We start from the raw sequence: 108,510 nt of genomic DNA on the forward strand, positions 1-108,510 counted from the left end.
ACATAACATGACCATAAAAAACCCAAGGTATTTTCAGTAGAGATAGAGAAACATTCATATCATTATATATGGTGCTGGTGAAACCTCACCTATATTCACTTCTGATCATCCATATCACAGAAAAATACACTGCAAAGATGTTCAGAAGAATAGAGAGTCAAGTGTAAGAGATGGGACAAGAAAGACTAGGATGCTTCAGTCCACAAAATGAAGAGCAACAGTGAGTATGAGTTCTTCTTTTGAAAATGAGAAATAAAACCAGGAGATGAATAAGAGTAATTTAGGCTCGAGAGCTGTACTGGTACAAGAACAAATCAATATAAACTGCTCAAGAACACAATCTGGATAAAATTTAGAACATTTCTAAATGTCAAGGAAATAAAAATCTGGAACATTCTTGCATTAAAGAGTTTGAGAGGGCAACAAATTTGATGGTTCTTGGAGTGGGTTTTAATCAGCTGATGAAAGTGATTGTATAGAGGATTGCCTGCAGTAGTGGGCTACTAAGTACATGGATTTATGGACTCATTAACCTCTTCCCAGTCCTGAAAATTTTAAGGCTAGCACTGCAAACAAGCGTAGAAAAACCTCCAAATTAAAGTAGCAGCACTTAACATTTGCACAAAAGAAGCTGTGAATAGTTACCCAGATCAAAAGCCCTTTTAGTGCTATATCCATTTTCTTACAGTGATTAGATTCAGGCACTTTAAGAACTGCTTCCTTCAGAAACAAACATCTATTTATATGCCCAGTTTGAATGTGGAAACACTAGATGAACACAGATGCAAGCAATGCATCTGATGAGGCTGGGCTTACCAAAGTAAAAACAGGTGGGCCAATTATAAATCAGCTATGGAGCAACCCGATTGCTCAATGGAAAGATATATGAATCCCACAGTAAGCTTATGTTTAATGGTACTGTAGTACTCCCTTGTACAAATGGAATAAATAGTACAGAACTCAGTAAAATATTTGTCTGGATGAATTATGAGGGTCCTAACACAGTGTCAAAACATGAGCTTTCTGACCCCTACAGGTGTACAAAAATTTTTTGGATGATCCTAGAACACTTGGATTTTTCCCAATATCTGAAAAAATATGATGTAAATTTGGGGTTTTCCTGTGCAGGGACAGGAGTTGGACTTGATGATCCTTGTGGGTCCCTTCCAACTCAGAATATTCTATGATCTGAGTTAAAGAAGTTAACAGAATCTGTTATTTTATTAATACTTTCTTGAACACCAGCCACTGTTCATTGCCTTGCAAGGGGAAAATCAACACTCAGTGCCTTAAGGAGCTGAAGACATTCAAAGCACATAGTGCTTTCTCAAAAGAAAATCAACTTAACATCAGCATTGCTTCCCAGTCCTGTGCTATAAAGAGATTGCAAAGGAGTTTAAAGCAAACTGCTTTGCAAACATACAGGATTCACTTACTATTCATAGGAGCTCTAAAAGCAGTCCTGGGACATCTACTGGACTAATATGCAATATTATCAGGCTGACAGTTTTAAAAGCTGCATCACCACTCCTATACAGACGTCAGAATGCTGCTCTTCAATTTAAAAATAACATTGAAACAGGATCCCATCAACTTCTGTAAAATTAAATCATATTGCTAAGTCTAACATAATTTTATTCTCAGGCTGTAGTAGTCTTGCCTCTAATATGCATAAGAACTAGAATAGGGTGTTTATATGTTGTTTATGGTATGGCAATTTTATTACAAAAAAGAGTTGAACCACTACTTCCCAATTTTTCCCCATTTTTCTCCTGCTTGGCTTGCTCTTGCTGGGCAATATCACAGGCTCGGGCTTGCAAATGGACATGCAAGTTCAGCACAGTAACATAGTAGTTTTAGAAACAGACAAGGATATGAAGCATCTAAACCACAATCTTCAGAAGGCTTCTCTAGTACTTACATGCCATGCTCAAATTACATTTTACAGATGCCTCACTTGGGCATTCTGACTTCAGCATGTCATCTAAGTTCAAGAGAGGAGTAAGTCATGCTCCCTACTACTCAAGGTTGCAAATCCTGCCTGTCTCTGCAATAACTGGCAGAAGTAGTCAAAATATCTACTGTGCTAAAAAATGTAGAGTTTGACAATCTGTTATCAGTAGCAGTGTACCATCTCCATACACAGTCCTGCCCATGCCAAAACAACCCGCCTCCTCTCCCCCGTCTGGTTGTGTCAGCACTGATTTAGGAGAACTGCAAAAATACATGTTTTCTTCTAATGGTGGTGCAGTCAGCCAATTCAGTACACAGCATAGCCCCATAAGTAGTTGAAACGGTATTCCTATGTGGGCAGCACCTTGCTGCATGAACACAGAAAGGTCTACCAGAGCCAAGTAGGGAGGAAGTTAAGGCAATTTTGCCACTGCGGGCAATGCATAGTCAAAACTTAGGCTACACTGAAAGGAGCCAAATAAGCTAATACACAAGTGTTTTCATTAAGCTGCACTAAAAGCACTCCTGAACTCTTCAAGAAGCTCTAAATCTACATCCCTTCTACAACCTAAATGATGAAATTACAGCCAGGACAAGTTCAGAGCTAAATCATGGGTCACATAACACCAGGCTTGTCTTAATTGGCCTTCACTGATTTCAAAAGGACAATTCCTAGTTTCCTGTGATAAGAGTAAGATCATAATCAAATATTCAATTGTTTGATAAATTGGGGTTTTTAAGAACTGATTTCTGCTGCTTCTTTTGAAACAGAGGCAAAAAGAACTGCTGGCATTTTCAGTAGAAAATATTGAGATTTTACGTGAAATCAGTAAGGGTCAATTTATGATTATTTTTATTAGACTCAAATTCTGAAATCCTAGTGAATAAGTGTTTTCTATCAGCAAAGTTAAAATAAGAACAAAACTTAACATATAAGTCAAGGTCAAATCAAAATGGGATGACTTACACCCCCTCATCTATCCTGGGATTTCAGCATCACCCTGACTCTTTCAGTTGTAATTGTAATTACTGTAGAGTAATTCCTTTTGGCAAGATGACATTGGTATCTATATTAAAAATTGCCATGACTTACTGCCAAACTACTAAGTGTCCATGCAAGTCTGAAATTATTAGTACTGGCATACTGTTATCAGCTACCATGGCACCTCGTGGAAGTTGTGTTTCAGTTGCTGAATATCTCCTGTTCTTGCCATGCAACATCTTCCAGGATGTGGGACAGATTTTTATCCATTGAGACACCAGAGTACGTTGCAGATGGGGAAGTCTGGCAGGGGAATTTGGCCTACTGTGAAGAGCAGTGAGATAAGACATTTAGTCGATAATCTCCAAATGACACCCCAGAACCTCAAGAGGTTTCAGCCCAACATCAAAGCAAGCTGAAAAGAAGCCCTTAGATTCTTCTAGACTGAATATCTTCTGAATTCTTCTTTACAAACTGAAGCTCAGTACCTCTGAACTTTCTTTTCTGCTAAGTATTTATTTCTGCTCTTTATCTCTATTTGGGAATAAAACAAATGCCAGACTTATTACCAGGGCATAATGCTATTTTTTTGACTGGAACTGATGAATGTTCAACGGCATTTATTGTGGAATCAGTAGAAGTATATGAAACACAAAAAAGATGTGAGCAGTATCTCTTTATGCCACAAACTTCTCTCTTCCCTGTAAAAAACTTAATCTAGGACCAATTTTCCCTTTAGTTACTCAAAGGCAGTATAAATCTAGATTGATTATATTTAAAACAATGCAGCTACAGTAAAACACAAGTGATCTTCCACACTGCTATGACCTTTCCGGTTCACATGTTCTGCAGTGTATGAGCAGTTCACAAACTTTTTTTGTGACTTGCCTAACAGTACCATGAAACATTATTAACCCTGTCTTAAAAATAGGCGATGTAGCTATAGATGTTTAATGAGACTTCCAAGATCACATAGGAACTCTGAAGCAGGCAGACCTGGTCTCAGTATAGTGATCAAATTCAGTGCAATGATTCCAGTTTTGTCTCATTCCTCAAGATATAAGGGGGAAAAATGGAAAGGGAGTTTGGAAGAGGCAGCATGGCTTTTCTTTAGCATGGTCTTTTCAGCAGACTGATGTGGAGTTGAACTGGAGGTTAAGCCCATTTTGCTTTTCCTCTCTGGCCTCATTCATAGGGTAGTCTCCATATGCAAAAGACTGACTGGTTCCTTACACAATCCATTGCACAAGGTGGGGATATTCGTAGAATCATAGACTGGTTTGGGTTGGAAGGGACCTTAAAGATCATCTAGTTCCAACCCCCCTGCCATGGGCAAGGACACCTTCCACTAGACCAGGTTGCTCAAAGACCCATCCAACATGGCCCTGAACACTTCCAGGGATGGGGCATCCACAGATTCTCTGGGCAACCTGTTCCAGTGCCTCACCAACCTCAGAGTGAAGAATTTCTTCCTCATGTCTAATCTAAGTTGACCCTCTTTCAGTCTAAACCCATTGCCCCTTGTCCTATCACTACATGACCTTGTGAAAAGTCCCTCTCCAGCTTTCTTATAAGCCCCCTTTAAGTACTGGAAGGCTGCTGTAAGGTCTCCCTGCAGCCTTCTCTTCTCCAAGTTGAACAACCCCAAGTCTCTCAGACTGTCCTCATAGCAGAGATGCTCCAGCCTCTGATCACCTTCATGGCCTTCCTCTGGACTTGCTCCAACAGGTCCATGTCCTTCCTGTGCTGAGGGCTCCAGAGCTGGATGCAGGCCTCCAGGTGGGCTCTCACCAGAGCGGAGCAGAGGGGCAGAATCACCTCCCTCAACCTGCTGGCCATGCTGCTTTTGATGCAGCCCAGGATGCAGTTGGCTTTCTGGGCTGCAAGCACACATTGATGGGTCATGTTGAGCTCCTCATCAACCAATATCTCCAAGTCCTTCTCCTCAGGGCTGCTTTCAATTCATTCTCTGCCAGCCTATATTTGTGCTTGGGATTGCCCAAACCTGTGTGCAGGACCTTGCACTTGGCCTTGGTGAATTCCATGAGGTTCACACAGGCCCACCTCTCAAGCCTGTCAAGGTCCCTCTAGATGGCATCCCTTCCCTCCAGTGTGCCAACTGCACCAGACCTTATCCATATCTTTCATGGTCCTGCATAAAGGCCATCCATGTTTTGGCTCTTTATAACTAGAATCTGTTTCCACAGAAAAAAAAAATCTGGCAAAAAGCCAGAGTTGCCCCCTAACCATTATGAAAAGTGCTGAGACCTTTAACTGAATGCTGGATGGCTGCCAGTTCTGGGGAGAGGAGACGTCTCATCCGAATTTGAACTTATCTTCTTCCCCACAGGCAATATGGATCGCTCTCAGCAGAGCAATGCAGATAAACACTGATGCAATTGAATACACTTCCAAATTTGAAAATAAATCAATCAAAATGAGTTTTTCACTGTTTACAGTGTGCTGGGAACACAACAACCTCATCCTCCAAACTTTGAAAGCCTAATCCAAAGCTCACTGAAATCAGAGAGGATCAGACTGTTGTTCATTCAAGACTGCAGCATTAAACCTTAGAGACTTCAATAAACAAGCATAAAACTGTATTTAAATAAATTACAGTTAGACTTACAAGTTAAATTTTATGAAGATAACTCTGGGAAGATTACTCTTCCCTCGGTTTATATTGCTTCATTTTGACTGCTAATAAGATGCTGTGTGGAATTACTAGAACAGTTATTTCACACAGTGGAATTTGATGGAAGGAATCTGTTTATTTGCTGAAGACGACATACTATTTTCACTTGCTGTCTCTATTGTTACAAAGTCTAATTAGCATTGGTGCATGGTTTTGCACCAAAGAAAACTTCCTTCCTTCTTACAACTCCAAAGACTGACTTACTAGGTAAGTAAATGATATTGCAAGATCTCAAAGACTTTACATAGAGAGAGAAAAGATAGGATTCCAAGTCAGTGAAATAGTGAGTGTAAATCCAGAGAAGTATTGGAAGTTACTGAAGAAAAATCTATGTCTGAGGAGAAGGCTGGCTTCTGAGCATAGGCCTGTGTTTCAGGTTCTTCAGCATCGCAGGAGGATTGTAACGGAAGATGAGCCAAAAATACAAAAGGATTAGATCTGTGCGACCCATCTGCATGACAGGGGTTAGTTTATGTGTCCATTACTTTGAGGGATATAAATGTGCAGTAGCATCTTCAAATACAGACAAAAGAGAGAATGGGAGGGAAGAGTAAAATGTGTTTGTCTATATTTGAAATAGAACTAGATCACAGATTGTATTTTCAATTTAAGAACAAGTAATTCTTTCCTTGTTTATTACAGTTGTCAAGTAACCATATATAACTACATATAGACAAAGGCAGGGTTGTACAGGGGCAGCAATTATTAATGGACATTCTGAATGATAAATAAAGAGCTAGCTCAGAAACGGTATTCATTGCACACAGATGTCTGGACCATGGGCAGATGTCTTAAATTGTCTACACAAAGCGCTTTTGTGCTATCACAGTAATCTAAATTGCTTTGCATTTGCTTCCAGACATTTCCACAGACTGTTCTCCACCGCACATAAATCCCTATTCTCAAATTCTAGCTGGACTTCAAGGGCCAAATTACTTCCTGGTGTAACTCTTTCACTTAATTTGGCTCGGTTTTATTGATGCAGACAAACTTTGAGAATGGCATTCTCGATTTTATGAGATCTTGTACATAACTCCATAGGTTATGGTCCTGGTTGAGGGGAGGGCATCCGCTGCTCTTACACTGCCGCGCTGAAGGAGGTGATGCTCAGAAAGCATGAGTAGGGAGAAGGTGGGACGGAGGCATGGCTTCATGTATGCTCTATGTGCAAAACACGATGCACTTCACGAGAAAAAATAGTCATGATCGACACTCTTGGGGGGAGGCATGTTTCAAATGTCCTGCTGTACCCGATTCAGAGAAGAAAGGGCTAACATAGCACGCTTCATAAAGCTTTAACTAGGGATATTTGTCCTTTTAAATGTGCCAGTCCCTGGTTTAATCTGTGAATTGTCAGCTGACAATCATCATACCTAGTGCCTCTGAAGATGGGGGAGGCCAAAGAAAAACATCCATAACTCTGAGACAGACGGTTTCCCAACTCTCTGGGGATCTTAGCTCTACTGTTCTCCCATAGCAGGACTGTGCCTAACTGAAAATCAAGTCAGCAGTGATTTAGGAAATCACTCGTATCCCCAGAGGAGGCATATCTTGCAGCAGAGACAGCCCAGCATAAGTTGCTGAGTTTTAGTTAATGGCCTCGTTCTATCTAATGTGTCTCCTCTTGCAGATATCACTTACAGATGAACTGTGTTCTCTGTCTCCCTGGGTTTTTTTACATGGAAAATATTTGAATTGGGCTATCACATAAACACACTGTCTAGGAACAGATTCATGGGAAGAGGAGGAAACAGAGTAAGACAGATAAAGTAGTTGATTGAATATCTATTATTCTGCATTGCAACCCTGTGAAGAAAATGAGTAATGCACTTGCTTGTGGACATTTTACAAGGGCCACTTTATAAGGGTGAGACTGTAAAATTTCTCTTGGTTTTATTATTCCTGTTAGCATAGAATTATCTATTACCGAATCCTAGAGAAACTATGATTTGACTTTATCATGCATTTTTGCACAGAGCTTTCAAGGTACGCTTGATCGATTATAGCTATATTAGATTGCAAAGACCTTCTTGTCTTCGTCCAAGTGTCATGGCACTGCATGACCTGACCCTACTGCCCCGTCACTGCTTGCTGTGGGTGAATTACCAGTTACCAGCTGAAAGGCTGGTGACATCAGGATATGCTGATATCGGCACATGCTTCCACATAGTAGTTAGCCTGAAGGAGTGCATAATACTACATAATTTCTTCCTCTTCTTGCCCTGATACTGACTGAAAGGCCCAGAAAGAAAATTTTATCTGACATCTTGGACATTCTTGCCCTAGAGTTTTGAGTAAAGTCTTTTAGATTTCAGTGTTCTTTAGATATTAAAATTGTGACAGACAAGATTTCTTCTTGCTTTTTAGTAAAGTCAGCTTGTAATTCAGGTTTAACTGGATAGAAATAATTTCAGATTTATTTGTGTTATTCTATTGCCCAGAATCATAATTACAGTGCAAGACAACATGTGCTGCATACCACACCCCCACACCCCCCCCCCAAAAAAAAGAAAACAACCCAAAAAAACCCCACAACAACCCAGAAACATAAAAGTATCTAGGAATTCATCTACAGTTGATTGGTAAAAACAGAAAAGGAAGGAAACAAGCAAACAGTGACTGTGTGAGTAAGCGAGATGGGTAATGCCTTCAGTATCCCTGTGATAAGCTGTAGCAGGACTACTGCAGTTCTGAGTGCATTCCAGTATGGTTGCCAGCCATCGTGATCCTGTTTAAACTGCAAAAAGTGAATATGACACCTCCAGGATGCCACTTTGCCCCATAACCTCAGCCTGCGTGTGACTACTGGCAGGTTGAAGGATCAATGGAAACATGGCCTGAATCTGTTCGGGTCAAAAAAAAAAAACTTGAGCAACCTTGACACTTACCATACGGTTGGTGTGATGGGCTTGTCAACAGTGCAGATCTGCTCTAAATGTCCGGTAGAGCTGATACAAGCTAGAGGAAATCTCAGGCACTTCCCTGGTGGTACTTAAAATTGAGCTCTGGAAAAGTGTAATAACCTTTTTGCAATGTCATAAAAATACACTGCACAGCGAAGTAAGGCCATAATTCAAATGGTCTCCACTCCAACAATAATAAACAGGGATGTGCTATCCAATATTTAAGCCTTGACTGCCTGATCATGGTTTTATTTATTAATATAATCCATTATTTATATAGTATCCTCGGTGGATAGTCCTTCTCAGAAAACTTCCCTGTAAAGTTAAAAATTTATCAGATAGGGAATTTCAGAAGGAAACAACAGCAACAGAAACCAGTTGGGGATTAAACTTGTTTCTGGGGTAAAAATCCAACATCTCGGAGCACGGCAAGGCTGGGTTTTCACATTCAAGTAATTTTTTGATACTCTTGAAGATGTGGGAGTGGTGCAGTAAGGTCAGCCGCGCTGAGCAGCGTCGCTACACGTCGGTGTGAAACGACCCTGCGTCACCCCTGCCGGGTTTAAGGCTAAAGCGCCGAGACGCGGCCGCCGGCGGGGCGGGGCGGGGCGGGGCGGGGCGGGGCGGGGCAGCGGCGCGCGGCCCCGCAGGCGGGTCTCGGGCGCCCTCTCCAGGACATCGCTGCGCATTACACATAAACCCCCGGCTCCGCCGCCCCCCCCGCCTTCGCGCGTGCAACGGCAGGAGCAAACCCCAAGCGTTACGGGCGTAAGCCTAGGACAAAAGGACCCCAATCTAAGATTGGTCGGGATATGAAATATAGAGAGAGAGGGGTGGAGGCAATTCTGACCGCTCGTTAGGAAACGCTGCGAGCTTGCCTCTTGGCAAAGGTGTTTCAAACGGAGGAATGGCACGTGTTGACATGCACAATATTCCTTACGTCCTGGTAAAGTTGCTAGAAAATACATAGGTCCACAAAGAAAACGAGGAAATCGAAGCAATGCTTTAGCCGTGAAAGAGGAGAAATTATCATTCCCACAGAGGAGTTGTGGCTCTGAGAGTTAAGGATATATTTGCACAGAGCGATTGGCAGCTGAATTGAATGATGAGCAAGGCAAGGAATACCGAATTCTGGCACCCTTTATTACATACAATAATAAAACAATATTGGAGCTATCATTGTTTATGCTACCAATATTACTATAATTATATACATACAGGGCTCAACACTTAGAGAAAAACGTGAACAGACACGACAGGGACCCCTTTGACACTAAGTAACGGGGCCACCTCAGCGCTTCAGCCCAGCACCCCAGGGACGTCACGCTCGCATGGGTCACCTACGGCGACCAGAGCGCACCCACGCTGATGACGGTGGGGAACCATCACTGATCCGGCCCCAGGTATAGCTCTCTGTCCTTGGCAGGTAGCAAAGGCAGGGTCCTTTCTCTTATCTGTTCGTGGTCAGATCTGGTCCTCTGTGGATTTGGGGTGAATTTTTCCTCTAAATTTGGGGATGATTTCTCGTCTAGGCGTCCCACAGGTGAGATAATTCTTCATGTAGTTTGTGACATCCATCAGTCTCCAGCTGGATTCCCTTTTACTGTTAGTTTTGACCGCTTACCTTAAAGATCAACAGTTTCTTCCCTTTTTTTTTGTTACACAAATTGCCTTAAAGCTGCAGTTTACACATCTGTCTCTGGCAGAGTTCAGCTCTCTGGGAAGGCTATGCAAAATCCTCCACAGAGAAGACAGGGCAGAGAGAAGTAATTCTGAAACAATGAATTGCCACATGCTTTACCGGAATGGCACCGATTAGCCTGCTGCCCCCAACAACCTGCTAGTCAGGAGCTAGCAGCAATGAAAACGGGGAGACCTAGGAACCTAGGCAGGAGCAGATTTAATCAGTGAAGCAAATGAGCAGGTGACATGAATTGCAGTAGTTAGGGGGGTAAACAGCTGAAAATTAGTTTCATCAGTATAAAGGTGGCAGCCTTTCTACTTAATCTAAGACTCTATGAATTCAGAAGGGCTTTGATTTCTAGGCAAAGCTGATGAAGGAGGTTTTTGTTTGTGTGTGGCTATAAAGGAAAAAGCACCACAGGTAGAGGCTGAGCAAATGCACGATGGAGCTGAATCTGGTGCAGAGGTGAGAGCTTTATGGCTTCTGAAAGTAAATGGTCTTACCTAAGGCATCAAATACCTTCTTACCTTCTCTAACTTTTTAGTGATGACCAAAGAAATACCATTGTGTAATTTTCAAGTCTAGACCTGTAACTACACTTAAAAGTAGTTTAATATCCAGACTGGAACTTTCTGAGTGCAAAAGTTTGTTAGCAAGCTGTTGTCACCGCTGAAGCTGCTGCTAATGCCTGCCTTTTCTTACAGGTTGTTATTAATAGGGATATTAATCTCTGAAACATGGACCCAAGCAAGATCAGGTAATGCTGCTGTAAACTCCTTTCATATAACAATTTCCAGGTGTTTTCATAGGTGATATCTGTGTTTGTATTTCCGAATTATCTAAAGCTCTTGTGGCAGCCATGCTTGCGTGTTTTTCTGCAAAACTCCAGACATAGAGTTGTCTATTGGTAACTACTCACAGCTGCTTTTTAGGTTTATGTACCATCATATTAAGCAAATGTTTCTATTTTTACTCACTTTGGTAGCAAACACTGATGAATTAAGCGGGATTTTATTGTTGTTCTTGGGGTTTTTTGAGCCTAGTTACTGTTATTGACCATGCAATATGTAAGGTCTCTTAAATACTATAAATATATCAGTGCTTTGCCTGAGAAGAAACAGGGTTTTTTAACCAAAACTGCTGTCTGCTTTAACCTCGTCCTTACAAAAAACAGCTGGTCCTACAAGAGCAGATACAGAGACCGGTTCTAAGACAGTCTGCCCTGCTCACTACAGGTGCTGTATAAACATGTTAGCATCGACCAAAGATCAAAGTAAAAAGTTATTGGAGGAGGCTTTATCCAGCTGGGAGCAATTGTATAGCTTCTGTACTGAATCAAGTTGGTAGCTTGGAATATGGGCCAAATAAGGTCATGTTCACCAGTATCTGTCTGATATTCCCTAATATGACCACCTCTGACATGGGAGTTGCATCTCTGGTTACCTTTAGGGTATAGTGCTGAACTCTCTAGGAAAAAGCATCCTGTCAGCCTTTGAAATGCCCCTGTTACTGTAAAAGGTCTAGTTGTCATTAGCTCACTATGCCATAGAAATCTTTGTTTCAAACAACAAATCCCAGTTTTTTAGAAGTATGTGTCAAATGAAAAGTCTTCTTTGGTCCCTAGGCCTACATTTAGAATAGTTTGTACCTGCTCCCTGCCTTAAAGAGGTTTGGCAGCAATAGCCTGGTTTATGCTGCGATGATAGCCTGGGACTTGAGCTTCTCAAGCCATTCTCTTTGCTCCTGTGTGGTCCTTTCCCAGCATAGGCCAACTGGCTTTGGGTACTGATACTTGGGCAGGTGAACAGGGTAGGCTGATGGGTAGCTGTTGTGGCTGCTCCCTATCCTGAGCTGGCTTGTGGCTCCTCTTGTGAGTAGGTGTGTGTTGGTTTGGGGCTTTGTTTGGGGGGTGCCTTTGGCTGGCGGTTTGGGGATTCTAGGTTTTTCCTTTTTCAGGAGGGTGGGGGGGACTTTCTTAACTTGCTTCTGTTGTGTTCCATTTAAGGTGTTCAAACTGGGGCAACCAATTTAGTACTTTCTTGTACCTATACTAAAATCCTGTTTCCATGACTGGCTGCTGCAGGTGGCATTGCCAGCTGACCAGAGAGTTACTATTGGAATACTACTTTCAGAGCTGGCTTTTCTTCTGGAAGTATTGCTGGCTTAAAAAAAACAAACCTCTAAAACTTCTTGGCCTGATGCGCTAGAATATGACTGTTATGGTGCTGACTTTATAAAGCAGCCCAGGAAGTAACAAATTTCTATTTGTATGTTACCTTTAACCTCTTATTTACTAGCCTTTCAATACATTCAACACAGGACCCATGAGTTCAGAGTGCTTGGGGAATCTTTTGCGTATAACACTGAATGCAGAATACTTTGCGGACAAATACTTATCTTTTTCCGTGGTTGGTAAGTTCACAGAAGAACTTGGAGAAGAAATTACACATGATTAAATGTTTAAAATTCTCCGAGGTCCTCCTATACTAGAATTCCCTGGATTATACCAAGACCACAGAGCTTAGTAGGTTGCAACTCATTGTAAGTAACAGACAAATGCTACCTTTATTTCTATATAACCTATGCTGTAGCCTTGTTGAGTGATAACATAGGCATGATTAGAGTCGATATTGCTGTCTTTGGACTCAAATTACAATGCACATGGTAGTTTCTAGGCATACTAATGCTGGTGGATTTCCCTCCTGGTGAAGAAGTTCCCCAGTAACAGCACACACTATTCTGAAAATTCACTGCCTGAAGCTGGCACTACATTACCAACTTTGCACTAGAGGCTCTCCACTTTCTTTGTTTATAGCTAAGGGACCTGGTGGAGGCATATAAATTCTTAATGAAGTTAAGAAAAATTAGCGGGGCCTTCTGGCTATGGGCTTAGTAATCAACAAGCGGTGCATTTGAGTGAAAAGCACCACAGAATGCCCTGGAAGGGCAGAGTGAAATAACTTTTGGGCTATAAACATCGTTAGGTGTAAGATTATATGTGTAAAATGTAAACTCAGCCTTGAACTAGTTCTCCATGCTAGTTAGCTGCCTAACTAGATATAGTCCAGAAAATCCATCTGTCTAGGATGTTCAACTTGTGTAAAAACCCACTTATATATTGTTCTTTGTTCAGGCATCTTCATCCATATATAAAGACACTCTGCACCTGGGGTATAAAGCAATCATTTTTGAAAAAGAGATTTAAAAAAAAGCCCACAAAGACAGTTTAGTAGCCTAGAAAAATCCAACCTAAGTTTTAGTATGCTCATCATCCTGGTTAGACCCTTGAAAAGACTCTGTTGGCCAGGCAGAAACATGGGACTGCCAGCTGCAGACCAGACTCCTGATGTTGCTAGGCTGTCATCTGTCAGTCCTGACAACTTTGACACTGACCTGTGCTCTGTTGACTGTTCTGTGCTTACTGGGGTTCTGTGCTTATGGTGGTTTTCACCCCTTTAGGATTTAGTATCTTTACATGTTGGAGATTCTTTTCATCTTCAGTCCTTGAGCTGCTACTGTTCCCTGTCCCAGTCTGTCTGTAACTCTACCTTTTCATTTTCTATGGACTTTGGTACAGCTCTTTCACCACTTCAATTCTTTCTTGTGTCTGAGCTCTGGGCTGTATTGGAGCAGGGTCAGCTGAACCCTGGGACAAGGGCAAGTTGCTGTGGGTGTTTGCAGAGCAGGAGTTATAGTCATTAATACTGGTCTTCACTAATTGCCCATAGACCAATCTGGCATAGCCTGGGAGCTAGATGAGGCCACGGCATCACAGTGTGGCTACACAGTAACTTACAACAATCGGAGTAACATTGAGTTTCGTGCTTCTGCGCTAAGCTGCCATTCTCACTTAGAGGTAAGTCTACTATAGGCCCTTTGAGTACAGGGCTGTTATATATGACCATTATGCAAAAGATTACCAAATTATTGTTAAGTATTAATTGAAGTGTCATAATATCTGGAACATCTATTAGCAGAAAATTATTTAATTCTCCTCAAAGGTACCCAAAGGTCTGAGAATATTCCATGGTATTGGCATTTGAACAGCCTACAGATGAACATATGAAGAAGCATATTACATATACCCTGAGGGGCAGCTGTTTGCTCTTGGATAAGAATAGGAAATTCTACCTGGCAGCTGTGTTGAACTCTGCTCTATTATTTAGTGCCTGAGACGTGTTAGGGCAAAAGCTCAAAAGCTTCGGCTGCTTGTGTTGCTTGCTCACCATCAGTATGTCATAAAACACAAGATCAATGATATTTTAGGGAGCATTTTTTTGTCCAGCTCTGGGGCTATGTGAGACGTTGAAACTGCTCCTCAGAGCATTTATGTTGCTACGTAGCTATACACTTTCAGGCATATAGCCTTTGTAGCTAACCAAGGAGAAAACAATGCTTCAGTGTGGAGTTGCTCTTCTGTGCAGAGGCTGGTGGGTGGATTTTGTAAGTTACTCAATTCACAAGAGTAGGTGGTGTTTAAATAGGAAAAATCGGTCTAACAAACAAGTGTTCCCTGTGTCCATGCAGCAAGATGTGTTCACAGTAACTATACAAATCAAAGCATCGCATACTCCTGATATGAAAAATGCTGCAGCTTATCTGAAAAGTGCAAGTTGCCATTATGGCCCATGGAGTCCAAGAGAGATAGTATGTGAAAGTAACTACATGGAGGTAAGTATTGGAAGTACAAATGGGAAGGTATTTAAATTAAGGTAAGAAGGTAAATACTCAAAGATGCTCTCTTTGGAAGCTTTTTAGATGCTAGGAATGTGTATTGGAAACAGAACTTGAATTCCCCACTGTGAACAGCTCACTAGTGAATGCACAGCATGTGCCTTGAGTTTAGTAATACATCTATGTTATGCTTGTATAGCCTTCTCACCTGCATCAGTAACCAAAAAGTTGTGAAATTTTATTCAAAATGTTGAGCTAATGGACTGAACTCATGGAATGTTGCCTCAACAAATCTTTTTTGAGTTGATAACAGAAATGTGTACTTTCTGAAGGAAGTTTCCCAACTGAATCTTCTGGGGAGAAGAGAGAGCAGGGGGAAAAAGGACTCTGCTATGAAGCGAATATGGGCTTCAGCTAGAAGCAGAAAAGGGAAGATATGCTAAAAATAATAAGAACCTGAAATCAAGTGGTCTATAGATAATGCACTATGCACAGTAGCATTTTATGCCTTCTTCCTTTTTTTATTACTTGAAGTGGGTGGCAACCTCCCTTTAGGAAATGCTACTCTCCCTTCTCAATACTATACTATTCTGAAAGTATTGAAAAAGACTTACAGGGTGCTGGAGACAAGTAAACAAGTGCCACCAGCAAAACCCTAGCAGAGGCTTTTCCCCTTCAGGTTTCTGTCAGGAGGGATGTTCCGCAGACTGAAAAAGACTTCATTCAAGATGAACCTGAGGACTGGACTCTCACCTTTCCAGAGGTAAAACTACAAGCTTTCTTCCTAGTAAAAGGTAGTGCTAATTCTGGCACAACATCTTTCTATTTTGTCTGCACAGCATAAAATGTCCATTCAAAAAGCACTTAAGTAGGAAGGGCAGAACTTCTGTATCAAGAGGTTTTAGCATACAGGTCTTGTACATTAGAAATACAAACAGCTGTACGTTATGTCTCCAAGGAAGAAATGGAAACTGATTTCTCAAAGAGCTTGGAAACTAAGTCTTCTCCAGGCAAAAAAGCGTGCAACAGAAACTTTCTGTAAGACCTCATGGCCCAGAAGTGAATTGCAGATAGGAGTTTTTTTTCCTTGGACCCTATACCTTCAATGCAGCAGTGCAGTTAATCTCCAATCCTCTTAATATCAAAAGTTGTCTGTGTGTGAGAGGCTGAGCATAGGAAAGCTGGAGCAGTATTACACTAGCAGTATTTAGAGTATGGCAACAAAACTGCTGGGCAGTTCAGTACAGCAAGTCGTTCAATGGTGTAAATAAGAAGTTGCTTTGTACAGAATGTTTAAATTGCCAATGAATTTCTCTGGGTAGGCAAAAGCAGGAGAAACCTCAATATGGCAAATAGTGTTTCATCAACCAGAAGAAAAAAGGGCTCTGCTTGTGACTGATGCTTGGAGTGCAGGCTATGGACTCAACACTACAGACACCAGGGTTCTGCTGCGAATACCATACGCTGCTGCGCAAATTCAGCTGGTTGAGGTTGGTATGCTCATTCTGGCCCAGAAAGCTGCCAGGATGTGTAGATCTAACCAGATGTCTTCCTACAGGCTCAGGGAATTACTTTTTCTGCAGTGAGATCAAGTACATTTTACAAACAGCGATGGATGATCCTGGTAGTGGATACTGCTGTGGCGTGTCCTGTAGGTGAGAAATGTGGTCCCATACTCCAGCGTTTAAACGTATGGGGACTGACTTACAACTAGAGTAATGAGCTGACAGCTTTCATGTCTTGTCCCCAAGATGGTGTAGACTACGCTAACAAAACAATCACTTGGACTGTTCCAAAATATGTTCAACCACTCTCTGCTGGAGCAACTAACTTTAAGGATGTACTTGTTGAAGCTGGTGTGGATCTACACAAACTCTCTGCCAAGGAAATGGCTGCTAGGAAATATGTGTTATTGAATGACTTAAATGCAATTGCAATGAAGATACCAATAGGTGCAGAAGGTGGCTATTACAAGGTTAGTGACTTATGTTAGGTGGCAGGCAACAGGCTTTCTGGGCTGTGGTTTTTGGTTTTTTGTTTGTTTGTTTTCCTGGGGAAGAATTCTTCATCCTGTCCTTTCCAAATGAAGGATGGGGGTGAAGGGGAAGAAAGGATATATTAAAAATCCCAAAAGCCTTGACCAAAAACAGCTCTTATAAGCACCACTTTGAAGATTTTCTTTTCTTACAAGCACAGACGGACAGACTCCTATACAGAACTATTGATTTTTCTCCCTCCTCAGGTTATCACAGAGCTTTTGGCTTTTAGTCCCGATATCATACTCCTTGGAGACAGTCCTAACTGACCTCTTAAGCACGCATGGGTTCTGTTGTATTTTACACACACCATTTAAGAGAATGGGAACAACCCATTTGCGCACCAGACCGTAGGATATTGGGATGGGCTGAAACTGTACATCTAAATTTAGTTCCTTGGAGTGAACTGAATCCTGGACAAATGTAACAACTGAACTTCAAAGGAAGTTACAGGAGAAGCCCTTTTACTGATGTAGTCCCCTGCAGCTTTAGAACTTGGGAATGGGGGACAATTCTTCAAAAGGAAGTCTTCTGAGATAATCTAAACTCTTACTCAAAAATAGAGCCTGTAATAGTGATAAAGCAAGTGCCACTCTTAAGTTTGTGATTCCTCATGAGTGTGTTTTTGCAGATTCTTTCCCAGTATAAAAGTAAGGCCACAGATCTGAGAAGGACAACTATTTGGAACTGCAGCTCTAGCTGGACCTTGAGATGCTGCAATACAACTTTAATGTAAAATTATGTTATACTGAAGTGTGTTGGTTTGAAATTCTAGACTTCTGTGACCAGTGGACAGCATGGGGCAAAATACGCCATCAACCTGTTCTTGGAACATCAGTGGGAAGATAACAAATGGGGACTAACCAAACAAACGATCGTCAAGGAAATAGAAACACCATTTGAACAAGTAGAACTTGGTATAACCAACAGTAAGTAGCCTAACATGGAATTTACTGAAGCTTTCGGTACTGATAAGAGCTTAATATTGTTGTGTTCCTTTTCAGACTCAAATCTGAGTGCAAGGCTAATGAATGTGACAGTGGGAACGTTCCTCCCAGATGTGGAGCTTATGAACTTAACCATTGAGGGAGAAACTGTTGCTGTACCTGAAGCTGTTCAGCATGGATATCTAACATATGACATCAGATATGCTAATGGAAGCAAAGCCTATGTAATGCAAGTCCCATTTGATGCTCCAAGCATTAAGAGAGAGGTGTGTACTGAGACACTGCAGCTTACCACGGTACAGAAATTATGATATCACTTGGTGATTTTTATTTCTATTTTTTCCTAGTACATGACAGCTGACACAAGAGCGTACACCCTGAATGTTACACTTGTATTCATAACTCATCCGACAAGGGAGACCTTTGCTGTCCCTGTCATAACAGTGTCCACTGTTAAAGATGCAGGTAAACTAATGGGACTTATGCAAAACTCTACCAATCTGGATGTGACCTCAGCTGTTAATTGGGCTTACTTCAGCCAGGGATACTGTTAGTCCTAAATAGCCCTATTAAACTCTGACAGCTAGCATGCTGGCTGACTCTTGACTATATTACAGTATTGCCCAGTGCAAGAGGATTTTGTGATGGGAGGAACCTTCATCTCATTATCACTCATGGGAATGTGGACCAAAACTGGCTACCTTTCATCTCGGGCTGGCACCTGACCCCAGAGGCTGCACAGAAGTACAATTACAGCCTGAGGGACAATGGCACTCACCTGGCTATCTCTGTCCCTTTCCTTTCTTCCCATGTGAACTATGAGGTAAGGATGCCAGCATATAGCAATTAAAAGGTATGCTCCAGCTGCGAGATGTAAACATGATACACTATGGCCTTGAAGGTCATGAAATAAGACTTCCCCTGAGATAGATTTCAAAGGACTAATAGAGGACTAACTTCTGCCCTTGGAAGAACACTTTAATTTCCCTTGGTTAATATTGACAGAAGGAGTCAAGTAAAAAAAACATTCTGCAAGTGCTGTAGGGCTGACCAATCTTTAATGGCAACTGTACGTGCAACGGAGTTTGTATTGCGCTCTACTGCAAAATGACTGAAAAAGCTCATTGTGTTGGCTTCTAGATTAAAAACTTTTTCCTGTGGATTTGACTTTGATCAAGCACCATTAGCTTTGGCTTGTGACAACCTGCCCTCTTAGTTTGTGCATACTTTACTTGAACAGTGTGTCTTTATTCTCTTGATTAACCTGTGATTGTCATCTCTAGGATTTTCAGACCTCTGGAGTAAAGGCTTCGCTCCACTTAAGCCTGAAAGATGGCATCACCTTGGCTAATAGGAGGGACTTCTCGGTTTCCTGCAGATTTTCACCTTCAGAGCTAATACGTAATAACATGTTGGAGATTAGCTATTAATGCTCTTTAAGTTGTATAACTAAGCCACACAAGCCCATGTAGTCTGAAATGTTTCTAGAGTTTATACTTATGTGATACCCTACCTGCCTGTAAGATTTCCTACAAACTAACATACTATGAGGCAAGTCAGATTAAAGATTGGAGTGGCTGTTCTGTCTAGTACAGGAGAGGGGGAAAGAGGTGGGGAAACTCTGCTTCCCCTCACATTTCCAAAAGCATGAAGCTCTTAAAGGGGTTTTGGGGTTGTCTTGATATTTTTTGTTTGGATGGGTTGTTTTTTGTTTAGGTTGTGGTTTTGGTTTGGGTTTCCTTGTGGCGGGATGGGGTTAGGAGTAGGGAGGGTCATCTTATAAATTATTTTTTCCAAAGCTATTCATCTGGATTGAATGTATTGAATATCTTGGCTAGAAAAATCCCTTTGGGAGGCATGAGAACACCTGGGAGGGAAAAAGTGAGGGAAATCGGACTTCACCCATGTAGTACACATTCTACTGGCAGTTAGCTTGAAGGAAATAAAGTATTAGTGCTGAAGAGAGTCTTTCTCAAAACTTAATTCTTATGAGCTGCCAAAACACTTGCTAGTAAATCTGTGCAGAATCATTTTGTTGTGCTAGGCTGCAAAACAAAGGAGCTTGAGCCCTGATTTGTATGGAAAACTGTCTTTTCTATTTCAGAGTGCCTGCCCAATGGCACTGTGGTTATTACTGCAGTAAAATTGGTAGGAATTGCAGACCTGGACACCAGCCTGCTTGTGTTAAGGGACAGACAGTGCAAACCCAGTCTAGTGACAGAGAAGACTGCAACCTTCAAGTTCAATGTGAACACTTGTGGAACAAGTAGAAAGGTAAGGGCTTAGTCACATGAAGTTTACTGTGCATTGGGATAGGGTTATCACTAGAACTGGCAGAGGCTCAGAGCTGAGCAGAAGCTGCAAGAAGGACACGGTTGTCTTTTTTTATAAGAGTATAACTATACTCCTTTTCTGAGGGTACTAAATTCAGCTGGGCAGAAGTTCTTATTAGGTAAAAACAGTTTTCAAGGCCAGAGGTGCTTTCTGAAACCAGTCTTCAGTTTGACACCTCTGAATTGTTTAATAATCGACTTGGTGTGAGTTTACACTATTGATATATACTTACATGCCTTGCAAAACCTGGTGAGGTGTTGATAATGACTACCTGGCCCAAAACTAGAGTCAGTCCTGTTCCTGTCACCTGTGTACTGCATAAATAGAAAACAGACAAAATAACAAAGGATCAGATCATGCTCAAATTCGGGTCCCCACAAAAGCAGCTTACTTCTGCAAGTGTTGCGTCTTATGCTAGCCACCGATTCTGTCAACAGAAACAACTGATCTCTTAGGCCCAGTGCACTCCTTTCTGGGGTGTTAGGTCATGTTCAAGGTATTGTTAGCTAATAATCTGTTTCTTCTTAACTATAGCATTGCTGTCAGCTGTAGTCAGCTTTAGTTCAGTAGGCATAGGGTTGTTGGCCAGTAATTTCTGGTCATTCCTAAGCATACTGTGCTCAGGGCAATCTGCCAGCCAAGAGGAGGGATGTGTAGATATTATGCCAAAACTAAAGTAAACTCTAATGTAACTGTCCTCTTTGTAATGTGTATCTTTCAGTTCAATAGCACAACTATGACATATGAAAATGATGTACTCTATTTTAGACCTGGCAATGACGCACCAGTATACCAGTAAGTGTCATTCCCTAGAATAAGATTGTCCAAGATATTTTGGTTTCTAAAATATAATGTTAAACTTCTTCCCTCAGATTGAAATTTGTGTGCTCGTATGCAATCAAGCAGACTGTTGATGTGCGATATGAATCTAAGAAGAACCCACCACCCAGTATTAAGCCAGGGTTTGGCTCTCTTGCTCTTTCACTGAAGCTTTTTAAAGGTAACTTTTGTGGTTAGACTTCACAGAATGGTTGAGGTGGGAAGGAACCTCTGAAGGTTCTTGTCTAACATCTCTGCTCAGGTAGGGCCACCTAGAGCAAGTTGCCCAGGACTGTGTTCAGATGACTCCAAGGATGGAGTGGAAACCTCTTGAAGGCCTCTAACAGAGGTTTTCCATTCTAGAATGCATTTAAATGGTCAAGTATACAGATACTTGGATCAGACAGACACTTGTGTCATCACTAACACAAGTGTGGTTTTCCTGCTTTGTCTGGTCATGCTAAAGGTTTTGTGTAGTGAGTGTGATACCAGCTTCTCTCCCCTATCAACGCCCTAAGTGTTGCTAAGCAAGGTTAGCACTGACTGAAATAATCATAACCTGTGTCAGAGAAGAAAGCTATATGTGATATTGCTGTAAAATGGTAACTACACTGGCGGAAAGGGCTAACTGAAGCCTGAACCAAACCCTCACCCTGACTGGAGTGTCCCTGATGCATTTTTATAATTTTTAAAGTGTTTCTCTAGAGATGGTTTTGAATAAGCATCTTGCTCCAATGGGTTTTTGCAGGAGGAGGAATGGCTCTCTTCTGAATCCTCAGAGCCAAGGTATACAGTTCAGAACTTTACTTTCATTACCAGTTCTTATTTTTCTACCATCCTATCCCCATTTGCTGACATCCCTATGTTGTCCCAGATTTTATCATTACTGTCCCAGGGTAAATGGTAGTGGAAAGAAAAATGAAGCAGAGTTCGTGAATACTTAATCTGCAAAAAGGAAACTCTAAAATCAATACTCTCTTCCAGACAAATCCTATTCAGATCCCTATCAGGAATCGGAATATCCTGTGGTAAAATACCTGAGAGAAGCACTGTATTTTGAAGTTGAACTGCTCCAGCCTGAAGATGCAAGACTGGAACTAAACCTGCATGACTGTTGGGCTACAAACTCCCAAAGCCAGGACAGCCTTCCACAGTGGCCTATCCTAATAAATGGGTAAGGAGGGCCTCCCTCCTGTGTTGGTAACTCTTTGGCACAAGGGCCCTTACTTTAGCTGGGAGAAAAGGGGAAGAGGTCAGAAATCAGCTTGGATGCATTGTTTTGTCCTGACTGTGTAATTGCTGCTAGGCTGTGGGGCACATGTTGTTGTCAGCACAGTGGCTGTGCCTCCTGGTGGCAGCAGGTCATGGGGGTGGCCAGAAGTGCTTCTAGCTGGAAAGAAAGAACAAGAAGCAACCTTACTGTGGCCAAAGGCAGGGACCATGAACTGGGGAGGCTCTATCCATACTCCTATGGCCGGTGGAAAACAGATGGAAGTTCTCCTAGTCCATGTCCTTGACTTGTTTAAAGATCTGGTTGAAGCGATGAAGGCTTAAATGAACTAAGTTGTCTTTCCCTTTCTCAAAAAGGTGTGAAAACAGTGAAGACTCCTACAGAACAGTCTTCCATGAAGTTAACTATAGTCTAAGAGTAAAATTTCCTCAGCACCTAAAGAGATTTGAAGTGAGGATGTTCACCTTTGTACAAGGCACAACTCTGTTACAAGAGCAGGTGAGGTGTCTCTGCAGTGTGTCATGTGCTGTCAGCAGTCCCGATACGTGAGCCTGGAGCGGTGCATGCAGCAAATGCTGTGTAAGATCTCAGCTGGCCAGTTGCTGCCTGGAGCTATTAGCCACCTCCTTGAAGGCATAACACTATTAGTAGTAAATAAAGACTAGCCATTTGGCAGTGTTCAGTTCATCTCCTTTGGGGTGAGCACACTTATCAGATCTTTGCTAAATAAGACTCCCTACACATAATATAAATATTCTTGCCTTGCAGCTGTATTTCCACTGCAGTGTGGTGATCTGTAGCACTATGCAACGGCCGTCAGGGTTCCTTTGCTCAAGGAGATGCAATCCTGGGAATCACCGACTTGGTAAGAAAATAGGCACTTCTTAAGTCATTCGTGAATCTTTATATGGCACAGGCTTTCAGGAGCTGTGCCAGGTGAAAGACTTTCAGTCCTAGTGTGTGCTGTACAGAAAACTAAAAGCCGAAATGTCTCACTAGACCGCAGTGCAGAACCGCATCCACATGGGCAAGTGTCATCTGGAGCAGTGCTTGTTAGGAAAGAAAACAACTATCAGAGGTAGGTGTCAATCTTAAATTACACTACTGAAATACTGAGCATACATGTAACACTATGCTGTAACATGACAAACTTCTGTATGTGTCTCTTCTCTCTGTAGGTGAATACACTGAATTCTGACAGAGATTAAACAAGAACTAATTTGTTTTATGAAGTTGCAGTCAGGTGGCCTAAGCAAGCAGGGCCTGCCCAGAACAGGGCAGTAAGGCCATCTCAAAAGTGGGAAAACATATTGATGGTGTCTACTGAGAAAAGGGTCAGCTAACCAGTATGGGCTTACTTTTGCCTTTAAGTTAAATTAGCGTGTTGCTCTTGTGTTCCTCTACAGTGTTGAACTCTTAGTCTTTTGTATGGCTTGCATCTGACCTAGGCTGCTCAGCTAACATGTCCAAAACTTGTGTCTGGGCACTTTGCAGTTGGAAGCATCTGGTTTGGGGTAGGGGGAGGAAGGTGGCAACAGGTGTGAAGTCAATTGTAAATCACTTTGAGCTTTTTTCTTTTAAAGCTTCAGTATGAACAAAGGATTGCAAGGAGCTTAATGACAGTAAGATAAAGTGTTTTTTGAAGCAAGATGGCGTAGAACATACTTGATCCTGTGATGGGTATTGACAGAAAAGCTGTAAACTGTGGATCTCACAGGAGTGTTGTGGCTCTGCAATGTCAAGTTGCCTTCCCTAGTTGGGGGGGAAATAATTCACAAGTAGCATCAGTGACAACTTAGCTGAGTAAGCTGACAGCCTAGAGGGAAAAAACAGGCTTTTAGTGAAGACTTGTAATAATGCTAATACATGGACTCTATCCACAGTGTGTTAAGGATTCTTCCTTACTAGAGAACATGATGCTTAGGAGCTCCTGTCAGATTATCGCTTCTCTTTTCTCTTTTTTATGGGAGGAAAATGTCTTGGTTTCTTCTTTACATCTGAACAGTGATGTGAAAACTGTTCAGATTCAATATTGTATTTTCCTGTTCTAAGGAAAGCTATTGTTTAGCATGAATCATTATTCCTTAGGGCTAAAGATACAATGATGGGTGCCTGCTTTTTAACTTTATATTAAATAGAATTATACTACAGGGAATTTCTGTGAAGGCTAACTTGAGCAAGAAACTAATTTGTGAATCTATTTGCACTTTGTGGAAAAAAAAACCCACAACATGGTGTCTAAAAGATTGTAGCTCTGTTGCTACAATACCTGTACAGAGATCCCACTAAACAGTTTGTGCTGCTATTACAAGCTCATATTTGTAAGTCTTGTCTGTCTTCCAGTTGCCTGCTAAGCATATCTGTAGCGGATGTCTTTCACAGTCATTTCTAGAAAAATCTCTGTGGGTTTCACGATGAGGTACATATCAAGTCCCGAGCTGTGCATCAAGTCTGTTTTCCAATAGAGGAGGCTACTGTGCTAAAGCAGTCTTACCTTCTTACTCCTGTGGTAGAAGAAGACTAAAGGTGTGATATTGAGGAATGAGATGTAAATATGTCAGCATGGGAATGAAAGGAAAATGTAAAACCTATAAGCCTGGCAGCAGACTTGACAGGTCAGTTACTTCATGCTTGGTGTTTTCCTCTGTGTTAACCCAGTGGGTTAAGTACTAGCTGTTCCTCGGTCTGCAGGCACAATCTATTATATAATATGCTGCCTGGGTTTTCCACCGAACAGAACATAAGTATAGGCACTTTAAGTGGTATGGTGACTTCCCTGTGTGTCTTACATCATGCTGACTCTCACAAGAAGTGACTGTTATGCAGTGTGTTTTCCAGATAGATGAAGATTGTCATGACAGGTGAGTGGCAATGTTCTACCAGCACAGCGTGGGCTGCCTTGGGTAGCCTGAGCCACCTTCTTCCCTCTTACAGCTGTGCAGGGGGAAAATGCAGCAACTAGGAAGTGCTGTGAGACCCAAGCATGAGGTTGGGCAGCCTATTTCAGTACTTTAACTCAGCCTCTGTTGTGGCTTCCTAGGTTTCTGATGCTTTTCTTCAACACAGACAACGTGACTCAGGAATAGAAATCTGGTATTTACAATCTCATCTGAGGTACCTTCATTTATTTTCATGAGATTTGTCAATGTCTTGAGATTCTTCTTCTGTTGACAGGGATTTAAGAGTTGTTGAAATGCAAAAATGATGCCCAGGTAAATCATGACTCTGCTCTTCAGCTCTTAAATCTCTGCTTAGTGCCATTTTGTAAAATGAGAAGTGTTAATAGATAAGATGATCCTTTACCTTTTTGATATGTTGGAAAACTCAAGGAGATTCCCCTCCATGGTTGGACTATGACTTATGTAAACCTTCTCGTCAGATTTTTCTGACAGCATGCAAGACACAATCCATTTTAAAATCAGTAAAATCTTGTAAAGATGTGATAGTAATATTCACTCCACCTCAGAGGTGTCTGTTTACACTAAAATTCAGAAACTTCCTTCCTGGTTATATATACAAAAAAAACCATTTAAAATATATATATTTTTAAAAATCCTCTTCAAGTGTTGAATTAACACCTCTTTGGCTTTTAAGTGGATATTTTATGACCACATGCTTTTCCTCCTGGTATTTGGGATGTTATTTTTATATCCCTGTTAACACAAGTTGAAAGGAGATCAATCTTCTTTGTTTATGCTTAATGTCTTCCACAATTTCAACAGGTGAATGATAAAAGTCTAAGGGAAAAGAGAAGTCTGGTGTGATTTGTTTTTATAGGAAAATAGGAGCAATAATAGAAGTATACTGCAGACATTTATTTCCACTTCAAATAAATGATGGTGAGTCAGTACCACAAGTAGCCTCATTGTATCTGGTCACTGATAGAAACACAGAGCTCTCACTTTTACTATAGTCTATATTCAATTATATGGGTAGTATTTGAAAACTATGTACTGCTTTGGTGATTTGAAGCAGCAACAACTTAATATTTAAGGATTAAGAAAATTGACATTTACGGTTTCTAGCCCAATTAACTTTTTCCTTTTGGTATATTGTCTTGCTTTTTTGTTTTAAATCTCTTTGTCTTCGGTAAAAGAAGAAATACTACATACATCTACCCAGAGGGAAATGTTCTGACAATGATCTGGGAAGCTTTGGTTCAAGTTTTGGCTTCTGCCTGAAGTCTATTTGAGTCTTCAGCCAGTCACTCCCATATAAATGCTGTTTCCATTTGTGTGTGTGAGTCCAGAAGCACCTAAACACAGCATTAGCTAGAGTCCCAAATCCCAGACAGCCATGTGTTGTTAAAGCAGAAGTAAGCTGAATCTTACAGCTGATCTCCTTACAGTACTTGGTATGACAATAAAAGAACAAGCCTCTGCTCATGTTGCATAAAGAAGCAGAAACTCAGGGGCTTGATCAAGGAAGGGGGTTCATATGGACCCAATTTTTATAGCACATTAAAACCAAGCTGCATTACTGGGAACTGGGACTTCTCTCCATAATTGAGCCACCCATCTGTTAAATGCAATAATAACATTTGTGGTTGTATGGCAAATAAATTGGGGAATAAAGGTCAGATATTGTCTCCTTTAGAAGCTGGGGTGGATGCATGTATATTATCGATTGTTTGGGGATGTTGGTGGGCATTTGGGTTTGTTTGTTTGTTTTGTTTTTAGTTACTGCCATGCAGAGCAGGAGCATAGTCCCTGGCATCCCTCGGCAGAGGGGCTGTGGAGCTGTGGCAGCTGCCACATAAGTAGCTCCCCCAAGGAACTGGCTGAAGCCCTTTAGCAGGAGGCTTTCTTCCCCCAGGCACACCTATGTGCAGCCCAAATGTGTAACCATAAAACCTCTTGGCACCTACATGGTGCTCCTCAGGGTAGAATTTCAAAGCACTGTGTGTGTCTGCTTTGGGGTGGGGGGGGTGAGCTTTGCTGCTCACAGAGCCAGGGCTTGCCTGGGAAGCTTCTTCCATGTGTGATCTTTTAACCACGGGGGAATATTCTCTCTGAGGTACTTGCTTTTTCTACCATAGGGGAACTTGACCTCCTTTCCATCTTCAGGGTGTTTCTCTAGGTTTTACTGCTGCTGTCAGGCAATGCATTGCTGCACCCTTCTTATAGGGTGGGCAGAGACCTTGTCACTCTCCTGAATTCAGGTGGAAATCCTATCCTGGAGAGTAGAGTGGAGTTGTATGAGTCACCTGGATCCTGGGCTAACACCCTACCTACTAGGCTTCCTCCATTCCATCACTGTGCCTTCTGCTAAATAGAGTGGCAGCATATACTTTCAGCTGCACCACAACAGCCTCTGGTCTTTGAGGTATTAGAAGAAACTCGGAGCCTATTATCATACTGTTGATAGCAACAGCAACTCTCTGCAGCAGCACCAACTCTCTGGCTGCTGCCACCAGATGAGTTAACTTGTATGAAATCTATTATGAGTGGCTGCCGGTCTACCCTGCCTTTTTCTTCCTTAATAAAAGAGTGAAGATGGCTGTGGGGCAACAGTGTCTCTGTTTTCTGGCTTCTGAAACTTTAAGCACTCTGTTTCTGTGATCACACCTGGTTCCCCCCTCAGCAATTCACCCAGAGCAGAGGGAAGGGCACAGCTCTGAACATGAGGAGCTGCTCAGGAAAGCAGCTAGTGGGCTCCAGCCATCTCACCTATGATTTGGTGCCCCTTGCTCATCTTGTTCCCTTGCCTTCAGCCTGCTTCACTGCACTGCTCTCCAGGGTCTTTGGGCAGGAAGAGTGTATGCACAGTCTGGGCTGTTTCTGGCTGAATGCAAAATGTGGGTTTTTAATACCTGGGAGCACTTTTTTAAAAGGCAAAATATCTTCTCGCAGTGTGTAGCAACTGACTCTGGGAGCAGCAGGATGGTGTAATCATCTCATCAGTAAAGTGAGAGTTAAGGACCAGTAGTTCAACCAAATTGCCGTGTTTCTGTATCTCAAGGTTTTTTCCTGAGATTCTAAAATTCAATTAATATCTGTAGAAGATATTATCTTGTAATGTTCTTTATCCCTTTTCTCGCTAATGTTTAAGTATTAGATATATTATATATAGTATTTACATATCTCTTTTTAGTATCAGCTTTGTAAGCAGTATCACTCATGAAGTATGATTTCCTGTACCAGTTTCTTGTATGAGAAAACTGTGATTACAGCAGAAAACTGTGGTGGTGGTTTCTTCTGTAGTACCATGTTCTGCTCTCCACATTAGCAAGGAATTTCAACAACATGCTAAGCTGGAAAAGGGAGAGCTCTTGGGGCCTGAAGAGTTCACTTCATTGTCTGGGACTAAACCCAGTTTATTCTTCTGTACCTCTCTCTTTAGCATGGTAAATGGCCCTATCCCTTAGGGAGAACATAATTCCTCAGCCATGGACTTCCAGTGGTTGTGGGGCTGCTACTTTAGCTTTATTTCCATGTAGATTTTTAACATATTGTGTTGAGAGATGTTTGTATGTGAAAGATGCCCTCTACTTCTGTGACCTGTGCATTTTTTCAGACTAAGGTTCCACTTTTTTGCCTCTGTTCTATGGAACAGGGTGGTGTTGCTGTTGGAATTCAGTATATTGTTAGGGACCTTATGTAGTCCTGGAGGCTGGATCTCATACCCTTAACTGGGGAACTTAACTTGATCCGTTTCACATTAATGAAATATCCTAAACTCCTGAGGCTAAAGGAAAGAGGAGGAACCTTGACTGTATTGCCTTTTATTGAAAAAATAAATAAAATACAACATTTAGTAGCAGCAGGGACTTGTATGTCATGAATATAATAATTCAGACTCTTTCTGCTGGATCAGTGAAATGCCTATGCCAAGGGTGAGGATTACAGAAGGAGTTTATAGACCATCTCTCTGTCAGGCAGAGCAAGAATTAATTTCTTTCTGGGAGGGGAGAAATAAACCTGGCAGATCCTAGGAGATGCCAGTCACAGGCAGGAACCTGCTTCTGCCTCCTACTCATATGACTGTCACTTTTTTTTCCACCTCACATGCAGGTGCAAGGAGAGATTCCCTGAAAAGGAATCAATTTAAACAGTGCAAGAATACTAACCCCTCCTTTGACGTGAGCTTTGGTCCTGTTGCAGCGCAGGGGCTGATTTTTGGCAGACCAAGGCCTGTTCCCTAAGGTCTGTTTAGATGCAGCCACCTTATGCTGGACTTCACAGTATTTAAAAGTATGGCAGAGGACGCTGGATTTCTGGGGATAGAGTGGGCACAGGCAAGGTCTAGTTCACTGTCACAGGAGCACTAAAATGTCCTGAAACTTGAGGCCTTGCCTCTGTGATTGCTTAGAGCTGTTGTTCCACCTTGGGCTTGCAGGGAGACAGAGGAACTCTACAGATACCTAACAAACTCTACCCCAGCATGTTCAGGGCCTTCACCTGCCACTGTCTCTGGGATGGGGGTAAATGCTGACCATAAGCCACTTCTCAAATCTGCAGGGTACCTCCTACTGGGACGCTCTGCATACAGCATTACTTAGTTTTGCCTATGAGCAGCAGCCTTCTGAAACTATTAGCTATCAGTGTCTTTGTACATGGGTAAACTGAGGCAGCAATGCTGGATGACCAGCTGAGGCCATAGATAAACTAGCAATAAAAGTGGATCCTTCCAACTCCTTGTTCCTCTATTTTAACTGTGACCCTATGTGCTTCCTTAGCTAAAGAGATGAAAAGCATAGCCATTACCTGTAGTTTCAGGTGTGGAAGATTTCAGGAAAAAGGTTAAAAGTCTTCCCAATCTACCAAAGCAGTATACTTGTGAATGATGGTGGTCTTTAATCGACATCACAGGACTATCCTCCTGCGCATCTGTTAGCGGTTTGCCAGTGCTAGGCAGCAGGTACCCCTTTACAGTGACAATGAGAGTCTTTGAAAAAAGATTCAGGATCAAGCTTAGTTGTGATTCTGTGTAAGGTCCTGTGGGCAAGGTACAGTTTCACTCCCTTAAACATCATGAGGGCCAAATCCAAAATATAATCCAGGCTGACCTTGTCTGTGAGGCTCTTTAACCACTCAGATCTGGCCCAGGTTTTACTGAGGAATGCTAAGCTGACATTAGTGCTGCCATCTCATATGCGCATAACATTTTCTTTAGTTTGACAATTTTATAGGGCTTTAAAACTGATCCTACTTATATTCTTGCTGAAATCCTAAAGCTTGTGTGAAATTTAACATGGGTTAAAACAAAACAGAGTCATATGGGATATGCTTAAATGTGGTTACATCTTGAGTGACGGTGCTACCTGCATAAATTTGAATGTAGCCACTTTTTTGAGACTGATGGATTTCACGCTGATTGCTCCAATATGCACATACCATGTGAGAAGAGCACTGGGTCAGCTTAGGCTTGAGCCTTGGGGGAAAAAGTGTATTTCCTTCCAAACAAACAAGAAGATGGAAAGGATTAAAAAAAAAAGAGGGAGAGAAGGATGCAATAAAGTTTTAGCTTTGTGGTGCTCTGCTACAGGATGTATCCACAGACCTCAACCATCTGCCCCACACAGATATGCAGATCTATCCGTCCTGGTGAGACAAGCTTGTTACCTCCTGGCTGCTGCTCTCTCTGTGCCTTACATCTCCCCACAGAGAAAAGGTTAATCTCACTTAATGAGCTCCATGCAACTCAGCCCTGGGTCTTGCTCCTCTGTGTGTGTTGGTGGCCTCAGCACAGCCAAGTTTTATGAATCAGTCTGCAATGAGATTTACACGGCAACCCATATCTTTTGGTGGTGTGGTGAGACCTGTGTGATATCTGCAGATGAAAGTCAAAGTAGTTAGGGGTTAAGATTATGTCCTCGCTGGTTTGGTTTTTGGAAGGTTTCAGGTGTGTGTTTTGCAAGACACTTACTGGCTATAGGAAACAGCTGATCTGACAGCTTTTAATAAGAGACATTTTGGTTACTAGAGCCCTCCTAGGTTTCAGGACACCTTGAGAACAAAACTTTGCATCTTTCTGATACCTGAATTAATTTACTTCATGTCAGACAGAAAGAAGAAAACTCAGCCTAATTTTATTTGTTCTAACAATTTGATGTAAAAAGTAATTGATAATTTATCAGGCACTGAAGCAAGGGGGTTTTATACATTAAATACAGAAATATTATATGTTTCTGTATATATTAATAAAGGGGAGAGGATTTAACGGCAATTTATCTACACAAAATGTCAGTTTGCTTATTTTTAATTTCTAGTACTTAGCAGTCACTGTTAGATTTTACTTATCTATCAGTCAGATATATAATACAAGATACAGACAATGACACTGATATTTATTTGTTTATGAGCAAAGATGTTCTCACTATTACTTAGTTTCTTGATTTTTAGGTACAGCGGAAACTCAGATAAATAGACAATATGTGAACTAACTATACATGTTCTTCCTCATCCTAATATTTAAAGTGCCTACAAATCAATACACTTAGTATTCCTATACTGTTGTTTTCATTTACTTGTTTAAAATTCAGTTTAAAGCCTAGGGATTTACTATTGTCCTTATTAAAAAGATCAGTCAGAACAGTGATATGTAAATCCTAGGAAGATCAGCTGGCTTTTTTTTTTACTTTTGTATCAGACTAGGTTTACTATTTCTCAGAAGCTTATTATTTTTTTTAAAAAAAGGCATAAAAAAAGTAAAAAGCAAGACTTCTGTCTCGGCAACCTGCAGCTCAGGTTTTTAGGCAATCCTACTTCACCTTCCAGCATTGTGTCCTATGTACAACGGCGGCCCTTGCTCTCCCTCCCTCTTGCTCCATCTTCCTCTTTGCACCCCACGCCACCGTATTCTGGCGAGGAAGAAATTTTGCTGCTTTTTTGTTTGTGAAGACCCTGAGCATGCCGGGGTGGGTGCTCCAGGTGGGGTCTACACTCGCTTGACGCTGTTGAGGAGCTCCGTCAGTTCACTGATGTACTTGATGGTGTACTTCAGGGTTTGTATTTTGGTGAGGGGCTGTCCTCTCTGGCTGTAGACAGGGGGCAAGTAGTTGCGCAGCGTGTGGAGCGCGTCGGCCAGGGTCCTCATCCGCAGCTTCTCCCTCTCGCTGGCCTTCCTCCTGCGCTGGGCAGACATCCGCACCTTGGTGCCCTTGGGCAGCCGAGCCTGCCCGGGGCTGGGCAGGTACGCGGGGGGGAAGTCCACCAGGCTGTAGCCCACCAGGCTGCCGCCGCCGCTGCCGTAGGGGGTCTCTGCCACTGCTGGGCAAGGGGACGAGGAGTAGGATTCAAAGGAGGGCGTCGGGGATAAGCTGTGCGGAGAGGAGACGGGGTGCAGCTCGAAAGCCCCAGCGGTGCTTTTCCAGTCCCAGGGTGATAAGCAGACAGAGTGCTCCGAACCCAAAGCGTCTTCCATGTTTATCAACGTCTCGTGCAATTTGTCCATGCTGGAGGAGCACTCGGGAGAAGCAATGCCCTCTGCCCGCCAGCCGCCGGCTGCCGAGACCTTTTTATGATGGAGGGAGGAAAGTGACAGAGTGGGAACGTGGGTTTGGCGAGAGGAGTTCAAAGGAGCGCCACAAGTGCTAAGATGGAAAATGAACTCCTGATGTGCTAGTTTCTTCTCAGTGATAATTATCAACCTTCAGCTAAAAAGCCTTTAAGCTAACAGGCAACAGCAAGAAAGGAGGAAAAAAAGATTATCTTCTTGCAACTAAACCAATTAAGGCTGCGCAGCTACATGTAATGTTGCACTGGGGGGATAAGTGGTGAAAGAGGAAAAAGAAAATTAACAATTTTACAAAACAATTTACAGACGTAGAATTTCAAGATAACGACCGCTAACACAAACCCTGAATTTAAGCCACTGAGCCCTGATTTCTGTGTAACCGTTTGAAGGTGGTGGTACTATGGCAGTGATGATCTGATCCGCGCTGACTGCTGCTGAAGTAGTCTCTCATTATCTGTATCTTAATTGTGAAACTCAAAGATGGTTTGTTTGGATTTGTGTGTGTTACGGCTCTGAGGATTTTTCTTCTCATAAGATTGCAGTTTCTCCCTGGATCGCTTTGGTTTTCAACAGGAGAAAGGAAGAAAGAACAGCAATGCATTCCCTGCAGTCTGTAGATTCATCTGCTATTTTAAATCATGATTGGGAGATCAAAAAAGGAAATCTGTAATTGTAAACACAGTCAAGTCCCATTTGAAAAAAGGAATAGGAAAACATAATTTCAAAAAAATCCCAAAATAAGTAGTGTATAAACTTTGGGCCCGGACAAATACTTTACATGGAAATTTAATTCAAAGTAATACATATATAGATTAGACGTGTAAGAGAAGACTATGAGCTACGTCTGTAAAATTCTCTACCTCTAAGAATCTATTCTTCTGCCAAAAGAAACCCTTTTCCAGCCCTGATTCAATGAAACAGTGAAGTTATGTGTTAGGCTGTTCAAGTGAAAACATATATCCTATAAATTAATAGCATTAATAATGAGCACTTTTCATCTCTAGGCTTCAGAACAGCTTACAGTGATGATTAATGATCTCTATTACTCTGGGGAAATGGATAAGCAGAGGCAAGGAGTAACTTGCCCAAAATCACACAGCAAATCATTAGAGGAGCCAGGAAAACTGTCCAAAACTACTGAGCTCGGCAGCTCTACCGAGCAGCTCAGCTGCCAGCCATGACTTTGTATCAGCCTGTAATAGAAGCAAAATATAATAGATAATGAAAAGAAGGAGGGAAAGAGTGCCAACCTGGAGGAGGAAGAAAAGTAGGAGTTATTTTTGAGATTTCTCCTGTGTTACGATCTCTGTGTGCGCCATAATCCCCTCCGACAAAAGGCAGGGAATGGCCCTGAATGGCACAGACCCGAAGCAAGCTGAGGCTTTCTGGGATACACTGTTTCTTTTTGATTGTGAAATCCTCACTAAGGCCACTCAGGAAAAAAAAAAAAAAATCCAATATTGTTGTAGTCATTAGGAAGGCTTTTCTGAATTTTTAAAAGTTTGGGATCCAAACGTTGGGAAGCAGCTTGTGGGAGATGTACTGATTTTATGCTGAGTAAGAAAGAACCAAAAAGTGAAGGATTTTAGCATTTTAGCCCAGGCTGAGAAGTTTGACATGATGACATCTACCCCACATAGAAACTCAGGGCACAGCTCACCACAGTCAGGATTCCTTTGGGGTTTATGGTTACCCGATCGTATTCCGAGTTCTCCTCTACTCCTTGTTTAAGGAAAATGGGCTGAAACAGTTCTAAGAATTACAAATGCCTGCTACAAATTAAAATTAAGACAAGATGAAATGACAGGTATTTTCTGCGACTTCAGTGAGCTGAATGAATTTCATTGAGCACCAAGACAATGGTTACAAGGCCACAAGTTAAACATAAGGTCCAATTTAGCATAAATAGGGGATTTGGTTTTGTCCCCATTAAAATCTCTCTCCTGCTCTTTTTCTTTTCCTCTGTGTTTTTGTGTTTATAGTGCCTTTTTCCATTTGATATTTCCCCTGCCCTTATGTCTTTCCCTTTTTTTGGTAAACACAACAATTAAAGGTCTACAAATGGATAAAAATCAGGAGGGGGAAGGGGAAAGAGGAGGGGAACTTCTGTCTGCCAAGAAAAAGGAGCCTGCAAATATATGTATGTGTGTATATATACAAATACATTAAAAATACACATAATGAGCATATATATATAAACTGTTCTGCTCAGAAGTCTTGATTTTGGAATCAAATGTTAATTAAATGCAGTCAAATTCAGAAGCAAATATTACAAGTAACTTGTTTGCTGACTATAAACAATACATGTTGCCAGTTAATGTATACCCTTAATCTATGGGTAAATCATAGAAAATGTTGCTCAGACACAAAGCGACAAAAGATTCTGTTCATGCCTGTTGCTGTAAATGACAGGTGTACACAGTCAGATTTAATCTCTATTCTTATATATAGGAGTTGGGGTGAGACTAAGCAGGGAAGAGTAATGTGAACCATAGCAATAGCTATATCTTTTCTTATATCCTACAGGTAAATGTTTAGAGTGACAAGGCAGGATATTAGAGTATGTGGACAACTGCTCTGGTTCCATGAATAATCATGGGATCTTATAAACTGTTACACAGAAAAAATCACAGGCTTTTCTACAAATAATGTAGGGCTAATGCTCATACTTGAAAACTGCCTTGCATCCCATTTTATCACCATCGTGCTCCCTGGTGCTATTTTAGCTTGGACCCAAATAGTTATGTCCCAAACACCACCTGACTGCGCTTCAGGGGATGCCACCAGGGGCACAGGGGTGAGCAAGGGGTTTGCCCATATGAAAGCAAGCTTTGCGGTAATGCACAGCTCTACAGAGCCAGAGAAAGGGCTGTGGCTCTGTCTGTCCTTCTGGTAAAGATGCAGCCAGAGGTTCAATTTTGAGAAATAACCACCCATTTCTACCCACAGCCCCCAGATTCCCAAAAATGTACTCACAGGAGGTGTGGCCCAGTTTTGGCTGGTCAGGAAGCTACGTAAGGTCTCTCCCCACAATCGCTGTAAGGTCCATAGCCTGTGTAAGTCAACAGTCTCATGGTACGTAGCTGTTCTCGGATGTTAGTCTTGGGTAGTGCTATGTTTCCACCTGCAGGTATGAGAATCCTCAGTGAGCAAATGATCTTGCAAAGTAGGGACAATGATAACAGGCAAAAACTACTGGAAATGGTAGAACAGTTCACAGTGGTGTTTTATAACAGGGCCTTAAAAAGTGCCATACAGAGGAAGGCATGGCTACAGGCTGGTTTATTTTTCTATACCCTATGACTGTTTGATGCTCTTGCTGAAGAGCTCATAGCCTAATATTTCAGGTGGCACCTTCCTAGAAAGTTAATCCATCAAAAAAAAAAATAAAAAAAGGTTTACAATCTTTATTTTATTCTATCTCTGCATAAATTTTAGGAATTCCCTTTTTGTCTGTCAGTAACATCAAAACATTGAAGGGTAGTGAGAGGTGAGGATAACACCAATGAAATATGAACTGACACTTAAAAACTAATAAGGCATTTTCTGCTTGACTGATAGTTTTGATTTTAATTTCAGTAATTTATTCTGAATATTCTGAATTTATTCTCAATCTTCATCTCCTTTAAAATGAAGGGTTCCCTGCTCATATGTCTGAATTCATTGCAGAAGGGATGGGAAGAACACAAGCTGAAACAGTAAACATGGATAAATGTGTTTCAACAACACTAATCCCATAATAGTCAGCCTCCTTTACAATTAGGACAGAAGTCCAGTCTTATTTTATTGACAAGAAGCAGATTGTACTAATATCCTTGTAGAGCACTTGGATGATAAAGCCCCATCTTGCAGTTTGTGCCATGAAAAAATATCTATCTCCCAAAACTTTAAAAGTCACTTAATCTCTTTTTTAACAAGGGGTTTCCCAAGTATTAGCTGCTACACCGCCCGCTCGCGGCGGAGGTGGCTGTTACTGTCCTGCTTCGCAGAGGCACGGACGAGGAGTCAGTCGCCTGTGTATAAAACGTGGAGCGAGCAGCTGCAGGTCTCACTGACTTCAGCACACGCAGCAGGTGTTCAACACTTCTGAAAAATAGTGTTGAACACCTCGGTTTATGCCCAAACTGGCAATAAAGGAAGGAAAGGATCCATCACATTTGTTATCCAGAGTCACATTAGCCACCAGACAATACCTCTCTCCTTTTTAAGGCTTGCCCTCAATTTGGACAGATGTTTTTTTTTTTAAAAATGAGTAGACTTCACAGATTTTTCTCTACTTGTGGACAGTGACTTAACCTGGGTCCAACCTCAACTGAAATAAACAAGACTTCTAGGTAAGCAAGCTGGTCAACAAATACAGATTATTTTGGGTTTTTTTGAGGTCAGTATGCCAAAGAATACGATGAACAGCCAGCTACAATTCTCAGCGGGAAAGAAGGCAGTAAGAGAACCAGGATTGATCCTGTGTCCAGCCCGATGAAAGGGATCCCACAACCCTTAACACAACCAATGAAAACCATGTGTAAATTGGATTTCTAACTGTTATTACCACCTTTGGCCAAACAAACCCTGCGGCCAGCATGAGAAAACGTTGTTATATATTTGCAGTAAGACCAGAAATAGGCCAGTTCTAGTCCTGTTGAAAGAATCCTGCCTTAAGCATTTAAACCCTTTAATTTTCTCAAGGGCACAACTTCAAAATGCCAGACTAAGCGCTTGCTTATGGAGAAGAAGTAGTCAAGTACCACTGATTCCACCAGAGCTTTGCATAGAGACAAGCATCTCTCTGGCATTGCCGTGGCAGGATCAGGACCTATCTATTTGCTTTACATCCTCAAACGTATGTATTTGATCCTCCAAATAGAGGCAGTCTCCATCGACTGACAAGTGACATCAGCTTCGCAATTCATTTAAAACATCTGATCTCCAAGCAACTGGCTTCCCAGATGAAAAGGCCTACGTGTGGAATTTACACCTACCCACCTTTTAAGTAGGGAGTTTATTACCTAGTGGTTTTCAGCTGATACTTAGGAATGTCTTTTTAATACCCCTGTTAACAGAAGTTGAAAGGAGGTTCGACTATGTGGTTGGTCTTTAATGTCTATCGGCTACTTGAGCCAGAAGGAAAGGGCAAAGCTGGGGGAGGAAGGGGAGCCTAACAATGTTTATTTTGCTCAGAAAACGAAAAGTAACAGGTATTATCAAAATAATAGAATCTAGTTTAGTAGGAGAACTCCATTAGCGTTTACTGCAGCTTCATTGTATCAGCTGTCATATTTGTTTCCAAAAAATCTGTCTGCTGTAATGGAGTTGATGTATTTCAGTTTTTCATGGAAGAGGTGGAGAGTTACCTGTTGCAAATATTTCAAGATCATCAGCAACACCTCCTTTCGTACCTTAAAGCATATGTTCAAATTTAATAAATAATAAAGTACGATATAGGTTATCTCCAAGTGTTTCCTTTACTCTACATGAACAGCTTGATGATTGCCTTTGCCATGTGTGATAGTGGTTTCACAGGGTTTTTAAAAAACTGGGATAGCATCTAGTGGTCCCAGAGGAAGTTCAAGGTTTGTACCCTTGCTTTCCTGTTATTAAAATGGGCTTTCGTGCCCTGTGCTCTGAATGGTTCATTTTGCAGCATGATGAATTTTCCAGAACTGGGTAAATCTTACATGAAATTCCAATAGCCAGGAAAATTGCATTAAGAGCTCAGTCGTGACTATTCCTAGTTGAGCTGTGCAGCTGAAGCTGCGTGTTTGTGAAGGGAGCTATTTTTCAATTGCTGTGATTACATTTCAGCTCGGGCTGTTCCATTTCATCCAGTGAACCTCCTCATCAGTGTCTGCTCATTTCTTCCTCCCCCATGTCCTAGCACTGATGTGCAGAATTGCTGCATGCTGCTAATAGAAACCATGTTTCATCTTGGTGCTAAATGAAATTATGCTCTGGGCACAGCCTGCAGTTCAGTCTAATAATTATAAAATGGATCAATAGTCTGGGTAAGAGACAACATACAAGTGTTAAATTACAAATTTTATTTAGCTCTTACATATTTCACATTCTGAAATAAAGCGCTATGTGCTTGTTCGAGACACCTTTCATAAGCACGCAGTTAACCCAGGGGTGAGGACCACTGATTTTAAACTGCAGTCATAAATTTCTTGGCAAGTCGCTAAATCTTAATTTTAATCACATTCAATCCCACAAAAAACAAGTTTGTCCTTTAGTCTGCTGATGAACATGAATGGCATATTAACTTTGTGGGTTTTTTTTTTCATTTGCTCTGAACGCTTCCATGAATTTTGCCTAACAAATTAAACTCAGTGCTATAACAGCCCCATTAATACATTTGAGTAAAACCATTCCCTTTTTTTTTTTAATAGGTAAACTTTGCACACACAGAGGTTTTCAGATTATATGAAAGTGGTTAATATACTGGAGAGCAAAGCTGCCATTCAGAGGGACACGGACAGGCTGGCGAAAAGATCCGGGAGCAGCCCTGGGGGCTGCAAAGCCCTGCGCCGGGTGGGCTAACCCCACGCAGCAGCACAGGCTCGGGGTGACCAGGGGGCAGCTTCCCAGAATGAAGACCTGGGGAACCTGGTGGGCTGACAGACTGGAGCAAGTCCAGAGGAGGGTCACCAAGCTGATCAGAGGGCTGGCGGACATCGAGTGTGGAAAGAGGCCCAGAGAGGTGGGTCTGTCCCGCCTAGAGACGAGAAGGCTTAGGGGAGACCTTACTGCTGCCTGCAACTGCCTGACGGGAGAATAAAAAGGAGAGCAACCTAACTCTTTGCAGAGGTTCACGGTGGAAGAAAGAGAGACAACGAGCACATTGCGCCCTGAGTCTTACAAGCCTTCAACCTTTCAATGATTCACCATAGGTTTCCCACTGTACTTCTGGTGATACAAAACACCGGTATTTTTCCTGCCTGCTTAGATTTTAGGACAGTCGTGTTTGGGTGACAAGGGTATGGCGCAGAGGACTCTATTCTCCACCACTGAAGACCCTGCCCTTTTTCCTTGCCTTATAACCAGCGTTTATTTTCCAGCTTTTCTAAATTTTTCTACCCCTAGCTTGTCCCATCTATGACTAAACATTATTTCTGTTCCTCTTTTCTCTCTTTTCCTTTCTCTCTCTCTCTCTCTTTTTAAAGGTTTCGTCTATTAGATTTTCAGGCTCGTTCTTTTTGGTGCTTCTTGATACTGACAGTAGAACTTGTTGCCTTTTTTAATATGCCCTGCCCACATAAATCATACCTCTGTGTTCGCCTGCTCAGTTGCATGGATAAAGTTAATGTTAGAAGCAGGAAACATTTAATTATCCACTAGAAACAGTTTTTTTTTAGGAAGGCGAAAGCACAGGTTATCGAATAAATAGCTATGGTAGTTACAGTATACACTATGTTTAAAATATATTTTGTTATATTATGTTTTATTATTATATTTGTTATATACTATTTATAATATATACAATATATACAGATAGGGGCTTGGTTAAGGTTGTAAAGTTGCAAGAAGTTATTTATTTAAGGGCACCATTATTTAGAAAACTTTTATACTATTTTCATTTCTATTTTTGAAACACATGAGAGAGCAAAACCCCTAAACTCTTACCAATAAAACTTATGTATAGGCCAGTAAGTCAAGCTTATAAATCTATTAGGTCAAACAAAGAGAAGGTAAAACAAAGAGAAGGTAAAACGTAGAACTAGTGGGAAAAAGGGGTTACTGATCAAACTCAGCTGCCTTCACTCTGAGAGCCCATTTAACTGTGTGCTGCTGGCTGCCCTGTCCCTCTGATGAGACTGAGACATCTGGTTTGCACCCTGCCTGCTTGGTTAATGGTAATTGAGATTTGTAAAATCAGTGCATGCATGAATAAGCAGGTAGGTCTTACAGAGCAGGTATGCAAATCTTGAGAGCAGCTGGTCATGGCTAAACTTCTGCTCTCTTAGGGTCCAGTTTGCTGCAGACCAGGGAGAACAGTAAAGCACTGTCTGGAGAGGCAGCGCAATCACAGAGGTGGAAAAATCAGGTCACAAGTGTCCTGTTCCCAACCCTGCTACTGATCTGCATGATCACAGACAGCCCCATCTTCTGCTCCTGCTCCCCCACATCTCTCCCTGCCTCAGATACAGACTGTGTCAGGGGAGGGATTACCTCTCTGCAGCAATGTTCTACATCAGGCTCTCCACAGTTGTCAGCGTAAAGCTTGTGATGCTGTCCTTTTACCAAATACTGTAAAAAATGGAGACAGTATCAGAAAACTTATCTAAATTCTCCAGGTAATGCTGCTTTAAACCAGTTGAGCCCCCAGAGAACCAATTTTCTAAAGTAAATACTGGCAAATGTGTTGTAGTCAAAGAAAAAAAAAAAAAAAACCACAAAGGAAAAAAGGGAAACTTAAAATTTCCCTGACATTGACCTGCCCTGCCAGGCTGGGATGCAGTCATCAGTCTCTTGCTCTTATCTGGTATCTGACATTCTGTGACGAGTTGAAAGCAAAGTAACACGGATAGTGCTCTCTTTTGAAGAGCAAAGTGTACCAGGAACTGAATTTTCAAGTACATTCAACGTGAAGTTAACTCTTAGATTGTAGGAGCAACTTTTAAAGGTGAGAGAAGGAGAAAAAACAACCCCACAAAATGCAACCAAAACCAAGGACTCAGAAGGGCTATTGGGGATTCCCAATCAATACGCATGTAAAGTAAGCTAACATTTACATAGGCCCTGCTACTTTCAGTGTGCTTCAGACAATGGCTAATCAATACTCATTACACAGCTTTAAAAAGGCTGAGTGTTCCGGGGTGGCGAGCCGCAGCCTCCCAGATACAGCACAGAGCCTGAAGCCAGCTATTTGGCCGGATACCTCCATCCTTGGGGTTCTCCCCAGATCAGACAGGCTGTCCTTCTCCAAGGAACCTAGCAGCCTAATCTTTCAGAAGAAAAGCTCAATTTGGAGAAATACCATTTGCCCACGGCACAGGAAGGAATTTCATGCAGGCAATTTTGAATTAACAAACCCAGCCCACCCTAGGAATCAATTCTGAGATGACAATGAGATGAGCCCCTGGCTCACAGACCTGGAATTAACCAGTATGATCCAGCAGAGAAATCAGCTGATTATGTTAAATTTTAGACAATCATGAGGGATACACTAGTTCTGTTTCAAATATTCAGGTATGCTCCTCCTGAAGTTTGTGACTCCCTACTTATTTTGGGGTCGAATAGTAAACATTAAGAACATCCATTATATATATTAAGTTACACACTTGATTTTACTCACATACACTCATGGTGCCAGTAATGCCCTGATTTTTTTTTTCAAGGCTTCCTCTTCCAGCCCAAAGATAGCTCTCCTGCCCAGAGAGTTAATTTTTTTAAAAAAATAAAAATCAAAAATTTAAATAATAATTAAGAAATGGCTCCATGGCTGTCACAGTTTTCTCGAGTTTGCTTGGTGCCAAAATTCTTGAGTTGTCCTACAGTGAGACGTTGCATTTCAAAAATAAATTCAAACCTACAGAAGGAGCCAATCTTTATGGCTCGGTGGGCTTTACATCAGACTCCCTATTCATTTAAAATCTTCCACGACGACTTTTTCTAGCTTAAAAGAAACTCCAATAAAAGATGTTCAAACATATTTTGTCTTGCATTATATAAATGCCACTGAAATTCAGCAACAGAATATTTTCTGGACACAAATTATAGAACTATTTTTTCTAGTGTACATCTTCAGGGTGACTCTTAGCGCGACTTTTGCGCCTACATCTTCCACCTGGTAAAACGTGCATGTAGGTGTCTGGCCAGGGGCACAAGCACTGGGGGGGAAAGATCAAAGGCCTATAAATGTGTCAAACTTTCAAATGCAAATCACCTGCCATAACGCTGCTGAGAACAAATCCTTCATTATCACCATTCTGTGAAAGGCTTAAATTAGCCTGAATTGGCTGAAAAGAACAAGAAAAAGAAAGCCATTTATCTTCCTGTGAGTTTTATTACCTTTAGATTTATTTGGCTAATGGTCCAATAGCCCACTAATCAGAACATCTGCATAACAAATTCTTCAAATAATCCATAAATAAAATACGTGATCATACAATCTCGTTATTAAAATAATTATACCGAGAGCTGTGACAACAGGTTATTAAGCGAGTCCTTACAATAAGCCACTCTTTTTGCCAAACTATGAGCTAGTGTGGTTTCTGTACTAACAATTAGCAACTGGCTTCTGAGCTTCAATTACATTTAGGGGACTTTTTAATGTGCACTTCCCAAACTATATATATTCTCCAGGTAGATTCCATACTCATTTTAGGCTGTCACTATTCTGAAAACATAATTACTTTCCTACACAGTACTATGTCTGGGTTCTTTTAGAGATAGTTTTAGTGATGTAATAGAATATTTGATGGATTTAACTGACTACAAGAGCAAGAGTTATAAAAAAATATTGCACTATACCGAATCCTTATAAATAAGTGGAAATCCTAGCACTGTTTTGTTAAACAAACAGCTGCAGAGGTTTTCTTAAGTGAGCTTGATTAGGATCTTTGAAAGAGGGTACACCTTGATCAGAAAGCTCTCACTTGGGATGGACAAAGGGTTGTCTGAGGGGAGCTGGCTGGGGTCCCTGAGCTCAGCAAGCATCTTCAGAAGGTGTCCTTGGCTCGGTCTGGTGAGACTCCTCAAACACCAGAGCTGGTAACCTTCATCTGCACCGGGGGCACTTTGTGCCTCACTGGCTCTTCTGTTGGTCAAAGTTTTGATATATTGTCCCTTTGAAACATTCGCTCCTCCGAGGTCACCTACTTGGGCTATAGTCTGAATTATGTCATCGGTTAGACACAATATACAAACTAGGGTCTTTTCCCCAGGGGCAAGTAACAGGGTTATATGAGTTCATACAAGAAGGCTACACAAGGTTATGCAGATGCCTACATGGATGTCACACCACGAGGAGCCTGCAGCTCTGAAAGCTTTTCGCCGTTCACTATCATGACACAGGAGTTCCAAGTCTTGGGCTTCTGCGGTGAGAGTGGCCTGGCAGTTGGAAGATGTTCGTACAAAGGTAGAGCTGCTGAACTGCATGCCTTGGGCTCTCCCAGGAGGTTATTCCAAAACTTGTAACACAAGTGCTTGGGAATTCAGGATTAATACATGCCCTACACACCCCACTGTACTATCTCCTGTTCCTCTGCTGTATCTCCTCAGCTTCTCCATAATACCAGTAGCACCCTCCTCAGGTCTTTGATAACCCATCATGGCAAAACTACCTTTACATCCTCATGTCACCCCAGGCATCCTCCCTCTTTTTTGATCTGCCTGATAGCCAACAGACAGCCCGTGTCACAACTTAGGGGAGCACGTCTGAGCTGACCAGCCAGCTGGCTGTCATCAGAGCCACTGCTGGGTTTTTTCCCTTAGAGAGGCATAAAAAGTCTTTCTTCCTTCCCTGAGCAATTGATTATCAAAAAAATATAGCCCTGAAACCATCAAATTTGGTTGAAATTGGCCAGTTGTTAAAAAATATCCGTGAAGGAGAAAGGGAAGAAAGGCACATGGCACAGACGAGACCTCTTTCCATAAGGGCCTATGCCCATAACAAGGTGGTATGGCTACTCTCCCAGAAGAGAGATGATTTGAACCCATCCAGGCCAAGACACAACCAAGGCACTGAACCAGTGTTTGGTTTTTTTTTTGTTTTGTTTTACTTTTCCAGCTGAAATTTTCTAGTTATTAAGAACTTCTATGAAAAGCCTTTTTCATCTATCCAACAAAATAAGAGAGGCCTGATTAAGTCTACTAAGCAATAGTTCTGGTTGCCCACTCTTGGAAAACTTTCATATTTAGAATCATAGAATCATTAAGGGTGGAAAAGACCTCTAGGATCAAGTCCAACCATCAACCCAACACTGCCACGTCTCCTAAACCATGCCCTGACGTGCCATGTCTATGTGTCTTTTAAACACCTCCAGGGATGGAGACTCCACCACCTCTCTGGGCAGCCTGTTCTATCAACTCAAATGCACGTAAGAGACTGGCAGCCTGTAGTGCTACGCAAGCTTTCCAGAGAGAAGTAGTACCCACAATTAAACCACAAAAGCAATTTAGGTATAGTAAAATGTGATTAATAAAACTGGCCCAGTGCCATACAGCCATCTGTGAACTGCTAATTGTCCATTCCTTCAGCAGCATCTCCTGAAAGATGCTGTCCTTCTCAGCAGTGTCTTCCTAGGTCATACTGAGACATCAGCCCTGTAACCGATTGGAAGAAAATAGACCATCTCCCACATTTCTAACTGGCAGGTCTTGTTTGGTAAATGGGCCATTCGATAATTAAAAAAAAATAGCAACATGTTAGTCTGGATGCAAAGTCTTATAAAGCCCCTGTACAGCAGGAATGCACATGGCTGTAACTCCTGAAGCCCTTTGTTCCATTAGACTCCAGGCTTTGTAGAATCTGAGCCTGAGCACAGAGCTCTTTTCCACCCAGCTGCAGATCAAGCAGCAAATTTAGCTCACCAGTGCAAAAGATTCAGAGAAAATGCCTACAACACACGGCAGTGGGCTGAGCGACAGCGAGGCTTAAAGGCCAAAGCTGCTCTGAGACCTGGCATTCACATTGGACTGGAAGACAGACCTGAATTCAACCTGAAACAAGGCCACAAATGTCATGTTTTTGCAACAGATAAGATGTGGACAGTTTCTAGGGTCTGGGCTATCTTGTCTGTCTGTTATTTGTTATGTGGTGTCACCACCAGGGCAGCACTGGGATGTTCCGATGGAGGAAGAAGGCAGCACGTAAGGGTTCATCTGGTAAGCTTGCCCACAAATTTATTCAAAGCAGACCACGCTCACAGTTCCTCCCACCATGTCCTGAAGAACACACCCACAGCTCACCACAGATCCAGCCCTTGTCAAGAACGTTTGGTAGGACAACTATCTCAGCTTCGAGCTTGGCTGGGGAGGTGCTTGAGCAGAGCAAATTACATTTTAAAATATTAAAATAACATAAATGCTAATGTACAGCTACTTCTACGCTATCTTGGCATTGAAAAATAGCCCTGGTTAACTTCTTTTCCTTCATTGCATTTCAGTCAGGCAGCTACTTCACTTTAAATATCCATTTTAGTATCAGTAGCTGCTTTCATGGAGCAAAATTTTCAAAGGTATGTCCCTTTTCCCAGCTGTGCTCCATCTTTGCAGTGACAAAATCTCTACAACTCTGTCAAGGGAAATTGCGGTGGGAGGTGGCGAGGAGCCTTGGGTTTAACAAACTTTAAAAGTTTCATATGTAATTAATCTTATTAAGTTAAATTCAGTACTGAGAGTAGCTACCATGCTGGATACGTGAGCAAGAGAACAGTGCAGAGTGGTTCTGTCACCCATTGTAATTTTGTTTTCTTGAAACAGTTAAAGTGTTTTGTTTCCTGAAGGAAAAAGCGCTAAATCTAGCGCTGGGTTTACTGTTTTGCCAGCAGCACTTCGGTTTATAACAACTCTCAATAATATTCTAACCGCAGCCTCCTTTTATCTGCCGATATAACAGGGCACGGTTTGGCACCTTTTTAGACATGAAAAGACTTTATCTTGTCTCAAGTAACAGCTGCCATTCGTCTCTTTCACCACTATATTTCCAAGTATCTTTCCTGACATACGAGCACAGAGACAAGCCTGCGCAAAGCCTCGAAGTCAAATAATCCCCTTCTCAAATAAGGGAATGTCTCTCCTAACTAGCAAAAGATTTATCGAGTTCATCAATCCTACCACTAACATAGAAATTCGTAAATGCAATGAAAATGAATGTTTCCTTTTGTTAAGCACGTTCACACACATTGCTAACTCTCTCAGTAGTATTTTCCAGTGAAAAAAGTAAGTGCACGTGTAGCTTAATGGTGGGATATGTAGAAACTGAGGGGTGTTTGGTTTTACTTTTTACATTATAACTTTTGTAGCTCTCTGTGTATATAGTCCATATAAAAACAGTATTAATTTTCTGTTCTGGTTGTTTCCCCGTGGACCTGAAATAGTGAGTTACAATCACGAGAAATGCCAAATAAATGTTTCCTTTTGTTAAGCTACCCTAAATAAATTTGCTACATCTAAGTAGACGTTTAATACTGTTTATAAGTAGAAATGATGATATTTATACTGCTGAGACAAAACCTATGGTTCTGCTCTATCTCTGCAGGAATCATTCAAGCTGCAGGGATGCCGACGCCAGGAGTGACAGACCAGCTAAAGCACTCAGGCCGGGATGGTAGTGCTACAGGAAAACTTGCAGAAAAGTACCTGAAGAGTGATGCATCCTTCATTTGCCCCACCTCCAGAGCAGGTACGGTTTTATTAGTTTAGACAAAGCACCCTGATAAAGCCTTTTCGGGCTGACCAAGACAGATGACAAATGAAAATAGATTCAGGGTCATCAGGCTGATGCATCACATTCATTTATACTTACAGCCAGTTTAACATAATCTTGTAGGAATATTTCCTACAGAAGAAAGTTACCTGTTACACCCACTCAATTTATTTAAACATCATCCTCACAAGTGTGAGAGGTTGCAAAGCAGTCAGCTTTGGCATGGTGAAAAAGTTCCAAAGAAAAACCATCCCTATTTCTTAGATTGAGCAAATTACAGAAAGGTGAGAGATCAGAACACTAAGAACTGTAATTTCCCTTCCATAACAAATCACAAGTTTAATTCAAGCAACAGCTAACCCCAACGATAACTGTTCTTTTGTTTATTTGCTGCAATGAGCAGCCACACCCTAAACGAGAGAGGGCATCCCTACAGCTGTTTTCACCTCTATTGCTGCTTCTAAAGCAGTGACAGAAGACCTGCACAGGACTGAGACGCATTGAAAATGAAAACACTGAAACTTTTCTGCTTTTAATGCTTGAACTTATGAAACCAGATTAATTTGTAGCGGTATCAGCACCATAGTCTCTTTTTTTCCTTCTGCAGTTCTTAATGTCTTATATCTCATTTCTGGTTTCCATCATCAGCAAAACAGGAACTTGTCGTAATTCTGATACAGTATTTTCAGCAAGTCATCCATTAAAGCAGTCATCCCAGCTAGATTTTGAAAACAAACAAAAAACCTTCCAAAAACCGCTCTTGTCCCCCAGTTCAAAACAAAACCCTAAAACATAGAAAGTCACACACTGCGTGGAGGGATCATAAAAATTCACCCAAAGTGCGTTCTCATACACTGGGAGGGAACAAAAGTGAGGCCATTCACATCATGTTGGCATTTTTATTACTGAAAATTCAAACTATCAATTCCAACTTTCGGTATTCAAAGTCAGCAGCAAGGAAAAAAAAAATCATACATAACCAATAACGGTGTTTTTCCACAAAAAATGGCCTGATCTCTCCACTACTGACCACTGCATAAGGAATCTCTCCATTTACAGTACCCAGGTGACTGCTACTCTCATACTCCTTAGCAACTCTATTCTTCTAGCTACCCTCTCACAGTGGCTGGGTGGTTAGAAGTCTCCGGAAGAGAGACTGACCATCTTTAAAACAAAGTACATTTCCAGTATTCTGGTATTTTTTTTTTTTTTTTTGCTCATTTTCACAATACATTTCTCATTTGGAAAAACAACTATAAAGAGACTTTCTCCATCTGCCCACAGAGGAAAATCAGAAATGACTGTATTACCTATAGACCATCTATTTCTTCCTTAAATACATCTGGAATTTAGCTTCCTAACTTTCAAAGCCTTGGCCTTCAGGAAGAAAGACCGACATTTTCATTAAGGCATGAAAGTTCCAAATTTCTATTTGTAAGAGCAGCCATCCTTCTGGTTGGTCCACAGAAAAAGTTATGAACGCTTAAATGCAGGCAAGGAGGCATTTTTCCCATAAGCTGTTGAAGATAACTTTTTTATGTATGATCAGAGATTGCTTCTATATTAGAGATGTAGGAAGAACACCTTCAAAAAAATGCAACTGTATTCAAGTTCCCCCTTTGAAAGCAAACATTTACATTATATTATTCAAAGAATCTGCAATATCATAATTAGATTGATTTTCTGTAACTTCATTCTGTTATAAATAGAAATGTTAGATGGGATTTCATATGTTCTTAAAAAAAAAAATACCCCAAACTACAGATATTTGACTTAAACAGCCATCAAATTTCCTTAAATATTAGATATGACAACTACAAAACCCAAATGTCCTTACGTGGCTTATTCCATTCTTTGGAAGATGCACACACTCAAAGAACAGTATATTATAGGGCATGGCAGATCTAAAATTAGCTACCCTGCAAGGTACATCTGCTGTGTGTCTCTATCTGGTCCTTCAGAGATAATCAACACAACCAGCAGCCCAGGATTTGAAGACGCATTTTAAAACTAGCAAAATTAAGTTAGGGGAGCAGAATGGAAAATTTCAGATGGAAAGAGCTGTATCACTTTGTCTTATTAAGAATATCCTACAGCAGTGCAGGCACTATTTTAATAAGTCTGTTTTTATAAGCAGAAGGACTAATAGCTGTACACAAAATCCTCATAATTGGTTGGAAAAACCCCTTTTTATTTCGTAAATAAACCTCCTTGCTCCCTTGTGTACTACAGCCTGATGATTATGTAGCAAGTTGAGTGTGATCAAGTCCAGAATAACTGGCACTTGCCTATAATCAGCTATTTGGTACTCGCACTAAACATTTTAGTTTCAAACTGTAGCTCCAGTATTGCAGTATTTCACAGCACTCCGTATTCATCAAACTGTGCCACCTAAAATTGATAGAGCACACTGCAGAAACTTTGAGAAATAACTCTAAGAGCTGAGGGTTCAGAGTTGTTATTGTAATCTATTTTATGGAGAACCTAACTGATTTTGATTCTTCCTTTTAGTCTTTCAGACAGGGGGAGGGGACTGTCTGTCCCTGCGTAAGTCAGAACAGCATTTTTGGCTTCCTGCGTGGGACCAGAACCTGAGCTACCAAATGGTTGCTCTGGACTTTGGGAACAATTAACTTCCCCTGCAGAGGATGGTTTTGAAGAAACTTGCAATGAGAAACTATTACCAGCTTGTTTTGAATTGGTCTTTTTCTTCGTCTCTTTAATTATAAGGGCTGAGTCACTGTTTGTTTTTTTTCTAGTAACAATGTTACTGCTTTTCTTTGTAAAAGCTTTTTTAAACTGACCAGGGTTCAGCTGCCTTTTCTGCCACTCATAAATCAGATTTTTATTCGTGTTCCCATCATCACTGTCTTCACTAGACGAACATCTGTTCTGACACACGCTCTTTTTACAAGAAGTCTTCCAAGTAGTTTGTGTACGAGCTTTTCTAATGTGACAGCCAGTTACCACATCTGCTGGCTTTTGAGACACTGGAAGCACTTCGCACCCAGGATGCAGTGCCCCTGTTGTTTGCCCACTGAGGGCTACAGATGTTGAACTGCTTATATTGTGGTCTTTGTGCATCATTTCAGCCAGGTTGTCAGCTTTTTTATACTGACCTTGATAAATGCATATGCTGGATTCCCTTGCATAGTTTTCTGATAGCACATTTTTACTTTCCTGCACTATTTTATTTAACTGACATAAGGAAGAGACATAATCTTTATCAGGATTCAATGTTTCTTTTGTTTGTTTAAAACATTTCAAAGACTCCAGTTGCATTACATCTTTAGGCTTTGATGGAATGGAAGTCTTCTTAAGTATTTGCTCACTTAAAGACCACTTCTGAAGTTGTTCCATATCACCGTCTGAAACCAGACCATCTGCGCTATCAGAACGATGCTGATCAGACTGTAGATCGTCAGAATACTCTGAGCTTTTTCTTCCTGTTTCATGACCCGGTGGATGCGAGTGTTTTATGGCTGTAGTTAAGTCAGCTGCTGGATCATGGATATCACCCCCACGGGCTGGTGAAGTGCTGAAGAAGGCTCCTCCCCAGTCAGTACTGCTCAGTTGTAGACCAGCTGTTACAGAGGAAGAGGATGACGTCCCTGCATTTTCAGTAAATTGTGCTGGCAATACAGATGAGTCAGCCAGCGTACTCTGTAAGAGCAAGTAAGGTGATGCAGTCAGAGTAAGAGCAGCTGCTGATGCTGGCATTTGAACAGTTGTTATGCAGGACGCTGCAGCTAACACTAGGTCTTTTGATTCAGTGCTTCTCTGGTGTATCTGATCTTCTGGGGGAGTTTTTATATCTGATGTAGAGTACTGCACAGGAAAAATTCCACATCTAGATTTTAAATTCATTTGAGACAGAAGATCGCTAACTTCATCATAAACATTTGGCAATTCCTTTTCTTTTGGTCTGTCTTTCCTGTCTGAAAAAATAAAAAGGGAATGTCAAAATGGCATATTAACCACAGTTCAGATTTCCTAGTGCTGAAGTATAAAATGGTAAGACAAAAGCACAGTCCTTTCAAGATATCATGCCCTGATCTTGACAAAACATGATATTGCTCAATAGTGAGAGAAGCATTTGTTGCTTTTGCTTCTTATATTCTGGCAAGACCCATAAGTTCATAAGGAATAAGCTTTTGGCCTTACTTTTCTGTTTCTTCTTCAGAAATTCTGACTTTCCTACTTGATAAAGGGCAACAACATCAGGATAAGCAGCCTGAAACAAAGACTCCTCTTCTACTGTGACTACAAACAACTCTGCAGGCTCATCTTCTGCATCAACATAATGTTCTAAAAAATTAATGAACGTACATTAGACATGTATATACATGCATATCAAAGTAGGAATAAGAAAAACAAAACGAAAAGATCTATTTGAGTACAAAGAGTAAGAAGGTCAATCGTACAATGTTTGAGATTTAGCTACAAGTCAAGTCTTTTTCTTTCTGTCAGTCTCCTGGCACAAAACAGGCACACTAAAGGTAGAAGTCTGTCAGCACAGAAAAATTTCTAGCTAGTAACAGTCACAGCTTTGGGTACACAGTGAAATAAGATATGAAATTCAGAGTCCAGCCCTTATTAACATGTACCAGAAAAAGTACCTGAGGACTGAGTCCCTTGATTTCCAGGTTATGGGGTGGCTGTTTTGGTTTTTTTTTTTTTTTTTAAAAAAAAACCCAAAAAAACCCAAAACCCAAAACCAAAACACCTTTGCTTTTACTTTCAGGGTATGTGAAATTTGATGCACATTTTCTATTGTTTCCACAGAACTGTTTCAAATCTCACCCACATTTCACTGCCTCAATGTTGTCAAACTCTTTTGCACTTTACGCATGCTTTTCTTTTTCTATGAACTGTTTTGTTCCATAACATACATAGAAACCAGACCAACCTGGTTTTTGCCACTCAATCTCAAAACAAGGAATTCCATTTTTAACACGTGTTTTGATTATCCTGTAAGGACAAAAAAGAAGCCCATTAAATGATTTTGTTTAAACAGGAAATTAAAAAATCCAAATTAAGTAAAAATATTTCAATACTCTAATTTCTAACGATTCAGAGAAAAAAATATTCTTGTAATGGTGAAATTAATACACCTTTTAAAAATACACTACTTCTCTGTATCAGTTATACAGTAAAATTTTGGATTTAGATTTGAGTACTGAAACAATTTTTTAAATGATACAGCTCAGAGGAGCATAACAAGAAACCAAAAAGCTATTCTGTAACAGACAACTGTAACGCAGACCCCTAGAGACATAGTTAGTTGATATCTTCAACTAACGCTACAGAGAAGGCTGCTGCCATAGACGATTTACTGAATGACCAGGCAGGGTCATTTATATCTTTTGCATGACAGCATGAAGGAAGATAAACCATGAACTGAGCAGGGACAGTCAGTCTTCATGAGATTTTTCTTAAAACATTATCTACACCCCAGTTTAATAGATTCCCACACGTGAAGAGGCTCCTGATGAATCATTACTGCATTTTTAAGCACTTCTGAGCAAAAGAAGTCTTCTAGAGCATGAATGATCTGTCTTTTGAACTCTTGAAACACTAGGAAGTGTTATAAACAGCGGATGGAAATTAATTCATTCATCAAGGTAAATGCTGGTAATTTATCTACCCAATGAATTTAAAAAGCAGCCCCCAGCCAGTCTCTCCACTCTTTTGAATGATAACACTGAACAGAACAGCTTCTTTGCAAGTAATAATGTAACAGACTATGACACATCAACCCAGAAGAGATACTGTCACATTCCTACTAACTGTCCTTCTGTCCCCCAAAATTAAGGTCTATAGAAATCTTGAATGACATCAAGGAACATGGAAAAACTACTGACCTTCCTGTAATACAAGAATTTCAGGGGGAGAATTTTGATTCCATTTGGGAAATTACATGGTCAGACAGTAAAGTTAAAATAAGTAACAATTCCCACACGGAGTGAAATTAAGTTCAGATTTGTCAACAGACACTGTAGATTCTAGAAGTTTACCTAAGCCTATGAGAAGATTAGATAATTTAAAAAATACATTGAAAGCTGATAGAATAAGAAAATCCCTGAGTAACAGACACCTGGGGGGTGGGAAAATATTCTAGGGGAAAGCAGTTACATGCTTATCTCCGCTCCCCCCTGCCCCCCATATCCATTTTCAGTATCAGGATGCTTAGACAATTTTATATTCCTAAACACAGCAGTCCTGAATGAAGATGTTTTCAGAAGTAGCAGAACAGAACCGTAAGCCAGTCATTTCATCAGACACACAGTACGGCAGTCCATAGGTCAGATAAGAAATCAGAGGCTGTGACTGAATCTGCAGATGCTCATTTCTAAGTCTAGGCTTTTATATTGAATCACAGAAGTCAATCGAACTTCTGCTAAGAACCTGAGCAGAGGATCAAACCCGCAATGCTATATCTCATGTGCAGATGTAAGGAAACACAACAGAAATTAAGCATAGGAAAAAGCAGTCATTGTCAGAATGAAGAACTGCTGTATGTATTACTCTGTGGAGCAGTAGTACAAGAATTGGTGTAATGATCTAAATTTTTACCTCTATTCAAAATAAGCACAAGGCTTGAAACAGAGATGGAAGAAAACCATTATATTTCCGTAAACAAGGAAAAAACCATGTGATTTTCCTCGAGCAGCAGAAGCAAACATATTAAGTTCAAGAAATCAAGCTACATTACCGTGTTGCCTGCAGCTGTTTTGCATCAATGTATCCAGATTTTCTCTGGACCATATCATAATGTGTCAATAGTGCTAATAGTTTCTTACAAGCATAATGTTTGGTCCATTCCATCTTCTCGGAAGCAAATATCTGTTAGTATATAAAAGAAAAAGTCTTAAATTTTAAAACTTTCTTATTCTGTTAGACATCATGCATAGGCAGCTATGTACCGGGAACACAGGACTAAATAGTTAAAATATCTAGAACACTTTTACACATTAGTGTCATATCTAATGATATCTCACTGCCAGGGGAGGGAACAGTCATCTGTAACAGGGCAGATTCATCAGCCGTCAATAACAAGCCAAGGGAACAGTTGTAGTGCCAGCAGCAGGAATAAGACAGCTGCTGAACACCTGATCAGATTCCGATCAGCTAGGCAAGGACCTGTGAAAATTATGGAACTTGCACGTGAGAGAAGGGTGAACACGGATTTTCATTAAAGCTACACAGCGCAACAGCAGTCTATTTTGCTATACATAATTCTCACACTGTCATCGATCCTGGAAAATGAAACATTGTAAAAAGATTCACTTCCACAAATAAAAAAAATTGTTAGAAAACAATGCTAACATGCATATATTAACGCCTCTCCCCACACAAAAGGAAACCTCACAGGATATTTACCCTTTCTTCTATGGGCAGAGGAATAAGCTAGACCACTTTTGAGCTTTGTGCTTTGAATTAAAGGGCCTCTGAACTTGAAAGCTGGTAATGTTGTCCTAAATACAAGCCTGCTGTCTGTTTTTGGGAAAACATGCAACATTCAGAGTAAAAGCCACTTCTGCTTGTTATACACAGAAGCTTATTATCTCAATGATACCAAAGTAATAATTGAAAATAAAGTTTAACATTAAAAAAAAGTCCACACTCATGACCTGCTGTAATACCCAAAGTTACCATATATGCACTGTATCCGTATGACAATGGAACAAGTACGAGTAAACACAAGAGCTGTACCTGTCAATACCCTTATGAAAGCTGGATGAAAACAGAAAAGATAACATTCCTGAAGTATATATTATGCTGTATAACCATGTACTACTTTATACACTGTATAAATAATGCAGCGCTCAGACACCCAATCCAGTCATACTGGGCAGTGAGACCAAAACAATGGCAGGTGACCTTTTTTCTGAGTTCTCTTTCTTCCCTTTTCTACATACCTGTTTACATCAACTGATTTTTTTCCAGTCTTCTATTTTAGACTTTCAAAAAAAATGAGGTATATTAAGAAGTTGTAGCAAGATACTTTAATTCTTATTTCCAGTAAAATTACCAATGAAGATCAAGATTATCACAGATGCTTTCCTTACTAATAAAAAACTACAGAGCTGAATAACCAGTATTTTGTCATATACCTGAAAGGACAATAAATTTGGCCTTTGGCATTCTTTTATCTTGATCAATTTATTCTTGTTTACAAGAAATTCTTGGATAACCTTGAGATAAAACAAAAAAGAGTTTTAGAGAGGGCATAAAACTGACATTTCAATTATTTGATTAGAAAAATTAATCTTTAATTAAATAGGCTTGTTTATTACCTCAGAGAATGGAAAGCCCTCACAACTGTTAGCTTTTCTGCAGATAAAACAAATGCGTTAGGAACTGAATACAAATGGGAAAAATGCAGAATTTAAATGCTCATCCTGCACGTAAACGCAGGAGAAAGCAGTTAGATTTTCAAGACATTCCTACTTTCTGATACTGTCCTCCACTGCACTTGCTTGTTTCTTTCGCTCCAAGTGATGCCATTCACAAGGGCAGCCGTGTTTGGAGTCATTGGGTTTGCAGTATCTAGTGCTTTCACAGAATTTACATCCACTGTGCTCATGTTCCTTGTAAGATCCTATAGAAGCAGATGCACAAAGCATGAATAAAAAAAAAAAAAAAAAGAGGTTTCCAAAATCTCTAAATATACAAAGCTAAGAGTACAAATACAAAGCTCAGAACACATATGAGCCTGCCATGAATAGTGGCTGTAAGCAGATCTGAGCACATTAGCTGTATTTATGTATCTACAGTAAAAACTGACAAACACAAGAAAGCTTTTCAAAGACTTTTTACCCAACAGTTTCAGACTTCATGCTGAAAACTATTACCCAAAAACTACAGAAGTAGTCGATGACAAGCTGGCAAATGTATGTAAGTAATATATTTGAAACAAGCTTTTCCTTTGCCAGGTGAGAGGTTTTAACAAATTCACTGTTCAAAGACACTACCAAATGAGGTTCCTTAAGATTAATTTCTTTTTTAAGAAAACACTGCAGCAAAACCCAGCAGTGCCAATGGATTTAGTCCTCTTGATGAAAGACTACTTCAGGCAACTAAACAAACAGCTGCTTGACAGTACAGCATACTTCCTTTACTGATAACGTTAAAAAGGCAAATATCCGGGATCACACAACAGCATTGTGATAACATTCCATCCGCTGCCAAACAGCTTCACATTTGAGGAAAGGTAGTCCCCAGCCTTAAAAATATTTATATAAAAGATACACATACACAATACTGAAAATGTGAAGATAGCCCACAAACTGAATGACTAGAAAAGCAGTTTTTAATGCCATTCATAAAAAACTCCAAAACCCAACCAAAGAAACAAAACAACTCCACCCCCCACCCAGAACAAAAAGTAAACAATTAGACTAAAAATAAAGTTCAGTGCTTTTCACACTGACCTGGATGATGGCACTCAGAACAGTGAATTACCCTTTTAACAACCAAAGGTGGATTATTATCATACTGAAATTGTTCTTTCCATTGCTCAAACCTAAAAGGATGATATGAAAAGGATTAAGAAATACTTTTAACTTTCATATTTAAAATAAAACACTGAAAAATACTCCCCTTATACTTCTCAATCATCTACCTGAGAAACAGAGTTTCCTAATTTATGAAATAGATTTTCTTAAAGTACATTATATGATTGTTGGATTTCTAGTATTGACACACACATTATGGTAACAAGCAAAAAGCATTTGGTATCTCATGTCCTGATCCCCAGCCCAACTAAAAATCAGCAGAAGTCTCATCAGTCCCTATGACTTCCTTTCCAATATATCAACATAGATCTGCTAGCTCAAGAACCGGGAGGCAGCTAATGTTTAAAACAGTTAAGAAGCTTGCCTAGCAAAACACAGAATTCATTTAGCAAATATAAAGTAAGTAATGTGGCAATCTCTGCCCCCAGGTATTACAAATATTGCCTTGGAACTGAAGTACATACCACAAAGTCTGTGAATAAAATCAAACTACTTCAGCATGCAACATACGTTTTCGCTTTACCTTTGCAATAAGTTTTGACCTCTGAGAGCCTCAATTAACTTTAAAGCTTGTTCCTTCCCAACTCCTGGAATGCCCTATAAAGACAGAAATATGAAACATTATTTAATAACAAAGTATTCAGATTGTCATAAAGACTGCCTTCATAACATTATGTAGAGAAATGACAAAAATTATCCCAGATATTGAGAATAAATTGAGAAAAATAATTTTTTACCAAGGTCTAAAGTCCGAGAGGGTGACAGGTTACAGCTGTACTACCAGTGTAACACACAAGCTGCATAAAATGTTCTTATGCTCAATAGCAGCTCAAATAAAACAAGGTGGAGAAAGAAGGTAGTAGAAAACAACAGGAAAAGAGGGTTTGTTTAGTTTGTTTTCCTTCTTGCTGTCTGTAACAGGATGACAATGTAAAATACTGGTAACACTCCTGCCAGCTAACTGCCAGAGAGCTGAAACTTTTTAGAATTGTCTTGGAAAGAGTAGATGAAAACAGATCTTTTGGATTTCAAAGTCAACAGGCTGGACCTTAGGACACAGAAAAAACCCTGCAAAAAGCTTTCATTCACAGGGAAGAGATGCTTTATGGCAACAGAAACAAACTTTTAACACTTGAAGACCTCAAGCACTTAGGTGAAATCAATTCTGAGAGGTGACAAAAAAGTGCAAGAGCATTTTCTGAAAAATAATTAAAAACCCCAATAAAACCACAAACCCAAAGAATTTCTCCCTCCCTTTCAATAATTGCTTGCTTGATTTTGATATTTACTCTGTTATTACATCCTTAGTATGCATGTCCTTTACAGGAAAAGGGACAACCACTATGGATAATAGATAGGAATGGCAAATATTTTCTGGAACCTAGCTCATGGACTGAAATCCAGAACTTGGCAGTAACCACTAGACATACTGAAGAGTGAAATGATTTAAAACGTACATAGTGCTTTTCCAGTTCCTCTTACAATCCTTACTCTATTTTGCCAGTGATCAGTACAGTTGAATATAAAGACTGAACTGAGTGTGCTTTCTACAGCGTTATTACAGTTAAATCTATAGCTCATTTTTATTCAGCTGTAATGGCTGAACTGAATATATGCAACCATATGAAATAAACGTACATTCAAAACCAATCAGAAGTTCTCACTGGACTGCAGCCAGACACTCGGGCAGAGAGTCAGATATTCAGCTTCTGCAAGGAAGGCATCGTTTTGATACATATTCAACAAAGTGAGTGTAATTATAAAGTGGTAGTCTCATTTATCTGTTCCGCCAATCCCCATTCCCAATGCACTCCTGTAATTCAGCTTTCCATAGAAGTTTCTATCTTCATCCACTTTGCTGGGCAGCAGTAATTCAAAAGAATTATCTGGCATTACGTAATTGTGTCACTTAGTAATATGCAAGAACCCTTCATCCCAGGAGCTGCTAGTTCCATTACAATAACCACTAATTACCCACTACTTTTTTCTAATCTCTCTTTAAACATTTTGTAATAATAATATCCCCCCCAACTATTTAAAGTTTCCTATAACAGAACCAAGTTTTTCAGAAAAAAAAATAGAGCTACCTGCTCTTTCGCCAGTATCAGTTGTTTAAAAGGACAGTTTTATCAAATAGGAAAACAATGATTTAAGAATAACTAGATATCCACTGCAAGCCTGAATGGGAGCAATCATTGCCTGAAGTCACTGTGTGATGAACTGTATGGAAAACAAGTATCATCCCACTTCTTTCCTATTTCAAAATAGCCATTATAACAGCTTCTGTTCAAAGTCCCCCAAAAATTCAAGAGCTTATGAGGGGTGTGTGGAGAGGTAAAGTAGTAATGAGCAAGATCCCTCTCATTTAATTTATTAGGCAAACTTTCAAACAGGTGACTTCTACTTCTTCATAGGGCATATATTTACAAATGATAGAACTAAAAGGGGAGATATCCAAACTGCATCCAGAACTGGTGTTACTACTAACTATTCCAAACCGCATAGACAAAGCTGTTTTCTCTCATTTTCCACAGCTACTCTGCCAGGGATGTACTTTTAATGCAAATGGGTTCAAAGTATCCTGGCAAAAAACTGAGTTCTCATGTTTGCTCCAAGTATTCAACATCTAAACTTTTGTCTTCACCTCCATTATATAAAAGTCTGGAATAATACATAGCCATTTTGAAAGATTAATGTTCATGAACCATTTTGATTATCTTTAAGCCTTCGCAAATACAATTTACAGTAACTTACTATGTTTAAATTACTTCAATTACTAAGCATCGTCTTCAACTAGATCTCAATAATCATGCACTGTATACAGTTTTGTCAGCATGTACAGGTCTCCCTTGATACACTGTCTTGAAAAACAGTAAACTATAAGTACCTAATAAAAAATAATTATATTGCTTACCTTTGGAAGATAATCACAACCCAGAAGAACAGCTAGCCCAATCAAAGATTCTCTATCACAGCCAAGCTTCTCCTTAATAGAGGACATTGTATAACAGTCAAGAAGTGGATCCTGCAAAAGAAATTTATCACACATTTCATATCTCTAACATTAGAGAAGAAACTGCCCTAAGTCACATCCAGTTGTGATTGTGTACCCACCCCTATTCACCCACAGCTGCAGGAAATGGGTCTGTCCCATAAAAGATAGCAGCAAAAAACCCCTACAGCAGCAACTAAAATTTATAATGTAATGCATGAACACTGCACGAATAACTACAGTTATGGAATTTCAAGTTGTAAGTATGGGCATCAACTGTTGAAAGAAACTAAATAAGCCCAGGGATGTTTTTATTGTCTACTACCTGTAGAAAAGGTGTGGCAAAACTGACATTATCTAGTGCTAGTGGCTGTGTAATTCATCTCAAGAACTGCAGGTTTTTAAAATCCATGTAAACATTTTCATGGGCTACTTGAGTAAAAAAAGAAAAAATAATTAAAATGTTACTGAGACATGAACTAAAGGAACACCTGAAGCTCTGAAGGGTAGAGGGGCTCTAACACACCAACAGGAAATCAAGATTAACATGAATCAAAACATAGAACACTGGCGCTCCCCCCCCCCCAAAAAAAAAAACAACCCAACACTCCACACAAGCAAACAACCCCAAATAATCTTGTTTTCTGGAAAGTTTATATTACACATCACAGAACACTACAAACACAGACAACAACACCATAAGCATTCTTCAATTCAGTTGTTTTGCTCTCACGTCCAATACACGGATTACTGGTGAATCAAACAAATCATTCCTGTCTTAAAAGTACTATTTTAAACTAATACAACTACTAGAGAGCAAGTGCCATAACATCTAAGTAATTGTTTCAAGTTCCTTCTTTCTATTTACATTTTTTGGAAGAGTCTAAAGAGAGAGTGAGAACGGGATGAGGTACATTACCTTAGCTTTCATGGCAAAGTTCCTATAAACTGTTTGAGCTCCATATAAGAAGACATCTCCATCATTGGTAATGCAGCCATCAACATGTCCTTTGGCATTTAGGTAGGCACACATTGCCTCTGCTTCCCCAGCTGCTTGAACCCAAGGGACACCTAAACAATCCAGCAGATCAAGACACTAAAAGAAAGAATCCAAAGGGAAAGCGATTAAATACTGAATTAGATCCACTTATTAGCCATGTGTTTTCTCAGACACAAGCATATACAAAAACTGCTACTGCTGCACTGCCTATAGAACACTACATCAATACAAGCACTGCTTTAGGAGAAACATAGTTTATCATCACAGTCAAAAGAAATATCCAACTGAGAGTAAAGTATTAGTTACACAGCACGATTACTTGAACACAGCACGATTAATGGTTACTGCTTCACAAAATTGTTTACACTTTAAATAAATATTTAGGATGTTTTCAAAACAAGAGTAACAAAGGAATATTTACTTTTGTAAAGCAACACTGTTTACTCAAGCAGTAATACTGGGCTAGCACAGACACCTCTCAACAGACACCAGACTCCCTGAGAAAATCAAGCATAGAAGTATGGTACTGTTGGCCTAGTAAGGCTGGACCACAGTGTAAGACATACTGATATATACTCATTTATACTACTTACAAATTTCAGAAAAAAGTATTTACTTTAGAATTTAAGAAAACATGAATTGCTACATTCAATCTACTGAAGCCACGAGCATCTATATATTCTATATCATAAAATTCTAACTAGACAAAAATGGTTAAATATCTGCAACAATGAATAAGAAAATTACTGAATAGGTCTTTGCAACCAGAACTGCCTCAACCACCTACACCAAGAAGACTATACAATCTTCCTTTCAGCCTTATCCAGTACATTTCCAACAAGTGTATTCTCTTAGCTATTCAGCTAGTGTACCGAATCCTAGTTCTGGGTTACAAAACAGTTCTGTGTTCCCCTTCAAAAACACACTAGCTTGGCTTACGTAGGTACACAACATATTCCTGTTGTCATGTATACTCCAATCTAGGAAAAAAAAAAGTACGAATACTAACACTATTGAAGAACAAGGAAGCTGAATTTCTTTAATAAACACTCAGTGATGAGTGTCATTCACTACAGCATAACATGCACAGGAACACATCAAGTGAGAAAATTATTCTGACATTGTCCCCCTTCTACAATAACACTTAACAGATGCTGTAAGGCCCAATTTCAAAGTCATGTGTTCCCTCAAAGCTCAAAATACTGTTGAAATTTGTTGTGCAGAAAACTATTAATTCTTTTAAGTTCTTGTATTTAATTTGGTTAAGATTTCTTCCCATCACATTACAAATACTGAAACACAGCTCTCAACTACTCACCTCTTTTAAAATTGCTTTAAATAAAGATCTCCCTGTTTTTGCAGTTCCAACTTTCATTGAAGATCCATAGCGCATCTCATTCCTCTTACTCATGGTGTCTGCCTTCAACTTGGGGGCCTCTCCTTCCATGACAAACACTAGTTTAATTCCCATTGATGTTAAGAAGGCGAACCGAAAAAACAGGTTTCTGCAATAAAGCAAGGTGTTCCACAAGCTGTACAATTAGCAAAGCTGGATTTCTTCAGATGTTTTCCTTATATCCCTCAGCCTACTTCAGGAACAATCTTACCTTTCTCTCCACCCTTTATGATTCCCTCACCCCCAAGCTAACAAACCTTTTATCTATATCCCTGCCTTCGTTTGAAGTTGTTTTACTATGAACTTGTTACAGCTTTACAAAATTTCCAAGAAAACACCACATAAGGACAAGAAAGATCTTTTCTGGGTGTGAAGATGTAAGCAAATTTAAAAGGCTTAATAAAAAAAAAATTTAATATCCAAAGTCTGCTTCCACACATATCCACATTGATTCTTTTATATAAAATTTTAATCCCAAATCTATCAATACGGTTACATCAGATTCTGAAGTGACCGAATGCTGTGGTAGTAGACAGACTCAGATACCACTAATGTGCCAATTTATTTCATATGCAAACCAGCATCACTGAAGGGTGGAATTTTGCAAGCAAGCAATAATTATTTGGTCTCTAACAGTAAAATTGAGAGTAGTAGTATCAGACAGCATATCCTTTTTCCAGTAATTCCTGGAGCAATCTTTCAAAAAGAGTAGACCAAACATTTCTATATCTTCGACTGACGTGGAAAGACCATTACTCTAGATATAATTTTGGATATTTACTACTGGTAAAAGAAGATAAGCTGATCTTTTGAGATCTAGTTCTATTTTCACAAACAATATAAAAATCAATCGTGCAATAAGTTTCTCTAAAATACTTAGCAAAACAATTTAATTTTGAACTGCCTGAAAACATTTCTTTTTTTGGTAGGAATCTGTTCATCCCTTTGTCTTGCTTTGGGAAGACAGCATGAGAGAACTGGACTGATGCTTCCATTCCACTGCACACAGAACATCCTATCAGAGGGAAGTAATGACTTCTGTTATGCTTCAAGTTTTAGTTAATTAACCATTTTGGGTCATGACCGTAACATATTAAGAAATTATTCTCAGAAGATGATGATATTTTGTATCAGCTGAATTCAACAGAAGCAATACGAACATCTAGCAGCAGCTAGTAAGGCAGTACTCTTGAGCTAACTAATAACAGGTCATTTATAAAAATCTGTATATATTTTCATTTTTGTCAGCATCATTTGCAGAAGGCAGTGCTTTGAAGTTAGAGCTGCTTATGCTTGCTCATCCCTGAAGGATGCGTTTCATTTAAATTAAAAATATGCATATTCTTCAAGGTTTTTCATAAGCCTGAAGAATGATTTAAACATACTTAATTCAACATGGAGTCTAACAAATTTTAATTTATAAACCAGATGAGGCTAGAGCGTGCATGACTCTCAGTATGCTCTTAATTTACTAGCGTACAAACTGCTGTGATAAACAGCTGAAACTCCCATACCACCTTCCATCATACAGCCTCAGAAATATATAGGAATTAGGACACCGATCTGTGTTCCTTGATAATCTACATCACGCAGTGCAATACCACAGTAAGACAAACATGGTTCTGCTTACATCCATCTCATCCTTATCTACTGTTGATGCCTCAAGAGAAGGTAGGCTGGGTCCAAGAACTTCTGTTTGCACACAAGCATTAAGTTGAATTCAGCCAATATGTTGGAGCCTCCACTTCAAACCCTTTACATATATAGCACCAGCTTGTACAATACAGTCTTATAAGTTTCAGAGGTAGCCTTAAATTTGGAATAAGTACCATACCTAAATTATACAGCTCCAAGACTTTTGACTACAATAATTTATATGAATACCATACCTCAGATGTGGCTTGGTAACTACTCCAATCATCTTTTTAACAGTCTGTGCTTCACAAACCCACAGACTTAAATCAACAGCAAGCGTTTTTCCTTTGAGACTGCTCAAGTTGACAGGTTGTCTCACGGGCTCAAGGATTTGCCACAGATTAGTCACCCCCATTGTTCCAGCTTCTTTGTTGTCAGCATGAAGGTTTTAGCTGTGAAAACCAAGCAGAATAAAATACTTTCAGAATATAACATGAAGAATGACATATCATGAACGTGAGGTGTGGAAGATAAATATTTAGTCATTAATAGCTTTACTTTTATGAGCCAAGAACATCTGTAATTAAGCCTTCTAAGTGTGTAGCGACTCCTGTTCACAGACAGTTTATTACTAAATACCTTCTTTGGACTTCACATTTTCATTGACGATAGCTAAAACATAAATAAAACCAATCTTGGGGTGGGGGGGGGGGGAGGAAGAAAGAAAGAAAAAGCACTCATTTCTAAGTCAGAATCATAGAATGTCCTGAGTTGGAAGTGACCCACAAGGATCATCAAGTCCAACTCCTGCCCCTGCACAGGAAAACCCCAAATTCACTCCAAGTCTCTGATGGCATTGTCCAAGCGCTTCTTGAGTATTATCAGACTTGGTGCCGTGACTGCTTCCCTGGGGAGCCTGTTCCAGGGCTCCACCACCCTCTGAGGGAAGAGCCTTTTCCTAACATCCAACCCAAACCTCCCCTGGCACATCTTCCTGCCATTCCCTCAGGTCCTCGCATTGGTTGCCAGAGAGAAGAGATCAGCACCTGCCCCTCCTCCTCCCCTTGTGAGGAAGCTGCAGACCGCCATGAGGTCTGCCCTCAGTCTCCTCTTCTCCAGGCTCAATGAACCAAGTGACTTTAGCCACTCCTTGTACAGTTTCTCCTCTAAACCCTTTACCAACTTTGTGGCCCTCCTCTGGGCACTCTCTAGTAGCTTTATCTCCTTAATGTACTGTGGTGCCTGAAACTGCACAAAGCACTCGAGGTGAGGCCGCACCAGCGCAGAGCAGGGCGGGACAATCCCCTCCCTCAGCTGGCTGCAATGCAGGGCTTGATGCATCCCAGGGCATGGTTGGCCCATGTTCAACTTGCCATCGACCAGAACCCCCAGGTCCCTGTCCTCAGAGCTGCTCTCCAGCCTCTCGTTCCCCAGTCTGTATGTACATCCAGGGTTGCCCTGCCTGCCCCACATGCAAAATCTGGCACCTGCCTTCGGTAAACTTCGTATAGTTGGTGATTGCCCCGCTCTCCAGTAGGGCCGCCAGCCCGATGTAACCCCATTTACCATAACCCTTTGAGCCCAACCCATCAGCCAATTGCTCACCCACTGCATTACGTGTTTATCCAGCTGTGTGCTGGACATTTTGTGCAGGAGGATATTCTGAGAGACAGTATCAAAAGCTTTACTGAAATCCAAAAAGATCACATTGACTGGCTTCCCTTGGTCAAATAGGTAGGTAACATTTTCATAGAAGGAAATCAAATTTGTTAGGCAGCACTTTCCCCTCATGAACCTGTGCTGGCTGGGACCAATGAATGTGTTGTCTTTCAGGTGTTTTTCAATAACTCCCAGAATAATCTTCTCCATAATTTTGCCAGGCACAGAAGTGAGACTGACAAGCCTGTAGTTACCAGTGTCAACCCTGTTGCCCTTCTTGAAGACTGGGACAATGTTTGCCAGCTTCCAGTCAACTGAGAACTCTACAGGTTTCCCAAGGGCATTGAAAAATCATTGAGAGAGGTCTCACTATTACATCAGCCAGCTCTTTAAGTACCCTTGGATGAATCTCATCAGGCCCCATTGATTTATAGGGATCCAGATAGAGCAAAAAATCTCACACAAGCTCAGTGTTGATTGGGAGTTTATCATTCCCACAGTTATGGTTCTCTAGCCCAGGCTGGGAGGTCCCAGAGCCCATCATTGATGTTGAAGACTGAGGCAAAGAAAGCATCAAGTGTCTCTGCTTTGTCTGTTTCCCTCTTTGTGAGGCGACCGTGCTCATCAAGTAACGGCCCAATGGCTTTTGCCATTAACACATTTTAAAAAGCCCTTTTTATTGTCCCTCACAGTACTGACCAGCTTCAACTCCAGTTGGGCTTTGGCCACACATATTTCCTCCCTGCAGTGGTGAACAGCATCTCTGTAGTCCTCCCACGTCACCCGACCTTGCTTCCGCTGGCCATATTTCTTTTTTCACCTTATTTTTAGAAGATCCCTGCTCAGCCAAGCTGGCCTTCTGCCTCCCTGCTTGACTTCCTACATTTTTAAATTGCCTGCCCCTGTGCTCTTAGGAGGTGGTACTTAAAAAGCAACCAACACCGATGGCCCCCAGCACCTTCAAAAGCTTTTCCCCAGGGGACCTTACTAAGTGATTCCCCGAGCAACACGAAGTCTGCTCTCCTCATATCCAGAGGTGAGGTCTTCCTGGCAGTTTTCCTCCTGTTACCATAGATTTTAACTTGATTGCTTCATGGTTGCTGCAGCAAAGGCAGCCACCAATCACCACTTCACTCATGAGACCCTCTCTGTTAATAAGCAACACACCTTGGTTGGTTCCCTTAGTACTGGTACCAAGAAGTTATCATCCAGATGGTTTAGGAATCTTCTGGACCTGTTTGTACCAGCTGTGTGGTAGTCCCAGTTTATATCTGACAAGTTGAAGTCCCGCATAAGGACAAGGGCGGATGACTTAGAGGCATCCTTTAGTTCCTTAAAGAATAACTCATTAGTGTCATTGTCCTGTCTGGGTGGCCTATAGTAGACTCCCATGACAACATCCACTTTATTTGTCTGCCCCTTAATCCTTACACCCAGAAGCTCTCAACTGTGTCATCGCCAACTGCAAGCTCCACACATTCCAGATCCTCCACTACATACAATGCCACCCCCCCACCCCTTGCCTGCCCGCCTATCCCTCCTGAAGGGCGTGTAACCATCCACCATGGCACACCAGTCACAGGACTCATTCCACCAGGTTTTACTTATGCCAATGATGTTGTACCTCTGGGTCTAGGCCAAGGCTTCTAGCTCCTCATGCTGCGCATATTTGTGTAGAAACACGTCAAGTGCAGTTCACTGTGCCCATCACCACATGGAACAGTCTGAAGAATCTCAGTAGCATGCAGCTCCTTGAACTCTGGCATGCCATCATGTTGCTCGTCACTGACTAGCCTGGTATTGCCCCTTTCCCTCTTCCAATCTCATTTAAAGACATGCATATGCACACTCCGAGCTTTATTTAAGAACAAAGAAAAACCACACCTCTTGAGGGAGTTAATTCCTGATCGAAAGTGGTAGGACTCACATTGAAATGTTTCTGTTGAAACAGAAGTAGCTTAACGCTACTTGAGGAGTATTTACAATGATAACAAAACTTAAACTCTCCTTAATATTCCAGGATGAAATAAAAAGGGTCAATAGCCACAGATTCCGACTTGGGAAACTCAAGTTGGACTTCAGAAAAAAAAATGAGAAAGGGTACTGTGGCACTGGTTGCCCAGAGGTTGCAGAATCTCTCTTCTTGGAGATTTTCAACATATAGCCAGCACACTGTGTTACTGGTTTAATCCAATACTGGTGGAAGTCCCACTCTGAGCAGGGAATCAGCATTACCAACCTCCAGAGGTCCCTTCCAACAAATGTTTTGACCTTTATAACACTGCAATTCCATAAACATGCCAGTGGGTATGGTTTTACTATTTGTATTTGGCTACTGTGTGACTGGCACTACCTATCACGAACACCAGCTGAAAACATACACCTGTTAGGTGGGATATTTCTTTGTCTCTTATTTAACTTTAATTATATAGCTCTATTGTCCATGCTACCCCATTACTGGATTTAATTTTCTTCCTTTCCTTCTTTCCTTTTTCATTATTCATCTCATTTTCATACCTTACCACTTCTATACAAGGCTTCTAACACATACTCTGCTTTTACTCCCTCATAGTACCAATCTATTCCTGCACTGTCTTATTGCACATAGTTTGCCTCATGCTTATTTCTCTACTTCTCCCTCTTTTCCCTCAGTATAAGACGATAAAAAAGTCAGATAGAATCTGGAATCTCTTCTATTTCATTCTGAGGTTGAAACTACTGTATACTCAGATAAAATAAAACCCTCCTTTGAATAAATGACTAGGTGAGCTAGCTACCTGTGCTCTGAGATCAGCTTACACACACGAGGAGCTATGCCACCTCGCGGCTTCTAGTGAACATGGCCATGCTAAATTCAGCAATCTTCCACATTTAACACCATCGCAGCCTGTCAGAAGAACAAGCCTGTCGTTGTAGGGTGTGTTGTTTTATACTCTAGAACTGTTTCAAAGCAAGACAGCTAATCAATAATATATAATTTCTGCCACTGCAGGAATTCCAGGTCGTTTTTAAATCAAGTTCTCATGATAAGTTTTACTTTCAATAGAAATCACATTTCTCTAATGCATTTATTTAACTACTTTAATCACTCAACCTATTTTAATTGTATACATAGAGGTATAATGTATTGCTTTTGTTGTTGTTATACCTCAAGCACTTAAAATGAGTTAAAATATTAATAAAACATGCAAATACATCGCATAACTTATTGAAATCCAGGATGATCAATTTCTCTGATGCATAGGGGAGGCTAACACAAAGCATCTAAACCTTTCTCAGAAGACAAGTGTGATACACAGCTTCGGGGGGTGGTTAACCTAGCAAAAAAAAGGTAGATGTCTTTTTATGTGCTATCATTTGGTTCCTGCCAATCTACATCAATACTTTTTTTTTTAAAACCTGTGTTAGTTTGTTTCTAAATACTGTTACGGAATGTCAGATGATCATTAACAGGAAATAAAAATACATTACAAACATTTAAAGTTCCATAAGATTATAAATAAGTAGTATAAAAAATTGAAAACTACAAAAAAAGCCACTTTTTAATGAGATAACAAAGTATTGTTATTTGAGGACAGAAGCTTTCCTTACTGCCATTCAATATATATCTAAGGTTAAGTTATGAAAGCCAGTACAACCTACCAGTCTTTGCTTTTTTGAGCGTATTCTGTAAAATATTTAGATCTGGATCTTGTACACAAACAGATCTACTTTTAATAGGAGTGACCTGTCTATTGGGGAGCTTCGTTCATCACAAGCCTCCCATCTTAGGAAGATAGTAACTTCCAAAGAAGGGAGACTGAACCTGACTTTTTTCATATCCTTACAAATCACTAAAGACACCATGCTATTGTAAGATCACTGAGAGGAAATATAAACTGAAAACCCCCAAACAAAACTTTTTCATTGGGCCAGAACCTGTTACAGCTGTATAGCTTTTATGTTTTATAAATCATGTTTTAAGACTACATTCTACTCTACAAAGTTTTTTACACAGCCAGAAAAATAAGCCAGATATTTGAAAATAACTACAGGAGACATTTAGCACTCAAGTTTAGCTCTTACAGATATACTTTCACTCACAGCCAAGGTAACTTGCAAACACTGGCAAGCATGTGCTTTGCGTCTGACCCAGAGACCGTTTAAAAAAAAAATAGAAAGAAAGAGGACAGCCCATGACACGTTTCTAACAACTCCCCCCACCCCCCCGTCGATGCCCCAGCACCTGGCACAGCTGTCAGTAACCCGGGGCACCCGGAGCACAGCAGCAGCGTGCTCCAGCGCTTACACGTTCCTCCTCAATCCCCCATCGTTCCCCCCCCCACCCCCCGCCCCGAGATGAAAACAAAAGCGAGAAGTTAAACAGCAACACGCCCAGCGCCTCGAGTGCAAGCATTTAAAATTCCCGCCTTGATGGGAGCGAGAGGTAACAACGCACGACACGGCGGACGCAGACGCCTCCCTGACCCGCTGAAACACGAACAGCCTCCTCTACGAGAGCAGCGGGCCTTCCGCTCGGCTCCCGGCTTGGGGCCGGGTCCCGCTCCCGCACCGCTCCCGCCCGCGGACGGAGCCCTGAGGCGGGAACCGGTCTCCAGCCAGGCATTAGCAAAAACTTACATTCCGGTTTGAGCCCCGAAGGGCTCGGGGAGGCCCGAGGCCTCCGCAGCGGAAGGAAGGGAAGGGAAGGGAAGGAGAAAGAAAGAACGAACCCGGGAAGGGTCCCCCAGGGCCACCCGCAACGGTCACCGCCACCGCGGCACCTCTACCCTCTCGAAAATGGCGGGCGCCGGGAAACCTCCCCCTCGGGGCGGGGGGCGGGCCGGCAGCGCCTGCGCGCTGCCGCCCCCCGCCCCGCCCCGGCCGGCGCAGGACCTGCAGGGTTTGGAGCTTGCGGCGGTTCCGGTGACCCGCCGGCGGCCTGGAAGAGCGGGAGGGGAGGTGAGATGAGGTGAGGTGAGGGGCGGGCAGCCCGCCTCAGAGGTGCGGGCCTGGCAGCCGGTGCCGCAGTGGCCGGGCGCGGTTCCGCTCTCTGGGGGCGCGGGCGGTGGGGAGGTCGGTCGGTCGCAGGGTAGCGGCGTCGCCTGTAGCCGCCCCGCCGCGCTGTACTAGGGCAGCGCCGGGCCGGGAGCCCCGCGACCCGCCGCGCCGGGGTGGCTCTCTCAGGTGGCTTTGCCCGGGGCACGTTAGCGGTCGGGGCTGGCTTTTGTCGCCCGCCGCCTGGCATGGCTGCCCCGCCTGATGCGGGGCTCCCGCCGGCTGCCCGGCGCCGCGAAGGCGGGCAGGGACCGGGGAGCGGCGGTCGGCCCGGCTTTCTAGTTCCCCTGGGAGGCGAGTGGGTCCCTCCGGGGGAAGCGCTGGGGCGAGGGGGCGATAACCGTGGGGTTGTTCCCGCCCGCTCCTTCCCTGGTGCCTCCCCATAGAGGAGGCGGAGGTGCCTCCTGTACTGGTGCCTGCCGTACAGGGCCTCCCCAGGGCCCGGGGGGTGGTATGGGCTTCTTGTCCGTTAGCTGTGAACGTACGCGGAGGGGGGGCCGTGAACGTCGGGGTCGTGCAGCGCAGCGTGGGGCGTCTGCCTCGGGCAGCCCTGAGAACGCATGGCGCTCCGCCGCTGCGGACGGGGCCAGGCTTCTGCCTGCCGGCCCCTGACACCCGTGCCTTTCGAGTGCAACAGATAGCTCCCTTCGTAATTATAAACCACTAGAGTTAGCTTTGTGTTTTATTATCGCTATCGTTGTGTCTGTTTAAACAAACGTAGCGTGAATCAGCAGGAGACCGCGATGCTTTTTTTCCTTTTATCCCAACCTCTGCTGCCCCCCATGTCTCGCATTCACCCCCCCGTAGGTCTGCTCTGGTGTCTTGCCTCTGCCTCTCTTTTGCTAACTGGGTGAAAGGCACTCCGGGTTGTAACTGGTTCTGGGTGCAGTGTGGATAAAGCGGGTGTTGCGAGTGGCAGCTGCTTCCTACCCTGCGTGGACACCAGGCCAAGAGGAGGCTGCTGGAGAGCTGGTGGAGCGGTTTTGGTGGCAGGAGGTGGGTTGTGTCTGCTCTGGATGAGGCTGACTGTGAGCAGCCAGGTGGGGAAAGGGGTGGACAGTTGTACAAGTGCATCGTAATGGAAACTGTGGAAAGAGATGCCGTTGGTTAAGTTGGAGCATGGGTGGGCATCAGGGCGTGTGGCTTCCAGTGGTTGCAGCCTCTGTGTTCCTATACTGTGATATTAACAGGGTAAATACTTTTCTACTAAAACATATAATAGTCCTAATAGCTTTATGCAGCGCATTTGGGGATTGCGTTTTTCTTTCATGCTCTCATTACGTGCATAGTAATTACTTGGAATAATTTGTAGTGATCCTGTGATGTTTTTATAATTGGATCTGTCTTGCCCTTATTTGTTTCCAATTTATAGCCCCAGTTTTTATTCCTAACTGTGTGCTTTTACATTCTGTGATGGTAAAGTTAATTTTCTCTATTAAATCAGTAATTTTGTTTTGTTTTTCTGAATAACAGTAGGGTTCTTGTTTGAATTATTGGTGTTCCTGACTCTGTCATCACAAGTTTCTGTTAACATAGTCCTACTTTATATTGCAATATAATAATAAATTTAGGCTTTAGTATGATGACTGGTCCATTTAAAAAGAAATTGTTAATATTTGTCAGTAGTGTCCATCGTTGGCTTCCCATTAGTCTCTTACATATATTAAAATATTTGCATTAATGTATATGAAGAAAACTGGGGGGTCTTGGTGCAAGAGTTTTGGGAGCAATTAATGTAAAAAAAGGAACTACTTCTGTCAAAAATGTCAAGATGGTCAGACGATAAAATTCAAATGTGTGTGTCATTTTCTGTGTGGTTTTTTTTTAATTCTGATTATTGCTTCCTATAGATTTTAAAGCTTTTTTTTTTTTCTTGTGAAGTCTTGTTAGTGGATTCCTTGTCACTGCAGTCAGTTTCTCTTTCCTTCTGGCTTTTTTGTACCCACTGTAGGTATTACATCTGCTGGTACTTGTCATAATAATTTCTGAGGCTACTTCAGTGAAGTTTGCTTTCAGTTCCAGTTAAGTTTTGTTTGCAGTACTAGCTCTTCAAGATTTCTGGGGTGCAGACTATTCTGACCTTTGCCGTCGTCATGCTTATATTACATGAGTGAGTTTTCTTCTAGGTTATTTTGTTCTGTTTTCCACTCTTCTACTCTTTTTTCTTAAATTTCAAAACATTATAGTGATGGAATTCATAGTCCTGATCTTTAGTTCAGACATTAGTAATTGTGACATTTAAATCTTGTGTCTTCTTTGCTTTCTAGAGAGGTTTCAATGGAACAGCAAATTGAATGAATGCTTGTCTTCATATTTAGGTGATAGATAAATTCCAATAGCATACAAGTTACTCTTTCCTGGTCTGAGTAATTTAAACATAAAGACATGTTTATACAGGAAACTGAAAGTAGCATAGCAAAATGTATGTATGTGAATTGTGAAGTATATTTGCTTCTTGATTTCTGTGTGTATGGTATTAAACTACATAACAAAATGGAAATGGCATAATTCCTGTAAACACTTAATGGACATAATTATACTCCAGTATTTGATCTGAAATCCTTGCTGCACAAAATTACTGTAAGAATAAGAACATCAGAGGAGAAGTTTGTTGTGTTTCTGCATTTGCTTTGGATTTTGTTCATTGCACTTAATGGGAGGAGTTGCATATTATTTTTTTCTTTACCATTCGGATGCTGCATTGAAGAAGATTGAGTGAATTATTAGACACTGTTTTATAAAACAGTCAATGAATATCTAGGATAGACATTAAATACTTTTTGTAACAGTGTAACAAATTTTAATGTCCGTGGTGTTTCATATAATCAATGCTGTTGCCTGTGAGACTTAGTAGTGTGAGCTATCTGACCTTCCCTCAGCTGAGATCAGGCTGTAGTTTGACCAGAACATGAAGCTGGCACAAGTAAAAGAAGCTGCTCAAAGCACTCTGTTTCTCCACAATGACCCAAACATACAGATCTGCATGGTGAAATAGTTAGGCAACTTATCTCATTGAGAAAGAAAAAGAGGTTTTTTCCTGCAATAATTTTCAGTAGAATCAGTGCCTTGAGACAATTTATTATTCTGCTGTGTAAGGAACTGCTTGAACTTAGGGGGATGAGACAGAAACAGAAGAGGCAGAGGGAGGAGAGGCTGCTTCTTTCCACTGCAGTGCTAGTGGTTATGACTGAAGTCGTAATTTAACAGTCTTTATTTAATTGAGTTCTCTGTAGATTCTTCAAGTTATTAATCTTAAAACATTTAAAGAGAGCATGTGGAGCAAGACCCACAGAGAAGCTCTGGGAGGGCCCGAGGGCTTTAATGAGGGGGCTCCATGGGGTGCTAAGGTTGTGCGTTGCACAGCTGGAGCTGCTGTGCTCATCCACCCAGTTTTCTCAGGGACAGTGTCATCTCCCCTGCAGGACACAGGAGATTATGTTAGGAACTGTGAGGCTGACCTGCCTGCCTTCTCTCCTGGATTGTCCCATCTGCTCTGTGGGACACGAAGTGGTCACTCATTATCCTTAAATGTATCTGTGACTAGAAGTGTTTGGGTACCCAAGCTCCCAGTGTGTTTAGTCTCCACACAGTCAATTTGGTCTCAAACCACGGCACATGGTATCAACTTTGGACATGTAATGTCTCTAATGCTGGTCATTCTTTCCTTTCCTGCACCCCACCCCCATTTAAAAAAAAATATTATTATTTATTTATGTTTATAAATAAACTCAGCCTACTCTTAGGCCATTTGTCATGCAGCGTTCTTTCTATAGCAGTGGATGTTAATTACATTTAATGCCTCTGAATTTTGCTTGAACTGGTGGGATGCATTTAAGTTGGTTGACATCTTTCCTAGAAGGGAGATCTATATTAAATTCTAGTAAACAAAGTTATCAGAGTAGGAGAACATACTCTGTTTCAGAAACTTTGACATCAGAAAACTATGCAGCTGATGTCGGTTTTAGCCTGTTTTGGACACTTACCAGTAGGCGACTTAAATACTGGTAAATAGAATATTGTGCGTAGCCTTTGTATGAACAGGACCTTGCTTCCACTTTGGGCAAAAGTATGTGAACTTCCATGTTTTGCGTGGTGCTTTGAGGCTTTAGGTATGAAGAAGGTAATGTGTACTTCTGGGGGAATAAAAACCATGCCCTAAGGGTATGGTTACAGAAAATATGAGATTTTGACTAATCTTGATGCCTGTTGTTTCAGATTTTGTGACTAGTAGACCTTGTTACTTTTGCAAGAATAATTTCTGACCAGTCATTAGTGTGGGAAGCCTGTGCGTTGTTTATTCATTTGTAAAAGAAATATATACATGTGTTCTCTGTATTAGAGAATTGTGATCCTTCATTAATAAAATAACAGCATTTTGTTTACTGTGATCATATTACACTGCCTCACAAAAGCAGGCTGGCTGCGTGCAAGAAACAGAACAGGAACAGTGCTATGAATCTAAATTTTCCTTTATTCTGCTATTAAGTGTTCTGCATATTAATTTTCTAGACATTTGTCAACCACATTTAATTAATAAATTTTCTTTTTGCCTGCGCAGCTCACATAATCAAACCAGCATTGATGCTGCTGGTCATATTATGATAGTTAGGTACTTTCTACAACTTAATCTTCACTCCGTTACTAAAACCGAAAACAATTCTAGCAAATATCCCAAAGTCTAATGTACCAAACAAAACAGAATTAAGGTTGATTTTGTTGTTAATCAACAAACAAATTCAGCTTGATTAGAATAATAAAGTTGTGTTTCTTTTGGTCTAATACAATTTCTTCATCATACGCTTAGGTTTAAATCCATTGAAATTTCAGTGCTGAAAAAGTATGTTTGTTGCAATGTTTGCTATGATCTTAGTATTTATTTTACGAAAGTAAATAGAGTGGTATGTCTGTGCTGTCACCTGTAGGTATGTTTTCATCTCGAAGACTGACACCTACAGTCTTTCATTACTTTCATTTTTCAGTACTCATGGGTAAGAGAAAGGAAGTAAGTGTTTCACAGACTGGATCTTGCAAAAGACAGAGACAAGAATACGCAGATGAACATAGCGATGAGTCTAATGAAGAAGAAAATTCACAGTCATCACCTGATAGTAATTCCTCTCTACTGTCGGTAAGTTGTTTAAGAAGTTGTGGGGGAGGGGATGTATGAAAAAGCTGATATAAAAAAGTTCTGTAGTTTTGGTACGTTGAAATAAATGCCTTGCATGTAGGCTTTAGTGGAATCAATATAAAAGAAGCTAGGGGTAGTGGCTGTGATGAAGATTTCTGCATGAGTTCGTTCTTACCTTATGTCTTTTGGGTCATGTAGTTATAACAGTTAATCATAATAACTGTATTGTGGTTTTATAGAACAAATAGTACTGAACTTGTCAAATAACCAAATAAAGGAAACAGATTTTGTTTGATAGAAGTAAGGTATATTTGGTTTATGGTTTTAGTAAAAGCAGAAAATATATTTAGAAAACAAATTATTTACTAGAAGAAGCACTAAATACTTGTTTATTTTGCACAGCTGACACTTTCAAATGACTAAAAAACCCTAGTGTTCTGAAATGCATATTTTGATGGAAATAAAACCAGAAAACAGGACTACCATTTTTTCTGCTTTTCTGTAGTAATTGAATTCTAGTTCTATGGAGGATTTTAAAAAAGTAATTTCTGAGATTGCAGATGCTGTCTTGTGTATTACAAGACACGGTGTTTGATTTCTGCTACACAGAAGCATTATTCTTCATTTTTTTTCAACAGAAACTGTTCTGTGTCATTGGTGTGTTTATTTTTCCTGAGGACTTTGCTTTCTTAGAAAACAATGCCATTCTGAAGCACTGGCAATAAAACTAAAGCCTCCTGTCAAGACAATACTTAACCACTTGAACAGTCGGCTCTCCCATTTCTAGTTTAATTTCCTCCTTCCTGATCTAATTTTTCCCTCCTAAGCTATACTAAGAATTCTCACAAATACTGTTATTCCAGTAACAGAAAAATCTTTCTCTATGGTCTTTACTACCTTTCTGATAACTCTGTAGAATTGATGTTCTTAATCTTTCATATTATATTAATTATAAGTTAGTTATGGGGAGAACTGAAAGTTACTCTGGGTCAGCGATGAGCTTTGGTAACTGTTTTGCTTTTACTATGTAACTGTGCTGTAGCAAGCAACTTTTCGTAGTGTCATGAAATCCTGATTTCCTGGTAGCTTGTAACCACTGATGTTTTGTATCATACTGTCATTTGAATTCTCATTATATATGAAATAGATAAACTGTATCTCATTAAAATGCGTACATAATGCCAGTCTTAACTCTTAATTCTTTAGACTGTAGGGGATGTTGGGGTAATTGAAAGTATCCAGCTGAAGAACTTCATGTGCCATTCGATGTTGGGGCCTTTTCAGTTTGGATCAAATCTTAACTTTGTCGTTGGAAACAATGGAAGTATGTATTAATTACATAATTTCTTTGTCAAAGAACACTTTTGTTAATATCAAATAACAGTTTGGTTTTTTAAAAATTATTTAATGTTTAATCATTTTCGAATTGTTAATAAGAATTTAGGTGATGCAATATTTATTTGAAAAGTTATTACAAGCCGTCTTTTAGTATTCACTTTTGGACTTGGGAACCAGACAGGTCTTTCCCAGTAGTTCAAGGCTGGTGAAAAAGTTAGGTCTTAAATTTGGAGATTTGCAAAAGATGATGTGAATATAAATCTTTTCAAAGCTAATTCATATGTAAATTTATATTTAAACTAAATGTACTCACATGTTCATTATTAAATGCACAGTAGTTTTCCAAGTGTATGTCATGTCAAAACTGTTATAGGAGAAGGAAATTATACTTATTTATGCAAGCTCACTTCTTTTGGAGAGAGAATTTCAAATATTAAACATAAATTTTTAAAGAGAGCTTAAACCTTTCAAATGGTTGCATAAATGATAATGTGTGTTTGATTTCTTTTGTTGTATGCTGTTTTCTATATGCTTGTAAGGAAGGGGAGATTCTTTCCTCCTCAGACAGGACATCTTGTTGAATGCAAATTGCTAAATATAAGTAACAGAAGTTTGGGTCAGCATGTTTTTGGGAGTTTTGAGGGAGAGCCTGGGAAGTGACAGATGTTTTTCTAGAGTTGTCACCATTTTATATGTTTGTTCAACAAAAACAGGATTTGGACTTTAAGTGCATGAATACCTAACCAGTCAAACAAAAATCTGTAGTGTGAACTGGATAAAGAGTTACAAGAACTTCTTTTTAAAAAAAGTTCAATGCTTCTATTACAGGTGGAAAAAGTTCTGTATTAACTGCTCTTATTGTTGGACTTGGTGGAAAAGCCACTGCCACTAATAGAGGTTCCTCATTAAAAATGTTTGTACGAGATGGAGAGACGTAAGTAAAACTTTTGGTTTTAAGGTTGAACGTGTTGTTCAGTGATTGTGACTCAGCTTAGGTGATCAGTTTTCTGTTCACCTTCATTTTTCTCTGTTCTCTTATAGGATCTACCAGGTCTGAATAAAAAGCATAACACTGAAGAGACTGTATTTAAACAGAAAAAAACCCACCCCAAATTACAAACAAAAAGCTTATTAGAAATTTTACCAGTAATTTACCAGTAGTATACCATTATCTCTGAACTAGCGGACATAGTGATATGTCCTGCCTATTGCCCAGTTCTTGCGTACTACTTCCAAGATGTACTTGAATATCCTACAGAAGAATTGAGTTCATTAGAAACAATTAATATGAAACTAGTTATCATTGTTCTGCGAGTGGTGAGGTTAATTTTTCTGTCTTTCTGAATGAACAAATATACAAAATGAAGACTTTGACGTACAGGTGGATTGTTAAACTTGCAGGAAGTAGATTCATGTCTGCTGCAAAGAGTGGGGATAACATGTTTAGGGGAATCAATGAAAAGCTGGGAGAGGACGTTTAGAAGTTTAAGTTTACATAAAGCTGTAACTCAGAGCCCCAGGCTTTTCCTTTCAAAGGTGCTTTGAGTAAAATTGTTCGCAGTACCTGCCTTATACATAAACAACTTAGTGTTTCAGCATTCACCTGAAAAACAGTCTGAATTCAGAACTGAAACCAGATCTCACCTTTTCTAGAACACCTTAAGCATTCTGCCATAGATTACTTTGGTTAGGGATGGCTGGAGAAGCTAAGAAGCTGTTTTCTACACAAGCCAGTTTGGAGACAGGACAACCAAAAAGCAACTTGATTCTGCAACCTAAATATGGGGACACTGGGATGGGAAGGGAAGGTGGGGGAAATGTGCTTTCACAGCTGTTTGCTTTTGGTTCATGCTTCTTCTGAAGCACAGAAGGTACAAACAGGTCAGTGTACGGCAGCCTTTCTGGCCATGTGTCTGATGCTGTTTTGGCTCAAACAACATAAATATATCTTGTTCTGATTGGTACTGTGACTGACTCCCAGCTGTGACCTGTACAAGTTATGACGATTTTTGTGGAAAATTAGAATGTTCTAATTTTTTATTTTCTTTTATTTTTTTTAGATTTTGAACTAATTTCACTTGTCTTCTTTTATTGCTTTTATTGTTTAGCTCTGCAGATATTTCCATAACATTGCGAAACCAAGGCAGAGATGCATTTAAACCAGAACTGTATGGTGGCTCTATTATTGTGAATCAGCACATCAATTTGGAGGGAAGCAGAAGTTATAAACTGAAAAGCAAATCTGGTTGGTGGTAATTTGTTTTGTTCTCAGTCTTAAAAGCTCTTTAAATGTTTTAATTGCTTTAAATGCCTTGATGTTAGTAAAGGATGATGTTTCTCATATCATTCATTATTCAAGGATCATGTCTATTTTTTTGTGTTTACCTTAGACTAAGAATATTTTAGCATGTCAAAAGCAGTTGTGTCAGGTTCTGCATGATGTGAGGTCATACAGTAATTGTCATTAGGAAAATCTGCTTGTGTGATGAGGCTGAACGTACTTTTTAGTCTTTTTGAGTTTTTGTTCAATTTGCTGATTTACCTAAATCCTTTCGCAGAGGGTTTATGAGGCAAGGAGGGACTTTAATTAGAAGTTTTTCTGCACAAATGCAAATACAATGGAAAGATTAAAAAACCCAACCAAATAGTGTTTCTTATTTAGGACTAAATCTGTGTTACAAAAACACTAATCTAAATTTTACATTTACTAAGAACCACTAGACTGAACAAACGCTAGGGCATTTTATGTGTCTCTACTTTGGACCTACTGGTATTTTTTCTTTCTTGTTTTACCATTAGGGACCTTAATTTCTTCAAAGAAAGAGGAACTTCTAGGAATACTGGATCACTTTAATATACAGGTAATAGTCATAGTGTTTAAATTCTGTGCAATTTAAGACATCAGCATGTGATATTATAATTCTTTAATTAAAAATCAATATTACATTTTGTTAAATGAGAGAGGTTTGCACCTTCCGTGTTCTTTCAAGATTAAATACAATGGCAAAAGAAGATTGAAATTTATACCTCATACAATGCAGAATAAGATTCTGTCCCAGACAGACAAGTATTTTCTATGATCTGTGAGTCATGAGCCATGTATCCTTTTAACGAAACCCTTAGCACATGTAGGTTTTTTCCCTACCTGGAGCTTTTTTTTTTTCCTCTGCTCATTATTTCATTTTTTGCTGTTACAGAAATTTGAGTGTGTTTTGCTGCTTAAGTGATTAAGGAAAGATTAGGCAGTGCAGATGAGGTTTAAAATATTCAACATATTCAGCCTTTCAAATAATATAAACTTCTGTTAGTGTGCATTGATTTTATTTTGTGGAAACTTCCATAAGAATATATGGGGCAATTTTTTGCATTAAATGCCATACTTTGATCAATTAAATGAGAAATTAAACAGCATTGGACAAAATTTCTGATGCTGATCTTGTTAAATAAATGGAAAAAACAGCCACTGCCTTTCTAGAAGTCAGCTATCCTCCTGGAAACAGTTCCTTAGTGATCCTTGTTGTGGTTCCAATTTGTACTTGATGGAGTTGGATTTAAAAAAAAATTTTAGTTGTTTGTTCTTGGGTTTTTTTGTTTTATTAAAAAAAAAGTGGTAAGAGGAGCAGAAATCTTAATTTCTGGATCTGCTTCTCTCAGATTATTACTGAATTGCTGGGCATGGAATATGGAGATGGTTTGCACAGTTTCATGGATGTGCAATTACATGAGAACTTTTTAACTTAAAATAAAATGAAAGTAATTTATTTTTACAGGTAGATAATCCTGTGTCTGTGTTAACCCAAGAGATGAGTAAGCACTTTTTACAGTCTAAAAATGAAGGTGACAAGTACAAGGTAAGAAAAATCATTTAACATTTGGATTAAACATTAAAATACTGATTTCAAATTTTTAGGCATGGCATTCGGAGGAAAAAAAATTCAGAATTCTTAATTATAATGACCTGTTGTGCATTAACTCAGGTAAGCAGCTAAGCACCACACACACACAGTCGCTTGCTCACTTCCCTTCCCTGCTGCCCTGCTCTTGGGATGGGGGAAGACGAAAGAAAGAGTAAAAGCTAGAAAACTTGTTTGTTGAGATACAAATTGTTTAAAAAATTAAGGAAAAGCTGGAAGAAGAGAGAAAGTAAGCAAAACAAAACAAGAGATGCAAAGGCAGTCTCTCGCCACGTCCTGTGGGTAGATTGATGCCCAGCCAGTTCCTGAGCAAAAGATGGCTAACCCCTCATCCCACGGGGGTTAGTGAGCAGGTGCCTGCGTAGGGCTTAGTTGTAAGCTGAGGTTAAATCACAGCAATGACGTTTTGTGGGGTGGAATATCTCTTTGGTTAGTTGGGGTCATCTGCCTGGCTGTGTCCCTTCCCAACCTCTTGCACATCCTTCCAGTCTATCCACTGGGAGGGCAGAGTGAAACAGAGGATGCCTTGATGCTATACAGATGCTCTTCAGTGACAGCTAAAACCGTAGTGTGTTATCAGCATTGTTTTGGTCACACATCTAAAACACAGCACCGAAACAGTTGCTATGAAGAAATTTAACTCCATCCCAGCCAGACCTGGTACACTGTGTTATTGTAGCAGTCTTCCACTTGCAAAAACAATTTTTTTGATGTTTCTTTTCTCTAAAGACATGGATAAATTTATAATAATTTAGGATGCTGCTGGGTTAGTTCATTATTCAGAAATACCTCACCAGTTATTTTACTTTGGGTATCAGTCAGTGTGCATAGAATTTGGGATGAGTGGTCTTTGTACGGTAAGTATTTCAGGTTCACTTATCTAAGTTGCTGAATCTAACGTCTACATCTCTTTATTCCTTTTTAGTTTTTTATGAAGGCAACTCAGCTGGAACAAATGAAAGAAGATTATTCATCTATTATGAAAACTAAAGAAAATACATGTACCCAAATAGAACAAGGAGTAGAGGTATGTAAAAGTTAAAATAATTGTTAGTGCAGATCTGAGCACAGAACTAACTATAGGAGTTTTGATTTGATTAGGTCTCAGTGACATTAAATTCTGAAAAAGAAATCTTTCCAAGATTTCCTATTATATCACAGATTCTTGCACTTAGGGTTGAAAGTCTTTCTTGCCTTTTTGTTTTTAAGCGTCTTCAAGAACTTAAGCAGCTTTATTTTGAAAAAAAGGAACATTACAAAAGCATTGCGTTTGTGAATGACATGCGAAATCATCTTGAAGACTTGAAACATAAAATGGCATGGGCAGTGGTAAATGTCTTGTTAAAATATGCTTCCTCATATGAAAGGTACTTTAAATTATCATATCTGCTGCGGACATTCTGATAGATGCTAATATATGCTTCTGTTTAGGTGGGTGAGATGGAAAAAGAAATAGAGCCAATCAAAGAAGGCATCAGAGCTGAAGAAGGAAATACAGAGAAGTTTGTTCAGAAGCTAGAAGAATGCCGGGTACATATATGGTTTAAACCATATGTCACTCTAGTTTTGGCTTCTTGACTCAAGAATAAAAATAATGTTTAAACTATGAATGTCCTTTAGCTTATAAGCTATTGAAACTGCCATCTTAGCTTCTCACAAGCAGCAAAGAACATTCCCATTTATACACCTTTGTAGCCATCTAAACAGTAACATTTGCATTCCACGTTTCATTGCATAATAATATTAGGACATTTTGTTTTCCCTTGTTTAGTAGAGGTATGTGTGTGGGGGTTCATGCTGAAACTTTTGTTTCAGATAAGGGTTATATTATTTTGACTGGGAATTTGAGATTACTAGCATTGCCATATTCCAGTGAACAGTAATTCAAACTATTTTATTGTTGAGAGTACTTCCTTGTGCCTATTTTTATAATGTTGGAGCGTCTTTCAGAGTTCCATTGTGTAGGTTTCCCTGGGTATCATTGTCTGTAGAAAAGATCAGTGTCTGATTTTAGGAGACATCGGGAAATTTAACAAGAGTCTTTGGATGGTTCCTAAGCTTTCTCCAGGTAGCAAGAAAGAATAATTTTGCCAAACATTGAGATTCGCATATGAAATGTATCTTTTGCAGAGAAATACTAGGCTTTTATAACCTTTTGTGTATAAATAGGGAAAAATATTTGCTTCTGGCAACATCAACGTGTTGTTTCACTATACATTTAATTATTAGCTTTAAATGCTCCCAAAGTAATGTTCCAAGAGGTAATAAGTTCAAAGCAATACGGAACATAAAGCAGGACTCCAGAGTGAGTTTACTGGTTTCCTGAGTATTTTTCTTTATTAATTTTCATCTTAGCTTATTCATATCGGCAATGACTTGTAGGATAACATGTCAGATTGACAGGATATGTCAAAATGAGACGTGTTGGATAGATTCTTTTGAGAGGTATTTGTTTTGTAATGGTAAGATGTTTTAAAGACAATTTTGCTTTGTTACTACTTGTGTATCATTCTCTTTTTGCACCAAAGGCAAAAGTGAGTGAAGCAGAAGAAAAGTACAAAGCAATACAAGACAAGTTGATAACAATAAGTGAACAAGCACAAGCCCTGCATCCTCAGTGTATTTCTTTGAAGGCTGATGTACAGGCAAGAAGAAAAGCAGTCAATGAAGCTGAGGTAGGCAAAAGGAACTTTCAAAGTTCATACCAATTTAAAGCTTTAATTTTGTCCGTGCTGTACCCGTATGCACTTCTCCATCTGCGTCTAGGCTTCCTGAATCCATAGTGCAGTTCAAAATAGGTACAATTTCCTGCCTGACATGCAAGCAGTTTCTGTTCAGGGTCCATAGGGTTTATGTCTTTACACAGGTGTTAAGCTTAGGTTAAAATAAATATGATTCAAGTTAACTGTGTCATTCCTTCTTTTCACATTCTTGAAATTCAAGTTATGTCTGTCTGTTCTGATGCAGTTCAGTGTTTATTTACTCATAACTGTAGTTCTTTCTGAAGTTTTTAATTTCTTGCTTCTTCTTATTAAACTGCTGTATCCTGTTTCCTTCCTAGGTACTTTATAATCGTTCTAGAACTGAGTTAAAACGTCTGGGAAAAGACGATGAACAGCTGCGTAAACGAATTGAAGAACTGAAAAGCAGGTAAATACAGAGGTAGTGATTACAGTGTATGCAGGGTGTATGTTATTAAAGTATAAGTATGCAGGGACTGAGCTTGTGTGATTAATGAGAAAATCTGCAGTAACAGAAAATATTTATTTGAATTTAAGCAGGGTCCAGTTAAATACTTAAATATTTCTGATCCAGCTTCTTTGCATATCAAGATTTTGACTACAAGGTGATGAGGTAACTGTGCAGAACGAAAGCTTTCTTTTTTGTTGGTGATAATATACATTTTCTAGTTTCCATGGTGTTGCAGAACAAATATACCTTAAACTAAATGTAATAGGAACATAACTGGGGAGAGTTATGTGTGATTACCAAAAAAAATGTATTTATGCTTTGTAGATCTTTTAAATGCGCAGAATCTTAAATGTAACCTTCTGATGCGTAAATCTTTTGTATGATACAGGTAATAAAGCAAAGTTCATTACACTTATAAATCATCAGTGTGGTTTTAAAATATTGAAGTATGATCTTTTTTAGTACTAATCAGGCGTCAAAGCCTGAACAATTGGAAAGACAAAGGAAGATCGCATGCTTAAGGGAACAGTTAAAGGCATTCCATGATGAAGAAACAATGATTGGTCAACAGGTGGATCAGTTTCAGCAGGCTATATATAAGTGTAAGGAGGAACATGCTAGACTTAAGTAAGTTATACTTTGAATGAAACCGTTTTCCTTTGTTTCAAGTTATAAGAGGTCCCTTCTTATATACCAGCATTCTCTGCATAGTCTTCAGTTTCTATTTTTTTTTTCCTAGTTTATCTTAGGACTTGCTAAATTTTGTCTTTGGCATAACATGACTTAATTTGGAAACTTCTGGAAAATTAAGAAAAATGTTATGTCATTAAAGGTCAAAGGTATTACTAATTTAAAACCTGATATAAATCCATACTGTCAGTTTAATGCCCTTCTTTCTTCCACTGTCCCTTATTCTTTACCATCCTATGGGCAGACTATGATTTTTATTTTTTCATGTTGTTTAATACACTAGTACATCCTGATATGATGTCACAAGATACATAACACGATGTAAGGAAATAGATACACTTAGGGGTAATTATTTTATCTATAGTTAAAGACAAATTTATAGAGACTTCGAAGCAAGTAGTTCAAATACCAATTTAGTCCTCTAGAACTATTAAAAAAAAAAAGCACTCTCTGGCTTTGATTTGGACACCTGAACTTGAACAGTGATTACCAGAGGGGACTGTGGTGATGTCATTTATTGTCTTAAGAGATTTGAGAATTGTTGCTTATTCCACTTCACATGTAAGTTTAAACGTCTTTTATCAATTATTGTAACCAACAGTTACTTCGTGTTCTGTTGAAGATCTTTGTAGGAGACAGGGAAATTGAAGCATATAATTAGAAATAAAATAAATTTATTAGAAATTGTTAGAAATAAAAACAACTTGTAAAACTGTTGCAAAATAGTAATTTTATTCCTTTTTTTGTCTCATGTTTCTTGAAACTATGAAAATATTGTTGTATGTATGTAGCTAGCTGTACTTTGAAGTATTAAAGTCTTGATACACTGTTCTATTAGTACTTGAAAAATGAGACTTTATAATTATTGTAATCAAATTAAGGCTTTATAAGCTGTTGCTACTGAAAAAAAATCTCCTCTCTTAGGAGAGAAGACTGTGGTGTGAAACAAGCACTGGATGCCAGGCTGAAACAGCTGAGGGAGCTGAAAGATAGTAAAACAAATACCTTGAAAAGATTTGGACCGCATGTACCAGCATTTCTTGAAGCAGTTGAAGCAGCCTATAGGCAAGGGCGCTTTAAACATAAACCTATTGGACCTTTAGGTAAGAATGACTGCTGAAGAAGACAGACTTGAGGATCTTTCCTCATGGGGTTTATTCCATGGCTGCTAATATAAACAGAGATCTTTTAGAAAAACTATTTGTTCTTTAAGAAGCTCCAGATATATATTTCTTCTGTACTCCGTGAACTAAAAGGTTTTATCTTGGTCGGTTATCTTTTGCTTCTGTCCTTTTTATCACATGGACTAGCTAATGTCTGCCATTTTCCCTCATTTTCCAGCTGGATTTGTTAAGGTATTTTATATAGTTACAACGACAAACTTTCAATGCACCCCTCCAAGTCCCTCACACCCTCTAAGCATCAGACTGCTGTGCTTCGGCTGCGTGTTCCTTGGTGGATGGCACTGGCCAGCTCCTGGACTGGTTTTGTTCAAAATATCCGGTTGATGACTTGTGGGCTTGTCAAACCTGACATGTTTTGCATGGAGCAACTCAAACAGAACCAACTGAGATTTTCTTGGAAAGTTTGGTTTCATTAGTTTTTTGACCAGCTCTGACGGTGAATGATATTTCCATTTTGTGAACAGGAATAATGGCTTCGGCATGTCCTGGATGTAAGAGTAAAGGCCAAGTACTTAAGTACTTGCATTTACTGCAGGCAGAGAACATGCAAACACATGTACTATAGGTACAACAGGTGATAAAATGGAAATCTTAATGTTTGTTTAACTTGCAGCACAGTTGTTCCTCTGCCTTCACCCTTAAAGAATTAAATTGTTGATAAGCAATCTTTGCCTTGATATACTCCTACTGAGCTGCCATAAAATTGGTGACTTAATGGAAGTTAGTAGTGACCTGTCAAAGATCTTGGAAGAAAATTTAGGCCTTTGAGTATGTATAGGTGTCTCTATAGGAAGATAAATAATATGTCTGTGTTCTCAGGGTATCTTGTCTGTTGTGGAATTTTTTATCTTTTAGCTAACCTCTTAATTTTTAAAAATTTTTCTTCTTGTAAGAAAGATTTATTTTAGACTCTTAAAAAACCTCATAAAACAACAAAACAAAAACCTTGAGTGGTGAAAACGCACTACTGTGTTTTTTTGTTGTGGAACACAGGTCCTAAAGCCTTGTCTCTCATGTTTATTTAGGTGCTTTCATTCATCCGAAAGATGCTGAACTGACCTTGGCTGTTGAATCTTGTTTAAAGAGCCTAGTTCAGGCTTTTTGCTGTGATAATCATAGTGATGAAAGAACTCTTCAGCTACTGATGTCTCAATATTATCCACGTGGATTTAGACCTCAAATAATTGTAAATAAATTTCAGAATGAAGTTTATGATGTTAGACACAGGTAAGTTATGTTTTGAATTTTATTGCTTAGCCTTGATGGTTCAAATTAGTAGTTGAACTATTTGTAGTTTTTTTTTTTTTTTAAGAATCTCACGTGAGCTTTATGAATGGTGGTTTTTCTTCTTTTCTTCAGAGGAGTTCATCATCCAGAATTCCCATCGGTTCTCACAGCATTGGAAATAGATCATGCAGTGGTTGCCAATTGTTTGATTGATGTGAGGGGTATAGAAACAGTCCTGCTGATTAAAGTAAGGCTCTACGCTCCCTATTGATTTTTAAAGAAAAGCATACACACACATGTACATTTCCACTGGAGGGCTTCCAGTAAGGCCCTCTTGGCATTCAGTAAACTGTCAGTATCCCACTTCAAACACTATTTTCTATCATGGGTGACACAGAGTAAACTGACAACCCAGAATGGATTTAGATACTGGGATTTATTTAAGAGTCAGCAAGATTAGAGCTTTTGCTCTGTTTTCCACACACTTCACAGAATCCCAGGTTGGAAGGGACCTCAGGGATCATCTAGTCCAACCTTTCTAGGAAGAGCAGAGTCTAGACCAGATGGCCCAGCACCCTGTCCAGACGACTCTTGAAGGTGTCCAATGTGGCCGAGTCAACCCCTTCCCTGGGGAGATTATTCCAATGGTTGACTGTCCTCAGTGTGAAAAATTTCCCTCTCATGTCAAGTCAGAATCTGCCCAAGAGCAACTTGTTTCTGTTCCCCCTTGTCCTCTCCGTGTGACTCCATGTAAAAAGGGAGTCTCCATCATCTTTGTAGCTACCCCTCAAGTACTGGTACATGCTGATGAGATCCCCTCAAAGCCTCCTTTTCTCAGGGCTGAACAAACCCAGCTCTCCCAGCCTATCCTCATATGGCAGCTTCCCAGTCCTCTGATCATCCTGGTGGCCCTTCTCTGGACCCCTCCCAGCCTGTCCACATCCTTTTTGTATAGCGGGCACCAGAACTGTACACAGGACTCCAGGTGTGGCCTGACAAGCGCTGAGTAGAGTGGGATAATGACTTCTTTCTCTCTGCTGGTGATGCCCTTTTTGATGCAACCCAGCATCCTGTTGGCCTTCTTGGCCGCAGCAGCACACAGTTTGCTCATACTGAGCTTCCTGCCCACCAGCACCCCCAGGTCCCTTTCCACTGAGCTGCTCTCCAGCCAGGTCATCCCAGTCTGTGCTGCACTCCCGGATTACGTTTTCCCAGGTGCAAGACCTTACACTTGTCCTTGTTGAACTTCCTAAGGTTCTTGTTGGCACTTACTTTTTTCCCTGCCCCCCACAACACTACCTTTATAGGTCTCAACTTCTGTCCACAGCAGGGAGATCACTACTGGTCCAGGAAGGTCAGGCAGAAATCTTACTGGTTCCTGCTGTGCAGCTGCTCACAGATTCCTGTTTGGGCTGTTACTGGCCAAGGTCCCTGAACATTCCCTGGGATTTCTCTCTATAGAACTCTCCCCATGTATTTCCAGAATCTTACCTGTTTGTTTCTAGGGTGTTCACCACCACCTTTCTGGGCCTCCAAGTGGTCTGGTTTCCCAGTCTAAAAAGTCCATGTTCGTGTTATCAGTCTCCTAACTGCTGTCTGTCTCATGTCTCTATTAATTGATGGGTTTAGGTTGTGTCAGTTTTGCGTAGTCCAGGTGTTACCAAAATTTGCAACCAGCCCCTACCAGTCATACCTAGCAATTGGTAGCTAGGTACCAGTTGTAGCTGTAGCAGGCTCGTGCTTGAGAGTTCAAATATTACCTTTCAGATATTTAACCACCCACTCTTAAATGAAATTATCAGCTGCCTGTTAGCATTCACAGCCTAATTTATTTTTCACCTACCACAACAACCAGAGCCCCTTCGACTCTGCAGTGTTAAAGCATTTGAGATGAGAGAGTGCAAAGGAACGTGGTTGTGGATAGAGTCTGATAAAATAAAAAATATCAATAGTCACTTATTAAGTAGGATTTGAATAAGGTGACTAGCAAATGGTGTTGAATTAAGATTACATAGGATCTATTTTTTTATCATCATTAAAACATGTTAAAGAACGGTTTTCTGCCATTACATGATATCTGACCTTAACTGATCTTTGATTTTCTGTTATTACTGAAAATACCAGCTCCTGCAGATAAGATTACAGGTAAAATGTTCGAAGGTAAAAACAAGATGTATATATTTTTATTTAAAGAAAGCAGGGTATTCTGTAAGCAGCAGAATGATTCTTACTTTTGTGGATTTTGTTTTTCTCCAAAACCACTTGTCCCAGTTTGTCCTCTGACATTCGGACTAGCAAAGAGGCAGTTTGTGCTCTGTCTGGTGCCGAGCTGACTGTTTAGCAAGCATGGCTGTTGCTGAAAGGGATACATAACAGCTGAACTTTCTAGGCTTTTCTCATGGTAGGGGTGCCATTTTTGTTCTTTCTCCTCTGCCTCACTGAACCACTGACTTTCATAACGTTATTATCATTGAGCCCTGTCTGAACAATTTCAACTGAACCTGAAAGAAGTTGAACAGGTATCATCTGGAAGAAATTCTACTTCTGAATGGATGACATGGTTGCCTTGGACAAGGCACTTGTGACCACTTAGTCTGGCACTAGCAATGGTTTGTGGGTTTTTTTTGTTTTCTTTTTTTACCAGCATGTCTCTTCAAACTTCAATTGAATATTGCTTGACATACTTCACAGCTTTCTTTGGAAGATTGTTTCCTATCTGTGTATTCCACTTTTGATAGCTAAATATACCTGTGCATAGTGACCTTTTGGTTTAGTGATTTTTTTTTTTTCCCCATGGCAAATTATAAGGGACTGACAAGACTACAGAAATTACAATGCAGATAAATTTGTAACAGAATAAAAGAAATGGGCAGCTAAACTAAGTGGGTGGTTCTTGAGAGCATGTCTTGTTCAACTAGGAAAAGCAGATTCTTGACATAGATTTTCTTTTCATATTCTTTCATTACTGTATTTCTTATTTTTCATTAGGAATTGAAATTATTTCTGGGTGAGAACTTCGAGACAAGTTTTAAATTGATATATTTATTTATGGTTGCTTTTCTATTGGGACGATAAGTCTACTGTATTTTTCAGAGTAGCTGTAAAGCTCGTGAAGTAATGCAGTTCAATCGGCCCCCGAAAAACTGTAGAGAAGCTTTTACTGCTGAAGGCGATCAAGTATTTGAAAGACGGTATTACTCTTCTGATTACGTCAGACCCAAGTTCCTAAGCAAAGATGTTGAAGCAGAAATAAGGTTAATATCTCGTATTTGTAAAAAGTGTACTTGTTGACATGAATAGTGGATTTGCATATTTGTCAACTTGCGTGTACTCTACTCTCCAGTCTCTGTTTTCTTTCTGAGATTTACACCTTCTTTCTGAGAATTCTGGACAACCTCTTTATTTCAGTGCCTTTCTGTCATAGGTACAAACCTGAGTTGTACCTTAGATATTTTTCAATTTGTGGAATGTAAATCTTGCCCAGCAAGTAGGGATTTGCTGGGGTGAATACTCCAGGAAATCTAGCTAGTATGGAGTCAAAGCTGTTTCTTTAAAAATGTAATACCTGAACAGCGGAATCATAGCTTCCTGCAAATGAATCCTTATTATTCAAACCCAAGCTACGATGGCACACGTAGTCCTGCTGGTTTAAAACTTTGCACCTGTGTTTTTCAGGTTTTTGACTTCACTCATAGGAGGCATCTCTGATAACCTTGACTCCACCCCCTATTTTATTTTTTAGGTTTTTTTTTTTTTCCTCATTACTTTCAAAATGGTAGTTTAAAAAGCCAAACAGATTTCAAAGTTTACAAACTTGAACTGTCACCAAGCAAATTGGTGACAACAGAATACTTTGAGACTCGGATTATATTACAAACATATTAAGTAAAATTTTGATTTTAGTATTAATAGCTAATAGTGTAGACTGAATTGAATGTTAAACATTTGGTTCTGTAAGCTCAGAAGTTTTAAATATGTCAGTTAATTGTATTTTGTTCATGTCAGTATATAATGAACTTCACTCAAAGGTTATCTTAACTTTCAAAGTGTTACAGGCATTTCATTACCGTATTGCTATGGGGGCATGGTGTAGGCCAGTTAAAAAAGAAAATATCTTCCCACCTCTCCCTCTTCCACTTCAGAACTTAGCCTAAAGCAAAGACACATTTATCTGGAATAATATATGCAATTTATTAAACACTGATCAGACTTAATCAGTCCATATCATGCAGCTATATCATGAACACTCGTATTAAGATTTTGTTTTTTTACTCTAATATTAGTAAAGCTTCCCCTTTCTTTTGCAGGGTGAAAGACACTATCAAAGTTATGCCATCTATGAATAATAATAAAAAATAGTTTTGTTTTGCATTTCAAATAGTTTTACCGCAAACTGAAAGAATTAATTATGGAAATCTCTGCACATGACCTCCTTTGTAGCAGGAAATGTATGAGACTATATAAAATGTTTTTTTCACATCTCAGTTAATGTATTTTCTCTGTGACTGGAAGTGTTTTGTCCTAGTCAAAGTGTTTGCTTTCTCTCAAGATGCAGTGGCATTTTTAGAAGCAACACCATTGTTTAGTTCAAATATTTGGCCTGTTAGTGAAAATTGCTGACAGAGGTTACACGTGGTTCAAATTACCTGAATGGTTTGTCAACTAGGCATTGAACTAGGACCATCAAGCACCTATGCTGGTTATTGACCATGAGTTCTGCTGTAGAGCTTCGGTGTTTCTTTACTCACCGGTGAAACCATCCAATGCGTAACAAACCTAAGAATTTTATTTTTTGAGGGAAGTGCATTTTTACCCTTTGTCTTGTCGTACAGTTAATTTTTGTGTATTTCTCTGTGTGTGTGCATAATAAGTAATATCTGTGTAATATATAATATCTCAATATCACTTTGTTTATAAAGTCACTTGGAGAAAGAAATTGAAAACAAAAAGGCACAGTTGGCAGCATCTCAGCAATGTTTATATTCCATTGAAAACGAGATTAGGCAGAATGAAGACTATCTTCACAGACATCGACGACACCAAAAAGACCTACAGGTAAAAATAGGCACAGTGTTAATTTTTAGACACTGGTCAGTCTTTCCCTATTTCATTTTGACTTCTGCAATATATTTTGAGTAGATGAGGGTTTTTAATGTTTATCCTTACTTTTGTTGTTGGCTGTCATGTTGTTTGCTTTTGTAGTATGCTTTCGTGATTTAGGACAGAATGATAGAGGCCACATCAATCCTAGCATATGCTGTTGTTTCTGCATGGTATCGTTTTTTTCCCCCTCTTGTGCTAAATCTCACAAACTTCTACTGCTTTTTTTTGATGCAGATAGGAAGTTGGTGCAATATTTGATACAAGTTTCTTATCCCAGCTTCCTCCTCCTTTATTTCTGTTAAGCCTTGCCCCTTCATTCCCACAATCTTGTTTCTCTTCATGCTCTTTGTCTATATTCTTAACCTGTTTTAACGTGTTGAGTATTTCGCCTTTAAGTTTTCTTAAGAAATTTTTTTTTCTAAGAAATTAAAATTATTTCTTTATAAACCATTTTACACCTATTAGTTGTCTGTCTTTGTTTTCCAGTACTTCTAGGTAGGAGAGATATTTGTGGTGACCAATGTTAGGCAGTGTAAGATGATACTTACTGTATAAGGCTATATTCAGTAAATTACAAATAAGAACCAGCAAAAGATATGGCACGTGGACTCAAATTGCTGAAGATAAATACTTGAAGGAAAAATAAAATATATTTTATTCAGTTGTCTTGTTGAATGGAAATACAATAATAACCTAATGATTTAAAGTGCACATGACTTTCAGAACAAGTTATATCTCATAAAACTGGATTCCACAGGTAAGTGGGAAGAGTTCTGTCTTTTGTAGGAACTAATGAAACTAAAAGACAACTAGCTTGTTTTCTGTGTTGACTTAAGGGAATGAATGTGAACTTTTCTTTTTAGATAAGCTTAAGAATATTCATTTTTCTTTTCAGGTAAAAATAAGAACAACAAATGCAGAAATAGCAGATCTTGAGAACATAGAGGAACACCAGTTGGTGGACATCCGTATATTGGTAAGAATAGATTATCAAACTATGTCTAATAAGGATATGAAATGATGCCTTTTAATGTTGGAGTGTTTTGAAATAAGCAAATACCATAGATTTTCAACCAGTGTACAAGTTGGATAAATAGTGAAGAAAGAAACATTTCACAGAATGCCTACAGTTATGGCAGTGGTATAATTTTATTTATTATTGGTGAGGTGGTTTTTTCCTTTAAGTACTTTTTTCCTTTCCTTTCATTTCCCTTTCTTTCCCCACCCCCTTTTTTTTTTCCCCTCTTTCTTCTGCTCTTTTCCAAACCAATACTACTGCGGGTTTATCGAAGGCAAGGTGGTGTTGTAAAGGCGTATTGCATGCATTTTCTTTCCTCATTCCAGGCCTGCAGTGCTGTAAAACTCTGGTTAGGAAGAATCGGTGCTGTAGGTTTGGAGGTCAGAAGTGGCACCAACAAAGCATAGGTAAAGGCCACTCTGGAGCACACTTTATGTCACAGCACTGCCGCTCTGCCCTGAACCCAGTTTCATGCTTTGCTGTAACTTCACCATGCAGAAATTTTAAAGTTCATACATCGCCCTAGGGAAGGATCATGGTATTATGATGGCTTCTTCAAAGTTCTTATTCTTATCCCTGTGTTCTTAAAATGTACGCATAGTACTTTGAGAACAGAAAAAGAAAGTTTGATAATCTACTGTGATTTATGTGATGGTGGCAATGAATTTCAACTGTTGCTCTGTAATAAGCTAAGGTACAGTTGGCCAAGATTTAAATTCTGAGAATCATGCTGATAAACGTTAATAAACTGAAACAACTGTAGTCAGGATTATTAAATCTATGCCAGTTTTCCCACTCTTTTATCTGGGATCAGCAGAGGCTAAGTTGCCCATAATAATTTCTTTTTTTTTTGGTCACTTACAATGTTGGCACAAACTCACACTTTTTCAGTAGTCTGTTTTTCAGCGTGCATGCACACGCGCGCGTGTAAGTAAACATTTCAAAATTTACTCAGAAAGTAGGCATCAGTAAAGATTCTGTAAGTTCTTGTAGGGTTTCACTTTTCCAGTTAATTCAGTTCTGTTGGTTTAATAAAATTTGTTCTTTTGGTGAGGTGTTTAAAAATCAGTGGCCACTTTTTCAAGATCAACATTTTTACTGTTGCATTCTGATAATGGTCTTATGTAACTGGTAGATTTACATATTTGCTTCTCCTTACTCCTTCCTTGGATTTTTGTTGTTTTTCTGTTTTCTGCACTTTCTGACCTCTACTATGGATCAGTTGCTGCTCTTTCACTTGGTATTTGTCTTTCTTTGCTACCTTGTTTTCACAATTGTTTGATCGTGAAAAAGAATCTTAGCAATGCAAGGTTTCATGTATGTATTTTAACCAGGTTTTGTAATATTTGTCTCTTTGAATCAGAAAGTATGTATGATGATAATTCATTACGAATGGTCTAATTTTCTGGGAAACAGTGATGATCCACTTACTCTTCCTGTATTCCTTTGTATACTAGATGTATATACTCTGTCACAGATCCAGAGGGTAGTTGCCTTGTTCTTTTGTTTAAAGAAATTACTGTACTAAAATATTAGCATGGCTAAGTCTGCACAGAAACCTAGCCCCTTTAGTCTTTTCATCACAACTCCCAAATAAAGTTGCCTTAATTTTCGGTTGGATAATTAGGAAATTCCACTTCTTATTTTGCAGTTTGATTTAGTGGTCTCCTGCAAGATCTGTCAGTTTCTTTTTTGGGCTTCAGTGACAATTGCATTGAGCTGCTCATATTCTTATTAGAGTTACAAAGTATTGCGCGTAATCTTGTACACTGATAGTGATAATAAAATAAAGATCTTGTACAGTAATTTGCAAATGTATGCCTCCTTTTAATATTCTTCGTTTTAATATGTTTTGACAGGAAGATGAAGCTGAAGAAAATAAGGGTAAGATGGAATCTGTAAAAAATGACATGCAGCAACAAAGCAGAAAAATGGAAGAACTGAAAAATATTCTCCAGGTAGCTGAAAAAAGCTTTGACGAAATGAAAGAAAAAATTCATCAAGTGGAAGAAATTGCTGGTCCAATTAAGGTAGCAAAAATCTCATATTGTATTTTTAATTCATTCCCTTTGTATGATTAAAAGGAGGCAGGAGAAAAGAATATGTTCCTTCCTGATACATTTAAGGTCTACCTATGAAAATGGAAATAGAGCATTCCATCTAGAGCATGTCAAGAAATAAGCTTGGCAGTATTTTGAAGATCATGTTGATTGTCAAGTGTAGTTGCTGCAGTGTTTTATGTCTAAAGACATTTTTGTTTCCAGGTATTTTTATTCATGGACTGAAAAGGAAGGAAAGATAGTTTCCTTGACTTTTCCTTTTAGTGCAACACATTTGTTGTTCTGGACTCGTTGCTTGTTTCTGATAAGGCCTGGCTAAGAGTGTTCATAACTGTTCAGTTTTCAAAATAGCATTTGAAGTTCCATATGAAATTATTGTTATTCTATAAAGTCACATCATCACAGAAGGTACCAATGCATAGTTGTAATGATTCAAGTCTACAGAAGACATCTGGAAATCACAGAGGTAGCAAGACTTAAGATTAATAGCAGAGTGGTGATGTGCAAAATTTTGTATTGGTAAATAGAAGGCAATCTCATGTTGTCAAGAAGAACTAAGGGTCTGAAAATAGAAAACCAAAATAACAGACCCCAACATGTTTACAGTACTGTAAATTTGTAGAAGGGTGGAATGAGGAAAAACTTAGAAAGATCACTATAGAAATCTCTTATATACCTCACTTACACTGTATGTTGCTATGTAATCAGCCCTAATTAAAAAAGCAAAAACAAACAAAAAGACGAAGAAACTGGTAAGGAAAATAACTGATATATATGTTAGTCATAGTGTATTTGATATGGAAATTCTAAAGAGACGTTCTATTTAGAAAGCAGAACCATGTAAGGAAAAAGTAGATTTATTCAGAATATTAGAACATTATTGCTCATTATTAAGAGTACTAAACACAATAGAGGGAACTCTTAAATTCCTGAAAGGATTTTAGATTAGAGGTACTGCTGTGCATTCTACAGTTGTTTAATGAACTGTTGACATACAGCAAGTTGTGGCTTGAAGACAGGATTAGAAAAAGGAAAGAGCATTCGCTGTTGTTGGTTATGGTTGGTTTTCTTGTTTGTTGTTTGGGTTTTTTGGGGCGGTGTTTTTTTTTTGTTTGGTTTGGGGTTGTTTTTTAGTTTTTTAGGATAGCCATCTAGTTGACACGGATAAGGAAGAAAATTGTCTTCTAATTCATGTCATTCTTTTATACCTCTTTGCTCCTCTGGAAAGATATGATGTCACTTCAACTGTATCAACACCTATGTAGCAGAGAAGTTGCTATAGTCTACATCTTATTATAGGTACAGCAGGACACTGAATTTTCACACAGAAATTAAGTTCTGGCTGATGTCACACGGGCATCAGAAGTTCTGGCTTGAATGTAGTGTATAAAATAAATGTAGTTTTTGGAGGTTTAGGAGGATGGATTTTTTCCAAAGATTAAAACATTCCCTGAAGATACGATTCTTAAAAACATTACAAGCATTTATTATGTCTATGTCAGAACTGAGTATAGACTTCCTATTAAGTTGCTGTTAAAGGTCCTGGACTTTAGAAGGAGTAGTTTTACTGAAAGCAAAATAAATTAGACAGTATTTAAAACATAATTACCTGTGCTAAGTCAGTAAACATTAGAGAGATGCTTAGGAATGTACACCAAACAGCTCACTTATCACATCTTGATTTATTCCAAACAGGAAGAGTTAAACCAAGCTGACTCAAAAGTGGAAAACAGTAAACGCCGTTTGCAGCACTATGAGGAGAAACAGAAAGAACACTTGGCTTACATAAAAATGCATAAAGAATTACTAGCTGCCAAAGAAAAAGAATTAGAGGTAGGTGTGGGTTTTTCTCCTTTATTGAAGTCAGATGGTCATAAGCCTTTGAATATTTAATAAGAAATCATTCCACTTGTACAATATACAGGCCATATTAATGCTCAGCTACACTGAGTATTCTCCCAGCTATGTCTTCAGCTGACTGCACCTAAATCAACTAAAAGTAATTTTGTATAAATGAATCTGGGCCTGTTTTTGTCTGGTAGAACACCATTTCTGTCTTGACAGATGAGCTAGGCGTTATCCATCTAGGACTCTTTCTTCTGTATTTTGCCATGAAAAGATTAAAATGACTTATCCTTAAAGTTTATGAATATTACTGTTTCGTTTTTTTCAGTGCTAGGTTTTTCTTTGTACAGACCTCGTACCTGATTTTTTGAAGACTTCTCTAATGAAGCTTTATTAACTAACTCTGAAATTGTACCCACAAAGACTTTTTGAAGACTGTCCTATTTAAATATGGTGAATTTTATTCCTTATTTATCTGTATTAGGTAAATAACTGTGAACATACTAAAGATCTCAGATGGGTACAGTTCTTAGCACTGAAATAACTATCTGCCTGTAAAAGTTGTTAGTAAAATTATTAATGATAACTAGGTTTGCTGTGATAAGTACACAAAGAATGATGCAAAAACATTGTCCTTGCTCGGAGACCTTGTTTTTCAATAGCATAAAATATTTATTGTGAAGACTAAACAGATTTTTTAAAAATGTAACAATTAATTGAGTTTCAAACATTACTTTAGGAAAAAACAGCACAAGCTAGGCAAATCTACCCAGAGCGCATAGAGATCAGCAGAACTGTTAAGAGTCTTGATGCAGAAATGAATCGTTTGAGAGAGAGGATAAATTCAGAAACTGATCGCCATGGAAACAGAGAAGAAATAGTACAGTAAGTCATCTTTAAAGTCTGAAGTAGTTCAGGTAAGATGGAAAAGATAGGGGAAAGAAGAGTTTTCTTATTGACTCATAAGGCATTTATCTGTTTGGTTTTTTTAGTGTTAAAACCAGGTACAAAGGTATGGAAACATGCTGTGCTGATTGCTCAGTCAACCAACACTGAACAGGCTTAGGACTGCTGAACTACCCTCTAGTGATTTTAGACAGTGTCTGTACTACATGTATGAAGTTACCAATAATCAGGTAGCTTCTTAGTGTTTAGAGGTATCCTAATCTTGACTATGTGGTGCGAACATAACACACCATTGTTCTGGGATGCAGTTATGCATTAAGCATACTTCCAGTTTGAATAACTAATGCAGGAGTTGGGCATGAGGTTTTGACTGCCAGAATTTCAAGGAATCGCTCACTGCGGATACTCTTGAGCATGAGCAACCCAGTCATTCATTCTCCTTGGTGTAGGAGTTTCCTTTCAAAAGAATTAAAAATAGATTAAAAATTTAATTTTTGACCACTTTTCGTTTGTGAAGAGTGTCTTACTTGACTCATCAAACGCTTTTTAGCTTTAACGTAGATCCTTACAAGAAGGTTTTTCTTTTAATGTTTTGATTATCATATTGCTTTTCAGCATTTAAAACACTAACTTGGTTTTAATGTAATGCATGTTGATCCTAGACTTTCTGTTAATTAAAACAGGCAATTTCATGATGCAAAGGAAAGATACGAGGATGCAAACAGTAAAGTAAAGAATTTAAAGAAATTTATTAGGCTGCTGGAAGAAATAATGACACAGAGATTCAAAATATATCGGCAATTCTTAAGGTGAGTTAATTTTACTGTAATTTCAGGTTTCAGGTAAACTAATACGTAGATGTAAGTATGTGCTTGTATTCCAGGGTGAAAATTACAGAGCACACCTGTGAGGATGAGATACCTTTAAGGTGGTATTCACAGCCATCTTTCTAACTTAATCTTGCTCCCAGGTCCAGTAATGTCATGCCTGACAGTTTAGAGGCAGCCTTGACTGACATCTGGAAAATCAACTTGATCAGTGGAGGCTCTATTTTGCTCACTCCAAAGGCTGTGACTGTGCTGACTCAATCCAAGGCAGTTCTGTTTCAGTGTTTCACTGCTGGTTTTAGTCAGTACAATATCAGCGACATACTAGCATTGAAATAATCTGGACTGTCACTCACTTTCATTGAATATAGTTGGTCTGAATTTTGAGGCTGTCCTATGCATGGACAGGAGTTGGACTCGATGATCCTTGCGGGTCCCTTCCAACTCAGGACATTTATGACTCTATGATTCTCGTGGTACTGTGCTCACATAATTTCATTGCGGGCCAGACTTTTTCTCTGACCTGTGCTGAAAAAAATTCAAGATCTTTTTTCAGATTCTGCAGTTTAACAGCTGCTTCTGTCATAGCGCCCGTGCTAGGATTGTACCCCTTCTTTCTTCCTTCAGTCCCTTAGTATCCTAAACCTATCAATGAAGTTTTTGTGGTGGCCTCCCTTCAAAAGGACTGATGGTCTGTTCTCCAGTGTAGTCCTCTATCATTTATCACTCCCTTCAGCAGAAATGGAGGGATATCTGTGTTGGCTCTGCTTTTTGATCCGGGATTTGGAGGGGGTGCCAGTATGATCCTGACAAATAGTAATGATCAGGAGAATCCCAACCTTTGTAGGTGGAAGTCTAGAAATACTAGTGGGTAAGATTTACCTGGAGAATCTGATGCTTGCCTTATGGTGCCCATATATGTCAAACTGAATCTTGTTCTTAGTTGCCAAATTTGAGTATGAATCCCCCTCTAAAATGTGTTGAATAACCATAGTTCGTTCTTGAAGGAACTGTGATGTATTGTCTATTGGGGAATCATATGCTGGAATTAGGGGAAAGGGGGTGGGGGAAGAAATGAATATTCAACACTTTAATTCCCGGAGTCTAGCAGAGTCTGCGTAGATTCTTCGCTATCCTTACTGTGCACTCCTAAACTGGGTAGGAAAGAAGTGGAATGTGGTCATTTTCTGTTGGACGTTGTGGAAGAAGGGTGTAAAAAGCTTCCAGTCTATTGAAACAGACTTCTGTAAAATACACAGCTTGTGCTTCTGGATTTCTTACCTTGTTACTTTGTGTCAGTGATTCTCTCCACTATGTCCAGTACTGAATGTGAATGGCTCAAGAATGTAATTGATTAGGGAAAATGTTGTTAATGGAGCAGGGCATAATATTTAAGATTATTATATGGAACTGTTGATAAAAATCTGTTGTCACTTTCTCATGTGTCTTAAAACTGACTGACCTAATGTTTGTTTGCTTGATTTAACTCATTTAAGGCTCCTTTCTTTACGATGCAAACTCTACTTTGACCATTTATTACGTATTCGAGCTTGCTCTGGAAAAATAATTTTTGATCACAAGAATGAAACACTTTCAATAACAGTAAGTTATTTTATATTACTTTAATTATCGTAATATGTAGTGAAACTTTTTTTTTCAATATCAGCTGCTGGAACTTGCATCACAAAGGATAGAATAAATTGTCCTCCCCTCTCCAGAATGTGATATACTAAATTTAGGATATTGTTGAAACCAAGCAAGAAAAAAAAAAATTACCACCTTTATATGGGCAGTTTGTTAGATTACATGGATAAATTTGGACTGCCATCTTATGCTGAAGATAAGAATTCACTAGTCAGGCATCACAGTCAGTCTTTCAAAATTTCTCATTCCTATTTCATTGCTAGGAAGTTTGCCTTTATTTGTGTGATTGTATAATGGCTCTAGTTTTTATTTAAACAATATTTAACGGCTGAAAGCTTCAATATTATGTTTTTTCTGAGTATTCTGTAAATTTGTATCTGTTAATATACCTCCCAAAAAGTTTTAGTCGTGGGGGTATTTACTTTTGTTTCTGTGGGAGATCTCAGTTTTAGGAATTGAAAATGTGTGGGAAAAAATGTGCAGTGACAACATAAATACGTGTTGTTACAGTCCTAATTAAACAGGTGAATGATATGTATCTGAAGGACTCAAAATGTAAAGTCATTACCTGGCTTTATCAGAACTTTTTTATCGCTGATGTTTTGTTTCTCATGCGAGAGATCTATATTTAATCAAGGAAAGTAAATTAAAAAAAGCGAAAAACTCCAAAAGACCCCGCTCCAAAATAGTTCTTATTTTTGTGCTTAGCCTGTTAAAGTTAATATAATTTAACAGGGCAAGAAAATGTTTAGGTGTAATCTTAAAGGGGGTGTGCCACAAGGTGTCGTCATAATCAATGGAACCAAAGGACTGTTCACAAGGTTTCATGCATTCCAGTACGAATCTGTTCCTCCTTTAAACTGCTTCTGTGAATCAGTTACCTGCTTTTCTATCATAGCTGGCAACCACTGGATTTTACTGTAATATAACTACACTGGTTGACATTTACTAAACATTGTTTAATAGCTATTAAAAATAGATAATTGAATAAGAAAACACTAGCAGAGTCGTTCAGTCTGCTCGATGTATTTTTCTGTGGTGGAGAAGGCTGCAACGATCCTAGAAATGTGGTACAAAATGGTTATGAGCCATCCAGTTCCGGAATGGTACTGGCAGTGAAGTGCATAAAATTGTTCTCAGGTGATCTTTATGTGTTCATGTGTGATGTGTTTGCCATTAAAATTATGATTCTGTTAGTAAATCTCCATCTTGGGTTTAAAAATTGTTCTAATACTTTTATTTCAAGGTTCAGCCTCGAGAGGAAAACAAATCTTCTCTTAATGATGTGAGATCTTTATCAGGAGGTGAACGTTCCTTCTCAACAGTTTGTTTCATTCTTTCTCTGTGGTCCATTACTGAATCTCCTTTCAGATGCTTGGATGAATTTGATGTCTACATGGTATAGTTTAAACTTAAACTACTTTTGCCATTCTGATTTATATAAATAAGTGAAATACTGGGGTGGTTGTCTGTATTTGGTGATTTTAAAACACTCTAGTTAACACTAAATAATAAATTAAAAACAAAAAAAACCAGAAACACCCACCCCAAAAAACAACAAAACAAGAAACAAAACCCGAATCCCCCCAAACCCTTAAGGATCTGGTTCACTTTCCTTAGTAACTTTTAAAGCTTGTCCTGTTTCTGAAGTTGGTAGCCACAGCATCTCTGTTACTTTACGTGCTTGCACCTTAGTTCAGCACAAAAATAATAAAATGTAACTTCTTCTTAGCTTCCCGAGCAGTTGTTACTGTGTCACAGGTTGCCTCTGCCTATTGCTGTGACAGTTCTGGGCGTAGCATGTGCTTTGGCTTCTGCCGGTGTTGAGATCGGTGTGGGTTTTTGCAGAGCAAGTGCAGCAGTTGGGTTCACTGTTGCTACTCGGAACCTTGTTTCGCACTTCACCGAGTAGCATCTTTCCAAGGTGCTGAAGTGCAGAGTAAAGAACAGTAAATACTAATGTCAGCTAAAACTGATAAGCCTCATCTTTGTGTACAGCTTCCCTGGATGGGCGATTAACCAATTTTTAAATATATTTTTATTTTATTTCCTCCTTATTAGTATGCAGTGTGGTATGGTTTGAGAAAAGAATTAGTTCTGTGAGACGAAAGAGTTGATGCTGGATTATTTTGTCTTCAGTGTCCCTCACCCATCAATGACTTATTGGCAATCACAGACCTCGAGGGGAAAAAAAGATAATATACTTTGTATATAAAGAATTTCCAAAAGGAAAGTATGCCTCTAGGGTGGTCAAGCAGTCATTTGTCAGCCGCCTTCCAAAGCTTAGGTCCTCTTTTACAAGTCAGTTGCGCAGAATTTTATCCATCTGTCCAGAAAAGGGAGGATACTCAGAACCATAGACCCTGCAGGGAAATTTCATGTCATCTATTCCATCAATAATTCCACACAATTTGTCCTTCCGCTGCTGCACCAGTGTGTGCAACCTTACTGGCTCCACGTTCTGTAGTTACGTTTGGTGCAGTCCTGGAGACTCGCCACAAGAGGACCCCATCAGCATATTTGCCAAGGAGGGACCTAGTTTGATGTGTACCAATGTATAGAAGCAGAGCTTTGTTTGACCGCTGATAATAACAGCTTCCCATTACACATCTTCAGTGAGCCTAATGCACACAGTTATGTTCAAAATAGTAGTAGTAGTAGTAGTAGTAATAATAATAATAGTAATAATACAACCAAGCTACATCATACCTTAAGTTTCATGCAGTCCTTAAATCCCTTCAGGCAATTTTGAGGTAGGATTTTACAGGAAACATTATTCTACTAAAATATAGTTCATCTCAGCATACTAATAAAGTTAAAAGTACTACGTGTATATCAAAGGTGATAGAAAAACAAGATGAGTGGGAGTATGTGATCGTTCCAATAGAAGCTTTCTATTGTGTGTGTATACTAAAAAGTAGACTTAAAAATATCTCCCAGGCTATGTTTTGTAGCTTTTAGAATTTAACCCTAATGTTTCTCCAGCTTAGTTTTTATTGGACTTTTCTTTAGCTAAGCTTTACTGTATATTAATTCATAATGATAGTTAATTTCTATTACTAGATTCTATTAAAATACAGAACTTATCCTAATTTGTGCAATAATAGGCCAGTGAAGAACACAGTTGTTATCACTCCCTGATAAATCTTTTGTCTTTAGGACATGGTTAACAGAAGAATTGCAATGGATATGATTCTTAAGGTGGCTGACTCTCAGCATCATCGACAGTTCATTTTGCTCACCCCACAAAGCATGAGGTAATAAAATTGTGTTATATTTCCTGGTACAAGAATTACAAGGAAGTTCTGTTGCAAGGAGCGTAACTTGAAAAAAAGTAAATATGAGGAGAAAGAAATCTTGCTGTTCATAGCAGTAGAACATCAACAACTGAGCAGTTCATTGCTTGATGGTTCTGGGAATCTAATAGGGTTTTCACTGTTCTCCACATAACCTCTATTAATATAGTAGTTTAGTGGGACTTTATCTTAAGTAGAAGAGCTTTTAGAAATGTTTTATTGTGTAAAGTAGGCTCTTGGTAGCTTTTATCCCAGTATCTCCCTCTTTTCTTCCAAAATTAACATAAGACTTTGCATTTTTTCATTTTTTTCTACTTCCTACAGTACTTTCAATATGTTTGTCATTTGAGTTGATCTAGAAACTGATCATTTACTCCTTGTTTTCTTTTTTTGATCTAGTAGCCCAAAATTCTTTAAAACCTCTATATAAGTCCCTGGTAAAGCCAGGGACAACTTAAGGGGACAGTCACTGTCTAACCTCATGCAGCCAACTCTTCTCTCTGTTAGCCAAATGTAATCAGTGAAGCCAGTGTAGGATAACTAAGCAGTCTTCAAAATGAAGTTGATTTACTCTTAATTATCTTACCTTACTAACATCTATAAAAAGTAGAATAATGGTATTCTGTTGTTATTTAAGTGGAACTGCTTTGGGGGAAATTTCTGAAACTATTTAATAAACATATGGGATTTTTCTGTACAGTTACTGCTTAAAAGTTTAACAAATCAAGCGCAGCTTGGTTCTGTTCTGCTTTGTTACATGTTCCGTGTTCAGCAAACATTTAATTTAACAAAAGTATGGAGGCACCTTCAGAAAAAGTACATTTAGGATAATTGGTGGAGAAGCCTGTATAAATGTATGTTTAGTAACTTGGCTCATTCTTAGTATGATGTGAGCGATTATAGATGTATAAAGCATGTGCTGCTTTAGGCAAGTCTGAATGGATCCGATCATTATTTCACTTGGAGTTTCTCTTAAAAGTACTTTTTTTTCTGTAATTAAGGTAGTCTAAACTAGAAATCATACAACTGAAATCGGTTATTGGCTTTACATCAAGCTTTTACTGAAGTCTGGCTCCAGTATCAGTTCAGTAAAGCCAGAACTTCACCCCATATTACTGTGTTTTTTTAAAACTGTCAAAGGAAAAAGATGGATTTATTTAAAGGAAAATATGTAATGGAAAGAATCAAATGGAAATACTGAAATTCGTGGAGAAAAAACACTTTTTAAATGACACATACTTTATTTTTAGTTCTCTTCCTACGAGTCCCCGTATTCGAATCTTCCGAATGCAAGACCCTGAAAGAGGCCAAAGAACATTGAATTTCCAAAATAGCAATGACAAAGAGGAAGATCAATAAGTATCTCCGTGTAGTAATACGGCATAATGTTGAGGATAAATGTGTAACGATGTGTGTAAAGTTATTACTTCCCAATGCTGGAAAAGAGGATCTCTTGTTAGATACTCTCAGGAAAAGGTGATGTTCCTGCATTTTGGGGATTCTTTGGGTTTTTTGTTTTTGTTTTTGTTTTGTTGGTTGGTTTGTTTGTTTTTTTAAGAATTACTGTATGTGTACAGACCCAGAATAACCACAGTTTTGAAGACGAGAAAATCCTGAATGTTGATATTTTTAACTGCTAACTAGTAGAATTTTCTATCAGTTGTTCTGCTTTTTCTTCTGGAAAATATAAAATATATTTTGTATAACTATGGAGTAATATTTTAATAAACAGTGAGAACTGATACTTGTGGTAGTGTCTTAGTGTCTCTACACACTTATTAGCGTTAAGTTAAAAATGTTGGTTTCTTCCTAGTTCTGCTTTATTTCTTAAACATGTGTTGATACATGCAGTCAAACATGTGTTTCCTTTTTTTTCCAGTGGAACCACAGCAGCTGAATGTGAGAAATTATTAGTACTTCTAGAGTATACATTTTTCACTTATTTGACAGTATTTGTAGTATTTTCTCTAGGCAGGAAAAAAGTGCTTTTATTTCTTCCTGAAGAGTTTGTAGGGAAGAGTTTGAGTTTCTCTGGACATGAGCTCACAAAACCTAGCAAATTGTGGCTTTATAAACTTAAATTCTTAATTCCAATAAACCAAGTTCTTGTACAGTCTGAGTTTGCAGGTATAGGCTAAATCTGTACATATTCATTGTATTATAACAAACTAAAGTGACAGAAGTCCTTCCAATATAGAGGAATGACGTGGAATAAGAATTTTGGGAAATAATATATTAACTTTTGTACACCGTTGTAGTCCTGTGTTTTGTTGGGTGTCCCTGCCCCTCCCTCCCCCAGAACTATACTAGAATCGTTAAAGTCAACTTGCTTTATTTAAATAATACAAGCGTTTGTATTATTGGATAAGAGGGAGAGAGAAGAACCAGAATTTTCAAACTTCTCCAATTTAACTTTTTTTTTCTTCTGTTCTCCTTTCTCCAGGAACTTAAAATTGTTGGGAGCTCTTCGGAAACAATCATGTTTTAGATTTCAGCCATTAGACATTCCTTTTTTTTTTTTTGTACTACGGGGATACTAAGCCATTGAGACTATTCAGAGAACAGTTCTGCAGTTTCTACGGTTCTTTACTGAATACAATTCCTCAGTAAAACCTCACTGCAGTGTAAGCTTTCACTTGACTTCATACCCAAATTTGTTTTCAGCTGCTGCCTGGTATTTTGTGTTCTTTTATGTTGCTTAGTTTTTACACAAGCATGTATTAAACTTGTAGGTATCTCTAAAATATGGAAGCTAGTGTAGTATTGAAGGCAATACACTGAGGAAGCCAACTGCAGTCCTAGTGTGTTCTAACTGTAGGAATTAAGTCTAGGCTTCAGGCGTTTACTGCTGAAAGCCCAAACAGGCTTGTCGCAGCCTTGAGGTTACTGACAAAATGGGGCCGGGCTTTCTGTGGAAGTGTGTGGCAGAAGAGAGACAGGCAATGGTCATAAATTGAAGTAGGGGGGGTCTGGCTGGATAAACCAGGGGGAGGGATTGTTCATGATGAAGATAGGAGGTATTTGAGCAGGTTGTCCTGACAGGCTGTTGAATCTCCATCCTGGAGGCTTTTGGGGTCTGAATAGGCTGCTGCACCTCCTTCAGGCAGGGGCTTGGACAAGAGATCTCTGGAGGTCTTTACCAAACTAAACAATTCCCTAATCCTGTGATTGGATGGAATATATATTAAAGATACAATTTGTTTAGGATTATGTGAAAATACTGGGGCAGTGGGGGCGACCATACAAAGTGTGTACGTGGCAGAACTTGCCTGAACACAGGCTCAGTTTGTACTGGGAGTCCTCGGTACTATTACATGATCATGAATCACATGTTCAGTTTGTCTTGATTTTATGATGAAACTAGAATATGTTTCAGACCCTTTTACGATCTGAAATGATAGAATGGCATAGCATTACTTTTTTTTTTGGACACTGAAGAAAATCAGGAGGAAGAGTGTAGAGGCAGGAGAGCGAAAAGCATTTATCTTCACTCTAATGAGTTGTGTGGAGAAAAGAGCTTAAGGAAAATTACCACATTCCTACTGAGCTAACACTTCAGATTTCTCCCAAGTTTTCTATAGACTTACTTGAAATATTGGAGCAGTTGGCAACAATTCTGGTCTTTGGTTCAAATCAATATATTGTATTTATTCTAATCTACCACTGTACTTGGTGAAAATGTGTGCCTGACTGTAATTATTATAAGGAACTGTTTTCATGGTAGAGGATTAGTTCTGAATAAACAATTCCTGAAGCACTTGCTTGGATGCACTTATTTTTGCAGTGATCCTACTGAGGTCTCAAAACAATCTTATTCTTGGTACTTTACATATAGAGTTTACTAAACCAGCTACCTAGAGAGAGAATTGCAGTGCTGATACCACATTCTGTGACTGAGCTGTTGGCCATTTTGGATGGCAATGCATTGCTTAATGCTGCATTAAAGTAAATGGAGCCTGTCCAGCTACATAAATTTGAGGTGCAAGGGAATGTAGAATGAGGTACTGCTTCTCTAATAAGTGTATCTAAACCAAAGAGGCACAAATTCCCAGAGATATTCAACAACCTCTCCACAACTAGCAATTTAAGCCTAAGTGGAAGCAATGGGCATATCGTTCTCAGATGTATGTAACATTTTCAGGATGTGTTTTATTTTTAAGTTACAGCCAAATGTACAAAGTATACTGCGCTCTCATTTGCTAAGACTATTACCTGTGTAGTCTAAGTGAACTTCTGGTACCAAAAAATGAAATTGAAATTTCTGCCTTTTGCTGTTTGTTTGGAATACGAAGAAACTTAAATATGAGAGGATGGCTGTGGTTGTGACAACTGATTCCGTGTTCCCCCCACCATGTTTGTTAGCAAAATGTGTCAAACTGTTTTCTGTTGGGGTTTTTTCCCTCAATTTTAAGATGAGCTTCACTTTTCAAATTTGAAAATACAGAGAATGATTTGGTTTGTGTCATGTTTTATTGTTTGATTTTTAGCTAATAAGAGTACTGTCTCGCTTCTTCATAAGGTAAAGAAGAAATATCAAACATGCAAGTGCAAGATGTTCAGACAATTTTTTTTTAATGTAATCCTGCAAGCAACCAAATGTTTAAAGCAACAGGGAAATGTGGTGTAGGAAGGATTTTTATCTGCAATATCTGCAGTCTGCTAGTTCTCGATGCTTTCCCAGGGCTGTGCAGAACTTCTGCTTGCCTCAGTGTAGAGATTGATTGATTGATGCACACAGAATTGAGGAGGAAGGTGGCTCTCTTCACTATCCCTTCTCAATCATCACACTTTGTGGTTGTTAATTTATCAGTAAT

At 39.5% G+C, this 108,510-nt stretch overlaps 4 protein-coding genes across 9 annotated transcripts; 2 read left to right on the forward strand and 2 right to left on the reverse strand.

The window, feature by feature from the left end:
• Positions 1–10,659: 10,659 nt before the first annotated feature.
• On the forward strand, positions 10,660–23,440 carry LOC142055598 (uncharacterized). The gene is made up of 22 exons (XM_075089721.1): positions 10,660–10,682; positions 10,922–10,974; positions 12,537–12,629; positions 13,946–14,073; positions 14,745–14,888; positions 15,571–15,654; positions 16,214–16,381; positions 16,450–16,546; positions 16,643–16,866; positions 17,703–17,856; positions 17,932–18,140; positions 18,222–18,339; positions 18,492–18,697; positions 19,158–19,275; positions 19,979–20,148; positions 20,930–21,003; positions 21,081–21,208; positions 22,012–22,201; positions 22,615–22,756; positions 23,027–23,123; positions 23,258–23,336; positions 23,437–23,440. Exons 1-22 carry the CDS (start codon positions 10,660–10,662, stop codon positions 23,438–23,440), a joined length of 2,703 nt encoding a protein of 900 aa, XP_074945822.1.
• Positions 23,441–32,055: 8,615 nt separating this feature from the next.
• Positions 32,056–32,887, reverse strand: MSGN1 (mesogenin 1). Its single transcript, XM_075089836.1, has one exon. It carries the CDS (start codon positions 32,651–32,653, stop codon positions 32,138–32,140), a length of 516 nt encoding a protein of 171 aa, XP_074945937.1. The 5' UTR covers positions 32,654–32,887; the 3' UTR covers positions 32,056–32,137.
• Positions 32,888–47,969: 15,082 nt separating this feature from the next.
• On the reverse strand, positions 47,970–70,068 carry GEN1 (GEN1 Holliday junction 5' flap endonuclease). Of its 4 annotated transcripts, none has more exons than XM_075086756.1 (14): positions 69,726–70,068; positions 63,883–64,080; positions 61,916–62,102; positions 60,517–60,693; positions 59,520–59,630; positions 57,129–57,202; positions 56,522–56,613; positions 55,539–55,689; positions 55,385–55,421; positions 55,202–55,282; positions 53,800–53,930; positions 51,994–52,055; positions 51,249–51,392; positions 47,970–51,022 (listed from the first exon to the last, which is right to left on the reverse strand). In XM_075086756.1, the coding sequence occupies exons 2-14, from the start codon at positions 64,041–64,043 to the stop codon at positions 49,569–49,571; spliced, it is 2,862 nt and encodes a 953-aa protein (XP_074942857.1). In that variant the 5' UTR covers positions 64,044–64,080; positions 69,726–70,068; the 3' UTR covers positions 47,970–49,568. The 4 variants fall into 4 exon arrangements, with proteins under 4 accessions (XP_074942857.1, XP_074942859.1, XP_074942858.1 ...); XM_075086758.1 differs by having other exon boundaries at positions 69,908–69,983; XM_075086757.1 differs by lacking the exon at positions 69,726–70,068 and adding an exon at positions 69,371–69,413.
• A 75-nt stretch (positions 70,069–70,143) lies between these two features.
• On the forward strand, positions 70,144–105,438 carry SMC6 (structural maintenance of chromosomes 6). Of its 3 annotated transcripts, none has more exons than XM_075086752.1 (27): positions 70,144–70,238; positions 75,304–75,452; positions 76,659–76,776; positions 77,619–77,724; positions 78,899–79,035; positions 79,590–79,651; positions 80,561–80,641; positions 81,630–81,731; positions 81,914–82,033; positions 82,136–82,234; positions 83,233–83,379; positions 83,766–83,854; positions 84,359–84,523; positions 85,511–85,689; positions 86,796–86,997; positions 87,130–87,244; positions 90,091–90,251; positions 91,917–92,052; positions 92,996–93,076; positions 94,978–95,148; positions 96,874–97,011; positions 97,763–97,908; positions 98,613–98,738; positions 100,253–100,358; positions 101,647–101,799; positions 103,560–103,657; positions 104,947–105,438. In XM_075086752.1, exons 2-27 carry the CDS (start codon positions 75,309–75,311, stop codon positions 105,053–105,055), a joined length of 3,291 nt encoding a protein of 1,096 aa, XP_074942853.1. In that variant the 5' UTR covers positions 70,144–70,238; positions 75,304–75,308; the 3' UTR covers positions 105,056–105,438. The 3 variants fall into 3 exon arrangements, with proteins under 3 accessions (XP_074942853.1, XP_074942854.1, XP_074942855.1); XM_075086753.1 differs by having other exon boundaries at positions 70,147–70,228; XM_075086754.1 differs by lacking the exon at positions 70,144–70,238 and adding an exon at positions 71,132–71,320.
• The last annotated feature ends 3,072 nt before the right edge of the window (positions 105,439–108,510 follow it).

This window comes from Phalacrocorax aristotelis, chromosome 3 (assembly GCF_949628215.1).
Source record: "Phalacrocorax aristotelis chromosome 3, bGulAri2.1, whole genome shotgun sequence".
In the NCBI taxonomy this organism is placed as follows: Eukaryota; Metazoa; Chordata; class Aves; order Suliformes; family Phalacrocoracidae; genus Phalacrocorax; species Phalacrocorax aristotelis.

What these genes read in the sequence shown, in the direction of transcription:
- LOC142055598 (XM_075089721.1), top strand. Translation starts at nt 10,660, where the DNA reads ATGGAGCTGAATCTGGTGCAGAG. An exon ending in CTTATCTTTTTCCGTGGTTG is followed by an intron (nt 12,630 to 13,945) that starts GTAAGTTCACAG and finishes AATTGCCCATAG; the next exon opens with ACCAATCTGGCATAGCCTGG. An exon ending in TGCTGTGGCGTGTCCTGTAG is followed by an intron (nt 16,547 to 16,642) that starts GTGAGAAATGTG and finishes CTTGTCCCCAAG; the next exon opens with ATGGTGTAGACTACGCTAAC.
- MSGN1 (XM_075089836.1), bottom strand. Translation starts at nt 32,653, where the DNA reads ATGGACAAATTGCACGAGACGTTGATAAACATGGAAGACGCTTTGGGT.
- GEN1 (XM_075086756.1), bottom strand. Translation starts at nt 64,043, where the DNA reads ATGGGGGTGACTAATCTGTGGCAAATCCTTGAGCCCGTGAGACAACCT. An exon ending in GTTACCAAGCCACATCTGAG is followed by an intron (nt 62,103 to 63,882) that starts GTATGGTATTCA and finishes GCTTTATTGCAG; the next exon opens with AAACCTGTTTTTTCGGTTCG. An exon ending in TTCTGAGTGCCATCATCCAG is followed by an intron (nt 55,690 to 56,521) that starts GTCAGTGTGAAA and finishes CTGCTTCTATAG; the next exon opens with GATCTTACAAGGAACATGAG.
- SMC6 (XM_075086752.1), top strand. Translation starts at nt 75,309, where the DNA reads ATGGGTAAGAGAAAGGAAGTAAGTGTTTCACAGACTGGATCTTGCAAA. An exon ending in AAGCAGTCAATGAAGCTGAG is followed by an intron (nt 83,380 to 83,765) that starts GTAGGCAAAAGG and finishes TTTCCTTCCTAG; the next exon opens with GTACTTTATAATCGTTCTAG. An exon ending in GTTTATGATGTTAGACACAG is followed by an intron (nt 86,998 to 87,129) that starts GTAAGTTATGTT and finishes TCTTTTCTTCAG; the next exon opens with AGGAGTTCATCATCCAGAAT.